Source organism: Mytilus edulis, chromosome 12 (assembly GCF_963676685.1).
Source record: "Mytilus edulis chromosome 12, xbMytEdul2.2, whole genome shotgun sequence".
In the NCBI taxonomy this organism is placed as follows: domain Eukaryota; kingdom Metazoa; phylum Mollusca; class Bivalvia; order Mytilida; family Mytilidae; genus Mytilus; species Mytilus edulis.
This window is the reverse complement of record NC_092355.1, coordinates 12,640,184-12,784,362: the sequence shown is the minus strand read 5'-3', so window position 1 is coordinate 12,784,362 and position 144,179 is coordinate 12,640,184. Positions and strand designations below refer to the sequence as shown.

Here is a 144,179-nt window from a genome sequence, read left to right as displayed (position 1 = left end):
CACATGTCCACTGAATATTGAAATAAGCATAACAGATGAAAATAAATATTCAATTTGGAAAATATTACTTCTGGCCCCCCAAATTATCAAATGGTCATCTAAGCCAAATAATAATGACGTCTTGACCATGTTGAAAGGCTATTTTTTTTATCGTGACACGTTCCTTTGGACTAACGGTTATCTTATTATTTGTCAATTTGTTAGCTTTTTTTTTCTCTCTAACACCTTGTTTTGGACTAATGGTCATCTAATTATTTGTCAATTTGTTATACCTTCCATAAATGGGGAGACCTGCAATAACTTCACAATTAATAGGCTGTTTTGAATCATTTCACAGTACTTGCATTTGTTGAATCAGATGAATTACTAGGCATAGTTTTAGTTGTACATGAGTACTGTCACCAGACTTTGACTCCATAATGGATGACTGGGAGAGTTAAATAGATTAGCTTCTGCATCTGACATGTCTGATACATCCATTTCATTGGAATGTCTTTTTTTCGAAAGTAAAATACATAAAACTCTGTATAAAATCATCAATATCTCTCTCTCTTTATCTTCATGTATCTAGATTTTTTTGTGCATCCATGCAAGTGTGTCCACACCAGCCTCGTGTAAATACATGTATATATTTATCAAAATTGCATAGGCCTTATTTCTAGATGTAGTCCATTCGTCCACACCAGCCTTCTGTATATCATGTATATCTATATTTATCCACAGAAAAACTTTTTCACTGCTATGAATATTGATGTAGGCGCGAGTTTATATACATGTACATAGACATTTTATTTACATATTATATAATTAATTTACATGGACCTTCGATCCGTGCAGTTAGGCATGTTTGTTTTTGGTGTTCAAGAAGTGTATCACTGGATTGAGCTCTCTGTCTAAGTGTATTATTAAAGTGCTTTGCATTAAGCTCAGTTCATTGTTATGCCAATGCATTCTTTCTGATATAAACAACTAAGGTAAGATCGTTGAAATTGTCATCACCAGGAAATATTGAAGCAGCATCCACTGAGCATGAATAGTTTAAGATAGATTAAATTATTTTAGATGCATTTGAAACAAACACTTTGCATCCAGATAGCCAAATAAAAAAGGTACATTGAAACATACCAAACATTGCTACCTGGAATATGATGCTAGGTGGTTTTGTCACCTTTTTAACCATTTGCACTATCTACTGAAGAGTCCTGAGTGCAACTGGTTATTCATTCATACATACGGACGAAACGCATAAGGCTAACTAGACCATACCCGCGACATGTCGCGGGTCCTTAACTGAATTAAAGAACCTACCCCTTAGTTTTAGCCTGAATTTTTAGAATTCGTATTGTCATTTGGTAAAGTCACGCTGATTATAAGGTGCACAGTTATTCCCTGTATAATGACGAAGTTCAGGTGTGATTATTACCCGTGTTTATAGCTAATCTTCAATACACCGTTTGGTTGTGCGCCTGACACAGGCTGAATGTACAGATTAACAGGGATCATGTAATTTTGTGAAATATACATGTACTATTGGAATCGGTATCGGATTCGACCCGCAACTTTTTAATTATTGGTAAAATAATTATGTGGAAAACAAAAGGGCCTGAAATAGAGTAATTTTTAATCTACCCCATTGTCCTATATTATTTATATAAAGTTAAATTCTGCGGGCAGTACGTCGACTAAACATGCGAAAGCGTACAAGACACGGATCGATAACGGTCTCCGAGTTTGGATATTTTCTCAAAAATTGGCATTTTCTGTGGAAAAAAGATTGTTTCAAAAACAAATTTAGGAAGTATAAAACATTACATTTATACGTCATATCACAAATATTTCTGACTTTGTATGGTTTCAGAGGAGTTTTTAGATAATAACGACATACTATGTAGATATGCATATTGACAGGAAATTATGATTAAATTTTTTTCTAGGAGTTACCTCCCTTTGAACTTATTTGCCATCAAAACTCCTCTAAAACATCACAACAGAATTTCATGAAACTTTTTAGATGATAAGGACATACTATGTTGATGTGCTTATCGACAGGAAATCATAATTAAAATTTTTTTCTTATAGTTATTTTATTTGTCCAGTGACAATGTGGGGGCGTGGGGTATGTGAGCGCGCTCACTAAGGTTTTTTAATTTGTGTTGATGTTATTTGACGGATTACAGCACCATTTATTTTTATACCATGGCCAATCCAAAACTGCATCCTACAAGTTTCATTTATATTTCTATCCACATAACAAAAACCTTGAAACAAGAATAATTCTGCAAAACCTTATTCATATTTTTAATAGTCTACGCTATTTGTAATAATCTATTTAGAGAAATTAAGAATCATAAACAAATAAATTGGATATACCATGTTATTAAAATTATTTCATTCTGGTAAACTTGTCTTTATCATGTTTATATTACTTCAATCAGGCCATGGAGAATCTAAGATAAAGACAATTTCAAAGAAAGAATTAAAATATATGTGTGATACAACAGAAGTGTACTTTCTTGCTCATCTAGCCCCATGTGCATGCCAGGTATTATGATATCATCACTTTGAACTATTAGACATCTAAGAAACAATGTCGAACATGTAAAGGGAATCTTTCACTAATGATACTGGGATGATCCTTGACTACAGTATTCCAAGTAAGAAATGCTAACCACAATGGACATAATGAGAACCATACGAGAAGAACATACATACAGGTTCTTATAAACCATCTTGCATATCAAAATTACATATAACGCAGAAATGCAGCTTATGTGTTCCTCTACTAATTTTTAGTATTTTTATTTTTTTCCAAAAGTAAAGTAGTGGATCTCATTTTAACAGAATCATTTGGTAATCCATATATTGTGTACAAAAAATGTCTCCAACAAGATAATCTTGAACATAAAACTCAAATATTGAAAAAACCAACACTACACATTTTTAGTGTTTAATACTGGTCTGATATTGAAAATGGCTGTCAGTGTGGAACAATATGGGGGGGGGGGGTGGGGTACAGATTTTTTTTTTTATCAGAAAACACCCTCAAACATTCTAACATATTATCCACATTGATCTGTGTCCACACTTGTTCTGATATAGAAAAAAATATTAAGAACTTTACCTGATAATTCAACAACTCAATAAGAAAGCATCCCGTATCTAAATTGTTTAAGTAAACGCTTTAAACGACTTTGTCATCTGGTACAACCGTGAAGCATCTGGTGTATAATTACAATTGTCATTTATTATTTAATTTATGTACATATTGTTTTGAACATATGGTTAAAGAACAAGTATTTGTTTGCACAAAATGACTTCCGTTTTTATCAGTTATGTCAAACTGAAATCTTTATTTTATAAATCTGTAATGTTAAATAGAAAAAAAAGTGAATTAACAAAAATATCGAACTCCGAGAAAAATTCAAACGGAGAGCAAAATCGAAAGCTCAAACACAATAAACGAATGGATACTATCTGTCATATTGCTGACTTGTTACAGTCGTTGCATTTTCTGTGGTAACAATATAATTTGTTTAGAAATACTTGATTTCACTGTGCATTTAAAAAAATGAAACATGACATATATTTATACCTGTTAATTTCAATAAATTATATTATATTCTAATTCGTCACCTCAAACGCATATAAAGTATTTATAAAATAAAAACAAACACTTGTTACATAGGAATAGCTCGCCAGCATGTGCAGCTTACTGTTAAATTTTATTAAAACAAAATATTGAGTCCCGATGTCATGATATCGGCAACACCGCTGCGTAGTACACGACAGCCTACAAAATAGAAAAACAAAATCAGAAACCTTATATACATATAAATATTAATAATGTCCTACTGATAGTAGAAATATCTATCTATCTATGCGTGAAAACATTTCAAATATACAAGCGGCATCTTAATCCGGGTGGGGGGGGGTCTTTACCTAGACTAAGCTGCCTTACTGAACGGTATACGAGCTTCGAATGACCATATATCTTAAATCACTTAAACAAGACAACTATTCGCGCTTTAAAAATCCCGTGCTATTTACATAACAAATATCATACTCAATATATTTACGCAATGCGACAAATATTGACCAATCCGAAATATCATATATTTAAAAACACAAACCTGTTTATCCAATATAAACACCAATAGATGACCACTATGCGGACACACAATCACGTGTGATTGTTTACATAATAGAAAACACGTGTATGCTCAACTTTAATAAATACATTTAGCTTATTCATAAACAATATACTTACTTTAAGGAAAGAGGGACGAAAGATACCAAAGGGACAGTCAAACTCATAAATCTAAAACAAACTGACAACGCCATGGCTAAAAATGAACAAGACAAACAGAAACACAATAGTATACATGACACAACATAGAAAACTAAAGAATAAACAACACGAACCCCACCAAAAACTAGGGGTGATCTCAGGTGCTCCGGAAGGGTAAGCAGATCCTGCTCCACATGTGGCACCCGTCGTGTTGTTTATGTGATTACAAATCCGGTAAATAGTCTAATTCGGTAGGTCACATTCATGAAAGGGAAGGGGATTGTAGTTACGACGTAAGGAACATATCCGATATCATTTGTGAAACGGTTATTTCATAACGGTCAACCAACTCGTGATGGCGTCCGTAAAATTTAAAGGTTTACATTGTTTTGAGAAATAGTCGAAGAAACTTGAAAAAAAACGTGGCTTAAGGGTGGGGCTTTTCTATTGTTTTTATCGAGTATGAATGTTTTTTTTTTTATCTTTCTATAATATAAAACATATTGCACTAATTTGAAAGATTGGTATTTTATAACGTGGTTGGTAAATAAGTTCGTATTATGTTAATTATCGAATAGGGAAGTTATATAAAATAGCAGTAGGTTATCGATGTTCAAACCTAATAAATCGAGTTAGATAACAAACACAAATTGAATGAGGAGTCTTCAAAATAGAATGTGACTTCTCTTTTAATATAGTCCAGACTTAACTAATCGATCAGATCGGTAATCAAACACTAATCGATCATAGTTCATAAGTACTCGATTGATGACTTGAAGTCATCGATCAGTAATCGATCAAACTCTCTCAGGAGTTTGATCGATTAGTGATCGATTAGATTACTGATCGATTTAAGACCGATTACTGATGGATTAGTGATTGATTAATGACAGATTAGTGATTTTATTATTATTGAGAAAACAATGATATTCCAAAAATAAGCCACCCACTTATGGAAGACATCAGTTGTGAAATAAAAATTCCATGGAAATATTTTCCCCATTGCCAAAATTTTCTGGAATTCCAGGATATACTCAGCAATACATGTTTATACAATATGCAGTCGTAACCAAGAGAAGCGTATCTAAAAGCTTAGTCCTAACATATTACTGATTAAAAACTACATTTTTACCCGTGTATATTAGTCCTAATAGCTATGACGTCTTGAAAGGCTATTGTACTTTTTTCTTTTACGCCTTTCATTGACGGAAGGCGTCAAAGTAAAATTTGAAATAGCCTTCCAATTATTATAATTATTTGGACTACTGTTTATATAATTATATGCGACGTACAACATTATTTCCATGAGATTTTGGATCCAGCACGTACCCAACCCTTCCCATATCATATTTTACTTATCAAAAACGTATATCTGTCATAAAAGCATATAAATGTTTTTGTATGAAAAAAGATAAACCTAAAGTACACATGTATTTAACAGATGAAAGATACATTGCCATTTCTTCTAAGCACATCAGAATTTCTTTTCAGGATACATTTGTAGTATTTATATTCCTACGGTTTATGTTTTCTCTTTTTCTCTAATCTTTTATTCTAAGTTATCACTTTTGACTCGAAAACTAGCATATTTTAACACAAGACATAAAATCACAATCCAGTGATAGGAGATTGTTTCTTTGATTAGATCCTGCTCACAGGAAGTAAGCTGTCTACGATAATAATTCAGAGCTCTTCAAAGTTGACGAAGAACATATATATAGAAAAAAAAGATATTTTTTTTAAAATGTGTTCGTCAATCCATGTACAGAGATAGAAGGGAACTTCATCTAGTTCAACCAAAAAATCAATTCGAATTTCACAAACATCTTGGTTTCTAACAAACAAAGATGTTTCAGCATATTGTTAACTACACTTATAACAAAATATATATTTACTGGATTATGGCGGGCGGAAGTGTATTATTTGAAAACTTTTAATTTGTTATGGGGTTGACATGAAACACATAAACATACATATAAATTAGGCCTGTATCGCTGAAATGATCTTTTTGTTTCAAAATTCTTAACTTGACACCTTCGTTTTGTGTGGGAAACCTGAGAGATTTTCCTAAACGTTCGATTTATATAATCCGGAAATTCAGCTCCGTGAAATTTTGGTAGAGTTCTCTATTTTATATTTTCTCCCAAAATTAGGTCATCGTATATCGCCAGCTGGACATTTATCATTTCTTTTGGATATTTTGCATCAAAGAAAAGGTAAGCATTAGTATATATGCAAACATTTCTAGCCGTCAGTGAAATTTGTTCTCAGTTGACCATTGGAATAATCTGTCTCTTGACACTAAGATTTATCACAGGTGACTTTACAGGCAAATGGCAAGGCCTCCCAGGTCGGAATGCTTTTTCATATGTTTTCAGTTGGATTAAAATAATGAGAGTAGTGGGGGAAGTGGGCATTCTGGGCCATTTGTTCTAATGTTAACCCTATGGGGGAAAGGTAGCCTACTAAGAGGTAGCCTCCCGATGTGAGGCTAATTTTTTATGACGTCATTTTAAGTATTACGACATTAATTAATTAATTTCTTTAGATAAGGTCTTTATTAAGTGTTACTAATTATGGCTAATTAATTGGCGTTATTGATTAAGTATATATATATATTTTCTATATATTTGATGAAAATTCCCAGTCTATTAATAGGTACACAGGAAATCCCCACCTTAGTGTGTATTTACAGTTACTACTACTAGTACAGAAACAAATGAAAAGACGGATCCATGCAACTTTAAAGCGCTCAATGGAACCGTTGAAACACATACGATCGATGCAAAAGGATTGAATAAATTTGATCCAATGCCATTCCTAAAAAGCCGATATGATGATGTTAAAAATGTCATCAAGCGTAAAATTAATGAAAAAGGTAGATTGGAGTGGTATTTATCCATGAAGGTTAAAATGAGCAGACGAAAAGAAAATGCCATAGAAACTGCAGAGCCGCATTTCCGGGGAAATGCCAGACCAGTTTAAAATTGCAGGATATCGATGTCGGATTAAAGGAATCTATCAAAAAGATGTATACATCTTTCATTGAATATCAGCGACAAGGGAGTAATTGGACGGTGGATAAAGTGGTATATCTTACAATACACATGGCACGTTACAGACCACTAAAAGGCTCAAGTTATATTCCTCGTCCAATCAAACTAAGATCTAAACATGCAATAGTCAATGTGAAAAACAAAGATAGCAAATGTTTCATGTGGTCGATTTTGGCAGCAATTTACTCAGCGAAATGTCACAGAGAGCGAGTTTGGAAATACAAGGAACACGCTTCAAGCTTAAACTTTGATACCATCATGTTTCCTGTGAAATTAGCTGACATACCAAAGTTCGAAAAGCAGAATAAAATATCTCTTTATGTCTTTGGATTCGACAAAGGCGAAGTATTCTCTATACATATTTCAAAACATCGATTTGAACAACATGTTAATCTACTCATGATATCGGACAACAAGAAGTCACATTTTTACTGGATTAAAAATCTTAATCGGTTGTTAGGTGACCAGCACACACATCACGGACGACATTTTTACTGCCCATACTGCTTACACGGATTTACTAAAGAAAGAATATTAAGCAACCACCTACCATATTGCCAAACCCACGGACTACAGAAAATTGAACTCCCAACTGAAGAAAATAAGTGGTTACATTACAAAGATATTCGGAAACAGCTTAAGGTGCCATACATCATATATGCAGATTTTGAATGTCTTCAAGAACCAATTTTGTATAACAACGAGTGTGATCAAAAGACGAAAAAGACTACGTTACATGTACCATGCGGCTTTGCTTACAAAGTGGTAGGTCTGACACCAGTAACATCAAATGAACCAGTAGTTTATCGGGGTGCTGATGCTGCTGATAAAGTTGTGGAGTGTATGGTACAAGAACAGGAAGAAATAGAACAGAAATTTAAGCATTGCGAACCCATGATCATGACTGGGAGTGATTGGCAATCCTTTAAGAAGGCAACCATGTGTCACATATGTAAAAAAGAACTAGCAGACATTAAAGTACGAGATCATTGTCACGTGACTGGAAAATTTAGAGGGGCAGCTCATAACGACTGTAATATCAATTATAAGTTTACAGGTCGAATTCCAGTGGTTTTTCACAATCTGAGAGGATATGATAGTCGTTTGATTATGCAAGCTTTTGGAAAAGTTGAAGGAAAGCAGCTGAATTGTATAGCTAATAATATGGAAAAGTATATTTCTTTTTCATTGGGATGTATGGACTTTATAGACTCACTCCAGTTTATGTCTTCCTCATTACAAAAGCTCGTGGAAAATCTCGCAAAAGAAGGTTCGAGTAAATTTAGACACATGACAAGCCACTTTGGAGAAGAACGGATAAGCCTACTTCTGCGTAAACAAGTAGACCCATACAAGTATTTTGATTCCGAGGCAAAGTTTGTGGAAACTCAACTACCACCGATTGAAGAGTTTTATAGTACACTATCGGGAGAAGGTATAACCACACTGGACTATGCGCATGCACAACAGGTATGGCAATTGTTTAACATACAGAATCTTGGACAGTACCACGATCTATACGTTCTATCAGATGTCCTTGCATTAGCCGACGTCTTTGAAAATTTCAGGGAGATCTGTCTCAACTACTATAGACTGGATGCTGCACATTTCTATACCTCGCCTGGCAAGCTGCCTTGAAAATGACAGATGTCAAGTTGGAATTACTCACTGACATAGACATGCATTTGTTTATAGATAAAGGTTTAAGAGGTGGAATATTAATGATATCCCATTGCCATGCCAAAGCTAACAATGAACATGTACCAAGCTACGATCCAAATCAACCAATTAATCACGTGATGTACCTAGATGCCAACAACTTATACGGATGGGCCATGTCACAGGCACTTCCAGTTGAAGGTTTCAGATGGATCAACGATTCTGAAATTGAGAACCTAAACATATGTGACATAGCAGACGACAGTGAAAATGGTTATATATTAGAAGTTGACTTAGAATATCCAAGAGAGCTACACGAAGACCACAACGAATATCCACATGCTCCATAAAAATTGAAGGTCACATATGATATGTTATCACCCTATGCGAAAAAAGCTATTGGACGATTTGAGCTTAAAAGGTACCTCAACAGAAATATTGATACAAAATTTACATCCAAAGCAAAAATAAGTGGTACATTACAGAAATTTAAAGCTCTACTTATCACTTGGAATGAAACTAACAAAGATCCATAGAGTCACGACATTTGAACAACGACCCTGGCTCAAGACATATATTGATTTCAACACAGAGAAGAGAAAACTTGCAACAAATGAGTTCGAAAAGGACTTTTTCAAATTCATGAATAATGCAGTCTTTGGAAAGACAATGGAAAATTTAAGGAAGAGAACAGATATAAAACTTTTGAATGACCATCAAAGGCCAGACAATTAATCGGCAAACCAACATTTCATGCCTTCAAAATATTCAACGACGACTTGGTGGCTGTTCACATGCTGAAACAACGATTATACTTAAACAGACCTATTAACGTGGGATTCACTATACTCGATTTGTAAGACACTTATGTACGATTTTCATTATAATTACATAAAGGATAAATATGAATCTAGAGCAACACTCTTGTTTACGGACACTGACTCGCTATGCTACAACATCAACACTGATGATATATTGTAATGCCGACATTCCACCCTTTTTATAGTAAACCTATCTCTGTATAGTTTCTCGAAATTATTGAGGATAAAACGATAGATGTTAGTGAGATGTCTAATGTTACAAGTAGTGTAAGACTTGTCATTGTTATTTTGGCTATTGTTTTCATGATACGACAGATTTGTGTATGTTAGTTTGTTAAGAAGTTTTAGTTCGCGTACTGATTCCGTATTTTCGCGGTTGTTACCTTATTATACTATAAACTCAAATAAAACTGTTCTAATGATCTACTAATAAATTTAAAGTCGAAACCCATCTTTATTGATGAAGATCAATCGTTGTTTACAAACAGTATCAACATTACGGGAGTTTCCCTAATATGAGCCATGGTTGCCGATTTGTAAACAATATGTAACAAGCTCTGTCATTGGTCAGTCGAAAGTATAAATACCAAAACAACAACAGAAACGAGGGAGTGTTGGGTTGACAAAGAATGGGTAGTGACAAACTTGAATAAAAGCTGGAATATGTAGCTTATTGAACGTTGCCTTTGTTTTAATTTAAGGTTCTCGGTGCTGGTGCTAAATCAGGTTGTCGGTGACGGTGCTAAGGTTGCCGGTGCTGGTACCAAGTCGGGTTGCCGTGACGGTGCTAAGGTTGTCGGTGCTAGTGCTAAGTAGGGTTGCCGTGACGGTACTAAAGTGGTGACTGACGGTGCTAAAATTGTTGGTCTCGGTACTTAATATTTTCGATGTTTTTATTATACCAAGTTGGTGTGGTATAAGGTGAAATATGGTAGTAAAATCATTATATAGAGAGATTATACAAATAGTCCAAATAAGTGACAACTTTGAGACTTGACTGTTGAGAATTATACTAGTGTTGTATGTCGAAGTAAGACCAATCATTACCAGGAACTCGACCAGACCAGTGACAGAGCCTACAAGACCCAGTCTCTCCAACGGAGATTATTAATTTTCGTACTAATAAAATATGAAACTTTATTTATTTAGATATTTTATTTCATAACTATATATAAATACAAGTATACGTTTTACCATTCTGTAATGTGTTTGGTCCGACGGTTAAAAGTGGACGTCGAACCTTTCACTTTATAGATCCTTTAAATCCTTTTTTCTTTGTGACCCTGTGTTCTCTGGTGGCCGACTCTAACACTACGGAGGCGGCGTTACAATTTGGTGGCAGCGGTGGGATAGATTTATAGAGTCTGTTAGTGTTTGTACATTAAGCAAATTAATTATATAAGATGGATGATTCAAACGTCGTTACTTTTGGCCCACATCTCAATGAGATTTGTGATGAAGCTGATGCAACTATGCATGACAATTTATTAGAGAAACAAAGTTCTGAAATTTATAGAACAACGGAGAGAATGCTGGCAGAGGCACGTTCAGAAATGAAACTTCGGATGGACAAATGTTTTTCCGATTTTTCAAAGGATATGAATCAGTTGTTTGCAAAATTTGAAGGGAAAGCTATGGAAAGTAGGTCCACTCCAATTTTGGGAAGGGGAGTAGAAACTCCAGCAAGTAGTCTGGAACACATAACCCGGCAAGACAGAACTGATAAAAATAACAGACATATTCCAAATATCCGACGGTCAAAATCTGATATTTCTTGCAAAATAAAACCACAAATATATGACGGCTCGGATGATTTGGAGGAGTATTTGACCCAATTTAATTTATTGGCAGAACTAAATGATTGGGACCCTAAGACTAAGGCCTTACTTTTGGCCAGTAGTTTATCTGGAAGTGCTCGGGCTATATTAAATGAAATCACAGATGGGGAACTACACAATTTTGACAGTTTGGTCACCACTCTTAATAATAGGTTTGGTTCAGTCAATAGAGCTGAAGTGTTCAGAGCAGAGTTGCAAACACGAGTACGATTTAAAAATGAAAGTCTGCCTGAATTAGCTCAGTCTATTAAGAAACTGACACGCAGGGCTTATCCTGGTACCTCTCCACTGGTTAGGGACACATTAGCTTTAGATTCTTTTATTAATGCAATACCTGAGACAGATGTACGTCTCAGATTAAGGGAGGTTGGACCAAAATCAATAAATGAGGGAGAAAATATTGCTGTTAGACTCGAAGCATTACGAGTTGCCGATATAAGGAAAGGTCGAAATGTTCGCATTGTCGATATTGAAACCGTTCAAGAGCCTGATCTGAAACGGGAAATAAATGAAATCAAACAAAGTATTGAATCTTTGACGAGTGAAGTACTTATTATCAAAAATCAAAATGATCGGCAATTCCGAGGAGATAATAATTATAGAGGAAATAAAAATAATTCCAATAGAAATTTTAACAATAGAGGAGCATTTCGTCGTTAGGAAAACGGAAAAATGTCCAGTCACGAGAGAGAATGATTTCTCGACACTGTGAATACTATTATTTTAATATTGTGTTGTGCCACCAAAACAGTTGTTTTGTTTTGGCTACTATAGATGTATATATGTAATTAAAAGTTTGTATGCTCGTTTTAGTTGGGGCTAGTTTGTTTATTTTTTTTTTTATTTTGAAGACCGATTTGTTCTGGACAATAATTATTATACCAAAACAGATGTTTTATGTATAGATGTCATGTTGATTTCGTTTCACTAAGGATTGTTTAATAATTAAAGAAGATGTTGTCCTTTGTCTCAAAATCAGAGGTAATGCCTCTTGCTGTAGAATCTCCGTAGCAGAGATTGTAGAATTTCCGCTCTAAATATAAATGATTAATGAAGGCAAAAACTGCAGTGGCGCTAAATACTATATTTTTACAATTGTTTAGAACTTATGAACACGTTTAGTGTACAACCTGATCTGTACTGGTCATTTCTGATGCAGAAATTAAAAACAAAATACAAGGTTAACTCTTAATTTGGTTAGAAACTCTATTTGTAGGTTGTGCTTTATACAATTGTTGAGCACACTAGCATGATGCAAATATATTATTACGATCTTAGTCGGAAGCCCTATCAAGAGAATGTTCTCAAAACTCGTATTATGAGTAAAATGTTAAAAATAATAATAGTGTAAGAGTATGTAGAGTTGAGCTAGATGATAAAAGCTCAATACATGACAAGAATGTCTCAGTTAAATACTGATATGTAGATATTTTGGCTTGGCCAGTCAAATTTATACCTTGAAGGTATGATTCTTGAGAATTGAGCAATAAGAATTTAGTAGACATTTGATCTGAAGATAACGAGAGGTACACAATGAGGCACCTTCCGAAAGAAAGGCTGCGTGTACATGTCATATTTTCCTGATCAGATAGTAAAGTTGTAATTGATTGCTCAAAAGAGATAGACACAGGTTTGACCTAATTTCTGGTCAGTGTCTATGGAGCAAAGCTTGACAAAAGCGGGTTTGCTTAAATATCTTTACAATATTTGCAAGCCCGAATATTAGTACATGTATAAAAGAGAGAAATAGTCTAGGCAATGTTAAATAATGTTGTCAAAAACTGGAAAAATAAACAGTAAAGAATAATAAATTGATAGAAAGAGAAATTTGCTCAATAGAGATAAACACCAGTGACCAGATTATTGGTAGATGTTTATGGAGTAAAGCTTAGTAAAAACGGGTTTGCTTAAATATCTTTACAATATTTGCAAGCCAGAATGTATAATTTAAAGTGAAATAGGTATATGTAATACAAAATAGGGCTGTATAGGAAACTAAGAGAAAAAGAAAGTAATAATTATTTAGTGATAGATAGAAACGACAGATTTGTTCAATAGAGATAGACACATGAGTGACCTAACTTCTGGTCAGTGTTTATGGAGCAATGAATGAGCAAATGGTTTTGCTGGTGAAACATTTTACAATGTTTGCAAGCTTAAGTATCAGAAGTAAAGGAAAAACCTGAAACCAGAGTGGACAGAAATCAAAGTACAAAAGTTCTTTAAGTGTAGGTTGTTGACATGAATGAGTTTATTCGTGTAATTCTTTTTGTATGTTCGTCATCTTAAGAATAATAATATAATGAATTGATTCTACTTTAATTAAACCTTACAAATGAATGTATTTGGGGACCAAATCCTTAAAGGTGGGGGCAATGTAATGCCGACATTCCCCCCTTTTTATAGTAAACCTATCTCTGTATAGTTTCTCGAAATTATTGAGGATAAAACGATAGATGTTAGTGAGATGTCTAATGTTACAAGTAGTGTAAGACTTGTCATTGTTATTTTGGCTATTGTTTTCATGATACGACAGATTTGTGTATGTTAGTTTGTTAAGAAGTTTTAGTTCACGTACTGATTCCGTATTTTCGCGGTTGTTACCTTATTATACTATAAACTCAAATAAAACTGTTCTAATGATCTACTAATAAATTTAAAGTCGAAACCCATCTTTATTGATGAAGATCAATCGTTGTTTACAAACAGTATCAACATTACGGGAGTTTCCCTAATATGATCCATGGTTGCCGATTGGTAAACAATATGTAACAAGCTCTGTCATTGGTCAGTCGAAAGTATAAATACCAAAACAACAACAGAAACGAGGGAGTGTTGGGTTGACAAAGAATGGGTAGTGACAAACTTGAATAAAAGCTGGAATATGTAGCTTATTGAACGTTGCCTTTGTTTTAATTTAGGGTTCTCGGTGCTGGTGCTAAATCAGGTTGTCGGTGACGGTGCTAAGGTTGCCGGTGCTGGTACCAAGTCGGGTTGCCGTGACGGGGCTAAGGTTGTCGGTGCTAGTGCTAAGTAGGGTTGCCGTGACGGTACTAAAGTGGTGACTGACGGTGCTAAAATTGTTGGTCTCGGTACTTAATATTTTCGATGTTTTTATTATACCAAGTTGGTGTGGTATAAGGTGAAATATGGTAGTAAAATTCTTATATAGAGAGATTATACAAATAGTCCAAATAAGTGACAACTTTGAGACTTGACTGTTGAGAATTATACTAGTGCTGTATGTCGAAGTAAGACCAATCATTACCAGGAACTCGACCAGACCAGTGACAGAGCCTACAAGACCCAGTCTCTCCAACGGAGATTATTAATGTTCGCACTAATAAAATATGAAACTTTATTTATTTAGATATTTTATTTCATAACTATATATAAATACAAGTATACGTTTTACCATTCTGTAATGTGTTTAGTCCGACGGTTAAAAGTGGACGTCGAACCTTTCACTTTATAGATCCTTTAAATCCCTTTTTCTTTGTGACCCTGTGTTCTCTGGTGGCCGACTCTAACACCAGGGAGGCGGCGTTGCAATATATCAAAATATGATGGAGGACAAACACTTGTTTGATACGTCAGAGTATAACCCTGAACATGATCTTTATAGCACTTTGAATAAAAAGGTGTTAGGAAAGATGAAAGACGAAACACATGGTATTCCCATACAGGAATTTGTTGGTCTCAAGTCAAAGATGTACTCATTGATATATGAAGAGAATAAAAAACTATGCGATAAGAAGACAGCGAAGGGTATAAAGAAGAGTGTGATCAAACATGACACAAGACATGAACATTATAAACAAAGTTTATTCAACAAAGAAATCCACATGTCTACCATGACACAGATCCGTTCATATGACCATACGTTATATAATATATCAATCAACAAACTGGGCGTATCCCCTTATGATGATAAAAGACACTTACTAGATGATGGGATGCAAAGTTTGGCCTATGGATATTGGAGAATATAATAAGGATGAAAATCAATATTTTAATCACTCTACGTCTGTCATTCGAAGGAAGTGGACGTGTTTTAAGAACTCTCAAAGATGTCGAATACTTGTCCAGATTGCGGTTCAGAATTTTCGAGAAAAGATGTCATGTTACGACACCAAAGAAACAAACACAGAATCAGTCAACCGTATCTGCAGATCAATGATGCATATCCGCCGCCGACGCCGCCACCACCACCGCCGCTGCCGCCGCCGCCACAGAATGTGGTACTACATCATCCATTCACTATAATGTTGGCTGGACCTACTGGTTCAGGTAAGACGTTTTGGATGAAAACATTATTGAAGCGAGCACGGACTATGATAAAACCATCACCTGAGAGGATTATCTGGTGTTATAAACGGTGGCAGCCATTATTTAGTGAACTGCAACAAACCATTAAAAACATTTTATTTGTTCAAGGTTTACCTGAAAATTTGAATGATGACTCATTCATTGACTCTAGATATCCAAGTTTAATCATCCTAGTCGATTTAATGAGAGACGTCACCAATAGTAAGGATGTGTGTGAACTCTTTGTGGAGGGCAGCCTTCACAGAAATCTAAGTTTAGCTTGTATACTGCAAAATGCGTTCTCGAAGGGAAAGGAGAGTAGAACCATGAGCATCAATAGCCAGTATATAGTCCTATTCAAAAACCCACGTGATCAAGTTGGGCCAGCCATATTTGCTAGACAGATGTATCCTAATAATCCGACGAAATTCATGAATAAGTACAAAGAGGGGACACAACGACCATATGGGAGTCTATTCATTGATTTGAAACAGAATACACCGGAAGACGACAGACTAAAACTTAATATATTTGAAAACAAGAATATGATTGGTGGAGGTGTTTCTGAAGAGTATATCAGCAGAAAAGAACTAGAACCACCTCAGTTTGAAGAATTATTTCAAAGTGAACAGACGTATTTACCGGACGAGAAAGAAATCATGCCTTCATGTGATGATTGTGGTGTAGTCTTTGAAAGCGTTCCGGATTTAGCTAGACATATGAACAAGTGGTGCCCGGAAAATAATGATTTAAAAAGAAAAAGGGAATTTGAGGATGAAGATATACCCTCAAAGAAGTCTCGTGTAAACGAAATTGATATAGAAGGTGTAGAAGATATGGCTTTTATAAAAATTAGCTGAACTTCACAGAGAGGCAAATGCAGATATATGGGAAGAAAAAGTTGATAAATACATGAATGGTGACATGAAAGAAGGCCACGCCATGAGTAAAGCTAATCGCAAACTAAAAGACGAGTATATTATTATATAGTCATCATTCCATGTGTGAAGATGGTCTCTTGGGAAAAGTACTGGAGGAATATTTATTACAATCCCGCTAACCAAGCGAGTTTTGCAGGGCCTGATAAACTGTACAGATTTGTTCGAACAGATGGAAAATTCGTTCTCAGTAAATATAAAATACGAAAATGGCTACAACGACAGGAGCCATACAGTTTATAAAGACCATTAAAAAGGTCGTTTAAGCGGAACAGAGTTATCGTTATTGGAATAGACGACCAATGGGATGTCGATTTGATGGACATGTCTAAATTTTCAAAATTTAACAGTGGATATAATTTCATATTGGTGGTGATTGACATATTCTCCAAATATGTATGGCTAACACCTCTTAAGAATAAGAACGGCGAATCCGTGGCGAATGCTTTGAAACACGTTTTATCAGAAGGAAGATCACCAAACAGAATAAGAACAGATAAAGGACAAGAATTCAGATCAAGATTAGTTGAATCTCTCCTAACACAGAGAAATATCCAACATTTATTTGCACAAAATGCAGAAATCAAAGCTAATTAAATAAAAAATCATGAGATTTATCACCAGTAAGCAGTCATATGACTATGTGGATAACTTACAGAATTTTGCTAACAGCTACAATAAGACCTTCCATAGAACGATTGGCATGGCACCAGATGAAGTCAACATATCTAAAGAGACCAACCTATGGTGGAAAATGTATTGGCCGAAAAGATTACACCCTAAGACAGAGAAAGCACGAAAACCTTTCCGTTTCAAAATCGGTGATAAAGTTCGGATTACATACATAAGAAATCCTTTTACCAGGGAATACGATGAGAAATGGAGCGGAGAGATATTTAAAGTATCTCAAAGAATATTACGTGGTGGGTTTCCAGTTTATCGACTTATTGATTTCCAAGACGAAGAAATTTCAGGAACCTTCTACCAATCAGAAGTGCAGAAAGTGGATGTTCGGGAAGACGACATGTGGAAAGTTGAAAAAATCCTCAAAACGAAAGGCAAAGGACCCAACAAACAATATTATGTGAAATGGTTACACTGGCCAAAGAAATTCAACTCTTGGATTAGAGCTCGCGATTTATCTGATATTTGAGAGAGTTTACTATCCCGGAAAGACTAACTTCAAGTCTCGACAGTTTACACCCCTGCACGAAAGATAGCATACTGTTGGCCCTTTCGTGAGGTAAGAGATACTGCTGAGTGGTAGACGATTCTCTAATCCTTTTATCTCGATGTATAAAATAGTTATAATATATAAATTTGTTATATTGTAAAGGCACCATGTGGATGGCTCTCCGACCCATGTTTGTCTGAACTGACGGGGATATTAAATATTGTACATACTATTGTTATTATTATTACAAGTGTGGTACCAAGAAGCCGAAACTTAAAAAAAAAATAAAAAAATAAGGAATACAATCACACACAAGGAGAATCAATTTGGATAATTCCTTGCTCATATTTACATAAGCAAAGCTGTGAATCGTTACATACAAATACACACACACACACACACACACACTCAAGTTTGCGAATGAAACCAACTACATATGATTTTTCAGGTGGAAATTGCTACATTGCTTTTCTCTTGATCATTAAAAATCAAACTCAGTGATAAGGAAATAGGACACCTTCGATTTCAAAATGTAACTTTTAATCAATTGAATTGCTCATTTTTGCAGTTTGAAAAATGACCGGAAACGTACTACCTTTATAGAATACACAAAGGTAGTACACTACACTCACACACTAGAATCTCACATACTAATAGACTACAGAGTGTATATGCACACAGGTAATCAACTACCTTAACATACCTGATTCTTACTAACAAACGAACTACATTGGGTATATACACACAGTAAACTAGCAACATTCAACAACATTTATATATTCATATGAGATATACATTGATTCGTTTCTCTACACTTATCTCATCCTCATAGCTTTATGATGTAAAACGTCTGATTCGGATTTATGGCATCACTTAGATTTGTTTTCGTACGATTTTGATATCAAGGACCCCTCTGACGCAAATGTCTAGGCTAACTATAACATGACTTTTCATTATTAATTAGGCCCATCTTAACGCAGAAAACACCACAAATCGACCGAAAAGACCAAATAAGCAACCTATAAAATATCCAGGAGGTAGGAAATTTTCCCCCAGCTCTGCCTAGGCATGTCAAAGGGGTAAAGTATGAATCAAACGTTCGCTGAGGGTCCCTGCTACCTGCCTGAATCATTTCTTATTTTTAACTATTCGAACGTAAGCCAAAATTAGTTTTAAACGACTCCTATCGGCCTGTCGGATAGCTAGATACCAATATTGACCAAAACCAACACCGGTACTATTTGCCTTATAGACAGAGCGGGGCATCTTATAGATTCATAAGTGGTGAAATTCGCTTCCCAAGTGTTACATTAACTTCTCTTATTAATTCATGTTATTAGGCCCATGTAAACGCAGAAAACACGATAAACCGACCTAGAAGACCAGAAAAGCAACCAATAGACAATACCCACTAGATATCGTCTCTTTACACTGCCTAGGCATGTCATAGGGGTAAAGTATGAATCAATCGTTCGCTTAGGGTCCCTGCTATCTGCCTGAATCCTTATCTAATCTAAAATATACAACCGCAAGCCAAAAACAATTTCAATCGGCCCCTAGCAGCTTAGGGAACTTTTCACATCACCGCAATAGGGATAAATTCAAGTTATGGCTCAAACAAACGCTGAGAATCCCTGCAACCTGCCTGAATCCTTATTTATTCTGACTTACTTATGCTAACATAAAAAAAAATTATCGGACAACAGACGTTAAAATTGACTATAAGAACCCGTATTGGTTTACACTATGGACCGAGTGGGGCATGTTATAGGCCCATACGAGGTGTCATTTGTATTGCAAATGCCTTTGATAACTATGTAAAGCCTTTGCTTTATTAAGTAGGGCCGTCAGGAGGCAACCAAAATTAAATACCATAAACCAACGTAAAAGGCTAGAAAACCAACATATAGGCAATAACCCATCAGGGGAGGGAAATCTTCAGATGGAAATGACTACAGTGCTTTTCGCTTGATCAGTGAAAATAAAACTCTGTGGTAGGGATATAGTGCGCAAATGATTTCAAAATGTAACTTTCATTCAATGAGATTACTATTGTTTGCAGTTTGAAAAATGACCGGAAACACACTACCTAAATGACTAATTATTGTCCTTAAGTAGGATGAATTTCCTCCTTGGAAGTGTGGAAGCCTGTGCAAGGCTGACTCCGACTGAATATAAATTAAATTCACAATCTTGTCACAAATCAGGCTAACTTTAACAGAAACGGTATTAAAGAAACGTTGAATAAATAAATATTTTTCAAACATTATCGAAAGATAAAAAATAAGGTACTAAAACAGTTTAATTGATAATCCTTACTTAAAATAGACATTTAAATACTAAATCATAAATCAGCACAATTTAAGGGGAATTAACCACATCCTTTACATTCCTCCCCACTTCGGACAAATGATAATGAAATTAAATATTTGGAAAAAGAAACATTGAAAATGGATGTGCTGAAAACAATAAACAACAATATTAATCAGTGCAAATAAAATGTCACAAAAAGTTCCACACGACATAAACATCAAGGAAAATTACGTAAACACATTTTATAAAGTACGGTCACCCAAAGAATATATATATCACAAGTGTAAACAGACATAGTTATATACAGCATGCATTATGTTCAAAGAAATACAGTCCTTCAAACAGAAACGGAATGTAAACACGGATTAACCGTGTTTACATTCCGTTTCTGTTTGAAGGACTGTATGCATGGTCCAAGTTATTGTCCAGGTATTGTCCACCAATTGTTGTTTTCACAAAAACATTTTAAACATGTGTTTACGGGTTCTTAAAAGTTCATCGTTGTACCAGGTTTAGTCAACCATGATTGTAGATCTCACGGAATGACATTAAACTTGAGATTCCGGATTTAAGATGATAAAGCGTTGTAAAAAATAAGAAAATTGTTCTCGATTCAAGAACGGCTTACTTTATCAGCTGGTTATCTACACTCAATCTTACTGCCACTCTATAGATATCTGCCATGACTTATAAAAGTAAAAAAAGAAACACCATAAATAAAAAATGTGTTCAGAAATGTTAGAAATCCAAATAAATGATCAAACTCATAAATAAACATATTCTAACAAGAAACTTAGCAACAAACAAAACAAATCAACATCTAAAGAAAAGACGCAATCAAATTAAATAACGTTTTTGAGGGTGGTTCCGATGCTAAACCGGCTCAAAAACGTGACCAAGAAAAAACAACAATCGAATCAAAAGCTATGTAACCATACCTACTAAACAATATAAACTGACAAAATAAGTAATATACTAAATATACAAATTAAAACTCATGAAACATACTATATCGAACTTTTAACTTCCTTAGTCTTGTAACAAGAAGTTTGCACTATATCATCCTAAAAATAAACAGATGGAAATCTATCCAAATCAGATGGAACACATTTCTGAACTCTATTTACAAAATGCACTGACTTCTTATTGACTGTAATACAAACTGACCGCATATGGATAATACCAATGGCCAATATACTTTTTATTATTCTCACTATTTATTAATATCTATTAGGAAATCAATTTACTTACCAATAGTGATATTTTTATCAAGAGGTTGTTCATTAATAAAAAAGAAATGTCATTCAAAACCAAAGACACGATTGAGAATATTGTCCCCCCTTTTTACTCTAAATTGAAAAAGGAAAAATTTTGGTATAAACCATATTTATGTGGTACAACATAGATGACTAAGAGCAATATTTTATCCCTCAGCTGAATACTTGCTAAACTGGTTAAAAACAGCATGTGAATTGAGATTTTGGAATTCTTATACGAGTATAAAACGATTACCTAGATTGTAAAAAAAGCTACCATTACAAAACCCATAAAATAAAAAAAAAATCATAGAAGTTTTACCAAGAGCTATTTTTTACCATAAACAAGTCATAGCATACGTGTTTTATTGATTTCAATCACAAATGATGCCAACATAAGAACTTGTAGTCAAGTCTTTATTGCATGCTTGTTGTATGACCATATAAGGCTTATATGTACATATCTGTGTTTGTTGTCTTTTAGTTGGTATATTTATTAAAAAATGGTTAGGAGACACCTATATGAAATTTATGTCAATGTGCCACTTATTTTATCCCTTTGTAATGTTTATGTATTTTATAGTGACATCAATGACTACCTTATGTCTATATGCTTATTACTTTAGTTTATTTTTCGCTTCGTTGTACTTAAACTTCATTAACTTACTTTACTTTAACGCAATGTCAAATGTCGACAATGTAGAAGTTACCAAGTTTTAAAGGGGTAATTGGTTACAGCTATTTAAATAAAAAGTGACGAAACCATTACACAAAAAGACGAACTACAATTAAGAAATAGGCAGAATATAAGGATTGAGTACACAAACAACAATAAAAACTAGAGGATAAACATGACCTTCTTCACAAATAGCACCAGTAACTCACATTAAGTAAAAGGTTCTTGATTACAACACATGGAATATATTTATGGGTAAACACTATACTAATATTTGACAAATATATCTCAAACATATTTTATAATTGTTGTTCGCTCATTAGTCTAGAAGGACACCGGTTTTTATTATAATCTATTACATTGTATCAATATACATACTAATCTTATGAAAATGATATCTATATATATACTCAATATACACACTCCCAATATGAATCGAAAAGATTTATTCTGTCATAAACGAACCCACCAGCAAGGAAATATGAAACAACCAAGTTACATGTACCTCAATCTATATGGAAATCTGTGTCCAAACCATAATGCTCGGAAGATCGTCTCGTGAGGTGTACATTGGACAGAACAAAAATGGCTTATGTTTGAATAAACAAGATACAAAAAAAAGATACCAGCAAATAATGTACAAAATATGACAACTTAAACGATAATGAGTCAGCGTTATATTAGACTTGACCAGTTTGAAGTTGGCTAGAGAATGGTCTAATGAAGAAAATAACCCACGAAAATTGACCACTCTGGTGATAATACAGTTAACAGCGCGTATCCATATGTTGGTTCCCAATGACTTTGGCGTCCACAAAAAGGGAGGACGTTAACTTTAGCACTCGAACAAATAGGTTAAAAGATTTCATGCAAATACCAATCATCTAACAATAGATCATAGTTGTTCAAATCCTTTATGTTGTCTTAGGTAGATGAAATAGTACGGCATATTTTTTTTTATATTTTTTACGTTATGCATAATATCAATATTTGTGAAAACGATTGGCCCATTCAAGTATTTTCTTTTGGTGTCCATCGGGTCTCTTTTCCATTACTTAATCAGTATAACTTTTCATCAACTTTGTTAATCCCTTATCACATCTTCTGGTTAGTTGAAAGATTGATAAAAAAATGTTGGATACTAGTAGATGAAATTTGATAAAAGAATATAACACATTTTGCAAGAGGGGCAAAATACATGTATACCAGAGGGACAGTCAAACTCATAGATCAAAAATAAACTGACAACGGCATGGCTAAAAATGAAAAAGACAAAGACAAAATAATAGTACTCAAGACACAACAAAGAAAACTAACAACAAAACAACACGAACCCCACCAAAAACTGGGAGTTATATCAGGTGCTCCGGAAGTGTAAGCAGATCTTGCTCCACATGTGGCATCCGTCGTGTTGCTCATATAGGTCACATTCGTGAAAAGGGAACGGGATTGTAGCTAAGACATAAGGAACATATCCGATATCATATAGGTCACGGATATTCCATAACGGTCAACATTTGGAACTCTTGATTTAATTTCTTCCTTATGAGCAGCAACCCCTATCTAGGAAATCCTGATAGAAAATACAAGCCCGGGAATATCGTATCAATTGGGAAATATATACTCCGTATACAGGCGCTGCTTGAATGTTGTTACATAGACATGGAAAGTTCACAATTGGGAAACTGAAATCATATCTTTTGTCGTAAAATTTTGTTTTTAACCAACCCTCATTGTCAATTTCTAGATTTAAGTCAAGATATGAGGCAGAATTAACTCTATCTGTTGTATCCTTTATCTCTAATTCGATGGGATAGATGCGTTCAACATAGTCACCAAATTTTGAGTTATTCAGTGAGAGAACATCATATATATAGCGGAAGGTAAAGTTAAAGGATATTGCTTTGACAGCTGATAAACAGATGTTAATACTTTAGAAAGAGGTTTCGTGGAGCATTTGGAAGACCAAGCAATATCATGTTGTTTGTAAGAACACTTATCTAGTTTAGGTATCCAATACAGTGATGGAAGATCCAGTTCTTCATCTTTGGTTGAAAGTCATAAAGAACACAGAACAGACCTATGATTCTCCATGCTTTCCTCTTTGGTAAGTGTTGTGATGGTATATGTTGAGTTTACAAGTGAATTGTCAATACTTGATTCATTTATTAAGTAGTACAAATGTATGTGTAATGATATTTACAAGTAAAAACGATGTTGTTTGGACTTTATCTGCGGGAACAACAACATATTTGTCACGGAGATAGAACAAGTGGTTTTTATCAACGACCTCACCTCCTTAATCCATTCGGAAAGAGTATATACGTCTTCCTTCTCGCGTTGAGCCCATTGCCTGGCATAATTCTCGATTGCATTCATCAGTGTTTTGAAGTTGTATTTCCAATTGTTTGATTTAGGCTCACGATATTTCGGACCTTTGATAACACATTTTTTAGGGAAGCATAATGGACAATGTTGAGGTCACCGGTAATAACCTGCAGCCGAAGTATATGTGCCATTGGTTTTGTATAAGTATAAGAAATAATTGGTACAGACCGATGTTTAAAATCAAGAGGTATTTTCGATTGAGCTAATTTAGAATGAAAGTTATTGCCCATGTTAACGCCATCGAGACCTTTGTTGGCAAAGGAAATATCAAGAAAAGATCTTTCCTCTTTTTCATCTTTTCCAATGCGAACTGGTTTGAAAAATCGGTGACTTGCAATATCCGATATGATAGCTGTAAATTTGTATTGGTAACTTATACAATTTTTGGGGGAATGTTGTAGTGTAGTAGTGTTGATATCAGTCGTTCCTCTTCATAATTGTGTACGTTGGATCAGTTTTAATGTAAAACACACGATACATGTAAATTCATATGGGTTTTTCTTAAGTTAGTAATAGTACATTCGTTTGCTAGTGTTTTATTAAAGTTTTAATTCTAAGTTACTAAGGCTTTGCTACCCCAGGAATAGATTACACTACAAACTGCTCAGAGTCTGAATTGACCAGTTTTTGTGCTCGACCAGTAAAATCGAGCACACATTTTACTCGACTAGTGTCGACATTGTCTCGACTGTACTTAACTGTACTTAAGTGTACTCGACTAGGTCTCGACTTTACTAAATTAGTCTGATTCAGTACTTGATGATCTTTGTGTAGTCTGAAATGGTCTTGACCAAGGCCTGACCTGTCTCGACCTGTCTTGACTAGTCTCGACCTGTATCGACTAGTCTCGACTCAGTCTCAACCAGTCTCGACCTGTCTCGACAATTCTTGACCTTTAAATTTAGTTTTGACTGGTGTAAATCAGCCCATCTAACTAAATTAAATATTGATCTTACAAAATTCAAGCTTATTAGGTAGTTTGATTTATTGCTGTAAAAATAAAAATTATTATATAAATTCAGACAGGCATCTTTAATTTTTTTTATAACTTTTTCAAATCAACTTCGATTTTCATCAAACTATGCAGCTATCTTTGATATATATCAAGCTTACTGAATCCCATTTCATTTACTTTTTTGTTGTATTGTTGTAAAATTTAAGAATTAAAGTAATGTTGGTAAAAAAAAGCTAGGATTTGCAATTCGGACAAAATAGAGATAGTACACTTTAATTTTTTTAATAACTTTTTTCAAATCAACTTGGGTTTTCATCAAACTATGCAACTTTCTTAGATATATATCAAGCTTACTGAATCCCATTTTATTTCCCTTTTTGTTGTATATGTTGTAAAATTTAAGAATTAAAGTCATCTTGGTAAAAAAAAGCTAGGATTTGCAATTCAGACAAAATAGAGATAGTACACTTTAATTTTTTTTAATAACTTTTTCAAATCAACTTGGATTTTCATCAAACTATGCAGCTATCTTTAATATATATCAAGCTTACTGAATCCCATTTCATTTACTTTTTTGTTGTATTGTTGTAAAATTTAAGAATTAAAGTAATGTTGGTAAAAAAAAAGCTAGGATTTGCAATTCGGACAAAATAGAGATAGTACACTTTAATTTTTTTAATAACTTTTTCAAATCAACTTGGGTTTTCATCAAACTATGCAACTTTCTTAGATATATATCAAGCTTACTGAATCCCATTTTATTTCCCTTTTTGTTGTATATGTTGTAAAATTTAAGAATTAAAGTCATCTTGGTAAAAAAAAAGCTAGGATTTGCAATTCAGACAAAATAGAGATAGTACACTTTAATTTTTTTTAATAACTTTTTCAAATCAACTTGGATTTTCATCAAACTATGGAGCTATCTTAGATATATATCAAGCTTACTGAATCCAATTTTATTTCCTTTTTTGTTGTATTGCTGTAAAATTTAAGAATTAAAGTCATCTTGGTAAAAAAAAGCTAGGATTTGTAATGCCGACAAAATAGCGATAGTACACTTTAATTTTTTTAATAACTTTTTCAAATCAACATAGATTTTCATCAAACTATGCAGCTATGTTAGATATATATCAAGCTTACTGAATCCCATTTCATTTACTTTTTTGTTGTATTGCTGTAAAATTTGAGAATTAAAGTCATCTTGGTAAAAAAAAAAGCTAGAATTTGCAATTCGAACAAAATAGAGATAGTACACTTTAATTTATTTAATTACTTTTTCAAATCAACTTCAATTTTCATCAGACTATGCAGCTATCTTAGATATATAATTAAGCTTTCTGAATCCCAGGTTATTTTTTTTTTTGTTGAAATGCTATCAAATTTAAGAATTAAATTAATCTAGGTAAAAAAAGCTAGAATTTGCAGTTCGAACAAAAAAGAGACAGTACACTTTAAGTGCTTTAATAACTTTTTCAAATCAACTTGGATTTTATTCAAACTATATAGCTACCTTGGTGATGTATTAATCTTACTGAATCCCAGGTTGTTATTTACTTTGGTGTATTGCTGTCAAATTTAAGAATTGATTTAATCTATAGGTAAAAAAAGCTAGGATTTGCAGTTTTGACAAAATAGAGATAGAATCTTTAAACTTTTTAATAACTTTTTCAAATCAACTTGGATTTTATTCAAACTATATAGCTACCTTGGTGATGTATTAATCTTACTGAACCATAGGTTGTTATTTAGTTTGGTGTATTTCTGTCAAATTTAAGAATTTAATTAATCTAGTTAAAAAAGCTACTATATTAGAAATATATCTTTCTTCATAATTTTGGAAAAAGTATATAAATTAGTTATATAATTCCTTTAATGTTTTATTCTTTTTGATATATATATTATATAAGTATATCAAAAAGCGATGAAACATTAAAGAAATGATAAAAATAGTTCTTCTGATTTGTGGTGATTAATAAAGCTTCTGCTTCGGGCAAACTTATTAAAAAGATCACATCTACCAGAGAGTTTTAAATTCTAAATAACATTTATTCAAAGTTGCAACATCCTTTTAAATCTAAATCGCAAGGCTTTTTTAATTCACTAGATAAGTAATACACGAGTTTAAGAAAAGTAGGGCTTTCTTTTTACCTGTAAAACTCATGTGTACTGGTGTTATTAAACCATGTATAATGACATGTCATTAAATTTGACAAAAAAATATTTTAAGATTTGATTAAGATAATTTTTTACTGTAACTTTGGAACACATTTCTTTTTTTAAAAGGTTATCAAGGATTGTTATGAAAGTTCATGATATTAAATTTTTGTTTTAACAAAAATAAGGTGTTTATTTTGTTTAAGCTGATTTGAAAAAAGTTATGAAATCTTAAAAAAGACAACTTTTTTTTTGTTAAAACAAAAATTTAATATCATTTATATATAAAGAAAGATATATTTCTAATATCATAGATTTTTGACCTACATGTAGGTTAATTAAATTCTTAAATTTGACAGACATACACAAAACTAAATAACAACCTATGGTTTAGTAAGATCAGAATATTGCAAAGATAGTTGAAGAGTTTGATGAAAATCTAATTTGAATTCAAAAAGTTATGAAAAAAATTAAAGTGTACTATCTCTATTTTGTCAAAACTGCAAATCCTAGCTTTTTTTTACCTAGATTACTTTAATTCTTAAATTTGACAGCAATACAACAAAAATCTAAATGACATGGGATTCAGTAAGCTTGATATATATCTTAGATAGCTGCATAGTTTGATGAAAATCCAAGTTGATTTGAAAAAGTTATTAAAAAATTTAAAGTGTACTATCTCTATTTTGTTTGAACTGCAAATTCTAGCTTTTTTTTACCTAGATTAATTTAATTCTTAAATTTGACAGCAATACAACAAAAAACCAAATGACCTGGGATTCAGTAAGCTCATTATATTTCTAAGATAGCTGCATAGTTTGATGAAAATCCAAGTTGATTTGAAAAAGTTATTAAAAAAATTAAAGTGTACTATCTCTATTTTGTCCCAATAGCAAATCCTAGCTTTTTTTTACCAAGATGACTTTAATTCTTAAATTTTACAGCAATACAACAAAAAACTAATTGACATGGGATTCAGTAAGCTTGATATATATCTAAAATAGCTGCATAGTTTGATGAAAATCCAAGTTGATTTGATAAAGTTATAAAAAAAATTAAAGATGTCTATCTGAATTTATATAATAATTTTTATTTTTACCTATTGTAAAATTAAATTCTTTCATTTCACAGCAATAAATCAAACTACCTATTAATCTTGAATTTTGTAAGATCAATATTTAATTTAGTTAGATGGGCTGATTTATACCAGTCTAAACTAAATTTGAAGGTCAAGACTAGTCGAGACAGGTCGAGACTGGTTGAGACTGAGTCGAGACTAGTCGAGACAGGTCGAGACTAGTCAAGACAGGTCGAGACAGGTCGAGCCTTGGTCAAGACTATTTCAGACTACACAAAGATCATCAAGTACTGAATCAGACTAATTAAGTAAAGTCGTGACCTAGTCGAGTACACTTAAGTACAGTTAAGTACAGTTGAGACAATGTCGAGACTAGTCGAGTAAAATGTGTGCTCGAAAAAAAAATTGGTCAATTCAGACTCTGAGCAGTTTGTAGTGTTAACTTAGCTGTATTTGGCAAACCTTTTAGGAATTTTTGGTCCTCAATGCTCTTCAACTTCGTACTTTATTTGGCCTTTTTAATATTTTTTTATTCGAGCGTCACTGACGAGTCTTTTGTAGACGCAACGCGCGTCTGGTGTAAATATGAAATTTTTAATCCTGGTATCTATGATGAGTTTATTGTATCAACGGCCTGACAGCCTTTATCCATTCGGAAAGAGTTTGTACGTCTTCTTTCTCGCGTTTAGCTGCCTGTACCAAGTCAGGAATATGACAGTTGTTACCTATTAGTTTGATGTGTTTGAGCTTTTGATAAAACCATTTGATTAGGAACTTTCCTTTTTAAATTTTCCTCGTAGTTCAGTATTTTTATGATTTTACTTTTGAAACCAGAAACGATATTTTAGCATTTTACAAGACATGTGATACTCAGCAAAATAGAAATAAAAAAATAAGATATAGTATGATTTCAAATGAGACAACTCTCAACAAGAGACCAAATGACACAGAAATTATCAGCCATATTTCACTGTACAGGCTTCAACAATGATCAAAGCCCATCCGCATAGCCAGCTATAAAAGGCCCCGAAATCACAAACGTAAAACAATTCAAACGAGAAAACTAATGGCCCAAATTTAAGTACAAAACAATGAACGGAAAACAACTATGTAACACAGAAACAAACGACAACCACTGCTTTAAAGGCTCCTGACTTTGGACAGGCACAGAATGTGGCGAGGTTTAAAATGTTAGGGGCGCCCAACCCTCCCCAAAACCTAACAAATTTGTGTAACAGTACAACATAAGAACGAACTATAACAACATGAACAAGCAGTTGAAAATGGTTTAATTCATCAGATGTATACAAGTAGAATTACATGTAACAAAAACATAAAGTAGACGAGGCTTGGTACTTGTACATCACAACAACAACAACAAAACACAAAGTATAGATCTGAGAGTACTTGCAGTTACTGACAGCTAGTTCAAAGTCAATAATAACTAATTAAATGATTCATGCATCTAAGACTAACATAGCTGGTTTTAAACGTATTTTATGGAGTGTTTGTTTCATAAGTTTCTATAAGCTGTATTTCCACTTAGTCATGTACATGTAAGTGCAGGTCTGTCTTCTGAAACAAAAATTAAAACAAATAATATGAAATAAAATACGTTTACATGTTTACTTCATTCATCAGCTTGAAATGATAAACATGTCCATTCTCAACTGTTTGGATTGCAAAACAAAATACTGCTAGAAATTTGAAAACCACATGTTTTACCAAAAGTATTATATTTTTTGAAATATCAGATGACTTAAGGGTGTCTTTACATGAGAATTGACCTTTTGACTGATATTCTAAATGAAGAGGCATTATTCAGTTGAATAAAAAAAATCCTAACTAGATTTACAGGTTTTATAATTTTTTTATCTCCACACTTCTACCTCAAACTCTTGCTTACTGCCGAGTAAATATAACAGATTATAAAGGATAACTAATAACTTTACTCATGCAAGCAAAATATGTTATTTATATATCAAATTACAAGCGCCTAAATGCGTTTTTTAAATACGTATGTGCATATCAGTATTTTAAAAAAAATACATTTTCACAAATTACATATGTGATGGGATCGGTACTATATTATGTTTCCCCTCAGTTTACCCATCGATTGGCCATGGTGCTGATACCTTTTTGGTAATCCATGCAAATATTATGTTGACTGTGATCTTGTCATGTGGTCAAAGAGTTCAAAGAAATTTGGAATTAGAAGAAAAATGCCGAAGAAATATTCCTTTAATAATGCTTAACAATTTGGATAATAGCTTGAGAAAACATTTTAAATTTAATTACAAAAACAATGTTCGTAAATGATTTATATTTCATTAATCGAACTTGTACTGATTGTAGCTGGTTAATTTAATAGTTCACTTGTGGTTGCGACATGTCAATTGTGGATTTGACGGTAAATACACAAAAGGCAGTCAAAGAAAAAATAGGGATGAAAACTAATTGATGAATTATAAGGTTCAACCATATTGTTATAGGTTTTTCAAATAATCGGTATGTTAACTAGGTCGCTGAAACATAATTTGTACATTAACGACTTTTGGTTTATATTCAATTAATACAAAAAAGTCTATAAAAGCTGTTTATCCTAAAGTAATATTGTTGGTATGCAGGTGTGTTTATGTTTTGATAGTAGTATAGTGAAATTGATGAATAAGAATAATTTAAGTACAATCTATAATGTAATGCCAACCTTCCGGTTTCCCGTTACTGTGCTTCTTTTGAAATATTAACCTGTCAAAACCCTCCTGTTAGATTATTGCTACTTAGTTTTTTGTGTTGTGTTTCATAAACAGTTGTTTGTTCACTGTCTCTTTTAATACTCATGTTTTTATTGATTTCAGCATTGTTTCTGCCACAATATCATGTTCTGTTTTACTTAACTCTAAATTATCATTAACTAAATAAGTTGTGGTTAGATGTCAGACGCACTTACCAAAATGTTTTATAAGTTACTTGAAACCCAGGTTGGGTTTGTGTTTCGTCAGAATGGAGGTGAACGATAATTTTGTTAGAAGAAGGATTATCAGAAACATCAATTTCTGTTGGAGGATACGGCCCACCTCTATAAAGAAATGTCTCAAAGGTATCTTCAATTTCTCCGTTATATATCTTCAAAGAAACAAAAATGTATATGTATACTAGTGAACAAAATAAAAGATACAAAGCAATGCATTTCCATATATAATGAAATAGGATACACTGTAGCAAGGTAAATATTTGCCCACTTGGTCTTAAACTTAAAAAAAGTTTTACAAAAAAAAATGTATTTTCAACCAATAATTATATATTAGAACTTGGAAATTTAAGCATGGTCTGCTTAAAATTTGGAATGCCTTTCAAATATTTAAATACTTTTAAAATTTTCATCTACGATATGAAGTTACGACATTTGTCATAATTTTCCGCAAAATAGATTTAACCCCTGTGTTCAATTGTTTTCAATTTGCTCAGAATCTTTTTATCATATACATTTGCTATACAAATGAATGCTTTTCATTGGAAAAATCAGTTTTTTCTATTTACTATATATTATGATAAATTGGATTTCAAATTTGTATATTGTTTCTTTTGTTGAATAGTATATGTACATAAAACATTATATAATTATAACTATTCATATAGTATTTTAGTTAGAGTATTATTCTATTTGTAAAATATTACAAATGCAACTATCATAAATATTGATGTCGTTGTTTTTATAAAATATGAGTCAAATCAAATGAAGCTTGACATTCGATGACTTATAAAAACAAAAACACTAAATACCAAAATTCCTCTGTTTCATATTGTTCTGCAGTTGTTTTTGTTTTGTTTGTTGCTTTACGAATAATACAAAGTTGACCCCGTTTCCGATCTTTTGATAAAGTCAGTATATATGTGTTTGAATCGAATGATTTTAGTTGTTAAACCTATGATGGCATTTTATTTTGACTTGATATTTCACATTCACTCCATTATCAATGTTTGTTCATTAATTACATTTAGATAAGGGTTCACTTACATGTCGAAAAGAAAAATACTTTACTTGACAAATGTAGAAAATGGAGAAAAATAATCCAGAGGAAAACAATAATAGAACTTAAATTGTCCGCTTTACTTGCTTCAAAATCTGAAATCAAAGCATCAACTTTATTTGAAATTATGAGTTAAATTAAAACTAGAAAACATTAATGCATTTAGAATAGATATACCTGAAGAAAATCACCATCAAATGCTGTATGAAGGGTTGTGAAGTTCAGCATTACTCTATCACCATCCTCAACCGTGATGTTGAAATAACAATTTTGATTATTGCAATAATTTGATGGAAAATTTGGTGAAGTAAAACTTCCCATCGGTCCAGTGAAACTTCCACCACATGTATCTGGAAAGATCATAATTTAGATGTAACATAGTAATTACGAGCATTTAAAGAAAATGTGATTCAAAATAAATGTTATCTGCTTTCAAAAGACTAAATTTGCTCTTTTGTGTATTCTAAAGGGAAAAAAATGAGAAACATATATTCGTAGTTTGACTTAAACTGCCTTTTAGTACTTTTAAAATATGATTCATGAATAATAAACAAAAAACAAAATTTTACTATGATCGTAATTAATTTGCCATAAATTACGACTAGATGTCAAATCAGTCCGTTCAACAATTTTCGTAACCTTATGATATCTTTTCATGAAATATAATTAAGATTCAAAACAGTTGGAAATTAAAAAACAAAATAATTGTTATCTGATGGAAACTCCAAACGAATAGAAATTATTTTTTTACACATATTAATCATTTTCATATAAATAATTATCAATACAGATAGTTTATCTTAACCCCAAAAATGCTCCAAATAGTTATCAAAGGTATTTTTCATATTAAAAGATCAAAGGTATGAGTGTTACTTTTAGAATCATTATATATTTGTTTTTTGAGGTTATCATGTTATCATTAATTATGATCTTACCAGAACAGGGTTTACAACATGTATTATTACCGGAACACACTCCATTTATATCAATATACTCCTGGCCTGCAACGTCTGTATTACATGCGTCTTTACAGTTCAAGCAACCTACTTTATAAAAAAAAATAGTACAAATTTTTACTATAAGGCAAACAATCCTGTCCAACACTTATTCAAAAGAGAAAAAAACAAACTTACTTATAAAAAAAAATAATAGGAAATAAATTACAAAGGAAAATAATTCTACAAATAATGATAATATTTGAAACTTTGAGTACAGTTAATATGACAACGTTATAATAATTTTTATAGTCTACATGTATATCAAATATTATTACATACCATCTTTTTCATATCCGTTGTTTCTCCTGCATTTTTCCTTTCTTTCATACTTTCGAATCTTATTTCTAAATGCTTCTTTTCTTTCATTATGCACATTTCGTCTTCTTCCTTTAATTAGTATAAAATAATTGATAAATGTATTGATATCAAAATATAAGTGGGTAGATAAATTATTTATGCAGAAGAATTACTTGCTTGATTCTTTTGTTCTAAGAAAGTATAAATATATTATCAATGAAAATTATAAGATAGATATTTGTTTGGTGAATGTTTTCACTGTTTTGAATAATTACAATGTTTGATATATTTATCATGATCTATTATTCCAATGAGGTTAACAGTAACTGTTATAAACGTGTATACAGTTTACTCAATGAAAATAGTCTGATAGATAAAGAAATATCGCGCTTAATTTCTAGAAAAAAATTGAATACAATATACAGATTTTAAAACTAACTATAAAATTTTGTTAAAAAGACAGATATTAATTGAATAGATAACGACACTAGAACGATGAGCATTAAATGTCCGTGTATTTGTTGAGTTATTATTCACAAGGATTCTATAAAATTTTAAAATGGTTTTTAAACTATCTGTTATAAAACAAGGAAATGACCAAAAGGGGGTTAAATGACATATTTTGATGGTTCTTCAGGGATAAAATCAGGGAATGACGAATATCAGATTAAAGTCTGTTAATGCAAATAAGGTAAAAGAAAGGGAAAGCAATAACTAATGTTTCATCTTACCTTCCACATGATGAATCATCACCACGGCTGCAATAACAATGAAAAAGATAGCTACAATTTTCATCTTAGTAAAGCTTGGTTTGTCACTTGTTATGATAAGTGTTGTATGAACAACCAAATATATATATTGCCGGTTGCTCGCTTGTCGGATATCAAATGTAGTGTCTTCCACGTACACCATGACGTAGTATGCTATTTTAAGATTCAATACACTGAATATCGTAAAAACCTGTTCCTTATATTAACAATTCTAATGGGTTTTTATCTTTCGTTCATGTGAATTTTTTTTAAGATTACATACAAGGCAACATATTGCTTGACATTTCTATGTACACATAATCATTGTATTAGTAAAATGATGCAAAAATGTGTGATAATTAAAGAAACTATTTACTAATAAATTATGAATAAAGTGTTCTTGGATAATAGTTAAATGCACAGAATGAATTAATTATAAAATAAGTTGACTAAGAATTGAAAGTAAATAAAACAAAATTAAGAAACTTTAATTGTTTATAAAACAAGTGTTGACACAGAACCGTGTAGACAGTATGTTTGAATTTTTTACAGTGTTGTGACAAAAAAGTTTTTCCCTATAGTGTTCCCCTGATTTTGGGGAGGTTCGTGTTGCTTAGTATATAGTTTTCTATGTTGTGTCTTGTGTACTATTATGTGTCTATATTTTTTTATTTTTTTGTAGATATGACGTTGTCAGTTTATTTTTAATCTATGAGTTTTACTGTCCCTCTGGTATTTTTCGTCCCTCGTTTAAACTGCGTCCCACTGAACACAAAAGATATGCAGTGGCGGTTATTCAATATTTGGTTTTTATGTTCAAGACTATCATGGAGGGAACACTTTTTGTTCATGCTACATTGATTTCCAAATAGTTCTGTTACAATAAGTTCGACTATATTGCTTTTGTTACAATTAGTAAATGAACGCTACATGCTACCTTAGGAATAGATTACTTTAGCTGTATTTGGGATAACTTTGAGAAATTTTGGGCTTCAATGCTCTTCAACTTCGTACTTTATTTGGCCTTTGTAACTTTTTTGGATTCGAGCGACACTGATCAGTCTTTTGTAGACGAAACGCGCGTCTGAGTGTGTAGACAAAGGGAATATCTTTGGTTATCTTGCTTGCTGAACAGAAAAGTTACAGAATTGTTAGGTTATGTAAACTACCCTACTTTAAGAGTCGACTAGTCCGACAAATGACACATCTTTCTGTCTGTAGGACCAGGCTACTCCGAAAGGAGGGTAGTATACCTTACCTAACAATGACTTTACTGTTTAGCTAACAAGTAAGCTAACCAAAGATATTACCTTTGCCTACATACTTAATGGAATCGGCTGTAACTATTATTATTACACATTTGATTTGTATTCATAAAAATATTTAAATAAAGAAAAGTAGGACACATTGTTAACTTCCTCCCCCGTAATTCTTTATCAAAAATATTTATTTATTTTGGAATTTTGAAATGAAAAAGCTAAGAAATCTTAGTTTTGTTAGTGTTCTCTAGGTTATTTCGTCTTCATTCTCTGACATATTCTAGTCTACCCTTTCATAAAATAGTGATTTTTTTTGTAGTGTTCTATCGAACTTTCGAAAAAAAAACACCTGATAACCGTTCAGACAAAACAATTATGTTGAAAAAATCTTACAGATACAGCAAGTGATTCTTAATAGCTATAAGATACATTTTTCTTTTAAAATACAACTTTTAAATCTTACGGGAAACTATTCCAAGCTTAAAACGTTCACTGTAACCTCGCTCTAACTTATCCCCCCCCCCAAAAAAAAAACAACAACCCAAACAAACAAACCCGCAATACTATTGTCATTCTTATAGTCAGCACTAATTTGTTCACAAACAATTGTGTTTTAAGCTGTTAAAGACATATGATTTAAATGCTCAGAAAGTCCTTTGTTCTATATTTTTGCTCTCCATTTTTATGCAAAACCTTTTACATTTTTATTTTATGGGTTATTGTTGAAGGTCGTACGATGATGTATGGTTGTTAACACATACTTCCTTTGGTGTCTTATGGAAATTTGTCCATTGACAACAAACATACCACATCATCTACTTTATATAAGTATTGTATAAATTACAACGTATTTTGGTGATCTTGCAAAATGATCGTAATCCCGAAAATCGTAAACATATTTTCTTATCTTAAAAGGGGGCAAATAGCAATGAATAGGGTTCCATTAACAGGCCAATAAATAAGATTACAGTTAATTTAAAAAATAATAATAACAGTAAACAGATTCACAACAAGTCAATTTCAAGAAAGCAGACAACAATCAATTAGTCAATAACAGTACAGCATCAATGATCTTGAATATATGCCACTTTTAACTAAAATATAAAGGCACAGAACCAGGACATAGGAGCACAGAACCAGGACCGTTTTTCTTATCACCAGCACAGCGTCAGGACAATTCCATTTAACGAACTTGCACGACTTTTGCAATATAATATTGTTGTAATATACTTTGCATGGAACTTATGACGCATCAGAGAAAAATTAAGCAACAAAACAGTCGTTTTATTGCCCTTCTGATACAATGTAAACAACCCCACCAGCACAGAATCAGGACCAAATCACCAGCACAGAACGTTCTCTCGCAGGACAACCATACCCACCGTGTACCATTCACAATTAAATCTTTTGACAATTCAATTCTCATTCGCAATATTCACTTAAATACTCGTGATCATAAATATTTAATGGGTACCTACATGTATAGCTACTAATTCTCATTAATCTCTAATGGGTACTTAAAAAATGTACTAATTTTCATTAAACATGTTAAACCCTAATCATTAAATGGATAAGTACTATATATAGTTAGTTCTCATTTAATCATGTTAATCCATAATGGTTACCTTCTAATTCTCATTAATCCCTAATCATGCTAATCATGCGCATGCAAATGGATACCTACTATCCTAAATATAAACTCTTATTCCACATTGATAAAATTTTAGTAAGTTTTTCTATATGAATGGGATTTTGAATAAATAAGCATATATATTCACCTTGCAAAACGTCGGGGGCTTTTACGTGCATAATTTTGTTAAAAAAAACATTATATGTACAATTGGTTTTGGTAAACATTACATTACATTTCTCCCAGAAAATGAAATAAAACAATTACTGTCTTTTGTTTCGGTAAATATGTGGTTTAATTGACTTTGAAAAACTGATAACCATGAAAATCAAAGTACTGAAGTACTGAACATCGGATGACCGCAGGTTCTTGTGGATGGTCAAAAGCGCATGTCACAGAAACAGATCACATCTCTATACCTGAAACTTGGGTTAATTTACAGAGATATTTTTGTTCTGATAGAAGTTCGTGCTTGGATGATGAATAAATGACAGGAAATTCAGCCTCATTGTAATAACTATTATATTGCAGTGCAAGAAATCAGTATACCTTGGACTATTATACTTATATAATAATATTCGTAGAGAATACACTGGTTTGTTGTTATATATATTATTGATATTACGATTGCATGTATATATAATTTTCATCTATTTGTATATAATAATTCTATTCTACTATTATTATAGTGCAGTGCAAGTGCATGTTGGACACTCTTCTGTAAAAAAATCAAAGCCTTAAAGGCTGTAAAAGCAATTGCTGCCATGTTAATGTTTTGGGGACTTTTATTTTTCATCTACATATATAAGAATTAAACCTGACAGGACATGGTTGTCTAGTGAAAAGCAAGAAGGTTTTGACTTTATATCAATAAAAGACTTAAGTAGGAACTCATTTTTAATATGTTTTATATTTCACAAGGAGACAACAAGTTTACCAGGCTAAAGTTGGGGGTAATTATGGATTATCCCCTGGTAGTGTTTGTAACTGGGCAATAATTACTTTTATTTATTTAATTTTAACAATTTTCATAATTAATTTAAATTAACCATTCAGTTAAAACATTTCACCTTTCGAGACGCTAATGTTGAAAAATGGGACAGAAATAGAATAACTTACAAGACATAAACATGAAAAAAATAAATATATATTTCAGCTTACTAAAAATATTTTCATAGTGTTACTTTGACATCATTTCTTAAAACTAAGTCCCACACATAATTGTTCATTTGATATGTGTCATCCTCATGCGATACGAGAAGTTTTCATGTCGCTAAATAGTCTTCTTGTCGCTTAATTTATTCTTCTTGTCCGTTCTTGACTCTTCTTGTCGCTAAAATTCTTCTTGTCCTTATTAGTGAGACCGCTATTTTTAGATTACAGGTGGTCATTTACACTACACGTATAACCTGTGTAGTGATTTTTATTTTACGATAAATTTATGAATGAACGATAATTTTATGAATGAACAACCTGGCCCGAAGGGCCAACTGAGCTTTTCCCATCACTTTGCGTCCGTCGTCCGTCGTCCGTCGTCGTCCTGCGTCCGTCGTCGTTAACTTTTACAAAAATCTTCTCCTCTGAAACTACTAGGCCAAATTTAATCAAACTTGGCCACAATCATCATTGTGGTATCTAGTTTTAAAAATGTGTCCGGTGAAGCAATAATGTTCAGCAAAGTAAGATTTACAAATAAGTCAACATGACTGAAATGGTCAGTTGACCCCTTAAGGAGTTATTGCCCTTTATAGTCAATTTTTAACCATTTTTCGTAAATCTTAGTAATCTTTTACAAAAATCTTCTCCTCTGAAAAAACTTGGCCACAATCGTCTTTGGGGTATGTAGTTTAAAAAATGTGTCCGGTGACCCGGCCATCCAACCAAGATGGCCGCCACGGCTAAATATAGAACATAGGGGTAAAATGCAGTTTTTGGCTTATAACTCAAAAATCAAAGCATTTAGAGTAAATCTGACAAAGTAAAATTGTTTTGAATGTCAAGATCTACCTGCCCTGAAATTTTCAGATGGATCCGACAACCGGTTGTTGGGTTGCTGCCTCTGAATTGGTAATTTTAAGGAAATTTTGACGTTTTTTGTTATTATCTTGAATATAATTATAGATAGAGATAAACTGTAAACAGCAATAATGTACAGCAAAGTAAGACCTAAAAATAAGTCAACATGACCAAAATGGTCAGTTGACCCCCTAAGGAGTTATTGTCCTTTATAGTCAATTTTTAACAATTTTCATAAAATTTGTAAATTTTTACTAACCTTTTCCACTGAAACTACTGGGCCAAGATCATTATAGATAGAGATAATTGTAAGCAGCAAGAATGTTCAGTAAAGTAAGATGTACAAACACATCACCATCACCAAAACACAATTTTGTCATGAATCCATCTGCTTCCTTTGTTTAATATTCACATATACCAAGGTGAGCGACACAGGCTCTTTAGAGCCTTTAGTTAGTGTTTGGTACTGGTCTGATATTGAAGATGGAAAAATGAATCTAGCACCGTTTAAGGGAAATACATTTAAGTAAAAACAAGAATAACGAAATCAGATGCTAATTCAAACGGAAAGTCAGCAATATGACAGTTATTATTCATTCGTGTTATGTGTTGGAGCTTTTGCTTTTGCGATTTGATTTGGACTTTCCGTTTTGAATTTTCCTCGGGGATCAGTATTTTGTGATTTTACTTTTCCCTCAGCAAATAGGAAAATCAAAAGCTCAAACACATAAAACGAATGGACAACAACAAATTTAATTTTATATTACAGGATTCACCTCTTTGCAGCTGACTAGAAAAATATTATCTTTCGATGAAACCTCTTACAAATGGAAATATGATTAAGGTTTTAATGAATTGATTCTTACTGTGTTAAAATTTCATGGTATTTACTAGTCTTTTGGATTTCTGAATTCTGAATTCTGAATACTACATACATTATACCATGCGTATCGAGTTAGAACAATTATAATATTTATGTTAATTATTGGTTGGAACTCTACTGATGATATACTGTAGCTACCAATTTACGTGGTTTGAAGAAAACTCACATATTCGTGGATACTCAATTTCTTTGTTTTAGCAAAGTCTGCATTCATTCCTTTAGAATTTTGTCATTCGTTGAAATTTAAATTCGTAGTTCCTCTGAACCCACGAAATCCACGAAAATTGGTATTCAACGAATAATAATAAATTGACAGTAACTGTCAAGTTTATTAATTTCAGCTCTTTATAAAACGTATGATAACATATTCTTAAAATACTAATTTCTTAAAGATTTATTTCAATTATTCTACCTCTTCTTTTTTTGTATGAATTAATGCATCAAAGAATGTATAAGTGTATGAACAAATCTTTACGCAAATGTCGTCGTCAAACGAAATAAGATAAATAAAGTATAAAGTAAAAACATCAAAAACTCATCAAAGATAAAACGTTAAACATTTTGCACACTTGATAAACATTTAAACAAAATGGATTCATATGCTGTAACATTAGACTAAGTTCAGGTCAGTAGTTTTGTATCCCGATGAGTCTTTTGAAGAACGAATGTTTATCAAGTGTGCAAAATATTTAGCGTTTTATCTTTAATGAGTTTTTTTTTTTTTTACTTTATACTTAATTTATATAATTTGGTTTGAAAACAAACTTTGCGTAAAGATTCGTTTACATATGTATACATCCTTTGATTAAATGATTAAGAAATTAACTTTTATACATACAGATTGCGCGAAATGTTGTTATACATTTTATGAAGATTCGAAATTTAGAAAATTAAGAGTTATATCATCAGTAGGTCCGAGTAAACAGTTATCGTCCTTTGATTTTGAAAAAACAAATTGGGTCATGAATTTGAAAGTCAAGTAGTGATTTGGTCCAACTAAATAAGGTTAAAATACGTTTTTGGGATGCTGTCAAAAGATTTCAAGACGCACTTGACATAAAATTTGCCATACGTTTTCTATAGTTTTAATATAATTTGTCCAAAAGATGTCAAACACACTGAACAAATATAATCGGAAAGCTCAGGTGGGATTTTTTTTAATTTTCTTTTATTGTCTAAAGGAAATGCACCACGAAATAACTATGGTCTCGGACCAGTAGAGTTCCGACAAATAATCAACACAACATATTCAAATTATTCTTACTTAATACGCATCGTATAAGGTAGGTAGTATTCAGAATTCAAAAGACTAGTAAATACAATGGAATTTTAACGAAGTTAGAAACAACGTATTGAAAACATGAATGATCATATTTCCATTTCGTAATACGATACCAGGATTATAATTTAATACGACAGACGCGCGTTTCGTCTACTTAAGACTCATCAGTGACGCTAAGATCAAGAAATGTTTGATCGAAACATAATTGTCCTTCTATACAGCTCTAAAGAGGTGCATATTACAATATGAATTCAAATATAACATTTTATTGTTGTTGTCCATTCGGTTGATGTGTTTGAGCTTTTGATTTTGCCATCGCTTAGGGAAATCTAAAATCACAAAAATATTGATCTCTGAGGAAAATTCAAAACGGGAAGTACTAATCAAACTGCAAAACCAAAAGTTCCAACACATAAAACGAATGAATAATAACTGTTATATTTCTGACTTTCCGTTTACAATTTCATCTAATTTCGGTATTCTTGTTAAATAAAATATATTTCCCTTAAAAGGGGCTAGATTCATTTTCTATTTTATGAATGCAACTTTACAATTCAAATGGATGAAGTAGATGCATAACTATAGGTTAACATACTGACAAATAATTATTTTGTTAAAGGTGACAACATCATCAAGTGATCTTTGTGCATAGGACCTAAGAAATCAGAGCAAGGCCGTCTGTCGTCTTCCCATATAGTTTAACATAATTATCATTAAGCCGATGAAATACACGTAAGGGTTTTATGTTGAAAAACAAAAAGGAGTAATAACTTTCCGTTTTGTATAGATGATCTGTCAAGGTAGGACTTGGCTGAAAGGAAATTTTCAATGCTTTTGAAACTGATTTTTACATTTCATTCGTATGCTATGATTTTACTGCTCTTAATCTGTTAAAGAATAAGGAAGGGTTAAGCATTGACATTTAAAAACGAGATTATAACACGACTTTAGTTTTTTCCGGGGAACAAAATAATAACAGAAAAACAATAGGAAACAAAACACTGTAGATATCTTAAGACTGAGCAACTAAAACCCCACCACAAACTTGGGGTCATCACAGGTGTTCCGAAAAGTTTAGCAGATCCTGCTCCATACGTGGCGCCCGTCATGTTGCTCATACTAGTACTAACCCGGTAATCAGCCTGTTTTGGTAGGTCACATTCGGGGGAAAAACGGACGGTATTGAAATGACGATATTTGAATATATCAAAAGAAACTTCCTTTTATGGTTTAAATATGTCAAAAAAAAGGTTTTTTTTAGTTTTTGTCACTTCAACAATGTTTAAGCGATTTTGATTTTCAAGTACATAATTTCTTGTCAATTCTTGAGCAAAACAAAGTAAATACTAAATTCTAGTTAAATATGTTAAAATAAAAGAAGTATTTTCAATTCAAAAACGTCGATCCAGACATATGTATGACGTGAAAAAACCTTTAATGTTAATGTTGAGTCTAATTAGATCCTGGTCGTACAAAAATGAATATTGCAACAGAAATAATAAAAATCTATTCAACTGCCACATTTTCTTATGTTAGTCTTTAAGGGATATGCTTTTTCTTTTTCTTTCAAATAATGATAGTTTGAATAGTGACTTAAAACTGATCAAAGTATACGTAGGCGGTGTTTTATCCGAATGAGTTAATGTATAACAATCGTTCACCACATGTTAGCTATTTTTGTTTTGTAAAAGTGTTTACGTCAAGTTGTGACAGCTCGTGCACATTGGTTTACTATATAACTACAATGTTGATGGTAGCTTGAGTATTCACTACTACAACATTACTAACCAGTATTGCGTTATCGTGAAACAAGAGCAAAATGAATGCACTATTAGTCTTAATACTTTGCACGTTGTTGGTAGCTAATCACTCAGTTGAAGGTAAGAATTCTGATTATTATTATTTTTCTGCAACAATTGTTTTTGAAATTTCAATGGTTATATCAACACTATACAAAACCATGTAAATGATGAAGTTTAAAATTGAACTCACCTGTTACAAAGCAGCGTCCGTATTAAATTCTTGTCTGAAATTTGACAAATGACATGAAATTTGTAAAAAAAAAGCATAACAAAATTGTCAGAGTAAAATTTCATCTTGTGGTATCGTATGGACGTACATATGTCTACGCATTTTTCTTTGAATTTCAAATGTCTTGGTTTGAGAGTTTACCTATGAAAAAAAGTAAATTTACAAAAATACTCCAAGGAAAATTCAAAACGGTAAGTTCCGAATCAAATGGCAAAATTAAATGACAAAACACATCAAACGAATGGACAACAATTGTCATATTCCTGACTTGGTGTAAAGGCATTTTCAAATGTAAAAAATGGTGGATTGAACCTGGTTTTATAGGCTAAACCTCTCTCTAGTATGCCAGTCGCATCACATCCTATTATATTTACAATGATGCGTGAAGAAAACATAAATAATACGTAAAATTGTCAAAATAATAGTGTTATTTTCAAAAAATACTTCCTTGCAGTCTTAGTTTTCACAACCTGAAAATTGAATGGTTTGCATCGTTTGCATTTTTTTTTTTTTTTTTATTATTTATCATAGTAGATAATTTTCTTTATTTCTCTTCGAATTTATAATCAATGAAATTTGGTTGATTTACTCCTTCAAAATCAAAATCAGTACAATTTGCAAACAATAACATACCTTAAATTAACTATTTTTAGTCATTAGGTCGCTGTCTGATTGACTTATATATCTATTATGGCTATTTGTTTTGTTCAATCATCGTTGTCAATATAATGGAATTTAATTCGACTGCAGTGAGAGGTTTAGCTAGCTTTTAAACCAGGTTTATTGTACTTTTTTATATCAAAATATCGGTATCAAGTCAGGCACATGACAGTTATTATCTATTCGCTTGAAGTGTTCGAGCTTTTGATTTTGCCATTTGATTAGGGGCTCCCCGTTTTGAATTTTCCTTGGAATTCAGTATATTTGTGACTTTACTTTTCATTATTTTGAGTCAATATGTCGCTGCCTAATTGATGTGTATCGCTTTTTTTCTCTTCGTCATTTGCTTTATCGTTTAATGTATTGCATTTATAAAAAGGAATTGAAATTATTTTTTAACCTGTTACCTTTTGATGGCTATTATTCGTTTGTTTCTCTGTCCTATATTTTCTCCCATTTATCTGTTTATTTATTTTAATCATGTCGTGTAATGTTGTCATGTTAATGTTATAATTAACACTGCCATTAAAGTGGGAGGTTTGGCATGCCACAAAACCAGGTTCAACCCACCATTTTTTCATAAAATGCCTTGTACCAAGTCAGGAAAATGGCCATTGTTACATTATAGTTCGTTTCTGTGTGTGTTATGTTTCGGTGTTGTGTCTCTGTTGTGTCGTAGTTCTCTTATATTTGATACGTTTCCCTCAGTTTTAGTTTGTAACCCGGATTTGTTTTTTCTCTATCGATTTATGAATTTTGAACAGCGGTATACTACTGTTGCCTTTATTTATACTTGTTTGTCTTTATAACTATTTTGATACTAGCGTCACTAAAAAGTCATATGTAGACAAAACGCGTATCAAATTATAAGCCTTGTACCTTTGATAACTAATTATGTTTATCAACATCTTTCAGGAAAAAGGAAATTGTTTCATCATTCAAAATCCTGCTCTCGTGGAAGTCATTCTGGAGCAGGTATGTAACAAAACAGTTTACATTTTGTTTAGATGATTATTAAAAGCATATCAACACATGAGATTCGTTCCAAAATAAAATCCAATTCTTACACATGTACATGTATACGTAAACTTGAGTGATGTAGATTTTTATCCGACTTAGCTTCAATCTAATTGAGTCATTGCGAAAATAGATTGATCAGGTATAAAGAAATGTACGGTAAAATATTTAATGCATAATAAGTTGTTTTAATGTACCAGCTTCATTTCTGTTTATTTTAGATAAAACAACAACATCATCTACCCCAATGTCTACCGGAAGTGAACCGAGTATGACTATAATACCAGTATCAGTACCAGTACAAGTTCCTTGGTAGATACATCATTGGATTCCACTGAATGTTGATTGCAATAAAAATAATCAATTAATAGTTGATGCAGCAAACATAACCATTTCTTATTTAATCAAATATACCTGTACTTGGCAAAACTTTCAGGAATGTTGGCACTCAATGCTCTATAAATTTATACTTTATTTGGCATTTTTAACTTTGTTTGATTCGAACGTCTTTTGTAAACGAAGCACGCGGAGGGTGTAAATATCAGATTTCAATTCATGTATCTATGATAAGTAAAAAATCATGTTGAAAGCAATTCCAATAATGTTTCCCTGTTCACCAAGACATGTAATAAAATCGAGAATGGAAATTGGGAATGTGTCAAAGAGACAACAACCCGACAATATAACAGACAACAGCAGAAGGTCACCAACAGGTCTTCAATGCAGCGAGAAATTCCCGCACCCGGAGGCGTGCCTACTTCTGATTGAAACAAATTTATGACTTCTTGTATTAGGCAGCCATTTAACTTAAATGTGTGTGTGGGGGAAGGGGGGTATGTTTTTTTTTTGTCTGAGACCAAATTTTTTCATGCAAAACGCAGTCAATTTTATAAAGTTTTTCAATATTTTTTTCAATATATAACAATATACATGTAAGGTAAGGGGGGAATCTGAATTCACACAATCCATAAGCTATAAAGGACTCTATATGTTAAACAATTCAAACAGAAAAAGGAACGACTAACAGATATACAAACGGAGAAAATTAGACCACATCAACATATGTCAAATCCACTGAACAACAGGGTCCCGACTCAGGACATGTGCATAAACATGCTGCGGGGATAGATAGCTTTGTTCCGCCGGGAAAAGTTATTGCAGTTGAAAGCAACACTTCTCCGTCTGCATACTTTATTATAATAATAAACATCCGGCAGCAATTTTGTTGACTTTGATAATAAATATGTGTCAATGAAACAGTTCAACGGGTTGCATTTGACGTTGACTAAAATGCTCTTGGGATCGTTTTTATTTTTATTTTTATTGTCTATAATTTATATGTTCCATGACATGTTTATGTTTTGAAAAAGAAAAATTAGAAATTACCAAATTGAATACAAAACTGAAGTTTAAATACTGTATGTGCATCATATTTAGTCAAAATACGGTTGCACTCTGTACATTTGTCGTTATGATAATCTTAACACATGACATGGGTAAAATCTCTTTGTTCTTACTCTGCTATAATCTGGATAATGCACAACAAAGGTGTGCATTAACTACCTCAGATATACTGCACAGTTGAAACCTATGTTTACCTTCAGGGGCGGTTCCTAGATTTAAAAAGGGGCGTTATTCTATAAAAAATTAAAAAAATCACCGAGTGAAGCGAGACCAAAAACAATATTGACGATATTATGCTAAAGCACGATACTTTGTCCAATCCAAGGTTGACTGAACGACCTATTCGCCCTCACCCCCGAATCCGCCATCTGCCTTGAAATTACGACAAAGTGGAACTTTGTACATCGTAGTTTCAAATTGGAAATAAGAATGGTTTCTCTTCCCTTTTTTTTAAATAAGCTGGGACATAAAATAATTTAGTACATTTTGTGTACAACGTAAATCTTAAATCATGCTGTGTTTAAAAATCAGAACGATAGCACTTCTGGTAATTTCTATCAAAAAAGAAATGTACCTAAAAAGAAATATCCGAATGAATAAAAATTTGATTTGGATTAGTTTTAGACTCAATGAAATTTATAACGACTTTTTGAATATCAATTCCTATAAAGTGACTAGATATTTGGATCGAATTTAATGAAGATCATATTTAAGTTTGTTTCAAAACGGGGATTGGGGGTGGGGAGTAGCTGGAGATCAATCAGACTTCATTTAGATTGATTGACGTGTCTTAAAAATTAGTGCAGAAGATAAAAAGAAATTGGGGGGGGGGGGGGGGGGGGGGGATAAATGATTGGAAAAAGAAACCGTATTTTCTGTTTATTCACGTTTTAAATTTAGTTAATATAACATCTTCCTCGGTTCATCTTTGTCTAAGCATATCATTGAGGGAAAGAAATTCAAAAGCAATTAAGGAATAACTTTAACAGAAATGATAAAAAATAATCTACAATTACATTGCAATTTTAGAATAAGTTTAGCTATAAAAAAAGTTATTATTTAAAACTTACCAAAGTCGTATTTCCCCCTTTCTTTACCATATAAGAAACTTTGCAGGAGCCGTTGATTGCGGAATATTGTTTGCATATTTCCATAACGGTTATGTGAATTGATGGCGTCATGTGTGAAAACAGTTATTGTCCAATCAAATCGGAATATTCGATTTAATCTGCACGCTCGTGTGACCCTTTAACCCGAACTCCTACGTCGTTCGGGTTAATCATGGTCAACCAAGCTAGGTTAATTACTCCGTCTTACACACTTTTGTGCCTTATTGAACACAAGTTGGTCTTTAGTCTATCTTCAAAAAGAGGGTTGTAGCAATATCAATCTAATTAAAATGTATATCTCTATTTTCGTTAGTCTCATACGAGCTTATAAAAACGAGCATGCGAGTTAATATAAATAAAGATTTTAATTAGATCGAAACAACATAACCAGAAACCTTAGCTATAGCAGTAGCTTTTAAGTTTAATTGTCTTCTATTAAATAGAAAGCCCATCATCAAGGTTTAGAAAAAAAGACCTAATTTCAGTTGTTTCTTTTTAAATCGCATTCGAAGGAAGTCGCAGAATGCGAGACATACAGCATATAATATGATGGTGGAGGCGGAAAAACTCGTAAACTATTTGTATATCTTCAAACATACGAGAAAGATGCATCGGATTACCATATATACTTTGTAAATAGAACCATTATGTTACAAAGTTCCCATCTGTCATATAATTATTTTCCTTGACCTCATTTTCATGGTTAAGTGTCCGACTTGTGATTTTGAATGTCCCGTTTGTATCCTTCATATCACTTTTATCAAAGTTTCTAGGATAAGTATATTTGGTTACTAATATATAGTATCCTTGCAAGGTCTACAAACATGTCGATCATACATGGTTCACCTGACTTAGACCTCATGTAATGGACCAGTGAACAATCAACGGTTAAGTTTGAGTGATCAAATGCTTATCTGATCAGGTACCATAGGTTGTGGGTCAAATATATTTGGTTTATTGGACGGTAGCAAAAGCATGTCTATTTGACCGAGTTCATCTGGCCTTTCTTCATTTGCATGTAACATTGATAATGTTAACTGTATGTAATACTTGTATAATATATAAATAAGGAAGAGGCAGAAGAAAGCAGTTGTATTCAGCTATAAGACTGGTCTTCAACAATGAGAAAAACCGATACCATATGATCGTCTATTAAAGGCCCAGATATAAATGTACACACTCCTTTTCGCTAAGAATTTTAACATAATTCAGTCAGTTAATAACACATGCTATACCAGTGTTATCCTAGTTTTTATGGTAATGATGGTTATGATCATACGTTTCTCTGTCTATAAATTGATAACCGTCCTTTTATTAGCTTTCAGTAAGGGAACATTTTTTCTTATTTCGAAAGGAGGGAGGGGAGGATTATTTAAAAAATCATAACTTGGCCTGGTATGATTTGAAAATCAATGACTTTACACGGGTCCGGGTGAAAATGAACACGCTGTAACATGAAATGCAAGATATTTGAGGATGAAAATGAGTACAAAAGTGAAAACTACTTTTCGTGCAGCAATGCCGTGGAAAATAAAAGAAATCGTAGCGATAAAAAATAGTAAATCCGGAAAACTTTTCCTCCTGCTATAGCTTGGCACATATCGAACTAACCAATTGTGAATTCAGCTTTGAAATTATTGCAGTTATTTCTTTTGGTGTATAATTCGTAGCAGGAACGTTGAAAAATTTTGTTGATGTCACACGGAGGGAGATTTAGGTTGAAAACATAACAAGACCATAACATATTGCCATATTCCGGAGGAGGCTGGAGTGCCCAAACACAACCACTGACTTTCAATAGGAAAACTGACAGTCCTAGTCAATTAAGATTGTAGTCGAGTGCACCAGTATGAACAGGGCTCGAACTCATAGTCTCAGTTTTTACTGTCTAGATATAAAGTGATATACAGTAGTAGAACTACTTAGAGCACTTGGCAACCGAGGCTCCTAGGAGTAAAATTAAAATCAAAAGTAATGAATTATGTTTTTATTTTATATTTATAAAACATAACAAATTGTATATAGTTTTAGTTCTTGTTATATCAAAATAATAATATTGAATGCTTTTATAGTTCATAATCTATATCTGCATAACCCGTGTAAAAGTAAAATATGCACAATCATTGAAAATATTAAAAAAAAAAAAGATACACATCCTTGTAGTTTGCATCTTTATTCTGTTCAGTTAGAAAATAGTTTGAACAGTTGGTCTTAAATGTATCTAAATTATCTATTTCTTTAATATTATTTGGTAAATTATTCCAGGTAATAAGACCAGAAAATTTAAATGTTCTTTTTAAAAAATCAGAATTAGGTCTTGGTACATGAAGAAGTCCTGATGTTGTCGACCTCAGACAATAATTATAAAGATCGGCACAAACAGTAAATTTAATAGATATATAATCAGGTGCTAGACCATTCATACACTTAAACATTAACACAGCTTGAACATAGTGTATCCTCGTAAATATGTCATCTAAAGTTTGTGTATGCAATGATTGTACTCTGATCCGTTTTATTCAGGATTGCCTGATAACTTAAGTTTTACCTTATTGCTCTAAGTAAAGAAAGGTCAAAATTTAATATTACATACTTAAAATTTCAATGCACCAACAGCCATCTAGGTGTAAAATTGATACAAAAATAGATAAATATTAAGAACAATTAATGAAAACTTGTACAGACAGACAAAGGTAAAACTTGTACAGACAGACAAAGGTAAAACTTGTACATACAGACAAAGGTAAAACTTGTACAAACAGACAAAGGTAAAACTTGTACAGACAGACAAAGGTAAAACTTGTACAGACAGACAAAGGTAAAACTTGTACAGACAGACAAAGGTAAAACTGAATGCCCCCTCTGCTGAGAGATTGAAGTATACATCAATGAGACAGCAACTACAATCTGGAAATTTTTAACACTATTTCAGTCATTTGGAGATCACTAGATAGTCTGGATCCATCTATTGAACTGTTGCATTTATAATGGATTCACAACATCAACAACAGTGTTGAAAGTTATGATATAGTGTCATTAATATTGGGTGAAAACATTTGCACGCATTCATATTCCACAAAACAATGGTTTAATGCTTGAAAATATTTTTTTGATGGAATTAAATACAATTTTCAAAATTGTCTTAGTGAAAGCCTTTGCTTTAAAGTTATTAAATTTTGAGGTAATTTGTCATGGAATTTCTTTATATATATATATATATATCACCATATGAAACTCTTAAAACATCCTCTCTACTTGTTTATCACCATATAAAACTCTTAAAACATCCTCGCTACTTGTTTATCCCCAAATAAATGCATTAGAACACAGGCCCTTGTATAAACCATTTGAACAAAAAAATGTCTTTTTTAATAATATGCAAATTGTGTAAATAATCATAGCAAAAAAAAACTCTTCAAATTAGAAAACTCATAGGTAATTATATAAAGAAATTCACCACACTTGATAATATTTGACTCTTTGGCATTAAATAGATAAAACAAAACACAAGGAAATTCATAAATCTGAGTAACATATATATGCATAGAAAAATTAAAATTCTGAGACTCAACTATTTTACATTATTCATTGCATTCATCATGTAAATGAGTCACTGTCATCAAAGTGAGAGGTTTAGCACTATAAAACCAGGTTAAATCCACCCTTTTCTACATTTGAAAATGTCTGTACAAAATCAGGAATATGACAGTTCTTAACCATTCATTTTTTATGTGTTTTGTCAATTGATTTTGCCATGTGATTATGGACTTTCCGATTAGATTTTCCTCTGAGTTCAGTATTTTTTGTGATTTTACTTTTTTCATACCTTTCTTAATCCTTTTTTATTTAAACGTATTAAAATCTCTGTAAAAAAGTTTATAGACCTTGTATTTTGATTTTTAAAATGTGTTTTAAGAATTGCATTTAAATACAGAACTTTACTAGTAAGTACATGTATAGGAATTAAACATAATGGTAATATTAAACCAGATGTTCCGCAGGGCGTAGCTTTATACGACCGCAGAGGTTGAACCCTGAACGGTTTGGGCAAGTATGGACACAACATTCAAGCTGGATTCAGCTCTAAATTTGGATTGTGATTAAATAGTTGACACAGCATAGGTTTCTGACACAGAATGAATGTGTTCTAATGAACTTAAAATTTTTGTTTTCTCTTAGAGCAATTTACTATGCTGTTTAATATTAATCCTCTCAAAAAAATGTTTGAAGAAATTTTCTTTTTTATTTATGAAATTTCAAATGAGAGAAAATTGAACCCAATTTTTTTAATCACATCCCCCTTTCCCTTATTCCAAAACTAATCTCAATTAAAATTTCTAACGGAGTTTGCAACAATAACTACTCATTTAAATACAACATAAAATATTAAGATGTAAAAAAACTGCTTGTTATCACTGAATGGTAAAGATTATTTTAATTTATCAGTTGGTAGTAAAAAGTGAATATACATTGTATATTGTATATAACAAAGATTTAAGTTGATTCTGGACAAAGAAAGATAACTCCAATTAAAAAAAATCTTGCTATTGCACAATATTTTGCAATTAGATATTTCTTGCCATTGCGCAATACTGTGCAATTGAAAAGACTTGCTATTGCACAATACTTAAAATAATAATTTTAGATCCTGATTTGGACCAACTTGAAAACTGGGCCCATAATAAAAAATCTAAGTACATTTTTGGATTCAGCATATCAAAGAACCCCAAGATTTCAATTTTTGTTAAAATCAGACTAAGTTTAATTTTGGACCCTTTGGACTTTAGTGTAGACCAATTTGAAAACAGGACCAAAAATGAAGAATCTACATACACAGTTAGATTTGGTATATCAAAGAACCCCATTTATTCAGTTTTTGATGAAATCAAACAAAGTTTAATTTTGGACCCCGATTTGGACCAACTTGAAAACTGGGCCAATAATCAAGAATCTAAGTACATTTTTAGATTCAGCATATCAAAGAACCTAACTGATTCATTTTTTGTCAAAATCAAACTAAGTTTAATTTTGGACCCTTTGGACCTTAATGTAGACCAATTTGAAAACGGGACCAAAAGTGAAGAATCTACATACACAATCATGACAGTTAGATTCGGCATATCAAAGAACCCCAATTATTCAATTTTGATGAAATCAAACAAAGTTTAATTTTGGACCCTTTGGGCCCCTTATTCTGTTGGGACCTAAACTCCCAAAATCAATACCAACCTTCCTTTTGTAGTCATTAACATTGTGTTTAAATTTCATTGATTTCTATTTACTTAAACAAAAGTTATTGTGCGAAAACCAAGAATAATGCTTATTTGGGCCCTTTTTTGGCCCCTAATTCCTAATCTGTTGAAACCAAAACTCCCAAAATCAATCCCAACCGTTCTTTTGTGGTCATAAACCTTGTGTCAAAATTTCATAGATTTCTATTAACTTAAACTAAAGTTATAGTGCGAAAACCAAGAAAATGCTTATTTGGGCCCTTTTTGGCCCCTAATTCCTAAAATGTTGGGACCAAAACTCCCAAAATCAATACCAACCTTCCTTTTGTGGTCATAAACCCTGTGTTAAAATTTCATAGATTTCCATTCACTTTTACTAAAGTTAGAGTGCGAAAACTAAAAGTATTCGGACGACGACGACGACGACGACGACGACGCAGACGACGACTCCAACGTGATAGCAATATACGACGAAAAATTTTTCATATTTTGCGGTCGTATAATAAAAATTATGCTATATGAACTGATAACCAGATGCTCCGCAGGGTGCAGCTTTATACGACCGCAGAGGTTGAACCCTGAACGGTTGGGGCAAGTATGGACACAACATTCAAGCTGGATTCAGCTCTAAATTTGGATTGTGATTAAATAGTTGACACAGCATAGGTTTCTGACACAGAATGAATGTGGTCTAATGAACTTAAATTTTTTTTTTGCCTTTGAGCAATTCACTATGCTGTTGAATATTAATCCTCTCAAAAAAATGTTTGAAGAAATTTTCTTTTTATTTATGAAATCTGAAATGAGAAAAATTTAACCCCTCCCCTTTTTTTTCACATCTCCCTTTTCCTTTTTCCAAAACTGATCTCAATTCAAATTTCTAATGGAGTTTGCAACAATAACTACTCATTTAAATACATCATAAAATATTAAAATGTAACAAAAGGTGCTTGTTATCACTGAATGGTAAAGATTGTTTTAATTTATCAGTTGGTAGTAAAGTGAATATACATTGTATATAGTATAAAACAATGATTTAAGTTGACTCAACTACTATTCTGGACAAAGAAAGATAACTCCAATCAATTGAAAATTTCTTGATATTGCACAATATTGTGCAATTAGATATTTCTGGCTATTGCGCAATACTGTGCAATTGAAAATATTTGCTATTGCACAATACTGTGCAATTGAAGATTTCTTGCTATTGCGCAATACTGAACAATTGAAAATTTCTTGCTATTGCACAATACTGTGCAATTGAAGATTTCTTGCTATTGCTGAATACTGTGCAATTAAAAATTTCTTGCTATTGCACAATACTTAATATAATAATTTTGGATCCTGAATTGAACCAACCTGAAAACTGGGCCCATAAACAAAAATCTAAGTACATGTTTAGATTCAGCATATCAAAAAAGCCCAAGAATTCAATTTTTGTTAAAATCAAATTTAGTTTAATTTTGGACCCTTTGGACTTTAATGTAGACCAATTTGAAAACGGGACCCAAAATTAAGAATCTACATACACAGTTAGATTTGGCATATCAAAGAACCCCAATTATTCAATTTTTGATGGAATCAAACAAAATTTAATTTTGGACCCAGATTTGGACCAACTTGAAAACTGGGCCAATAATCAAAAATCTAATTTCATTTTTAGATTCAACATATTAAAGAACCCCAAGGATTCAATTTTTGTTAAAATCACACTAAGTTTAATTTTGGACCCTTTGGACCTTAATGTAGACCAATTTGAAAACGGGACCAAAAATTAAGAATCTACATACACAGTTAGATTTAGCATATCAAAGAACCCCAATTATTCAATTTTTGATGAAATCAAACAAAGTTCAATTGTGGACCCTTTGGGCCCCTTATTCCTTAACTGTTGGAACCAAATTCCCAAAATCAAACCCAACCTTCCTTTTATGATCATAAACCTTAAATTTCATAGATTTCTATTTACTTATACTTAAGTTATGGTGCGAAAACCAAGAATAATGCTTATTTGGGCCCCTTTTTGGCCCCCTAATTCCTAAACTGTTGGGACCTCAACTACCAAAATCAATCCCAACCTTCCTTTTGTGGTCATAAACCTTGTGTTTAAATTTCACTGATTTCTATTTACTTATACTAAAGTTATTGTGCGAAAACCAAGAATAATGCTTATTTGGGCTCTTTTTTGGCCCCTAATTCCTAAACTGTTGGAAGCAAAAACTCCCAAAATCAATCCCAACCTTCCTTTTGTGGTCATAAACCTTGTGTCAAAATTTCATTGATTTCTATTCACTTTTACTAAAGTTGGAGTGCGAAAACTAAAAGTATTCGGACGACGACTCAAGAAGACGACAACGACGACGCAGACATGATAGCAATATATGACGAAAAATTAAAATGTTTGCGGTCGTATAAAAATGATATGTGTTCAATAGAAAATCTTTCTAAAACATGCACTGCATGTTAAGCAATTAAATAATGGTCCTTATTTAATTTCAATTAGGAATAAGTCTGATATGATTAACATAAAAAATTATCTATAAATACTTGAATTGGATTGGTCAATTTTATTTTTTTTCTCTTGGTTAACATGTGATAAATCATGTTTCTGAAACTACTTTCATAACCTTTGACTTTTAATCAGTTTTAGAGTAAACCGCCCCTGTTTACACATCAATAACCTCTACAAAAATTGTTTAATCCTATATTAAAAAAAAATGCAAATGAGAAATATTTGTATATGCATTTCTGCTTAATACAACATGACTATACAAAAAATATCAAGTAACACATCATCATGATTGAAGGTATTATAATATTCTTCACAAATACAACATTTATATCACAGTTTCATGTAAAAGAATTTAAAAAATTACACTCTTTACTATTGTGTATACTTAAAACATGGCAAATCATTAGTCAATAAAACATGAAAGGGGATAGGACCTTTGAAAAGACTTTGCGATCAGGTGTTTTTAAAATTGTGATTTCAGGATTGACGGTCCCTGTCGGAATCCAGGATTTCTTTTTTCGAATTTCAGGATGTCTGGATTAAATCTTTTTTTAAATTCAGGACCTCTGAAATCCATGTTTTTTAAGCCCAGAATTTCCAAATCAGACCCCCCTCAAACATATCTACAACAAAAATATTGATCAGTAAATGTTCCACAATAATATTCCACTGTAGGACAAAAACATACACAAATCTAGATTAAAGTGTACTTTTAAAGTACAATTATGGTGAATGAATATACATTAATTTCTGAATTTACAGTCATAATTAAAACTAGAGGCTCTCAAGAGCCTGTATCGCTCACCTGATTCTACTTGGGTTTTTGAAATCATATAAAAAAATATGAAATTTGGCTAAAAGTAACAACACTCAACACTTGGCCAGCACCTCATAAGGAAAGGAACATTCATGCCATGTTTGGTTCCATTCCATTCACTGGTTCTTTAAAAGAAGACATTTGTATATATTTCCCATAGGGTCCTATGTTAAACTTAGTCCCCATGCTGGCGGTCATCTTTGATGATGGATTGGCTACAAAGTAACAACACTTGGTCAGCATCTCATAAGGAATATTCATGCCATGTTTGTTTTCATGCCATTTAGTGGTTCTCTAAAAGAAGACATTTGGAAATATTTCCTGTAGGGTCCTATGTTAAACTATGTCCCCTGCTGGCAGCCATCTTGAATGATTGATCGGCTACAAAGTAACAACACTTGGTCAACACCTTATAAGGAACATTCATGCCATGTTTGGTTTCATTCCATTCAGTGGTTCTCTAAAAGAAGACATTTGTATATATTTCCCATAGGGTCCTATGTTAAACTAAGTCCCCCCCTGGTGGCCATCTTGGATGATGGATCGGCTACAAAGTAACAACACTTGGTCAGCACCTCATAAGAAACATTCAAGCCATGTTTGGTTTCATTCCATTCAGTGGTTCTCTAAAAGAAATCATTTGTATGCATTTCCCATAGATCCTATGTTAAACTAAGTCCCCTGCTGGCGGCCATCTTGGATGATGGATCGGCTACAAAGTAACAACACTTGGTCAGAACCTCATAAGGAACATTCATGCCATGTTTAGTTCCATTCCATTCAGTGGTTCTCTAGAAGAAGTTCAAAATGTAAAAAGTTAACGACGACGACGGACGACGGACGCCAAGTGATGAGAAGAGCTCACTTGGCCCTTCGGGCCAGGTGAGCTAAAAAAAACATTAATAAAGTTACAATAATAATGATAATATCAGCTGACAATAACATGTAACTATTTCATAGTTTAATCTAATATTACATTTTATAAATCAACAATTAACATTTGTATAAAATATATAACTCTTTTTGAAAATGAAATAAAAATCTGTCATTGTGTATAAATATATATTAAAACTTGTTTCAAATAGGAATAGAGCACTACCATATAGCTGGTTATTTTCACAGGTGTAAAATTTCGTGATTTTCATTGAAGAAGGTATTCAAGAGTTTATTATCACTGAACTAGTATATATTTGTTTAGTGGCCAGCTGAATGACACCTCAAGGTGCAGGAATTTCTCGCTGCATTGAAGACCTGTTGGTGACCTTCTGCTGTTATCTGCTGTATGGTCGGGTTGTTGTCTCTCAGACACATTCCCCATTTCCATTCTCAATTTAATAAAATATTATGGCGGTTATTATCAACAAACATTTATCAATACCTTTAAATTTGCATGTGAACTTTTAAATTGGCAGAATATAATTTGGCAATTTTGTTCTACTGACAATAACCAGCTATACGATATGTTATTGTATGTATAAATTGAGATTCTTCTGTTAATCTGATCACTCCTTAGTCACATGTTCAGTGAAATCTGTGTACACTTTTTTTCTTGATTAATAGAGATATGTCATTATTCAATTAAATAACAACCCAAGGATAAACCACAACCGAACATCAAAAGATGCTAATTGTACAGTATGCCAATATTTGTGACTATATTAATTAAAAAATATAGGTACTGTAAAAGCAGAAATTTTGGTAGAGGATTTAATTTCGTTTATTTCGTGGACACGAAATTAAAAAAGAACATGAAAATTTAACCTCCATATAATACCAGTTACATTTAAGGAATTCAAGAAATGAAATCTCCATGAAATATTATAGAGAGACAAAACAAAAAAATATTAACCCATGAAAAAACTGAATGTTCTACAGTACTTAATTATATAATACATTATTTATGTTCAATGATACAAATTATGTCATTTATTACATATATGATTTATTTTCCATTCCAAAATAGGAATTATTTGGATAATGGATAACCATGCTGTGGCTGATTACCGTTAGAAACTACTGAATGATATGATGGAGGTTGTTCTGTAGGGGCTGTGGGAACAGTGTACTCAGCACTTTGATTTTGAGAATAAAACATGATATGATCCTGATTATTAATTGATGATTGCTGCTGAACTGAGGGTCTTAATGAAAAATTTTGATTTTGTGGTCTAAATGCTGGATTGTCATGAGAATTTGTTCGTTGTGTAGATGTTGTTTCTGCTGAGAAAGACGATCTTCCATTGGATGATGAATTACTGGACTTGGCTCTGATATGTCTAATGACACAAAAGGCTATGACGACAACAACTAATAACCCAATGACAATACCAGCTATAGCTCCACCACCAATGCCTCCTTCTTCTTCAGTGTTACAGTTATCTAAAAATATAATATAATAAGAATCAATGGCCCTGCTTTTCTGTAGACATTAATATAAATGTTGGTGGTAAATGTGTACATTTTTACATGTAACATATTGAACAGTCAGGGGCGTTACTTAAACAAGTAATTTTTTACAGTTACTTATAAAAGTAATTTTTGTTTTTAAAAATAATAAAATTACTTGATAGAGTTATTTTAAATTTCAATAAAAGCATAGACTAAATGTAGTTTTCATGAATTTTTACATAATTTTATATCATAAAATAAAGAATTTAATAGATTTGAGAGGAGTATATGGATAAAGAATTACTTTAAAAATAATGACAAAAATATTACTTGAAAAAGTTATTTTGTACATATTTGAAAAAAATAGCATTTATTTAACACTTATTTAAGGAAGATATGTAATTGATTTGGGTTACAACTTATAAATAACTTCAAGTCTTTATTAATTCACAAGCATATATATATTTATATCAGTCTATCTTCAAGATTTTGGAGGAAAATGATATTTTAATAGTCCCATTAGACCGATCTTTGACCCAGAAGCGTTTGTATGAAAGATAAGTGCGTCAGAAAGTTAACAAGTGAAACTGCGAGCTACTGCTCACTGATGATACCCCCGCCGCAAGTGGATAATATTAATAGTGTAAAAATATGCAAGTGTTCGGTAAACAGGAAGTTGTCGAGTGATGAATCTGAAAACGCATCACACAGTATAGCTGACTTATATAAATCCTGAAACTAAATTTCAGAAATCCTTGTATTGTAGTTCCTGAGAAAAATGTGACAAAAATTTTCAACTTGGCTATCATGTGTAAAATCATACAAGTGTTCGGTAAATAGGAAGTTGTCAAGTGATCAATCTGAAAACGCATCACACGGTATAGCTGACTTAGATAAACCCTGAAAGCAAATTTCAGAAATCCTTGTATTGTAGTTCCTGAGAAAAATGTGACGAAAATTTTCAACTTGGCTATCATGTGTAAAATCATACAAGTGTTCCGTAAACAGGAAGTTGTCAAGTGATAAATCTGAAAACGCATCACACGGTATAGCTGACTTAGATAAACCCTGAAACCAAATTTCAGAAATCCTTGTATTGTAGTTCCTGAGAAAAATGCGACGAAAAATATTCATGGGACGGACGGACTGACTGATGGAAGGACAGACAGAGGTAAAACAGTATACCCCCTTTTTTTAAAGCAGGGTATAATTAGTGTTTCAGAAGGATTAGATTTTATATTCCATGGTTAAGATAACAAGATGACTGTGAAAATTTGTTAAAGCTAGTAAAATATGTCTTATTGGACACCTATAAAAATAATATACAGAAAAGTTAATTATATAAGTTATATTTAAAATAGCCTCGTATTCAACATTACTTGTTTAGGTAATTTTACTTGTTTAAGTAATACCCCTGACTGTTGAATAATTGATATTACTTACACAATAAACTCTGGTTTGCTTGGATCTGATTGCCTGTTTGATTTATGTTTGCTTTACATGGCCTAAACACAAAAAGGCCCCATAAAGGTAATGTGTTAGCTTGGGACTGATGGAACAGTAATAACAAACAACAAAAATTAAACTTACATTAAACTGAAGTGAATAAATGAGAAGTAATTTGAATTTGTAGGATCTATAAATCAAGGAGGTAATAATTCGTTTTAACAATTACTATGACATTACCTTTAACACAATTTTTATATGGGTCTTTAGATCCAACTTGTCCAAAGTAACAGACACTCTGTAAGGCACAATATGGCTGTTGTAGTTCCTGTTCATTTGAATCCCTGACACACCAACTACATCCGGCCACTCCAAAACAATCCCTAGAGGGAGAAGTAAAATAACATTTAATGTCACTAACACTTCAAGTTAATACACTGTTTGAAAGTGTTTGGATTGTTCTGTCATGAATTAACATTAAATAAAACATATATAAACAAGAATGTGTCCTCAGTACACGAATGCCCCACTCGCACTATCATTTTCTATGTTCATTGGACCGTGAAATTGGAGTAATATCTCTAATTTGGCATTAAAATTAGAAAGATCATATCATAGGGAACATGTGTACCAAGTTTGAAGTCGATTGGACTTCAACTTCATCAAAAACTACCTTGACCAAAAACTTTAACCTGAAGCGGGACAGACGGACGAACGGACAGACAGATGGATGGACGGACGGACAGACGAACGGACACACAGACCAGAAAACATAATGCCCCTCTACTATCATAGATGGGGCATAAAAAGATAAATTATAAAGGCTGTATACTGCATTTTTATCAAGGAAGTATTTCACAATATCATCAGAAGAAACCAAATAAAAGGATGACTTATAATACAACAGTTGGCTGCCTAAAAAAATGAAACATGTTTTGAAATGTTATTTATTCTTTTAATAGATATAGGAAAATGGGGTGTGAGTGCCAATGAGACAACTCTCCATCCAAATAACAATTTATATTTAAACCATTATAGGTCAATGTACAGCCTTCAACACGAAGCCTTGGCTCACACTGAACAACAAGCTTTAAAGGGCCCCAAAATTACTAGTGTAAAACCATTCAAACTGGAAAACCAACGGTCTAATCTATATAAAAAAACGAGAAAGGTTATACTAAAATAGCGAGTATTTACATCTGTGTATCATCAAGACTTATTTCTTTAAACAAACATGATAAAAGAACAGCTTTCTAAATGTCACCAGCATATTGCATATATTTGATCTGTCAAAAAGAAAAACCTCCTTATTTGTTTTTTCTGTTTTAAATTTTAATAAATATCTTACAAGAAATGAAGATGACTATACCATGTATACCGTAACAAGTTTTCTCATTGTTGAAGGCCGTACTGTTTCTTATAATTGCTTACATACACTTTATTTGATTTTGGATATATAGTTGTCTCATTGGCAATGATTATTTTTATAATGAGACCCTTAACAATCACATTTTCAATATAATTACATTTCAAAGATACATAACTCTAATCCTGTTGCATTTCACAATGAATATAAAAATCCTAATAAATTTCAAAACCTCAAAATGACAAAAGTATGATGACACCTTTTTACCCTGTCCCAATGGCCAATTATACCAGTTATAGTTATTGGAATAACTGTAGAGTAAAGGAAGCTTCAAAAGATTAGCCATTTTTAAAGAAAACTTACGATTTCTGTGTTCTTGTTGAACATTTTGGATCAAAGCAAAATTGAAGATTTTTAATCTTTTCTGCATCATTCAGATTTTCTGTCTGTAGTTCTGGGTCTCTAGGACTACATGTTTGTGCAGCATCACTGTGAAAAAAGCAGTAGGAAACTAATTCATTTATCAAAGTTTCTAAATACAGAAATATATATAAATACAGTCTCTGTTGGTATAAAATAAGAATGTGTCTTAACACAAGAATGCTCCACTCAAGCTTTCTTATATTATGTAAGCAAACTATGCTCCACTCAAGCTTTCTTATATTATGTAAGCAAACTATGCTCCACTCAAGCTTTCTTATATTATGTGAGCTATTAAAATATTATAATTGTATAAATAAACCAATTTTTCAAGACGTTTCGGCCATTGGCCTTTTTCAGTTGTTCCCTATTGGAATTTTGAAAACAAGGATATTAAAATATTATCAAATTTTCTGCAATAAATACAGGACTATTTGGGTTATATTCTGTATCTCATTAGACTTAAATTATTAAATTCCCTATGCGTCTATCCTTAGTTATGTTCTAGTGTATACTTACCCTAACAGAGTATATGCATTGTTGCAATAATGAAAATCGGCATCTGTATAACACAAACAGTCACATGATCTGGAACTGCATTTATAGGAATCAGGTGATATTCCATAAATCTATAAAATTAAAATATAAGATAAAAATAGGATATATTAAATTTGCTTAGATAATAAATCCTAGGCCTATAGCTATTAAAACACATTTTGTTGGACCAATCATAAACTCACTCATAATTCAAATTATCAGAAAAAGGAGTATAACAGATAAAAAACGCACGCACAACTTACAAGTGAGCGCAGCTGACCAAAAATTATGAAGTCATTCTGTTGAGTAATTTTGGAGTCTGAAAGGTTCAAAGACGTTTCAACCCATCAAAATATTTGTTGAATAAATAGAAATGCAACATAAATTCAATAAAGAAGAGTTAAGGATTTAATAATATTCTTTTTGTTGATTTAACATTTTTTCGTTACTATCATTCAATAAATGTAGAAATGCATCAATTACAATGCACAATTTCTATATTTTCAAGGACATAATTAACTCCTGCAAAATATAGTTGATCAGTATTTTTAATCAAAATTAATCAAGGCTTCCATGATATGATTTTTCCTTAAAACAATTCATAAAAATATTATAATAATCAAAGCGCGAAAGCGCTGTAAAGGCAGTTAATTACAGGTTGTGTGTATTTCTAGTCCAGTTATATCATTATCTTCCATAGAACAGAGGTGGTTTGTAGAATTTAAGATTTAGAGTTCTTTTGTACCTAGTTCACCTATATCTATAGTCTACTGTTTACAGTATATTTTCTGTGCCTCGCCATGAAATGCATTTTTAGCCATGGCCTTGTCAGTTTGCTTTAAATTTATGAGTTTGACTGTCCCTTTGGTGTCTTTCGTCCCTCTTCTTTAGACATATAAGAACTTTTCCTTTTTAATATAAATAGACTATTTTTAATTATTGATTGTATATGCATATTCTATGACTCCCATAAAAAATAGTTCACAAAGATTGACTAGTCTCTGTACTGTGTGTATAGCAAGAACATCAAGTAACATAATGGTAAATGTACGTAGTAACACATCAACTTTTTTGATGACCATACCTGCCAACTGTCAGTATTTGCAGAGTATTTTCCCCATCGAGCTCGAGGCTCCCAAATGGAAATTTTGTAAGAGCAATTTTGTCGACTATTTTAAAGAAAACAATTAATTCAACAATGGCAATGAGCTTGTTTATGCACGAAGAAGCCAAAAACCACATTAGAATATATTTGAAGGGAATCCATGACAAATCGCCCCATTAGCAAATAGCCCCACTTTTTCACTAACTCGCCCCACTTTAAAAAAAAACTGCCCCAACCTGGATAACCAAATCGCCCCACTTGTGAAATGTGTTATATCCCTTAATATTACTCCTGCCAACTTGCCCCACCTAATAGAAAACGATAATATCTAGATAAATATATTATTAACCAGGAAGAATTTACTAATGCCAACTCGCCCCACTCATGTAAAAAGATGTTATCCCGTTGTATATAAGTTAAATTCCGTTAATATTACTCCTGCTAACTGGTCCCACCTAATGGAAATCGGTGAAATCTAGATAAATATATTATTAACCAGGATGAATTTAGTAATGCCAACTCTCCCCACTTATGGAAAAAGATGTTATCCCGTTGAATATAAGTTAAATTCCTTATATTGCATTATGATACAATTAACAGGTTTCTTTTCAATTGTTATGCAAATAACTAAGCTTCACAATACGTTTTTTTTTTTAGAATTATAATTTCAGTATATCAATAATAGTAATTAAATAAATTTTCGGTTTGTTTGTTTTCTGTGTAGATTAGTTTTCATTAAAGTGGTGCGAGTTTTTATTTTTAATTATATATATATATATTAATCTAAATATTACCGTTTTTTTATTTTTTATAAGTAGGGCGGGTTGGCAGGAGTAATATTTAACATGATTTAACCAATTTCACATGTGGGGCGATTTGATAAATCAGTTTGTGGCGTTTTTTTTAAAAGTGGGCGATTAGCCAGTGGGGCGACTTGTCCTGCTTCCATTTGAAGGCCCCCTTGAAGGTTTTGTATGACTATATGAACCATCTCTCACGTAAAACCCCCATGTGCATTTTGAAAAGTTGGCAGATATGTTTCTAACTCCAGGCAAAATCTACCGGTATGAATGAAAAAGAAGTTTTCAATTAAGGCTCTGTGGCCATCACAGCTGTCTCATCAGCATTTTAACCACTTCCCATATTTGCAATTAAAACAATAGAAGAAAATTATTCAACGCAAAAACAAAACTTACTTGTAAATATGAAATTCTCTTTACGGTATGAGTTTTTCTCATTGTTTGAGATTGTACAGTAGTACCTGTAACTGCTTATACCTATTTCTTATTCACTTTTGCTTAATAAACTCACTAAATATCATGTATATACATTGTACCACATCTCCTTATTTTTATATGCATTCCAATAACATGAACAATTGCAATTGTAATTCAATTCTATATACCAAAGCAAAATGAACTGCACCACTTTCATTCACTAGTATGCATCTTTTGGCAAAATACAAGTTCTTAAATGACACAAGATATATTTATTGATAAAAAAATAAAATTTAGTATACAACTCTTTAACAGGTATAAAAAAAAAGCACAGCTGTCAGTGTGTCATAACTTGTGAAATCTGTGCTGAAAACATAGACATTGATGGTATTTGAGTAATTCCATATGTGAAGCTCAACATTAGCTCGTCAGTTGGTGGTGGACAGTTATAGTTCCTTTCTGCAGGCTAGGATGAATGACTTTTCAGGAAAACCAATTTCACAAATCAAAACTTTCCTCTAGATTTCTCCTACAATATTCATCCAGTTTAGTTCTTTTGGTTTAATTGGACACCGTCCTGATTTTTAATTTTGCAAACCATTCAGTCTCTTGCTTGCAAATGGTGCATGAAAATAGGATGGGTATGGCAGTAGACAAGTCTCTTTAAAGTGGGTTTGTGCCCTGAAAAAAGTTTTATAACTTAAGTTTTTTTGAAACTTGTGCAACACACATACCTAAATAACTATAAAATAGAAGAGAACATCATTCGTGTCAATGTTTTGTTCCTGTTTACATTGTCATTGATATTTTTTCAGAAAGCCTGAGGCATAGCTCATGAATTCCTGTCATTACATCCTAAATTAACATAATTACTGCTAGAATAATTATCAGTATGATATACGTACACTATCATTGTACAGCCCAAGTCTTCAGTATATATAATTGTTGCATTCATTCACTCCTGTGTTCAGTCGTTCAAAACATCAACAAATGAACTTTAATAAGGACAAGAAAACACTAGAAAAGATACGTACATACAACCCGTGTTTAAGTGTATTTGAAAGAGAAATATATCTGGTTAAACGATGTATAAAGGAGGAAAAAATTGTAGATATTGCATTACGATGCTTTCTACCTAATAGCACGTGGATATGTTTACATATTTAGACTTGACACAGTATGACCCGTACCTTGTAGGTCACCGCCGTCGTTTAAACACTAGACTACAGTCGTGTATAAGACAATACAATGCTTAAGCCTGTACTATTTGTGTGAAGTAAATGTGTTTTTTTCTGTACATTTAAATTGTTTTACCTGATAGCAAGGACGTATATCTATCCGTTTCCTTCTCAATTCACTTTGTCAATTTCTTCGACCTTCTTCAAAACATACGTATTACTGCGCCCGGAAGTGAAAAAAATATTAGAAATCCTCGTAAAATAATGCTATTTTCAATTTTGTGGAATCCATTTTGTTATATTTATTATACAAAGATAAAAAAAAGTTACGATTAATTATGAATTTGCATATCATTATACGGAACGTTTATGGACTATTTTTCCATAGCTGTAAGTCGGTCATTTTGGCGGGAAATCATGTACACATACACACGTAGATTGGCTGGTACCTGATCGTAATGTTACACATCAGATATATCAAATAGCTAATACCCGGAACGTAGTACCGGGAACCAGGATAATACGTAGACAACATACATAACTAATACCGAAATTGAAAACGCTTTACGGTTTCTCGTTTATAAACCGAATTCCGCTTTGAATTATAGAAGATGCAATATTAATCATGTTCAGTCGACTTTTCATTGTTATATCAACGTCTGAACTAATTAAAAAATCTTTAGATGTCGGATAACACTCGAAATTGACCCGACCTCTTTCCACACGGAATACAAATAATGATAGTTTGTAGTCAGGTTGACTGCTTATAATGCAAAATACACATTAATAACAAGTTCTATAAAACGAACAATACACACTGATCGTTTCTTTAGTTCCCAATATAAATGAAAGAAACAAAAACCATATCATACCATAAAAAGAAGAGGAGAAATTCGAACATTTCCGAATCTATTCCTGGCCAAAAGACCCCCTGCAAAGATTGCGTATGAAAAGATTAACCTCATGACTTGAAAGTCAGGCCTTAAAGCACTGCCTTTAAAAATGACATGATAATGCTTGTACTTTGACTAAGAAATATTCTCTTGTATAGTATTTGATTTTTGCTCATTGTTGAAGGCTGTACAGTACATCTATGTCATTTGACAAATATTTGATAGTTCTCTTCATTGACAATCATACAACATATATTCTAATTACTGTACATTTGGTAATGACTTACACTACAACACCTTGTAGACGTTGTGTAGACTCTCTGTCTTATAACAATAAATATATTGCTGTTAGGAACTGGATCTATCTTGTATTTAGCATTTGTATTCATTCTATCATTACCATTTGTTGCAACCTGAAACAAAACATACGGTATAAAATTAATTTACTTGATTTATTATTTTTCATTCATTAAGGTGGTACCCAACACTTTTACAAAAATTAATTTGGCTCCTTTCACAAAATTTGGTCAAAGTATTTACTTTTACCCTTTAACAAAAATATAAAAATTACAAAAGTTTTGAACCAACCGTTTTGTCAGAAAAATTACCCTGGTTATATAGCAGTTTGACAAACACCAATTTTGATCATTGAGAAGCTTAATATTCCTTTTACAACACAAAGTAATTAAAACGTTTAGCTGAATTTACAGAGTTATCTCCCTATAGTGTTAGGTACCACCTTAAATGCCACTTTCAGCACAATTGCTATTCTGTGGCAGCCATTGTTTTATTGGGGAAAAAAGCCTGAGTGTCAAGTGAGAACAACAAATATTTAATGAACAGTCAAATCCTAGTAAAAAGATTGGGCAAGAATTAATATCATTCGTAAATCCTGTAAATCACATTCAGTAGCCAAAATGTGAATAAAAGTCATGTTTACTGAGTGAGAATAATATAGAGAATGGAAATGGGGAATGTGTCAAAGAGACAACAACCCGACCATAGAGCAGACAACAGCAGAAGGTCACCAACAGGTCTTCAATGTAGCGAGAAATTCCCACACCCAGAGGCGTCCTTCAGCTGGCCCCTAAACAAATATATATACTAGTTCAGTGATAATGAATGCCATACTAAACTCCAAAGAAGTTGGTTTGATGATAGATATGTCTAGGCGTAGGCAGACATACGGGATGTATTATTCGTTTCATATGCTTATGGGTATTTTATTTTATATTTTTTATTTAAATAACACATTTTCTATGCCTTCAATCAGGTCACTTTAAATTTATTTGCAAGTATAAACTAGAGGCTCTAAAGAGCCTGTGTCGCTCACCTTGGTCTATGTGAATATTAAACAAAGGAAGCAGACGGATTCATGACAAAATTGTGTTTTAGTGATGGTGATGTGTTTGTACATCTTAATTTGCTGAACATTCTTGCTGCCTACAGTTATCTCTATCTAAAATGAACTTGGCCCAGTAGTTTCAGTGGAAAATGTTAGTAAAAATTTCCAAATTTTAAGAAAATTGTTAAAAATTGACTATAAAGGACAATAACTCCTTAGGGGGTCAATTGACCATTTTTGTCTATGATGATGATGTTGACTTATTTTTAGGTCTTACTTTGCTGTACATTATTGCTGTTTACAGTTTATCTCTATCTATAATAATATTCAAGATAATAACAAAAAACAGTAAAATTTCCTAAAAATTACCAATTCAGGACCAGCAACCCAACAACCAGTTGTCCGATCCATCTGAAAATTTCAAGGCAGATAGATCTTGACCTGATAAACAATTTCACTTCATCAAATTTGCTCTAAATGCTTTGGTTTTTGAGTTATAAGCCAAAAACTCCATGTAACCTCTATGTTCTATTTTTAGCCGTGGCGGCCATCTTGGTTGGATGGCGTTGTAACCGGACACATTTTATAAACTACATACCCCAAAGATGATTGTGGCCAAGTTTAGATTAATTTGGCCCAGAAGTTTCGGATGAGAAGATTTTTGTAAAAGATTACTAAGATTTACGAACTAGGCTCTTAAGAGCCTGTGTCGATCACCTTGGTCTATGTGCATATTAAACAAAGGACAAAGATGGATTCATGACAAAATTGTGTTTTGGCGATAATTATGTGTTTGAAGTTCTTACTTTACTGAACGTTCTTGCTACTTACAATTATCTCTATCTATAATACTTTGCCCATTAATAACAAAGGAAATTATTTTGTAAAAATTTACCAAAATTTACCAAATAGATGAAAATTGTTAAAAATTGTCTATAAAGGGCAATAACTCTTTAAGGGTTCAACTGACCATTTTGGTCATGTTGACTTATTTGTAGATCTTACTTTGCTGAACATTATTGCTGTTTACAGTTTATCTCTATCTATAAAAACATTCAAGATAATAACTAAAAACAGCAAAATTTCCTTAAAATTACCAATTCAGGGGCAGCAACCCAACACAAAATCATCTGAAAATTTCAGGGCAGATAGATCTTGACCTGATAAACAATTTTACACTTGTCAGATTTGCTATAAATGCTTTGGTTTTTTAGTTATAAGCCAAAAACTGCATTTTACCCCTATGTTCTATTTTTAGCCATGGCAGCCATCTTGGTGGGCTGGCCGGGTCACTGGACACATTTTTAAAACTAGATATCCAAATGATGATTGTGGCCAAGTTTGGTTTCATTTGGCCCAGTGGTTTCAGAGGAGAAGATTTTTGTAAAAGTTAACAACGATGACGGACGCAAAGTGATAAGAAAGCTCACTTGGACCTTCAGGCCAGGTGAGATAAAAAAAGAAGATGTGGTATGATTGCCAACTGGACAACTCTCCACAAGAGAACAAATGATATAAAAATTAACAAACTATAGGTCAACGTCCTTCAACAACCTTTTTCCAGCAGCATGGTTAATCTGTTTATTTGTTTTTTGTATATATATTAAGGATTCTAATTTAAAAATCTACAGCTGGACATACTACTGTAAATTCAGAAATTAATGCAATGTTTTTATTATTGCAAAAATTGTGACAGGGTTATAATCCCAATAATTTAAACTTGCATCTTGAATTTTTTTATATGAATTGAACAGGAGTTTTCTAAATATCACAAAAATTAAAATTGCATTTTAGTCAAAAATGATAAAATTGTATTAATGAATGCACACAATAATTTCTGAATTTACAGTATGTAGAAATGTCAATGTATGGTGATCTTCTGAAGTCTTGTTGATAGGTTGCTGTCACATAGAAATTTATGTCCTTTTTTCTTATTTATTTCTTAACTCCTGGTTTAATTGCAAAAACTGTGTTTTTTTTCTGCTTAAGGTAGATCATAGGTATATATTTCTTGAGACAGAATTTTCTTAAACTTTGCCAAAATGAAGATTTCACTATGTTTCTTTCAAAAGTATAATAAAAAGGATCGGTCACCGAGCTATTATCCAAGCTACTAGTCGTTGCAAATTGCCTAAATTTGGTTAGATTGTTCATGAAAAAACTAAATTTTGTGTATAAAAAAAATTCTACGATATAGAATTTTTAAATAAATTCGGAGCAAGATAGGTTTTATAATATGTTTTAAGAAAATAAAAAGAAAAAATGGTGTCACCAAACATGTTTTCTTGCTTGAAGTAAAAATTGAAAATTTTCCTATCATTCCAGTATATTTTTTTTAATAAAAGAGTTATCTCCCCGTAAATGACATATTTCAATTACATTATTTAGCTAGGAACATGAAAACACGACTTTTATCAAGATTATTTATTTAATTTACCTGAGCACTTTATTGTGGGACCTGGTGTCATCATGAATGTGTAAGATGCATTGTGTAATGCAATTGTTTAAGGAATATCATGAGATTGCCAGTTAGCCAATCAAAATAATGTATTATAATGAAACATACATCTTATGTAATTATACTTATGTACAAAAATTTTACCCTGTATGTAAACTGCTCCTTGATAGTTTCAAAATCAATACATGATGCTTTATTCATCATATTCTGGTTTATTAAGTCTTCAGCTATTGCACTTTCCTGCAAATAAAATAAACTAGTAAATCAATCATACATATATATTTTAAATAGAGACTTCAATATCAGGTAAACTAATTCAATTTCAAAATTATCCCCAATAACCCAAACAATTTTAACTTCTTGTTTACAAACGTTACAAAGCTATTTTCTTTTTAGAATGTGCCACTTTTTAGCATCTTCTTTCTGTGACTGAAATTGTTGTTCTATTCTTATTAGCTTACCTTGTAAATTACATGAACATTTTCTATTTGGGGTGAGGTAGAATCAGGATTAGCAAAGTCTTCATGTATAACAATATAACCACTGCTGTCTATTATAAAACAACTGAAAAGTAAAATAAGATCATGATATAATTTGAATAACCACAGCTATCTTCTTCAATGATGATGGAAGTTTTTAACGACCTTCACTGAGGGTGGTGATGGGGGTAAGTTCATGACAAATACCAGTAAAAATTCTTTCCAAATGACGTTAACAGTAAATTTTTGGTGCATGACGATAAATATGCATTTTCTTTTAGACAATAAAAAAATGGAATGATTTTGAAGAATCACGTTAATTTTTTGCCAAAAATAATGGAAACGATAATTATTTGAGACCTCTGACGAATCATGATAAGGATATTTTGACAAATCACTGTAAAATTTTAATCAATTTGATGCTAAAAGTAGCCGAAAATGGCCCTTTGACGCCTGACGGTAAGGCATTACGTAACCCTCTTGACTACATGGCTATACAGCCCTTTCAGCCTGAATCCTACAAAAATAGCAGTGGATATTTTCACAAAATTCAATCAGATTATAACAACTTGTCAGTAATACACATTTCAGTATAACTTACAATCAATTTTAATTATATAAGATTAAAGATTTTTCACAATTTTTTTTTCAGGAAAAGTCACTGCAAAATTCATTTTAAACAGAAACAAGAGGCTCTCAAGAGCCTGAATCGCTCACCTTAATTCTTTTGGTTAAATCTCTCATCAATGATTATTTTGGCTTTTCAATTTATTTAAATGTTTTTTGGATCGTCCTATTTTCTTCAAAAGCCAAAAAAAAATAATCATTTTCTCCTATGTTCTATTTTAGCCATAGGAGCTATGTTTCTTGACATACAAGGAAATAAAATATAAAATTTATACTAGATACTCTGAAACTCATTTAGCCTAAGTTTGGCTGAAATTGATACAGCAGTTTCAAAGGAGAAGATTTTTTAAAGTAAGTCAACATGATGAACAAATTGTGAAAAAAGTCTTTAAAGGGCAATAACTCCTTAAGGGGTCAATTGACAATTTTGGTCAAATTGACTTAATTGAAGATCTTACTTTGCTGAACATTATTGCTGTTTACAGTTTATTTCTATCTATAATTATATTCAAGATAATAAACAAAAACAGCAAAATTTCCTTAAAATTATCAATTCAGGGGCAGCAACCCAACAACAGGTTGTCTGATTCATCTGAAAATTTCAGGGCAGATAGATCTTGACCTGATAAACAATATAACCCCTGTCAGATTTGCTCTAAATGCTTTGGTTTTTGAGTTATAAGCCAAAAACTGCATTTGATCCCTATGTTCTATTTTTAGCAATGGCGACCATGTTTGTTGATAGATCATAACTTCGGATACAATTTACAAACTAGATACCCTAAGGAACATTCAGTTAAAGTTTGGAAGTATTTGGCCCAGTAGTTTCAGAGGAGAAGATTTTTGTAAAAGATTACTAAGATTTACGAAAAATGGTTAAAAATTGACTATAAAGGGCTATAACTCCTAAAGGGGTCAACTGACCATTTCCGTCATGTTGACTTATTTGTAAATCTTACTTTGCTGAACATTATTCCTGTTTACAGTTTATCTCTATCTATAATAATATTCAAGATAATAACCAAAAACAGCAAAATTTCCTTAAAATTACCAATTCAGGGGCAGCAACCCAACAACAGGTTGTCTGATTCATCTGAAAATTTCAGGGCAGATAGATCTTGACCTGATAAACAATATTACCCCTGTCAGATTTGCTCTAAATGCTTTGGTTTTTGAGTTATAAGCCAAAAACTGCATTTGACCCCTATGTTCTTTTTTAGCAATGGCGACCATGTTTGTTGATAGATCATAACTTCGGATACAATTTACAAACTAGATACCCTAAGGAACATTCAATTAAAGTTTGGAAGTATTTGGCCCAGTAGTTTCAGAGGAGAAGATTTTTGTAAAAGATTACTAAGATTTACGAAAAATGGTTAAAAATTGACTATAAAGGGCTATAACTCCTAAAGGGGTCAACTGACCATTTCCGTCATGTTGACTTATTTGTTAATCTTACTTTGCTGAACATTATTCCTGTTTACAGTTTATCTCTATCTATAATAATATTCAAGATAATAACCAAAAACAGCAAAATTTCCTTAAAATTACCAATTCAGGGGCAGCAACCCAACAAAGGGTTGTCTGATTCATCTGAAAATTTCAGGGCAGATAGATCTTGACCTGATAAACAATATTACCCCATGTCAGATTTGCTCTAAATGCTTTGGTTTTTGAGTTATAAGCCAAAAAACTGCATTTGACCCCTATGTTCTATTTTTAGCAATGGCGACCATGTTTGTTGATAGATCAAAACTTCAGATACAATTTATAAATTAGATACCCTAAGGAACATTCAGTTAAAGTTTGAAAGTATTTGGCCCAGTAGTTTCAGAGGAGAAGATTCTTGAAATAGTTTACGACGACAGACGACAGACGACGACAGACGACGGACGACGACGGACGCCAAGTGATGGCATAAGCTCACTTGTCCCTTCGGGACAGGTGAGCTAAAAAAGGGAGATTATCCATAACAAACTTTTTTTAAATCAAGATACAATAACAAGATACAATCATTTTGATATATCTGCAAAAAAGCCTCTTAAAGGATGAAGTTTATTTATCAATACATGAGTTTTAGCAACAATATTCAAGATGACCTAGGATATTCCACAATAGTAATCCTGAAGTATCAATGATACTTAGGTTATTTACAACAACTGAGCACTGTGTTTGAATGAATTGTGATTGATATGGTCAAGATTAAATTTACTGTTAAAAAAAATTGAACGTTTCCAAATACTCAAATGTTCTACCCCCTTCTAATTGATTACCTTAGCTAAAATTGAGAATGGAAATGGGGAATGTGTCAAAGAGACAACAACCCACCCATAGAGCAGACAACAGCTGAAGGCCTGACCACCGTATTTGTTACAACCTTATCGCATATTTAGGTCCTCAATACTCTTTAACTTTGTACTTTAAAATCCTTTTTTTATTTGAGAGCGGCCACACACCGATGAGTGTTTTGTAGATTAAGCGTATTTCTAAATTACCGGTACTGACATATATTTTGACCTACCTGTACTGTTGTGTATTTTGACAATCTGAGTAAGTGTTCTGCATCATCTGATAAAAATAGTTGATTGTAAAATCTGTCCCAATCACTGCTACAGTCTGACCAGATGTTGATCCGCTATAAAGAATAAATATGTAATTAACATTGTAGTACACATAAATGATTCATTGGCAATCATACCATGTCTCCTTATTTTAATAATAGTTTATAGATAATAGTACCGACCTACTGAGCTACCTACCGATCAACTAACGGACAAATTCAATTGACAAAACGACTAACTGATGGACTAACAGACGAACTGACCAACCGACCGACTGACAGACAGAGAGACAGACAGACAGGAATATGATGGGGGTTAAATTTTGAAATTAACATTGTTTCCAAGGCATACTTTTTTTTTATTTATATAAGTCATTGGGTTGCTGTCAAATATCGATTTTATACCTCAAACCTTCTTATATATTAATATTTATTTTACAGTGACTTGACTGTAAGTGTTGCTATCCACCAATTGCAACTTATTCAAAATTCTGACCAAATTGCAATTTGTTCCATAAAATCATATTGTTCAACTGGTGAAAAATTTGAACTAACTGCTGTAGAAAACCACAGTCAAGTAGTGAAAGTGCAAGGTGATAAAATAAAACATACTTACAATCCTATAAGACTTTAACTCCACTTTAATGATGTTGTGACAAAATCAGTTTATCAGTTTGTATAGGTATACTATAGTCGTTTCCATGCTAAAGGAACTGTTATTATTTTGAATTGCTATAAAAATGTCCAAACTAAGCTTTCATATAGTTTTTCTTTCTAAAAGTATTCTATATTCATAAAAATCAGACATTATGTGAATTAAAACATTTCATATTCAGTAAAATATGTGTAAAATTGCAATATGTTTGTAGGAAGTGTCCATGGGGAGATAAAAAAAATTTCTTCCAAAAAGTCTTTATTCAAAAGAATAATATTTTAGGTTATCTCCCCATGGAAACTTATCAAGAGCATATTGTTATATATATTTCACACATATTTTACTGAATCTATGATATTTTAATTAAAAATGATATCTGATTCTTATCAATATAGATATACTTTTAGAAAGAAAAACTATATGAAAGCTTAGTTTGGACATTTTTACAGCAATTCAAAATATTGACAGTTCCTTCACCATGGAAATGACTATAATATACCTATAAAAACTGATAGACTCATTTTGTCACAACATCATTAAAGTGGAGTTCAAGTCTTATAGGATTGTTAGTATGTTTTATTTTATCATTTTGCACTTTCACATTTTGGCTGAACAATTTGTTCAATATTTTGACCAGTTGAACAATTTGGGTTAATAAAACAAATTGCAATTTGGTCAAAATTTGCTGAATAGCAACACTAACAGTCAAGTCACTGTAAGGTAAAAAAAATTCAAACATAATTTTCCAGAACTAATTATAAATTTAGAAATTATCAAACAGTTTAAATGCACTCTGTAAGGATTGACTTCTACATTTTGTAACTGTTTAACATCATAGTTAATAATCGACTGAGATACAAATTGGCTTACCTCCCTTCTGTAATAGTTTTACTGAGTGTAATCAGGTATCCAGAGCCCCAAAGATCCAGGTAGGGAGCAGACACCACATCCTGTCCTTTAAGTGCTATAGTTCTTTTATACCTATAATTATATAATTATATGCTGTGGACATAGTGTTGTTCTTTGTCAGTTGATGCATGCAGATCAAGATAGGACAAGGAGACACAAAGTCTGTACAATGACGAAAACAATATCAGGATGCCTTTATTTTTATATTCTTCCCAAAATAATTCAAACGGAATAATCATAAGCGAGGATGACAAATGCAACTATGCATGGTATCTTTATGACACAAATGTATGATGATTAATTTGTTGTAGAAGGAAGAGAAGCGACAAACAAAATGAGGTCTTCTCATTTAATAGTTTTATAAGATAGGTTTGGCAGAAATACTTGCACAAACAGACAGACAGTGACTAAATTCAATATTCAACATAGCCCCATTTTTAAAATATAGGTATAATTTATGTACAACTAATATACAAATCATACTTGTAAGATCAATTAAAATAAAATTGAGAATGGAAATGGGGAATGTGTCAAAGAGACAACAACCCGACCAAATAAAAAACAACAGCAGAGGGTCACCAACAGGTCTTCAATGTAGCGAGAAATTCCCGCACCCGGAGGCGTCCCTCAGCAGGCCCATAAACAAATATATACTAGTCCAGTGATAATGAACGCCATACTAATTTACAAATTGTACACAAGAAACTAAAATTAAAATAATACAAGACTAACAAAGGCCAGAGGCTCCTGACTTGGGACAGGCGCATAAATGCGGCGGGGTTAAACATGTTTGTGAATACTTTGTATTTAATAGAGGTACATTTTTGATGATTAGGATAAAAAATAGGATTATTTTTCTTACAGTCTATAAATATTCAATTCAAGATGCATGTTTTATCCTAAAAGTAAGCAATTTGAATATGTAAAACATAAATATTTAACTTTTTTAAAAATTTGGGGTATCAAATGAATTGAAAGAATAAACTGTTATCACAGAGATGTGTCTCGCTTTTTTGTAATTTCGATAATGCAAATGTTAAAATTAAAATAGTAACACTTTAACATGCAAGTTTTGCAAATATTCAAAGTCAATGAACCATGACTGAAAGTATATGGCTAAAAAATATCCATGTAAATGAGATGTGCCAATGCGTATACAACTGCATACCAAATACCATTGACTTATCATAAATAGTTCTCTTTTAACAAACATAAACTGAATGCATGTAAACTAAGAAAAAGTCAATAAACCATGTCAGAGGGGGCGGGGCCAAATAACTCCATGGAAATGAGATGTGCTAATGCTAATACAACTGCATACAAATTACCATTGACTTATCACAAATAGTTCTCTTTTAACAAACCTAAACACAAACTAATACATGTAAACTAAGCAAAATTTCAAAGTCAATAAACCTTGACCGAGGGGCGGGGCCAAATTATCTCCATGAAAATGAGATATAGATAATTCCAATGCTTATGCAACTACATACTAATAATACTCATAAACTTACCACACTTGGGTCGGTCGGCTGACAGCAAACAAACAATATTTTAATTTAGGCCTCATTAACTTACCACTAGTGTTTCCTCTTAAACTGACCTAATCACAAACTAATACATCAAAAATAAGCAAAATTTCAAAGTCAATAGACCGTGACTGAGGGGCTGAGTGAGTGAGGGCCAAATTATCTCCATGGTAATGAGATGTGCCAATACTAATTAATACAACTGCATACCAAATATATTTGACTTACCACTAGACTGTTGAACATCAACTAGACCTCATTACAAACTAATACATTGATGACGCCATCTTCGCCGGCACCACGGCCAGAAACAGCATACCTATGTCTCGCTTTTTGACTCTGTCAAGCGAGACAAAAAGGTAGATAAATGAAGGTTAAAAAAATATATAATGTAATATTAAATAAATTGAATTGTTCATTTGATATCAACGTACCATGCCCTTCTTGTGTGGTCATAATTTTTAGGTAGTTCAACACCTGGATATAGCCTCATCACGCCATCTGCTGTACCGATATATCTCCATACAACAAATTCAGATAACTCTCTACTAGACTTCCAGATACTTTCAACAGGGTATGTTGAGGAAACAGAATTCAATATGGATTCCTGAAATATAATTTATACTAGATTGTAAGTTCAGAAACTATTGCAATTTTTTTGTTGTTGGGAAAATTTTGACAGAGTTTGAATCGCAATAATTTAAACTTGCACTTTGAATTATTTTATATGAATTAAACAGAATTTTTATCAATATCGGAAAACATAAAATCTCATTTTGGTCTAAAATGACAAAATCGCAATCAATAATAAATGAACGCAATAATTTCTCAATTTATACTGAACAGTATATAAATAAAAAAATAATTTATATTTCTGGTTGAACATTTTGGAAATGACATGAACTGATGAATGTATATTTCTTTCAAATGAACAAGGACCATTAATCCTGAACAGCAGAAGAGAAATGATAATTAGAGAATAACTAATCAAAGAATTCAAATATAGAAAAACATTCAACAAGTGACCAAACAACACATTAATTCATGAATGTGTGTTTATTTCACATATGAAATTATCGGTTTTTATTTTATTAAGGAGGATTCGCAGGTATAAAATTTTCAGAAAAAAATTAAACATTTATTTTTCATTACAAATTTTATTTATTACCTTTAGTAGTTGTTACTTTATCATATGGTACAAAATCATTCCAAAAAATCGGTACATGTTGGGCCCAAGAGACTTTTAAAATGTAGATATCATTGAAAAAGCTCCAAATTATCTCCTTTGGTGCAAAAATGCCATTTTTTGGCATTAAAATTGAAATATCTTTTTTAACTCGTCGGTGACCTATATTTTTTATTATTGTTTTTGAATAAGCTGTAAATAAACATAATAATTGTAAAATTTAAGCGATTTCTGTAATTTAGTTCTTTTTTTATTTCCAAAAGTCTTCGGATGACGATGATGCAACAACGAGGACAACGACGCCAACATCACACCAATATATGACCAAAAAATTTTCAATTTTTGCGGTCGTATAAAAATTGATTTAGACCAGCCAGCCCCCTTAACTGGGAAATCAATGTAATTCATTACAACCAATGCTATAATTATCAATATTGACATAATTTTCTTTATTTAAATAGAAAAAAAACATACCATACTAAAAAAAGTATTGACTATTGATTGGAAGCCTGGTGACCTGCCCATACAGCCTTCTACTGTACTATCCAAATTCAATAAAGGGGTTTCTAACAAAAGAATTAGTTTAGTTTAAAAACAAATGACTTGACATATACTGACCTTTAACCCTGGATTATTTAGGACATTTTTCCCTGTTAAAAAATCTTCATACTTGGTAATCATTGCTTTAGTTTCATCTACATCTAAGTAATTAAATGGCTCTAGAAATGCACCAGGAGTCAACATAACAACAGATTTATCTGTAACATAAAACAGATTCTATATCATCCTTCAGATATATATAGCTATATTACATGTAAAAATATATATCTGATTAATATTCTGAAGCAAGTAACTATTGAAGATAGAGAGGGGATAAAAATACGAAATCCTGAGGTCCCCAAAATCCGAAAAAAAAGAATTTCCGGATCCCGAAAGTGTCAATCCTGAAATCCTCAGCTTAAAAACAGTCCCGATCCGAGAGTCCAAAAAAAGGTCCTATCCCCCTCAAGATATGTCTTCAAATAAGGGGAGATAGTTAAATTAAGTATTACTGAACATAAGCCCACATTTGTGAAGTTTTAGAAAACAGAGCTCTATTTCCTGTAAGTAACCTAAAATAAATATTGATTTGACATTCAATTTTGAAACTTTTTGCTTATGTTTGCAACGGGGATCTGTGACAACACAAGATAAGATGTTCATTTATTTATTAGCATTTACAGTCACAAAAACACCTCTAATTTTTTGTTAAAAATGATCAAAAATAGCTTAAAACAAGTGAAACTGCAAGCTACTGCTCACTGATGATACCCTAGCGCCTGATGCAAGTGGATAAGATTAATAGTGTTAAAATATGCAAGTGTTTAGTAAACAGGAAGTTGTCGAGTACTGAACCTGAAAATGCATCACACGATATAGCAGATTTATATCAAGCCTGAAACCAAATTTTAAAAATCCTTTAAGTATAGTTCCTGAGAAAAATGTGACGAAAATTTTCAACTTGGGTGTCAGGTGTAAAATGATACAAGTGTTCGGTTAACAGGAAGTTGTCGAGTGATGAATCTGAAAACACATCACACGGTATAGCTGACATATATATAAACTCTGAAACCAAATTTTAGAAATCCTGGTGGTGTAGTTCCTGAGAAAAATGTGACAAAAATATTCATGGGACAGATGGACTGACAGACTGATGGACTGTGGACTGATGGATTGATGGACTGACGTACTGATGAAGGGACAGATGGACAGACAGATGTAAAACAGTATACCCCCTTTTTAAAAGTGGGGATATAATTAAGATAGACCCACAGACTTGGTTCAGGAAAGGAAGAGCTACTTTCAAATAGGAGTTTTAGACATAACAAAAAGGATGAGTTTTATTTTCTGATCACAATGAAAACATCAGATTTTTACACTTTTTTTTTGGTTGAAGGGGTTTTACTACAAGTTATCATTGTCAAAGATCCATGAGGTCAAGGTCAAATTAATCCTACAATATAGAAATGTTGGGACACAACTGAATTCACAGTGTATATTACTTTTCGTACCAAATCGTATAAAATGTCGACCGTTTGACCCTTCTGTTGTGGTAGAGTCCAATCGATGATAAACAAAACTGTCTTGTGTAACAGTCTAATAAGGGGAGATAATTACCTTTTGTACCAAATGTGTAAAATGTCAACCATTTGACCCTTCTGTTGTGGTATAGTCCAATCGATGATAAACAAAACTGTCTAGTGTAACAGTCTAATAAGGGGAGATAATAACCTTTTGTACCAAATTGTGTAAAATGTCCACCGTTTGACCCTTCTGTTGTGGTATAGTCCAATCAATGATAAACAAAACTGTCTTGTGTAACAGTCTAATAAGGGGAGATCATTACCTTTTGTACTAAATCGTGTAAAATGTCGACATTTTGACCCTTCCGTTGGGGTATAGTCCAATCAATGATAAACAAAACTGTCTTGTGTAACAGTCTAATAAGGGGAGATAATTACCTTTTGTACTAAATCGTGTAAAATGTCGACCATTTGACCCTTCTGTTGTGGTATAGTCCAATCGATGATAAACAAAACTGTCTTGTGTAACAGTCTGGGGATCTAGTATAGGCTGTTTAATAAGGGGAGATAATTACCTTTTGTACCAAACCGTGTAAAATGTTGACAATTTGACCCTTCATCTATTGTATAGTCCAATCGATGATAAACAAAACTATCTTGTGTAACAGTCTTGGGATCTAGTATAGGCTGTTTAATAAGGGGAGATAATTACCTTTTGTACCAAACCGTGTAAAATGTTGACAATTTGACCCTTCATCTATTGTATAGTCCAATCGATGATAAACAAAACTATCTTGTGTAACAGTCTGGGGATTTAGTATAGGCTGTTTAATAAGGGGAGATAATTACCTTTTGTACCAAACCGTGTAAAATGTTGACAATTTGACCCTTCATCTATTGTATAGTCCAATCGATGATAAACAAAACTATCTTGTGTAACAGTCTTGGGATCTAGTATAGGCTGTTTAATAAGGGGAGATAATTACCTTTTGTACCAAACCGTGTAAAATGTTGACAATTTGACCCTTCATCTATTGTATAGTCCAATCGATGATAAACAAAACTATCTTGTGTAACAGTCTGGGGATTTAGTATAGGCTGTTTAATAAGGGGAGATAATTACCTTTTGTACCAAACCGTGTAAAATGTTGACAATTTGACCCTTCATCTATTGTATAGTCCAATCGATGATAAACAAAACTATCTTGTGTAACAGTCTTGGGATCTAGTATAGGCTGTTTAATAAGGGGAGATAATTACCTTTTGTACCAAACCGTGTAAAATGTTGACAATTTGACCCTTCATCTATTGTATAGTCCAATCGATGATAAACAAAACTGTCTTGTGTAACAGTCTGGGGATCTAGTATAGGCTGTTTGTCATTATCACCAACAACAATACACACAGAAAAATTACTCTGGCTGACCTACAAAAATAGAAACCTTTAAATTGGTTGCAATTGAATGGTTGATTTTTTCTTAATTTCAAAATAAGCAATATTTATTTGTTGTTGTTTTTTGTAAATCTGAAACTTTATAAACTCACGCAAGAATTACTGAATAAGATTGTAAGAGATAAATAATGTCAATGACAATTAATTTTTGTTTATCAACTTTATACCGTACACTTTTTATGTACACTTTTTACGTACACTTTTTACGCCATGTCTTTCTGATGCATGATACTGAGATGTCATATTGTAGTGTCAGAACAAATTTTGGTAATCATACAAACTGAAAGAGAGTCTCAGTAAAACCTTTTCAAATGATATATTATAAGTTACTTACTGGTTTCCAATAATAATGTGATAGGACATCTTCAGTTTCAATTCCCTCATACAGCATGTTACCCCGTGGAACTGTTCTTTTGGAATAAAGAGTATTATTTCCTGTTTTTCCACTACAAAAATATTTAAAATAACACATGAAACAGTAAATAGGATCCAATTTCTGCTGCCAATGGACGCAATTATAATAAATGTCCAAGGGCAATAACTCTGACACTGAATGTGCTAATGTAATGCAACTTTCCATAACATACACATTTAAAGGAACATTATGCCTGTAAAAAAATAGTTTGATCAGCATCTAATTTTTTTTTCAAATTCAAATTTCATAATAATCAGACTTGTAGGCTTGAGCATGCTTATAATATATAGTATATGACACAGGACAGTATTTTTTATCCCATAAGGTGAGCTATATAAAAAGAAGATGTTGTATGATTGCCAATGAGACAACTCTCCTGTTCAAGAGACCAAATTACACAGATATTAACAATCATAGGTTACTGTATGGCCTTCAACAATGAACAAAGCCCATACCACATAGTCAGCTAGTAAACTGGTCCCTAAATGACAAATGTAAAACAATTCAAACATGAAAACTAACAGCCTAACTAATGTACAAACAAGAATGTGTCCAAAATACACAGATGCCCCACTAGCACTATCATTTTCCATGTTCAATGGACCCTGACATTGGGTCAAAAATCTTATTTGGCATTAAAATTAAAAAGATCATAACATAGGGAACATGTGTACTAAGTTTCAAATTGACTGGACTTCAACTTCATCAAAAACTACCTTGACCAAAAACTTTAACCTGAAACTCCCACTTTCATTTTCTATGTTCAGTGGACCCTGAAATTGGGTCAAAAGTCTGATTTGGCTTTACAATTAGAAAGATCATATCATAAGCAACAAGTGTACTAAGTTTCAAGTTGATTGGACTTCAGCTTCATTAAAAACTACCTTGACCAAAAACTTTAACCTGAAATTCGCACTTTCATTTTCTATGTTCAGTGGATCGTGAAATTGGGGTCAAAAGTCTAATTTGGTTTTAAAATTAGAAAGATCATATCATAAGCAACAAGTGTAATAAGTTTCAAGTTGATTGGACTTCAGCTTCATCAAAAACTACCTTGACCAAAAACTTTAACCTGAAGCGGGACAGACGGACGAACGAACGAACGAACAAACAGACGGACGAACGGATGCACAGACCAGAAAACATAATGCCCCTCTACTATCGTAGGTGGGGCATAAAAAATAAATGTAAAAGAATAGTGTTTATTTTACTTACATTTTCATTGATTCTATAACGTTGGTAGCTGATGAGGAGCGTTCTAAATGTTCAATATTTACATATATTGGGTCATCCTTCACACTATCAGGCAATGGTAACAATGGATGAATGAGAGTTCTTCCTGTTCCGTCAATAATGAATGCATATGATAACTCTCCTTGTCTGAAGTATGAAATGTCAGACATGATGTCACTCACAGTCGCATCAGAACAAGCCACGCCCACCAACTCTCCACCACCAGGTCTATAGACAGGCAGGCATATAGAAGAAATCAAACCTATAATTGCAACATAATTAAAAATTATAATTATTCAATATAAAGGTTGTCATTGATATTACACTTAACTTTAGTTGGTCTAAACCAATTCATTTAGCGATCTATTTTGCCTTTAAGGGCATACGATTCAGTTTTGAACCTGTATTTACAAGTTGATGAAAATTTGCATATAGGCTATTTTTTACTTGATTAAATCAAATATGTACTAAAAAATATACCTTCATGTGCTACTTTTTGAGTAAAATAAGGTCGAAATTTTGTATTTTTGCTCAAAATTCAGATTTGTGTCCTTATTTTCTTTTTCGAAAGAAAGACATAACTTTTTTGTTTTAAAAGATAAACACAAAATGGTTTTTGTTAAATAATCGGTAATTTATGTATTTTATAAGTATTATTAAAAATTTTGCAATTTTTATTCCGAAATAACTCTATATTTATCAAATGTTCATGAATAGAGGAAAAAACGTCAATTTTTGCTGCATGTTTATCAAAATTAAAAAAATTGCGCTATTTACAGTTTTATAAAATTTGGGTCACATAATCTCCTTGCAAAATGAAACAAATTGCTGTTTTAAAAAATAGGGGTCCATGCACTTGTTTCCAAATCAAATCAGTTTGAATGGTAAAAATCAGTCGAAAAATGCATCTTTTCCCGATATGTCAGAGTTTGACGTCGCGAAAATAACATTTTACGTTAGCAGCGTCATTACCTTCCCTGTAACTGTATCGTATGCCCTTAAGTTACTGACAGTCATATCAGAACAAGCCACGCCCACCAATTCCCCACCAGGTCAATAGACAGACAGGCATACAGACTAAATTTAACCTATAATTTCATCATTTATAAAAAAAATTATATATAATTAGTCAGTAGAAAGGTCATTATATTATTAGAGATGCAGGGGGATCCAGCCATTAAATGATAAAGATGGATAATTTTTAATCATCTTACAGGGTACCCACAATCCCATACTATTTTCCCCTGAATGTGAAATTAGACTTATCACAGAGTTTGTACTAACATTAGCAACATAACAAGGGTCCATATAAAGCCAATCTGTTTAGTAAGTACCGTTCTGAGACACCTGAGATCCCCCCAAGTTTTTGGTGGGGTTCATGTTGCTATGTCTTTAGCGTTCTATCTTGTGTTTTGTATACTGTGGTTTGTCCTTTGGTCTTTTCCTTTTTTACAAAGGCATTGTTATATATATAGTTGACCTCGTCAAATGAGTTTGAAAATTTGTTTGGTATCTTTTCCTTTTCTTGTATAATACAGCTTGGTACCAAATATTGAGTATTATATATATATGATGGTGGTTTTGTAAAACAGGTTCAATTTAATCTATATGAAATGTACTACAGAGGGATCTAAATCTAATGGTCTTATAACACAGGTTTTTGTTCAATCGAGGTGGTCTCTTAGGCAGGTTTGACTGTAGACCTCATCTTATATCTTTTTACTAATAAATTGAATCAAACATTAATTGTTCTAATTTAAGGTGGTATGGGTGTCTAATTCAAAATGATAGAATTTGTTCATTCTTTGCCAAAACGTAGTATTCATTGATATATCTTCAAAATATAATTAAAATGATAGGTCACCGTGCATTTTCTAAAGCTACAGGTTTGACAAAATGACGGATAATACAGGAAAAAACATCATTATGAGATTAAAAGCTAAACTAAATAATAGAATTGTAAAATAAATTATGAGAAGATAGCTTTTAAAAAATGCTTTGAGAATATCAAAAGAAAAGATAGTCACTGTACATTTTTTCCAGCTAAATTACAAAATTGGAAATTCCATGTAGATTGCTTCACTGTTTCAGAGTTATCTCCACTTAAAATGCAAATTTAAAAACATTAAAAATCAAGCAAAAATAATCTACACTTCATCCCTGCATCAAATCATGCTAACTTGATTGAAAATCTGAACCTTAGGTTCTCTCTTTTATAGAATCAAAGATGGTGAAAGACACACATACCACCTTAACACAAACATACCTATTCCAAATAAATCCTGGTATGGTACAGAAAATATTGGGTTCTGAATTTTTTCACTGCTACTAAAACGATTGTAATATGATGCCATTGAAGATCTAAGGAAGTCAGGATCAGAAATGTGCTTGAATTCACCACTCTTTACACATGTGAAAAGAAAAATACAGATATTGGAATACTAATAAATATGGCCTGAATTTAGGCTGTAAACAAGAATGTGTCCACAGTACACGGATGCCCCACTCGCACTATCATTTTCTATGTTTAAAGGACTGTGAAATTGGAATAAATTCTCTAATTTGGCATTAAAATTAGAATGATCTTATCAAAGGGAACATGTATACTAAGTTTCAAGTTGATTGGACTTCTACTTTATCAAAAACTACCTTGACCAAAAACTTTAACCTGAAATTTGCACTATCATTTTCTATGTTAAGTGAACCGTAAAATTGGGGTCAAAACTCTAATTTGGCATTTAAATTAGAAAGATCATATCATAGGGCACATGTATACTAAGTTTCAAGTTGATTGGACTTCAACTTCATCAAAAACTACCTTGACCAAAAACTTTAACCTGAAGCCAAAAACTTTAACCTGAAATTTGCACTATCATTTTCTATGTTCAGTGAACCGTAAAATTGGGGTCAAAACTCTAATTTGGCATTTAAATTAGAAAGATCATATCATAGGGCACATGTATACTAAGTTTCCAGTTGATTGGACTTCAACTTCATCAAAAACTACCTTGACCAAAAACTTTAACCTGAAGCCAAAAACTTTTAACCTGAAATTTGCACTATCATTTTCTATGTTCAGTGAACCGTAAAATTGGGGTCAAAACTCTAATTTGGCATTTAAATTAGAAAGATCATATCATAGGGCACATGTATACTAAGTTTCAAGTTGATTGGACTTCAACTTCATCAAAAACTACCTTGACCAAAAACTTTAACCTGAAGCCAAAAACTTTAACCTGAAATTTGCACTATCATTTTCTATGTTCAGTGAACCGTAAAATTGGGGTCAAAACTCTAATTTGGCATTTAAATTAGAAAGATCATATCATAGGGCACATGTATACTAAGTTTCAAGTTGATTGGACTTCAACTTCATCAAAAACTACCTTGACCAAAAACTTTAACCTGAAGCCAAAAACTTTAACCTGAAATTTGCACTATCATTTTCTATGTTCAGTGAACCATAAAATTGGGGTCAAAACTCTAATTTGGCATTTAAATTAGAAAGATCATATCATAGGGCACATGTATACTAAGTTTCAAGTCGATTGGACTTAAACTTCATCAAAAACTACCTTGACCAAAAACTTTAACCTGAAGCGGGACAGACGGACGGACGAACGAACAGACGGACGGACGAACAGACAGACGGACGCACAGACCAGAAAACATAATGCCCCTCTACTATCGTAGGTGGGGCATAAAAATATAAATAAGAACAATTTTAGCATTTCAATGTTGGCAGATAATTTCTTATGTTTGATAAGTCCAAATGTTTAAATGTCATATCATCGAATACCAATTTAATATCTGGTTAAAAGATTGTACCGTACATAACTTAATTCTCAGTATGTAATTTTGCATTATAGTAACACAATAAACTTTATTCAAATCTGAAATTGAGACAAAAAACTATTAAAGTTAATGAAGCCTAAAATAAAGGTTAAGGATGAACTCCTCTGAGGAGTCAAAAAATTCTAGAATTAAACTTTTTTTCTTAACCTGATTTTTAGGTTTATATGACTGTAAATAAATAATTGGTGAAGAAAAAATCATTTGGTGGTGCACTTCTTTTTTTGTTACAGCCCTTTAAAAGTAACCAATTTTGATGATTTTCCCATTTTTTATCAATTTTTACCCTTTTTTGGGCTATTATTGTGAAAAAATCACAGTTCTACAATTAAACTTTTTTTCATACTTTCAAAAAACATTGTTAGGTTTTTTCATAAAAACTACTAGTTTCACTTTAGGGTCTTTTATATAACTGACTATAAGGTATGGGTCTTTCTTATTTTTAGAGATCAAAATGAAGACAAAACCAAGGTCATAGGACATCGGGCAAATGCCAGAGACCAGTTTGATATGCATTACCAAATGACCAGTGAAGTTTTGTCCAAATGACATTTGTAAATGTTCTGTTAGGAAGAATGGTTTAATGGACCAAATGTCCAATTTATTTCTCAAAGACTTGCAAACCACTAGTACTGTGACTGTTAATTAATTCCATCATAGTCATTTGAACTCTGGTGGGTACCGGTAGTTAATAAGTAAGTTAGTCAACATAATATACATGATAATAACAAACAAAACATAAGCTCTGGTGAGCTCTTTAACTAAAATTGAGAATGAAAATGGGGAATGTGCCAAAGAGACAACAACCCGACCATAGAAAAAAAAACAACAGCAGAAGGTCACCAACAGGTCTTCAATGTAGCGAGAAATTCCCGCACCCGGAGGCGTTCTTCAGCTGGCCCCTAAACAAATATATACTAGTTCAGTGATAATGAACGCCATGCTAATTTCCAAATTGTACACAAGAAACTAAAATAAAAATAATACAAGACTAACAAAGGCCAGAGGCTCTTGACTTGGGACAGGCGCAAAAATGCGGCGGGGTTAAACATGTTTGTGAGATCTCAACCCTCCCCCTATACCTCTAGCCAATGTAGAAAAGTAAACGCATAACAATCTTTAACTGACTAGTTGTCTTGTTGGCAATCATACATACATACTCTATCTTCTTTTTTAAAGTACTTTTATATTCTTATAACAATACAATATACCTTTATTTCACCATAACTAGCATCTGTCCTTGTCTGAGCGGCCATATCTTTCAACTTCTGTATGGCATTGACATTTAATTCTAAAATAAAACTATATGCAATGTATTAAATGATATAGTTATATGCAATGATTGAAAAATGTAGCTAAACTGAACTTGTAAATATTTGGATATCAGATATAAGGTCTCCATTTGTTTACTATAAATTCAGAAATTATTGTGTGCGTTTTATTATTGCGAATTTGTCATTTTAACCTATGATGCAATTTTAATTTTTGCAATATTGAAGAATATCCTGTTTAATTCAAATAAAAATTTCAAAATGTGAGTTTAAATTGTTGCAAATATAACACTGTTGCATTTTTTACAATAATAAAAACCTCCTAATAGTTTCTGACTTTGCAGTATTTAAATTATTCATTTAGTAGTCTGCAGAACTCAAGTGTCTTACCTGCTGTTTTGTGCTGTCAGTTTAAACATTTGCATAGGCAGATCCTGGGGGGGCCCTGGCGGGACCGGGCCCCCCCTTTCGTTGGAAAAATTTGGTTAATTATATAGGGAATCATTGAAGCATGACTGGAGCGGACCCCCCCTTAGGAAAAGTTCTGGATCCGCCACTGATTTGTGTGATGTTGATTACTAAAAACTAAGCACATTTCCCAATAAAAGTACAGGTAAAATAATCAAACTTCATTGCACAAATGCTTTTTCATGAAGAAGCGACTAGGCTAAAAATGAATACCACATGTGGAGCAGGATCTGCTTATAACGTAACCCTTCCGGAGCACCTGAGATCACCACCAGTTTTTGGTGGGGTTTGTGTTGCTTAGTCTGTAGTTTTATATGTTGTGTCTTTTGTACTATTATTTGTCTGTTTGTCAAATTTTTTTTTAACCATGGCGTTTTCAGTTTATTTTCAATCAATGAGTTTGACTGTCCCTCTGGTATTATTTGCCCCTTTAAGCAAACTAATAAAATATATGTTTCCAAATTTTGGGTCTGGATATTGTATTTTGATCTTTAAAAGACATGTGGTCAAGTTTCTTGAAATTCCTTGAAGGTTTGATAAAGTTATTGCTATCTAGAAAACTTAAACCATAGACTGTATCCTACCTTTAAAATGCAAAATAAAACTAACATGACTATAAATCAAGTCCATTAATCAGCAATATACATATATATATATACGGAAAAATGAAGAAAAAATAAACATCAAAATTTAGCTATGGATACTCCCAAGAGAAAACAAAAACGGGATTCATCGGGATCCTAATGAAATCCCGGTGAAATTGTCCGGATAAGGCGGGATAAATATCGGACACTGGGATCCCAATCAGGATAACTGTCTGAAGCTGGGATCCCAATCGGCACTGTCTAAAGCTGGGATACCAAATCGGGATAACTGTCTGAAGCTGGGATCCCATTCTAGTTGAAACGGGAAAATGAATGAACCATAATTATGTTGTTGAAAATATGTAAGTGTTTGGTTTGTGTATATGTCTCTGTTGACATCAAGTACAGGTTATTGGTGTTAATTAACAATGTGTTAAAAGCTGTCAGGTGAAACCAATCACTTAATGGGTCACTTAATATTCAGTTTGACAGATATTTTTTAGTCAGAAAAATGTTGAGATTTTCGAAAAGAAAATGGCAGGGGGTCTGAGAAATGTCAACTGCTGTTTTGCCAGACAAGCTGGGTCATTTCTGATTTCCCCCCGAGTTCACATAAGTGCGTTTCTATTACTTGTCGTCCGGCATCAATGATAAGATAATGATCGACATTGTAAAACGTTAGTTTCTCAACTTATGTAAAATGTAAAAAAAAGTCATGACCACATGGTTTTTTTTTTGTAATCATGGTAATTGTACTGAACAGTCCGACCCTAGAAAATATCGTCCTAGATAATACGGCCTCTAGTTCATCCCGCATGCACCCTGTGCCAATTAAATGAAAATTTCTTTTCTTATATTTAAAAACTTGCCAGTGATAAATATTTTTATGCGATACCCTTTATTTATTTAATAATACCATTATGGAGACAGATCAACTTCTGGCCTATATAATATGGGGCCAGATTGTCACTTCGACGTAATAGTGTCCTGGTAAATACGTCATAAAAATCTGATTACTCTGATATATGGAGGATCAAGATGAATCTGATACCGATGTTTTCAGATAAGTGCATTAATAATTTAATTTAACATGTGTATATGTGTATATAATGATTATAAATATGATTTATTGAGGAAATATAATTTTTATGGTTTTTATTTGAGCAAATCAACACCAGAAAGTCTGAAAGCATAAACTGAAAATCTATTTATTCTTAACACAGGGGCGGATCCAGCCATTTTAAAAAAAAAGGGGGGGGGGGGTCCCAACCAAGGACAAAGGGGAGGGTTCCAACTATATGTCCCCATTCAAATGCATTGATCGTCCAAAAAAAAGGGGGGTTTCCAACCCCAAGAACCCTACCCCTGGATCCGCCACTGTAACATACAATGAATAATCTTGTTTTCACATAACAGGCATAACTGGTAGGTATGTTAAAATAAAATTGAGTTGTGTGAATGGTTATTTTGGTGAAAATAATAAGTCGCTAGTTTTTTAATCTTCAGTGAATAAAAAAGGGGGAGAGCAATTAATTTGATTCCAAATGGCTTCCAATCTACTATATAAACATGCAATAATATTTCTATTGAATTTGTTGCTTCAAAACATGTTGAACAAATGATTCTTTGTGGATTTTTTTGATACTTTTAGGGGATTAAATGATATTTTTAAATGGAGCTGCCAACAGATTGCATGCAGATATTCCAGTAACCTTTACTCAGCATTTACTATAGTTGGAACTACAGAGACAGCAAACTAATTTACAGAAAGGAGAACTTTACATGTATCCTTTTGCATAAATAACCCAGGAATCAAAGTGGCAGTGGAGTCTAGTACGTGCAATTTGAATTGGTGCATGTATATCCTGCTGGGGATTTATTTTTGAGATCCTGCTTTTTTCCGGGAATCCCAGTATATTCCAATCAAAATCCCAGTATATTTCCACTGGGATTTAGATAGTGATCCCACTTCTTTTGTTGGAATCCTGTTATTTTATCCCAGTATATTTTGACTGGGATTTACATCGGGATCCCGCTTCTTTTGCGGGAATCCCGAAATTTTATCCCAGTGGAATTAGGTGAGATCCCATTTGAAATAACCACAATATCCCAGTATATTTCCACCGGGATTAACACCAGGATCCCGCTTCTTTTGCAGGATTCCTGAAATTTTATCCCAGTGGAATTAGGTGGGATCCCAATTGGAATCCCATCAGAATTCCAGTCGAATCCCAGATTTATTTTCTCTTGGGCTGTCTTAAGAATATAAAAATGCTTCTATCATCCTAGTTGTATATAATACAATGAAGGTTATTGCTGTTTAAAACTAGAACTGTCTACATAAGCGGAAATATCCCTCTGGCCGTGCATTTCAGTTATTGCTGTGAAATTGAATGACAATAATTAAATTTGGAGATTTTTGGTTTTGAATCAGCCTTTAATTTTATTTATAGTATAACTAATCGCCGTATTTGAATATCAAAAATAAGACAACACGTGACCGAACGACGCATGAATTAAACGAGTGCGCAGCACGAGTTTAATCCATAGCGGCGTTCGGTTACAAGTTGTCTTATTTTTGATATTCAAATACGGCGATTAGTTATTCTTTTTATTACATTGGCAAAATTTGGCTTTTTTTATAAAATTAATGTAGAAAATGTAAGGAACTATATCTTTTTCCTACGCATTGACAATTTGTTTTGATCCGACGTTATCGACGTCTTGACAACGCCTATTGTTGTATGACGTCAGAGAGTGAAATAACCACCTTTATTTCACATGTGAAATTATCGGTTTTTATCTAACTGGGAAATCAATGTAATTCATTGCAACCAATGTAATAAATACTGTTCAGGAACTTTCCACAAATGTTGTATTGCCAATGAATTCATGTGATTTTAATTATAAGGTATTCTACTGATCGAGGGACCAAGTCTGAGGTGTGTTTTCTATAAATTTAAAAATTTAAGGTCAAAGTAGGTGTCAGCAGGATGCTTTCAAATTTGCAACTAAAGCTTTTTCAATTCTAGTTCCACTAACATAAAATACTAATACTGCAGTGCTCTGCCATTCTTAAAAAAAACACACTTCTGGTAAGGTTCTTGTAAAGTTTAGCATAAATCACATTTAGTCCTGGTACCTATGATGAGTTTATGGTAATCGTAAAATTGAGCTGATACTTACGCTGTCCAAGACCGTATGTCAGTATCACCACACTGTTGTTTATCTTTTTATTTTCATCCCTCATAACATCTAGTGGTTCTCCGCCAGCAGTTTTTTCACCATCAGTTAAAAACAGAATTACTTTTCCTGAAAAAGTAAATTTTCATGATACCATAAATTGAAGTCAATTCTTTGGTATTTTAAAAGGCTTGACTCTGGGTGAAGGTTTTTCTCAGTGCGTTGAAGACCCATTGGTGACCTTCGGCTGTTGTCTGCTCTTTGGTCCAGTTGTTGTCTCTTTGACATATTCCCCATTCCCATTCTCAATTTTATTTGAGCATTCCTGGTGAAGTTTTTCTTTTGATAATCCAATACTTACCTATCTACTATGACGTTTGTATCAACTTTAGTTTGAGAAGATGGAAATCTTCAGCTGATACTATCAAATTAACAAAATGTCGATTGAGTCATTTTCTCTGGTGTTTTAGGAAATAATGTAGAGCGTTTTAATTTGGGATTATATAGCATGTTACTCGCAACATCCAGTATAAATTAATTCTGTTTACATGATTTGCATTTCACATTTTTGAGTTAATGAATGACAAAGTTTGGACGGTGAAGGTGGCAAATTTAAATTGACCTTTACAGAATCTAAAGGACTATGGGTAATCTCATTGTTGTACACCAAAATGGAAATTAGTTTGTGTCATTGGTTGAATTTCTATGCTTTTAAAAATATTACCCAGAATGCATTACTGATTGGACTCTAAAACAGCAAATTCCTAACCTCCAGGATAACATTCAATCAAATTTGAGTACAATGTATACAGGTTTAACTGTGCCTTTTAGATTATTGTTTTTTTATGACACCTTTGACTTATCAAATTATAGAATACCTCTATCGTCAGACATATCTGGCTTGTTCACAAAAAACTTGAAGGCTGCTCTCATTGCTGCTTCATAATTAGTAGATCCAGCACTTCTGATAACACTCACTTGACTCTTCATGAATTTAATATTTAGGGGTGTGGCTTTTGCTAATTCTGTTCCATGACAATCTCTTCCAATTGTACCAGATCCTGGTATGTTAGCAGAGGAGCTGAAAGCTACTACCCCAAACTGCAAAAATGAAAATGTTCATAATTATTTTGTAACAATCGGGAAAAGTATAAAAATGGGTTTACAGTAAAATCTTGTATTGATCTTTGTTCATGCACTGTCTTATTGATAATATCCCTCAAAATTTGTTTTTACTATTTAACAGAAATCATATAATATTATATTTAAATAAATCAATTCTAAAAGTGTTACATTTCATATCAATTTAGATCTCCTGTCAAAGTGCTTAAGTAGAGTACACCCCTTAAGTCACATGGCATGGGGTAACTTTTTTAAAAGACAAAAACTAAATAATTTGAATGCTTTTAAAGGTCATATGTCCTTTTAAATGACACCTCAGGTCATAAGGTTATCAGCAAAGCTCTACATGGTAGTAGTTTGGATTTTAACAATTTTGAATTGACAAACATTTTGATTTGTACTTGATCTGTATTTTGTTTTTATAAGCATTGTGTATAATACAAGGGAGATAACTCAAAACGGTAAAAGTGACACCATCCAAATTCAACCATGATCTGTTTTGTGTTGTAATGAGCATTGTGTATAAGATTCATAATATTTTGTTGAAGCAAACTAAATTAGTTAGAGAAGGGAAACCAATTTCTGGACTTATGGACGGATGTAAAAATGCCCAAGGGTAAAACTTAATGCTTCCTCTACTAAACAGCATGGACATAAAATCGTTTGGGTTAAGAGGTCAAGAATCTGATTTTTGAAACTATATATCTCTCTAGTCCTCTTTTAGCTGTTTCTATTCAGTTCTTCCTAATCCTATTATTTCTAAATTTTTACATTACCCTGTCATTTGGATTAAGCGTTTCCAGGACTGAAATGGCCGCTTCTTTGGCTATCTGCAGTAATGTCTTAGAATTATGAGTGTCACTCATGGATCCAGATTTATCAATAATAACCACTACATCCTTCTGAACAGGGGTTGCCGTGGAAACATAAAATGGTCTAAATTAAAAAATATTAAACGGTATCATAAGTATTAAATATATATTTCATGTATATAAACCTTTGTAGTTGTAGGTCATTCTATATGAGAGGATAGAATGCGATACCCATACATGAGGAATGACAGTAAAATAGTTGTTAAAATAACTTTAATTTTACTCCATTTGATGCTAATGGTTAGCTTCAAAATAAGATTTCATGAATGAACAAAACACTTAAGGCTTATATGACACTAATGGTAGCAAAAACAGGTGTCTGGCGCTTGTGGAACCAAACACCTTGACTAAAATCAATTTGGCTCGTTTATTTTTCATAAAATTTTGACAAAATGTTTACTTTGACCCTTTGACAAAAATATAAAAATTTTAAAAAAAAATTGAACCACACATTTTATTAGAAAAGTTTTATTGAATATATAGCTGTATGACAAACACTTTTTTTTATCATTGAGAAGCTTAATATTTCCTTTACAATAGAACATGATTAAACATTCAACTGATTTTTCGAGAGTTATCTCCCTGTTGTGATATGTACCATCTTAATATGGAGAAGGTTTTGACAAGGTCCAAATGTGGCCGCTATTTTTAGCTATAATTTCAACTATAAACTCAAAAAGCCTGTGATGTTAACCTAGTTCTATTTGCATCTTCAACAATGGCTGGAGAAAATCTTGAAAAAACATTGATCACGTAATGATCACATGAATAAATTATGTCTATGAGGTGATAGACAAAACACTGCAGCCAATCAGAAGATAAGTTACATGGAAAATTAAATTATTCATAAATAATTGCTGGAATAATTGTTTTTATTTAATCAATAATCACCTGAATCTTGGATCGTAATTTGAGCAATCATTTAGTTTTAAGGATGGATAGTTTATAAATATTCCATCTTCTTTCCCGAAGTACTGCCATTTTAGGTTTGGATTACGTTGGTGGTTCTCTTTCATCACATCTTGTATTTTAGTTGTCGGGAATTTCCGTTTTTGTGGAGAGTATGATGATATTGTAACACAGGCTTGCATCATGTTAACCTATCATTGAAAAAAATAAATAAAAGATCAATCTTAAATCATTGTTGGATATCATAACACTAAGATATTACTGAAAAATGGTAATTTTTGAAATCTCAAGAAGAGATTTTATATGAATTTATAGGGTTAAATATACTTACCATGAAATTACATTTATATTATATAGAATATGTTTGCTTTCACAACATGTTCTCATCGCAATTAACTAGGTGATTAAAAATTACATCCATGAGATGTACTCACCTACGTCATAGTTCACCTGTGTAACATACACTAGCTTTAGTTTTAATTTGTCGTTTAATTGAATAATTTCAATTAAGTGAACAAAAAACTGAATTTATTCCAGGGGTGGTGGTGGATTGTGGTAAGTATATTTAACCCTATAAATTCATATAAAATCTCTTCTTGAGATTTCAAAAATTACCATTTTATATGAATTTGGTTAAATATACTTACCATGAAATTACATTTATATTATATAGAATATTTACTGATTAACAAGCAGTATTTCATTTGGTGGAGGATAAATTCTCTCACACACATACAATTTCAACATATAAAAAATTATGTGAAATTTTTTAAAAAGTAACTCCATTAAATTTTGTAAATACGGATATTAGTAAAAACAGAAATTACTGAATTTATTATACAATGAAGCTATGCTGCATAACTATATGTATCAATGGCAAACTTTGCAGATTGTATAAATACAAGTATGCAAAATTAATAGACTTGATGTAGAGTTGTCTCAATGGCACTCACATGTATATATATACCCCATCTTTCTATATCTGATGAATAAATAATCTGCAGGTCAGTATAGAAATAATTATATTAAAGCTCCTTCATTATGAGCTAAATGTGTTGTAATATTTATGCAACAGTAAATAAGCATTTATTTCTGAATAGGTTGTTCTTGTTGCTTGTACAAATCGACAAGAACTAATCCAACCTTAATTTCATTACTTTCCACTTTGAAACTTAAGTTTATTTGGAAACATTATTACCTTTCTTTAACTTTCCATTGTTTTCTCTATATTAATATAATAACAGATAATATATGATTGCTGTCGTCTTTTGATAACCTGATCAATATCACATCTTTCGAAATAAATTCTTTTCTACTTAATTAAAGAATTATAATCAATTAAAATATACTTTGTAAATAGGTGTTCTTAATACAATCAAAGTTTATTAAAGACTCAAACCAAAGTTGTTTCATGATTATGCTAAATCTGGATTAATCTTTAAACTTTTTTAAAGTTATAGTCCCTGAGAATTTGCTTCTCTGCTAGATATACTACTTTTAATATTTTATAGATTTAGAATAAAATATTTTCATCAAGAGAAGTCTTGTACTATTGTATAATGACAATTCTCTAAACTGACTAAATTTAAAAAATCTGATAAAATTTCTATGAGTGGTAGAACCTTTGAATACAATGTCTACCATTTCAACCATGAACAATATTTTTGTTTTGTATTGGACTACTCAAGAGTAAAAATACAGAAATGGACAAATCAGTGGAAAAGTTTCAGTATACATGTTTCCATTGATATACTGCTTCCACAGAACATTTGGATGTTGAGCTGAATTAAAGCCATGATTGTTGTCCTTACAAGTCCAAAAAGAATGCTAACAGATGATTTTCTCCAGCTATGAAAAATCTGTCTAAAATAAAATGTTTTGATATTTCTAATTAACATTCACAACGGTTAACTTTCTAGAATATCTTGCCATGTACAGTTCCAAATTTAAAGAAACAAAAATTTGACATAATGAACAACTCTTGTATGTTGCTCTTGACAATTGTTTATATTAATTTCAGAAATTATTTCGCTATCAGAAAAACTAAAATGCAACTTGTCAAATATAGTTCTATAGTTGTATTTAAAGAAAAAACACTTGTTTGGCAATATGGAAAACACTTGTAACAACTTGCAGTATCCTTAAGTGTTCTTAGTTATTTCAGAAATGGTTTCACTATCAAAAATGCTCATTTTATTTCTGTCTTGGTTCACCTCATCTGAATCCTATACATTCTGATATGATTCAATATATATCAACCAAACAGCTTTTGGTAGTATTTTGTGACTTCAACCCAGTCATTTGGTTAACTTAGTCACTCAGAAGAATTTTGCATTTGTCCCCAGATTTGGCAAAAACAAAATTAATGTGATTTAAATAATCACATCTTTCAAAACAATATTGAATCAAAATTCAAAGTAATTGTTTAAAATAAACACATTTCAATTTTGTGTAGCATATTCTTGCATAAGATACTAACTGTATGCTATATATTTATATTATTCTGGCTGGTAATATGGAAATTGAAAAGTGAATAATTACCATCAATTCCGAGGTTAAAATCACATGCATTCGGAAAACCTTCCTGCATATAGATAATATACAACTTGACTTTGACCAGACTAGATTTTTGTAACTTTATGCTTATAATGAGCAAAAATAAAAATAAACAGTGACATTTTAATATTTAGGTATAATATTAAGAAAATGTCTCGCATTTGATTTGATATAATCATGGAATTATCATACTATATTTTACTTCCATGTACTATTCTTAGACTATTGAAAGCTATTTGCTAACTATTAATCAGACTTTTAAATAAATTGCTTTTCCTACATTTTGCTGTAAGATTAACTGCTTCTACACTGGTGCTAAAATTTGAGAACCAATTGAAATGTATATATATTATATGTTTATATTGGTACATCATGTGTTACTCCCAAAAAAAAACCCTCTTCGTTTTTTCTGCATCTCGTAAAGACTGACTAAATAAAAGGTTTATATAAAGAGCTGTATAATAGATAGTTTCAAATCTTGAGAACTACTTCAATTTCCTAGACCATGTCTAGCATTTTAAATAAATCCTGCATCCACAATGCTTTAAATCTTATTTATTTATTTACCAATATTTTACTAATTTTTTTACAAGATCTAAATTAATGATAATCTTGTTTCTATAAATCAGCATATTTGAGTCCTCTATACTTCAGAATTCTGAATCAATATTTAACTCTAGGAAAAACAATGTGTAGCCATTGCATAAACTGTTGGGTTCTACCAATCTCACATTAAGAATAAAACGGACCCAATGAATGAATCCTTATAGCAGAAACTTGCCCATCTGTTGGCATTGCTTAGAAAACTTAAGATGTAAATTAAGGCATAATTTTCTATCTTTAAAAGAGCATCCAAACTCCTTTTGTTTTCATGATTGGAAGATATATGTATAATTTGACAGTGATTCCCATATAGTGAGGGTAAGATAGTCTCTTAAGTCTTACGTTATCACCTCTTTTTTTTTTTTTTTTTTTTTACTCAAAACAAAACAGAATTAGTACATATTATATTTAATAAATGCATTGGCAATGTACACTCTGAATTATGTAATCAATATATAAGCCATTACCTTGAATGAGTCTTTGTGAAATGCATCATGGCATCCCCTAAATTCTTTATTCAATAGACAATCTAATGTTTACATAAAAACATATAAAAGCCTTTGTTTCCTTACTGCCGACAAAAAACAAACAATTGGTTATAGCAGTTCATACTTATAATATTCATGTTCTTCTTGTCATAAGTAAACTGACCATGAAATTTAATATAAGTAAAAAGAGTTGTCACAAGCTATCAACTGTATTTAGAACAGTGCTCCATTCTTACTGTCTCCATGTCTGTTAGAGCATTGGAGAATTATTTATCAGTAAAAAAAAATAATTAAATATTTACAGCAATTTGCTGTTCTGGAAAAATTATTTCAGGCTTCTAAGAATTACTGTCCTGATTTAAACTGGACATATTTAAAAGAAGTATGTATTGGTATGCTTAAACTACAATCACATTTGTATTGTACTAGATAACAATGTATCATTTTCAGTGTCTTTAATATCTGTCTTGACTATTTCCAGACACTTGTTCAATATATTATCAATATGAGCAAACATGTTAATTGACTAAACTGTTGGTTCATCACAAAAAACAATGTGCAACCAAATATTAGCTATGCTTGTGTTGTTTTAAAATATAATAAAAGTAGACATAATGTTCCCTGGGTGGAAGGATGTCTAGAAAAGTCAGATAGACCTGGACTTAAATTCACTAGTCCGATTCTAATTTATTTTATTTGCAACAATCATCCACGTGCAATTCTATGCTCCATAAATATCAATGTGCAATAAATAAATAGTTATGATTTAATTTTATGTAAGATATCAAATCTGTATTTTACTAGAATGAATGCAACTTACAGATTCTAAATCATGCATGTTGTTCTAGTTCCTATGTTTCCTGTATGAAACATGTCAACATTAATCAAATAGACTTGGGCAAAATCCCTATTCTATTTTAAGTCTATAGTGATCCATTGAGCACGTTTTATTTTCAAATAAATATGGTTTATGTTCCCAGAATGGAAGGTTAACCAAATAAACATCATCAGTTGTGGGCAAAATCCCTATTCTGATTGTGATGTATTTATCAACTGTTAAAACAGTATCACTGTGGTGTTGGTCTACGCTCCCTGTATGGAACGTTTTCCAAATAAAATCAGAAATGGGCAGATTCCCTTTTCTGATTGAAATTTATTGAACCAATTGAGGTTCTAGTCACAATAGTGGTATACGCTCCCATACAGACGTTATCCACATTAAAATAATCAGATCTGGTCAAAATACCTATTCTGATTTAATAGTTATAAATGTGTTTACACAGTCTCGTGTACCAGGTGTACACGTAACAGACTGCAAATTGTAAACAATCGAACCAATTGAGGTTCTAGTGACAATAGTGGTATACGCTCCCATACGGACGTTTTCCACATGAAAAACAATCAGATCTGGTCATAATACCTATTCTGATTTTAATATAGTGATGTGTTTACACAGTCTCGTGTACAGACTGCAAATTGTAAACAATCGACTTTATCCAAACTTTACACTCGACCCGTTTCGTAGCATTGCTCTAATGCAGTGAAAAAATCCGGTCAGCTGAGCGTGAAAAAAGAAATAAACATCCGTTTAAATATATATCTTTTTAAAAACGTAGCACTCACGTAACATGTCCGATTTTGACAGCTAAATTCTGCCTTTCCTCGGACCCAAATTTGATGTTTGAAAATGGCGGCTAAACAAAAGTCATTTTCTATGTCGTCGTATTTCCAGACTCGTAAGCTGTAAAAATGACGAAAACGTGCATATCAGAAACTTGGCAGAAGCGCTGTATTCTGATTCACATTAAATTAATCGTATATCGATATTCCGAAAACAAATAATGTCTTTTATAAAACATAAGGATTTTCAACAGTAAACTGTTAAAAATCCTTGCCGACGAGAAACATGCGTTCTCTTGAACGCAAAAATTAAAACTAAAGCTAGTGTATGTTACACAGGTGAACTATGACGTAGGTGAGTACATCTCATGGATGTAATTTTTAATCACCTAGTTAATTGCGATGAGAACATGTTGTGAAAGCAAACATATTCTATATAATATAAATGTAATTTCATGGTAAGTATATTTAACCAAATTCATATAAAATTTGTATCTGTGTGCTAACTAAACGTAAATCTAGACACCAGAGGCAGATTTATGGGAGCTCACAAGGTCATTACCCTGCCTTTCCCCGCCTAACACTACAGGGAGATAACTCTTTAAAAATCAGCTAAATGTTTTAATCACACTATATTGTTAATGAAACATTAGGCTGCTCAATGATGAAACTTAGTGTTTGTCAAACTGCTATATATAACCAATGATTTTTTTCTGATAAAGTGGTTAGTTCAAAGTTATGTTTAATTTTTGTAACAGGTTCGAAATAAACATTTTAGGAAAATTAAACAAGATAAACTAATATTAGTGAAGATATTAGGTACCACCTTAAACAGGTACATGTATGTTTAATCCATAGGTATTTTACATTTATCACTTTAAATGTTGCCTACTTTACCCCTCCCCTCCCCAAACACCACTAATTTTTTTTTCAAAATCCTGGTATTGCATCTAGACACTTAGTAACTATCTGCCTGTTTGTAAATATTATGTTGTATATCACACAAACCTTTGTTCTAAATTTACTACTGTTAGTAAGTCCCGTTGCATGACAACATTGAGGCATTGATGTAACGCTTGGAAAACTGTCTATGTCCTCTTCAATGGCTTGTTTAATTCTCATCAAAGCTTGAATGGGTCCATTAAACTTGGTACTTAAGGAAGCTGAGATCTGTAAAATAAAAACCACTTAGTTGCACTTTACATTACATTTGTATTATTATGATGAAGTATAAGCATAGAAATTATTCTTTTATTGAAGGGAGCTCCATGGGCTAGTGGTCCTGAATTAGTGGAACTACTGTATAACTATCCTGTCAATACTTAGGTTGTCATTTTTGAATCCCGCAAATGGCAGGCGCACTCGACACCAATCTTAATTGACTAGGCTTGTCAGTTTTCTTTCCATATATGCTTTTCTGATTTTCTTGATGCATATTTCTATCAAAACATATCGTAGTTTTATATAAATCTCAACAAATATTTTGTTCATGTTGTTTTTCCATTTTAGATTGGTCGTGAAAAAAAAAACTTCTCACAAAAATTAGTAAGACTGGTAGGACATTCTTTTCTATGTGTCTGGTAAATTGAAAAATCTCTAGATAACTTTTGGTTTAAAAGATAGCAAAAAATGAAGTTAAGTACTCCCCTTTATTGATAATTTTTAGTGCATTTCAACCAAATTATATTTCTAAATACCAGAACTGTGAGGTAAAGAAAATAAACGTTATATTCATGCACCATTATACATTTTGAACATGAATTAATGTCAACTTGAGCAGGTTTTTGTTTGTCTTGTTTTCAGTGCTGCCTATTTTTCTTAGGCCGATCGGCACTAAACACACCATTTTAGATTACCTCTGTTACTAGTCCTTCTCCATCCAATAATGAATTCGTGTAACGTAAACTGTTATAATGTTCCTGAAAATAAATAGAAATAAATGAAAGGTAATGAAAATCACTTGTACAAAATTTAAATTTGAATGTTTTTTCAATGGTTACCCAGTCTTAACATGGTGTGGGTGTAATAAGAACAAAATGATAAGATTTCTTGAGTTTCTGCGAATCGTGGATTTTTCTGCAATACTTTGTTTTGTAGTTTTATAAAACTGTCTGTATACAAGCCTATAGATAATTTTGTACCACGCTGAATATTTAAATTTGTCTAGAACCACCTAGACCAATGGGAACAAAGAAAATGGTCTCCCACAAACATGAAAAATAATGATTCCAGTCAATTTGATTTCAGACAATTTTTTGTGCCTGAATTGTAGAACAAAAACTAAATTGCATTTTTGAAGATACATGTACTTCATTTTGTGGTTTTGCAAAAGTTTGCATGGTTTGCAGACAAACCTAAAGAAAATTTGTACAAATATTAAATATCTAAATTCAAGACTCAGAAATTCAAAGAAAATTACTATCCCTGAAATAATATTGAAGTTACTTTTAAAACCAGTTGGCATATATGACTTTTTTATGCAAGTCTTAACATTTTACAAGATTATGATGCAAAACTTCAAGTAAGCTATAAATTAACATGATTAAGACAATAAAATTAATAGACTAATACATTCTGTGTGTGTGTGCCTTTCCTTGTCAGAAGCCTGTAGTTCAGTGGTTTTACATGTTGCTTGATGCTATGTTACACTATTACACGAAACGCGCGTCTGGCGTATAAAATTATAATCCTTGTACTTTTGATAACTAACTACATATCATTATTTTTATTTCGTTTTTGTACATAAATAAGGCCGTTAATTTTCTCATTTGAATTGTATTACATTGTCATTTCAGGGCCTTTGGTCTCTTATGAAGAGATTTCTCAATGGCAATCATACCACATCTTTTTTTATATAAGACAAGAAAAATTGAGAAGATAAAATTTATTATTGCAAAGATTGATGATCGAGCATTCATATATATACATATTCATAAATGGAGCCAGTCATGCATTGAATTTCTAATTTGGGGGATTTAGACTTGATAAAATGCTGAGAATGAGTGGATTATGATATGGTTAAATCAAATGGATGTCTTCATTTCTCTCAATCCACTCTGTGAAAAATGAAAAAGACACAATTGTTGGCATTCGGCTGTACATAACGCTCTTTGGTCGGGTTGTTGTCTCTTCGGCATATTCCCCTTTCCTTTCTCAAATTTAAACTATGGATATAGCATGCACACATCTGCATCTCACTCAATCCACCCAGTAAAGAATGAAAAAGATTAATCAACACACCTGTATTTTATTAACTCCTAAAGCGTTATTAGCTATGTCTGTAAGAACCTGTGAAAATCTCCCTCCATCAACATTTACTGCATGGCTTACACTGTTTATACACACTAATATAGTCAAGTGTTTTGTCAGGTATAAAGCACTAGTTTTCATTATGTATATGTAGCTGACTAAATTATCTAAAAATAGAAATAAAACAATCTTATTATAAAAAATTTCAACTAAGAGATAAATAATGTTACTAACATTAAAGCCAATTTAGGGAATAATAATGCTGTATACCAGGAGTTGCCTCATCTACATACATGACATATATCTAAAGTTGGCAATTTCACCACCGCAAATGCAGTTTTATGACAGGCAACTCGTTGCAGAAATGGTAAAACAGATATTTGGGAACATCAAATCAAAATTGACGAGGCAAATTTTCAACTACAGTACTATTATTCTGATTCTAATCACTGTGTATCATCGTACAGCGGATATAGGTACTAACCAAGTGAGCGTGAGCGATTTTGATCTTACACGGTAACGAAAATCTTTGTTTTGTTCACATAATATCAATGTGTACTTCAATCTAAACATAATTGCTGTTTTAAGAAATGATTTGGTCGTAGGTTGATGATTAGAGATGTCTCATTATTTTCCCAAAACAAGAACGATTACTAAAAACATGTGCAAATACTTGTCAAACAAGTTGGCACTCGTCTCATCCGATATGATTCTATATTCATTGCAACTCTTTTTCTGGTAGAAGGCCACTCTGTGTGTGTAATAAGTATAGCTGTTTCAACAATTGGCATTGAAATCGTTCATACATATGTCATTTTTTAATATTTTATCCCGAAAGCGGTGTGTACGGTTTTAGCTACGTAACCACATAAATCCTTATGTACGGTGCATAGTTAAGTTGTTGTACACCGTACACAAAACCTTGATTTTCATACTCGTTTATTACCCAAAAAGTTTCAAGGAATGAGTAATCACAGGTAGGTTTATGATTGGTAACTATTACTTTTGCCCTAGCGCTGTATTAGGTTTCTTTCAGATAAAACATGTAAATTTCTCAACAACTGTATCGAAATTGAAAGTTGGCGTTGAAATTCACAGCTATTTGCGCATGTACAAGTTAATTGTTCTATTATGATACCAAACATTTTCCAAAGTTGTTTTGTGAATAGGAAAAATTGAAGCGAAAATTATTTAGGAGAAGAAATTTCAAATGTTGAGAAATGTACATTGAATATTGATAAAGCAAAACAAAGATTTTCGTTACCTCGTAAGGTCAAAATCGATCATACCCGCTTGGTTAGTACCTATATCAGCTGTACTGATGATATACGGTGAAAAAGAAATAAAATGTTAGAGCTTGAAAAAATGTGCAATAAATCATATTGTAAATCTTAAGTACAATTAAAAACTGTGAATATATATATAACTTTATGAATGATTTTGCCCTATAGTGTTCCCAACCCAAGATAAAGGGGGGTTCCAACAATATGTCCCCATTCAAAAGCATTGATTGTCCAAAAAAAGGACCCACCCCCCTTTTTTCTGGATCCGCCACAGAGATTTAAAAATTATACATTTTAGGAACTATCTAACAAAAATTTAAATTCTACAAACAAAAATTAAATAATCAACTGTAATTATTTGACTTATTCAATTATTTTTGTATGTTTTATTTAAACTTTTTTGTCACTATATTTATTGATATTTGTCTTCTTATCTCTAGTCGTCTTGTCGCTAATTAGCAAGTGATTAGTGGATACTGATTACCATCAGCACACATCTTCAGAGCCCCATGCCCTAATTTATATAAATAAAGAAAGTTTAGCCTGGAACATGTAAGAGATCATTTAAAAAGTCTATGCATGAACCTTAGCTCCAGAAGGCACGATGTCACTGACTATGAGTGACACCCCCTTTTTTCCATTTAAATCAAACTTTGAGTATTAAACAATATAAATACAAACCCTTGTCTCGGTCTGTTGATATGTCGTAATGCATGAACGTTCTTTCTCAATCAGTCAATGTTTTGGAAATTTCCATGTTGATTGACAAGTGCGATGAAAAAACCGGATACGTATAAAACATGTAAAAAGTTATTTGTAAACAAAATTTTCCGCGATAGGCTCCAGTAAGTCATGGAAAATAACTCCGTCAAGCTTTTCAGGATTGGCTTTTAAAACGCAATACCTGACCATTATACCTGTTACGCTAGGTGCTCGCGGTCTCAGGTATAGAAAAAAAAACTGACAAAGTACAGTGGCAAATATTACATGCATGCATGCCGATGCCGATAAGACCAAAAAGGTTTATGAAAATTGAGGTTTTTATATTCGAGCTGGTTGATAAATCAAAGTACTGACATACTGTCTACTCGAGGTACTCCTGGTCTCAGGTATAAAAAAAAAACCGGTCTCACTAATTAGCGAAAAGAAGAATTTTAGCGACAAGAAGCGAAAAGGAACGTCAAGAAGAATAATTTTGATCAATGTACTGATTACAACATGGCAACAGGGGCAGCTTGTGGAAACAACCCTTTTTTAGTGCTGAGCAATCCCCAACGAAACAACATCAACCAATATTAGACACTAAGGACAAATCCATCAGCATAGCCTCATACAACTGCAAAAATATCAAAACATGTGGACACTCCATCAGCGAAATTCTACAGGAAAATGACATCATCTTAATTCAGGAACATTGGCTTTTTCATTCACAAATACATATGATCTCTGACATCAACTGTAACGTAAACTTTGCAGCCAAGGGGGTGGATATGAACGAACCAATTCTTCCAGTATCCATGCCCAGAGGATACGGTGGCGTGGGAATCATCTGGAACAGAAACATAAATCATCTCATTAGACCTCTTCACGACGGATCGGAAAAAATACAGTGTATTGAACTTGAGAACTCGGTTAGGCGAATATTGGTTGTTAGCGTGTATCTACCATCAAACGGGAGCAAAAACCATCAAATAGAATATCAAGAGTGCATAGATGAACTGCACGAGATATGCCAAAAATACATCAGTACTCACCACATTGTCATAGGTGGAGACATTAACGAAGACCTTAACGCTGGAAAACCAACGAACCAGAGAAAGGAGTACCTGCATGAAGAAATTTATAAACGAAATTGAATTGAAATTTGACAACATTGGAAATACATTCATCAACTCGAAGGGATGTGAATGCTCTGAAATTGACTATTTCCTACACAACATAACACCAGACATACTAGAGAAGGGAAAATCAATCCTCAAATGCCAAACCAACGCCTCAGACCATTATCCAATCAGTATGAGTATAAACTGGAAGCATGAGAAACTTGATATGAACCAAAAAGCCCGTCCGAATTTCAAAATTAAATGGGATAAGGTAGACAAGGATCTGTATAAAGCAATAACAGACAAAGAGGCGCTGAAGCTACAAGAATCAATAATTACAGACTCATTAGAGTCACAAGAAGTAGTTGAGCGGATGAATGATATACTCACAACAGCATCGCAAAATTCATCAGGAAATAAAGCAATTTATCAATCAAGACCAAAGCTCAAAGTATGGAATAGTGACATAAAGAACGCCTTAAAGGAAAAACGGATTACGTACAACGAATGGCAAAAAGGTGGGAGACCAAACGACCCAGCAAATCCTCTAACACTCAAGAAAAAGCAAGGAAAAAAGGAATTTAGGAAAGCAGTACGCATAGCAGTAGCAAGGCAACTGGAGGCAGAAAAAGAGAGCATCATGGAAGCAAGATCTAATAACATGGAGGTCTTCCACAAACTGGTCCAGAAGAACCGCAGGAAGGGAATTGATCACATACAGGATATAAACGTTAATGGCGCCACATACTCGGGAGACAAAGTCATAGAGGGATTTAAGGAACACTTCTGTACCCTGTCTACACTTAAAGAAGAGGCCTTCAGCAACCCAGAGTACCACTCCCAAGTGGAAATGGAAATAAGCAATATCTGCAAACTGGTAGACCAAGAAACGATACGCCCTGTCATAGAAAATGATGTCCGTAAAGCTATTTCTACAATAAATAGAAAAAAATCCGCAGACTACACAGGCAAAAGTGCCACGCATGATATGCGCACGAAGGCCAATACATGCGTGAATCATGCGTAAATCATGCGTAAATCATGCGATATATGAAGTATGCGTAAATCGCATGATTCTCACATGCGTTTTTCGCATGTAAAATTCATACGTGTATCGCATACTTTTGCACACGCATGATTTACGCATGAAGGCTTTTACATGCGTTAATCATGTGTGAATCATGCGTATATCATGCGATATAGGAAGTATGCGTTAATCGCATGATCTTCACATGCGCTTTTCGCATATTTTGTATATCATGTGTGTATCGCATGATTTTCACATGCGCTTTTCGCACGATTTGTAACATGCGTGTATCGCATAATTGTTAGCACATGATAATCATATGAAGGTTAGTTGTTGCATAAATCATGTCTCAAATATGTTCAATTTATGTAATATTTGAATTTAACTTCAATTTTTATGATTATGGGATCTGGTTTTTGCATGTATGTCAACATGTGTGTTATAACATATTGCAAATGCCTATTGACTATACTAAATGGTTTTTTTTCTCAGGGTGATCCTGTAAATGGTAACAATGAAAAGCAGATTTTGTGACCCCTTAACAGAATCACTGGACATTATAATTTTTTAGCCAGCAATATTTCACTTTCAAGAACAACAATAAACATATTTGATGATTCAGACTGTAAATCTTTAATAATTCTTCAACTCTTTCTATATAATATTTACCTTCAATGACAATAAATTGCAAATACAATTATGTTTTAAAAATGTTAATAATGATAAGCATTGTAAGAAAAAAGGTAAATCATTTTCAGAATTTTAAAATACAAAATATTCAATTATACTATATATTATTTTTTTGTTACCTATAATAACTGTTAAACCTCAAATTCATCGAACTATGAACTAATATTTATTTAAGGTGGTACCCAACACCTTCACTAAAATTATTTTGGCTCGTTTAATTTTCATAAAATTTTGACAAACTATTTACTTTGACCCTTTCACAAAGATATAAAAATTTCAAAAATTTTTAACCAACCATTTGATCAGAAATATTACACTGGTTATATAGCAGTTTGACCAACACTAATTTTGATTATTGAGAAGCTTAATATTCCCTTAACAACATGACATAATTAAAACGTTTTTTACAGAGTTATCTCCCTGTAGTTTTAGGTACCACCTCAAGGAATGACTTATATAATTTTTCTGTCAATGAGTTATTTTAAAGTGTACACCACACTTTTCATTTTATTTCGAATAGACAGAAAAAATATTACTGTCTTCTTATAATTTAAATCTAAATTCCATTTTAAACCAGAGAAAACCATGAAAAACGTTGATGACGTCATGGTCACATGACTAAATTATGTCTATGAGCTGATAAACAAAACAATGTCAGTCAATCAAAAGATGTGTTACAACCAAAATTAAATTATCTTGAAATGTTTCAAATTAACCTATTAAACATAGTTTTAGATGACCAAATAAACATGTGATTTTAAAAATTAAAAAAAAGGACACCAATTTTAAGGGATTTCAGTTATTATTTGTAATTCCCTATTCAAATTTACTTTGGGGTCAAAAGGCAATAAAAAATCGCAAGTCATAGAGTTTATACAATTACATTTTTGTGTCATACAAAAGCATTTGAATTATGTCTGAATGATACAACTTCATAAGTGTTCAAAATCCTATAGTAAAGCAAGAAATATTCACTCAAATGTTGTTATATAGATTTCTGATATGGTCATAACAGGTGAATTAAACATCTACAAGGTGTAATTATAATACATATATATACTCAATTTCCTTAATGTTTTAAAGTTTGTTCGACTTCACATGGAATAGTTTTAACCAATCAGATGGTGATTTCGTTATCAAAATCAACATTCAGTGGAATAATATGCTATACTTCTTCTACCAAAAGAAAAGGGGGTGTACTTTCATCCTGAATAAAATAATTGCAAGATTGCAAGATTCATAAAACAGACATTAAGTAATGATTTCATATAGCCTATAACAATTCTCTTCCATGGATTATTAAAGTCTCATATCTCAACAAGTACCATCTACATTTAAATGAGACCATTGTATACAGCATTAAAATGCATTGATATAAAATATTGAAAAAAAGTACAATTTACATGAAATAAAATTTCTACTAAAGTTAAATAACTAGATTTTGTAACACACATGTATCATTTTTAAATCTTAGAATGAAAACACTAATTTCTGGATATCATCTTAAGTATAACATTTCTCATTAAAAGTGTGAGCAACATAATATAAATGTTTTTCTAAATTCCTCATAAAGATGACATCTTGATTTAGCCAATTAAACCCATGTGATATACATGTAAAATTCTAAATATAGACACCCTATCCTTTAAGCTTTGATTTCGGTTGACACTTAGAAAAGTATTAAAAACATGAAATTTAACCAAATTTTTGGGATTCCATGTATACAATATACTTTGTAAAATTGACATATTTATAATCAATTAAGGTAGATCAGGGGTCTATTTACCATAAAAGACACACAATGGAATTTTTAACTATTTTGTCAATATATATTTATAGCCATTCCTTTTTGTATAAATATGAAATAGATATTTTTTCAAGTTACAAGTTTAGAAAAAATTTCAGATTATCTTATTTTTCTCACTAAAATTACTTTCAAAACTTGAATTGAACAATAAAAAATCTTTTTTTTTTAAATCATTATCTGATATCATATAAAAACACATAGCTTTCTTCATAAACAAGTCAAGTCCTTCAGTAAAATATATCCCCTAAAAGATGTGCGTATACAAATAAAGTCTTGCTGAGCTATTTTTTTATCTTATGGAATAGATACCCAAAACACCTTATTTGGATCTGGAATAATTTAGAATCCTGGAAATCTATTGTGGTTAAACATTTTAGGGGGATCCCAAACCTCCCCCTAAGCTGGAACAGTAATATAACAGTACAACATAAGAACGAACAGTACTGAATATCATAAGTTCTACGTATTTTTGGTACATAAATGGTATCTATGCAATAGTAGCTGTGTAGAATTGTACACAGTACTTTAGTACAAGTAATCTTGATGTACTGTTATAAAGACGCATATCAAACATACATCTGTAAAGCAGTATATCAACTCACTGTACATCCTTAAAAGCTTTATATAAACTGTACATCTGTAAAGCTTACTTGTAATAAAGTAGCTGTATATGATGAAAAGTAACCCAACTAAAATAGGGTTAGCCATGCACCCATGGCTCAAGGTAAATTTACTATCATTTCAGTATGATCTGACCACTCAGTCATGGCTATAACCCTTTATAGTTAGGTAACTTTTCATCATAAATATTTCATCAATTTTTCTGTAACTGTTCATCATAAATATTTCATCAATTTTTCTGTAATTCAAAATTATTCCAGATTCAAATAATTCCTTGTTACTTAACATATTTTAACATCATGAGAAAATCTAAACCTGTTCAAATAATAATTCTTATTTAAAGGCGAGTGATACCAAACTAATTTTTTAACGTCTGTTTTCTCCTGCTCAACCCTAATTGTCTGGACACACTCTTTCTTGTGGCATCCACCAGACAAACAGTCATGTATTATGCATAATGTTTGCAATACATTCTCTACTTTTGTAAATTTGAAGTTATTTGAAAGTTTCAATTTGATAGCTTGAAATCCCATACGTTCATCCGTTGGCAATATTTCAAACAGCTGTATCTTTACAAGTTGAAATCTTTCCTGTTCTCCTTTAATATGGTACCCCTCATTGAAAAGACCAATATATTTCTGTAACAAAAACAATTACATGATATCAAAACATACTAATGCTATATCTGTTTTACAAACCAACAATTCGATATCACAATTACTAGGTAACACACAGTTTTAAAGCTGAAAAACATATATACTGTTTAAACCTCAAAGTTAATAAAAAAATTATCAAAGAGGATTTTGTATGCTTTTAGCCAATGTGAAAAGATAAAATTTATTATTATACTCCACGTTAAAATGCCATATTTTGATTGGCTGATACAAGGGTTCAAATTTACTCTAACACATGGCTGAGAGGATGACAATTTTCGGAATGTACCTCCTTGTCTACACCATTTGAAAATCAATAATTTAAAGGACAATGAATTGAATTTACACCAAGGAGTTAAATACACTGCTAAAGTTCTACTTTTTGGCTCGGATTTTAGTATTTGACTGTAAAAAAAACAAAAAGAAACAAAAATCTTGCTTAACTTTGTTGTTATTTTCTAATACATGCAGGGGTGGATTCAGTCATTTTAAAAAGGGTGTCCTAATCAAGGATAAAGGGGGGTTCCAGCTATATGTTCCCATTCAAATGCATTGATCTTCCATCTTCTAAAATATAAAGCTTTTAAGAAGTAAGCTAACACCGCCGCTGCTGTAGCTGTGGGATCACTATCCCTATGTCAAGCTCTCGACAAAAAAACTAACCACAATTATTTCATATCGGTTGAGAATAAGATTCTCTTATTGAATTAAAAGGGGTCACATGACATTCATTATTCTTCAGTAATAAATTCCATCGGTCATTAACAGAAGAAAAAAACAGACCAGAAAACCGGTCGTTAATGAACTTTTACATGATAATGACCGGTGGGGCATGGTTTCTGTCTGATAATCATATACCGTTGGGGTGTGGTTTTCGTCTGATAAATACCGCTGGGGCGTGATTTTTCTGTTAATGACCGGTGGGGCGTGGTTTCTCTGTTTAGAGAGATGTACCTTTTATAAAACATGTTCCTGTTTTTAATATTATATTTTTAAAAGTTGTTGAATTATTTATTATATGTTTTCGTTAATTATAAAATTAAAGATAACTTGATTAAGTATTTATATACTGAAAAATTGCACTAAAATGAATGGCAGTATTACTACGACTGATCTTCAATCTTTGCCATATAAATCGTACAACTACTCGAGTACGCTGTAGGCATTTTGAATTTATGAGAATTTTCCAAAACATGGTTTCTCAATGCAATAAACATAATAGTTCTTGAAAAACTGGTCATTATTTTGATACATGGACTGCCCGTAGGACAATGGTATTGACTGCGACAGCGATAATGACCTCGCCTTCGGCTCAGTCATTATCACTATCTTAGTCAATACCACTGTCCTGTGGGCAGTCCATATATCACGATAATGACCAGTTTTTCAAGAACTATTATATAATTATTTTTTAATTAACATTATCTATACCTGTATAAAACATACATATCATACCACTCAGTCAATCTTATTTTTATATACCTTAGCACTGTCATTTTCATCTTGGCAGTAGACGGGGTTACCCTGGTTGATAACTTCCCCATTCTTGCATTTTATACCATGATATGAGGTCATTATCAATCCAGTGTTAGTAGTATAGAGTGAGGCAGTATTCTTAATATCATCAGTTAGGTCCTTTTTGACCACTTTTCTGTTTAGAGATCTTTCTGCCTTTATAAGAGTTGCTGTCAACAATTCTGCCCCATCTGTTTTTTGGCCTAAAAATGATTTTATTTCCTTTGAGGTGGATAACGTTCTTACATCTGATGAGGCTTGAACCCTGTGAGAATAATTGTACTATTAATAACATTTAGTTTTGGAATTTTCATTCATAAAATCCTCTTTTTAAATTTATTGATTAGTTCTTAGTGCATTTGTTTTCCCTGATATAATTTACAAACTCAATTTTATCTATTTATCCTGCAATTAGGTGGCTTACTATACAGATACAGCCCTACAGATATCGCTATGCTGCATCTGTATACTATACAGATATTGCTTTTAAGTTTCGCCTACTGCCAGACTACATTTGACTAGTTTTGCATGAACCTTTGTGACCTCAGAATGTGTATTGCAGTCGCATTTAAATATTTCTTTTAAGCAGTAATAATTAAACAGACAAACATGAACATCAGTATTTTCTACGACGACAACCATTGATTTCTAAACTTGAATGTTTAAATGTGTAAAATGAACCATGTCAATTTCACCACGCATGTTAAGTGAATGCCAAGTTCAGCTCAAAATTGTGAAGTGTAGGACAAGCCTAATTCTGTTTCAAATTGGACGATGTTGACTACTCGAGATTCTTTGTTCACGAACCCGTCTTCAGCTGAATGTGTGATTTTAATATTGCTATGCAGGCCTCAAGGGATTTTAAATCGAAAATAAATGCAAAAAATGTAAAAAATTCATCTTTCAAAGCACAAACATTATACAGAAATAATTTCAGGATAAATACACTAAACAGTTATTGTCTATGTTAGGTTTGAATGTATAGTTCATTAAGTGTTAATTGGTAATGTAGAAAAAAAACAAGAAGGTGCCCACGGATGCCCCACTCGCACAATCATTTTCTATGTACAGTGGACTATGAAATTGGGGTAAAAACTCTAATTTGGCATTAAAATTAGAAAGATCATATTATAAAAAAAATATTGCTAAATTTCAAGTTGATTGGACTTCATCCAAAACTACCTTGACCAAAAACTTTGACCTTTAGTGGGACGGACGAACAGACGGACGGACGGACCCACAGACCAGAAAACATCTTGTCCCTCTACTATCGTAAAAAGTTAAAATATGATAAAGCCCTTTTGAATCAAGAGACATTACTACAGATTGTTAAAAAGATATTAATATTTTCTTCTATTATAGTAAGTTTTTTAATTTTATCTATTCATTAAAAATAAACTTACCATTCCTCCTCTTTGTTCAAGAAGTAACCACCTGAAATTATATGGTTCAATACTTCCATCTCCATAAAAGAATGAGCAGTATCCCTGCTTCTTGCATGCTGATTTTGTTGAAAAATTTGCCCTCTAATTCTACCATGCGTTTTTTCAAATCCATCCTCTGTATAGGCTAATAGAGGGCCATGTGATTCAATATCTTCAACCTGAAATAGAAACCATAAGTATGTTATTGAATGAGGCAAATGTCTATTTACAAATAATTTTTATATGGTTTGTATATTATTATAGAAATATGTAAATATGATTGGTTAAGAAGGCTGAGGGTAGTGGCATATTTAATTATATAGTCAATGTTGACAGAACTACTAATTAAATTCCATATCAACTGGACAGCAACTTCCCTGATATACCTATGGTGATACATATATAAAGAGATGTTGTATGATTAAAAATGAGATAACTCTCCACCAGAGATCAAATATTCTAATGTAACAACGCTTGTAACGTTCATTTTGATTGGATAACGTCACTTATTTACATGGCATCAGTTGACAATTGATGCTATGGGACGTACGTACGCGCAAGCGCAGACGGCATATGACATATTTTGAATACAGGATTAACGTTGTTTTCTGTCAGTTTCATTAGAATGGAGATAACAATATTGTATTTTAAGCTCCGATGGCATCAATTGGGGATTTGATGGTCGCAAATACCCGTTTACTGTCTCCGCTAACGTGTCGCCAGTAAACTTAATTTGCGACCATCAAATCCCCAATTGATGCTGTCAGATCTTAAATTACAATACAGTTATCTCCTAAACAGAGTTTTATTTCATTTTACCATACATATTTCATTCTGTAATTTATCGTCAGCTCTTCTGAATAAAAAATCTTTAAATAGAAATAACTTAAAGCATAATTTAAAAACATACTTAAAATAAAAGACAAATTAAATCCATCATTTTTTCAGCAACACTCAAGAAGAAAGTTATGGTTTTGTCTATCCTTTTTTTATTTGTTATTTGTCATTACTATTTGGTGTGTTTTCCTTTAATCCTTTTGGCACCATAATTATATATTCCGCTTTATCTGATCTCAGGGCTTCATTAAGCAACTCCCTTTGGATTGCAAATTTAAGTTTTTGCCAGGCCAAATTGCATTGTCATTGATTCATGAAGCGTTTGACTTAAGATTTTTATAATCAAATACAAAAATAAAACAATTCTGCTTATGTCCAGAAATTTTATCAATGAAATGCATGTTTATAAAGTTACTACAGGTAAGTTTGAAAAATATACTCACAACATGGGATGATAGATGACTTTTTACTTTAGACATAAGTGATGGGTACACCTCTTTCAGAGATATAAGATATTCTTCTATTAAGTTATCGATAACTTCTATATCTTGGCAAGCAAAGTCTGTTTAATCAACCACCATTTTGCATATCTATATACATTAAAAAAAGAATATCCTGATTATCATAATGATTATAATTATTTGCAGATCATTCATTCAAATATACATTTTCAATCCTTAAGATTAAATATAGCTTTCACTGAAATATGACAGTAAATAACATTTTTTTGTTCAAGCTAGAACACTGTCAAACAATAAGCAAATCTGACAGAAATGTCTATTTATCTGTAGCGTGATTTCATATACAACTCATTTTGGAAATTGAATTATGACTTTGCGCATGTTTTTTACATATTGTATAGGAATAAGAAATATAGAATAACCATACATTGTCTCGAAACAAATTTTATTTGTATAAGGCTTGAAACATCGATTCCTTTATCCTGTTTTGAGCAGATTAAAAATATATGTGACAATGTATGGTTATTCTTTATGTGCTGTAAACACTTCAACTGTTCGAAATGTTATTTCAGGTATTATAAATCATTACTTTTAATTTGGAGTGAGCAACATTAAGATTATGTGAACCTGTACCTTTTAATGATGTCATTATCCTGATTTAGAGTAATTTTTTTCACAATTTTATTGGCTGATATTGTACAAGAACATTGTTAAAGAATTTGTTTTTACCTCTGCTAGTCTGCATAGAAGTTTAACCTTATTGACTGGAAGTCTTGCCAGTTTCATGTGATATGGGGCAATCTGAATCTAAAAAAATGAATCAAATATAACTTTTGGTTTTCATAAAAAAACAATTCAATGAAGGGAAGTGCACAAATATTGCATACAAGTGCTATGTAATACCAAAAGATAAGCTTCAATTGTAATTATTAATATTCAATAGCTGATTGGAATAAGTATCTCAAAATCAAAAGTTTTATTTTTTTGTAGTATTAAACATACAACTTCAATAGCTTAAATCCGTTTAATTGTACTGTAACAGGTTTGGCAAGTTATCCATTTAACTGATGCTCATAGCTAACATATTGACTTTGTTCAAATTTTTAATTAAAAAGTATATTTCTTGTTATTCATAAAAATTAAAATGAAAAAAAAACTTACATATTGTTTTATGTCTTTCCCTTGTCTTGAATCTATATGCTTGACGATGTCTGGTGATAATTTGACTGTGAATGAAGACTGGTCCATGCTTTCTAACAGAAGTTGTAATTTCTGTTGCTGATCTTCATTGAGGTCTTGAATACAAGCCTTCAGAAGATGTTTTCCAAGTCCTAAAAACATCCAGTGTAGTAATCCAACTGGAATATCACTGCAATGAGGAGATTTGATTAACTTTGTTGAATAAAATATGGCAAGTCAATTTAATTTCTATTTTAGATAGCACTTTTGATATGTAAAGGGGGATAATTTATAAAATTCTCTATTTGTAAAAGAAACTTATACATTTTCTATACACTTTTTATAAAAAGAACCACTGACAGATTTATAATCTGTGAGCATGAATACGGCTTCAATGAGGTTAAATTATTCACTTGCAAGTGAATAGTTCATCATCAATGTTTCTTAGCTTATTTTGACAAAATTGGACCATATTAGAGCTAAAAGGGAATTATTATTCCACTATTTCACTTTCTTTAATGTTTGAACAAAAAACAAATCGTATTTTATATTTTTATGTATCTCATAGCTAGTGCCCCTTTAACAGAAAAAGGACCATAAAACTGGTTGCTGAAGCACTTTTACATGTTAATGACCAGAGGGTGTGGTTTCTCTACTAAGAGTGGTGTCCCTTTAATAAAATTATATGTAAACTGAAAAATTGCACTAAAGTGAATAGCAGTGACTTATAGTTATGACTATGACTTGTTTTTACTCTTTCCTATAGAAAATGTACAATAACTCAAGTATGCTTTTAACAATATGAATTAATGATAATTTAAGAAAATTGTGATACATGGACTTACCATTAGGACAGTGATATTGACTGTGACAATGATAATGATCTTATTATCACTTTCTTAGTCAGTACTATATCACAGTAGTGGCCAGTTTTTCAATAGCAATTATTTAATTTTATCTAAAAAGTACAGATGTAATTGTATGGCACTTTTACCTGTGGGGATTAATTACATCCCATAGACAATTCGGGTAGGGTTTTAGTCCATATTGCTGTCTTACATCTTTCCTGTCATTGACTGATAACCGTTGTAAAATTCTGGATGACTCAGCTGGTGTTCTTTCTAAGCCCTTTCGAAAATCACCACTGGCCTTTTCTGCCTAATAAAACATTTATAGAATAACTAATCAAAGAATTCAAATAGAGAAAAATATTCAAAGAGTGACCACCCAACACATTAATTCACGAATGCGCGTAAATTATATAAGATTCTTTTTAAGAAATATAATTGAGTTAGTTATCAAATTTGTCAGATTACATTGCAGTGAACAGAATAAAACATTTTGTGTCTAATATTGTTCTTACTTCTATGATAATGTCATACCACTGTCTATTTCTTTTGTCTTTTAAATCATGGTAACAAAAAACGTGATTCTTGTCATGATGTTCATAACCTCATGAACCTTGTCTTTTTAAGTAGTTGAGATAAAATGTGTATTACAAAAAAAAAATGAATATTTTACTTAAACTTTCCCAATATTAACTTTAATAACTCACATGGCATCTAGGACAAAATTTATTGGTGTTGGCACCCATATGGTTACTAGCTTCTGCCAACATGCTGTAGTCACAAACACATAATCCTAAGTCACTGGTCACTTTTACAACTTCCTTATTATAGGCATCAAATGCATCTATTCCAATTCTAAAATGAAATGAAATTATACCTAAATTACTGTTTTGATAATTTTGTTGCTTTCACATCCAAAAAAAATTAGCATGCCTGATGAAATCACATTAAAAAAATGATAAAACTCAACTACATATCATTTTAAAATAAATGAGAAGCATACTCAATAATCTAATTTCAAGCAATACAATTTGTCTCCATTCCCCATAGTTAAATCTTAAATATTTAAACTAGGCCACCCTGGTTTTCTCCCTGGTTGCCCCTAATTACTAATGGTTTAAGCCATAATCCCACAAAACCAATTCTTACTAACTCTTTGTGGTATGAAAACTTATTCATGTATAATTTCAGAGAGATCCATTGATACATCATTTCACAAATTATTGTCTAGACACTAGAAAAGTGCTTAATTCCTAAGCTGCTGGGACAACAACCCCAAAAAATCAATTCGAAACTTTCCTTCTGTGGTCATAAACCTTGTTTAAATTTCATAAGATTTCTATTACTTATACTTCAGTTATTGGGCAAAAAACAAATGTCTTTGTTCCAATAGATATCCCCCCAAAAAATGCGTTATAAGAATTATCGTATTAAAATACCTTTTAATTTCAATTAATTCATCAACCACTGGTTTCATCATTTCTAGAATGGCAACATCTGTAGATGCAGAAATAAATTTAATGTTATCTGCTAACTGCCTTTCTGAAACAGGAATACCAGCCAGCTGCATTTGTATGCAATGCAATGGGCTCCATCTTTTTGAAACATTAGAACTTGTATCGTCCATAAAAAAGTTTACAGGTACTGTATAGACTACCTTATCTCCATGAAATGGGCTTTTTGACCTCAAATCATTCTTTTCCTGAAAAAAATTAATTACACTTTTGTTTATTGCAGATCTGTCAAGTTTGAGATAGGTTTAAATGGATTTAAACAAACATCTACACATCAATGTCATCATTCACTTATTGTTTAGAAGTTTAAACATAGTGGTTCTTAAGATAATTGATAAATTACTATTTAAGGAGGCTCACGGGTAAAAAAAAATCAGCAAAAAATTAAACATTTGTTTTTTCATTACTACATTATTAGTTATTACTTTATATGTAATAAGCATTTATTTTTTTAGAAGCCATTTGTTGCTTATTTAAAGGGAAAGTTTATGAGCTTTCCCTGGCTGAACGAGGAAGACCCTGAAGTAAAAGTAAGTTATTTCAAATCTCTTATACACAAACATTATTACACATATAAAGCTCTACATATTGGTGTGTAGAAAAGCAATATTCACTTTCAAGTAAGATTATCGATGGTGTTAGGAGGGGGTCCTAATTCCGAAATCCTGGGCTGAAAAATGCAAAATCCTGAGGGTCCCAAAAGAGTAGGGGCAAGGCCTAGTATTAAATGGCCCAAGAAAATAACTATTTCAAATTGGCACATAATGTTTAGAAATGCATAGGGTCAAGAAATATAAATGAAAAACATAAAGATTTTTATCTGATGACGTCACAATTAAGTCATAATGTATACTTTTTTCACAAAAGTCCAAAAGCAATTAAAAAGTCATTAAGGTAGATAGGGTGTCTTCCTCAATCTTTGATTTTGAAACACCAGAAAACATCGATCTAGATCTTTGATAGAATGTGAAAATTTTAGAAGTAATTAGGTAATTCATGTGTAGAAAATGAGATGTTTTATCATATTTATGGTTGTATTTTAGAAAAAAACTTTTGTTTGATTCAATTTTTTCAAACTTTGCAACCTTAGGGGAGGCAACTCAAATGTAAGGGCAGATAATTCAGATAAAGGTACCTTTACAATGGAATGTGTTAGGAATTTCTCTACTTTTATTATGTAGCAAGAAAACCGGTCCGGTGACCTAATTTTTTTTTTTTATTTGAAAGCAGACGATTAAAGCTATCTTCAAATTTTATCTCAAAATTCTATGGTGCAGTTTTCTTTATAATATTGGCAAACAATTGTGTTTTCCATGCATAATGTATACAAAATCTGTCAACCTGTAGCATGAGAATAAGCCCTGTGACCCATTCTTTTTATCATTTTATAAAAAAAAAAAGCATGATATAAACTACATTTTGGCAAATCATTAAAAAAATCTATGGATTATGATTTAGACACCCCATCTACCTTCAGGTTGCAATGACGTCACCAGGGCACGATTAAGAGATAACTGTATTATATTTGGTAAATAAAACAAGTGAAACTGCGAGCTACTGCTCACTGATGATACCCCTGCCACAAGTGGATAATATTAATAGTGTAAAAATATGCAAGTGTTCGGTAAACAGGAAGTTGTCGAGTGATGAATCTGAAAACGCATCACACGGTATAGCTGACTTATATATATCCTGAAACCAAATTTCAGAAATCCTTGTATTGTAGTTCCTGAGAAAAACGTGACGAAAATTTTCAACTTGGCTATCATGTGTAAAATCAGACAAGTGTTCGGTAAACAGGAAGTTGTCAAGTGATGAATCTGAAAACGCATCACACGGTATGGCTGACATATATAAATGTTGATACCAAATTACAGAAAGGGTGGATGTGTAGTTCCTGAGAAAAATGTGACGAAAGTTTCATGGGACGGACTGACTGACGGACGGACGGACTGACGGACGGACTGACAGACAGAGGTAAAACAGTATACCCCCCTTTTTTTAAAGCGGGGGTATGAGAAAAATGTGACGAAAGTTTCATGGGACGGACTGACTGACGGACGGACTGACGGACGGACTGACAGACAGAGGTAAAACAGCATACCCCCCCCCCCTTTTTTTTAAAGCGTGGGTATAATTATATTAGCTTAACCTTTAAAGCTCATAAGCAATTTGATTGTTGTTTGCCTTATATTAATACTTACCATTTATTTAATTTTATTTTAGCATAGGGCAACCCGCATGCTTAAATCCAATGGCATTTCAACTGAAACCACAAACATCATGAGATGCTACAGCTACGCCTCCCTCTTATATACCAATTGGAGGAATCAAATTAGGATAAAGGTTTGTGTAAAAAATAAATCATTAATGATATACTTATTTTTATTTTTTATATATATGTTCCAGACCATATGAGTATTTGGACAGTACGCGTATGGCCCAGCTGATCATACATGTTTTGGGATCATATGGGTTAAATTTAAACAAACATTTATCAAAATCTTTATTTTTAGTTATACAAATTGTTATTATTGCAAATTAGATGGATAAAGTGAATAAGCGAACAATTGAAATTAAATATTTGTTTAATTGTATATCCGTGAATTCTATTTTCACTTTGGCCAAAGGTGACACTTGCTTCTAATAAGAACGTCATATTTTTTTTACATTTACATGTTTTGTTAATGCATGTTCCTTTGCGTATGCATTTCTTTTGTAAAGTTCATAAATATTCTAAAACAATTGTCCTCCCACATTATGTTTACTTTCGATTAAACTTCAATTTCAATGAGCATACTGAGCTGCAGTTAATGAATTACCGGCCTGCAAAATACAGGAGATTAACATTAAATAAGCGTGATCTTTTTAAATAGTTAAAATATTAAGTGTTTATGTCAAATGCTGTTGTTCTTTTTATATTAATTGGAGATATAAGTTATGTTGATCTGTTATATACATTTGTATCTAATAAACGTGACCAACTTCTTAATATCAGTCAGACCGTACGCGTACGGTCCAAATACTCATACAGTCTGGAACATATATATACCTTGCAAACATGTATGCAAATTGAGGATTCTAGTATTAATGGCTTAACATTTCTAATACAGAATTACCCTCACAATTTTCAAAAGATGTGATATCATCAGGTACCACTAATATAGTTTATATACAAATGAGGAGCTGTGGTATTAATCGTATAATATTGTTGAGGAAATATTAAGCCAGTCAATGATAAAAAAGGGTGTTTTTTAACTGCTATATATCAAATGATTTTTTTTTCGATAAAGTGTGGTTCATGTTTTTTCAAATTTTTATATTTTTAATAAGTATAGGCAGTGGAATAAAAATCATTCATTTCCCAAATTGGCTTCCGGAGATATGAAGATTTGTTCACCCTCCAAAACTCATATTCCCTCGGGTGAATGAATGATTTTTATTCCACCACCTATACGGTAATTAAATATATAGTGTCATCTAGTATAACACGTAGTATATTTTACACAAAATTGTATAACTGTGAATATATGTGTTATAATAGCAGGTATAAGCTATATTATCAGATTATTACATGACATTTTTCATATCGCATGTATCATTAGCCCTCAGGTTCAATATCAGCCCAAGAGCCTCATGGCTCGAGGGCTGATATTGACCGAGGGCTGATAATATGATATGAAAAAAGACATGTTATGATCTTTTTATCATATGCTTCAAAAATGGAGAGGAATAACAGATTCATATATTGATTCTTTTACGGGGTTCCAAAATAAAAGTTCAAATGTTGAAAAGTTCACGGACGTCGGACCTCAGATTTAGTACGTTCGATATGATATCTTTCTATCATATGCCTCAACAGAGAATAAAAATATTTTGATATGGACGAATCAACAAAATAAATAATTCAACAATATACATAATGAACAATGTTTGAAAAAGTCAACTGTTTTAAAGTAACTTTCTAAAATTATGTTTGAAACTTTTAAAAATGCATTTTAATATTAATTAAAATTTATTTATGTTTTCTATTATTTTACACAATCATACTTTCCAGTATCCAAATAATTGTTTGGTATACTACTTATGTAATGTTTTGTACTGAAAACTTAGCATTGAGGTGTATTTTCTGGAATTTGCCGAGTATCACCGGAATGCCATGCGATAACGTTACGGAAAGGCATGTAATAACAATCAAAGCATGTGATAAACTTTTCATATCAGCCCGTTAAGCACCAATTCGAAAAATATGAAATTTAAGTTAATTTAATGCTATTATCGTACAGTAAAAGTCATATGTTATTTAGTCTAAGTATATGATAAATTTATTTAATTTTTTAGCTCATTACAACAGACAAAGCTGTAGAACAGATGTATCTAGATGCCCTCCAGGACTACCTGTTTGCAAGTTTTAGAATGGGTGGTGTTGGAGCCAACACCCTGCTAGAAAACAAGAGGCTCACAATTGCTCTGGTATGTTGACCGGCATTACTTAACTAGTGCATTATTTCTCAAATTTATAGATTGTTCAGTTTATATCTACAATTAAGATAAACTATATCAACATTAACTGGTATTAATTTATTAAAAATAAACTTCATCTTTAACAACCTCTTAGGCCCTATTACTGGACCTACATAAGCAACTATTTAAAAACTTTCATTTATTACAATCAATAATACAATAGAATTGAAAATGGAAATGGGGAATGTGTCAAAGAGACAACAACCTGACCATAGAAAAAACAACAGCAGAAAGGTCACAAACAGGTCTTCAATGTAGCGAGAAATTCCCCCACCCAGAGGCGACCTTCATCTGGCCCCTAAACTAATATATACTAGTTTAGTGATAATGAACGCCGTACTAATTTCCAAATTGTACACAAGAAACTAAAATTAAAATAATACAAGACTAACAAAGGCCAGAGGCTCCTGACTTGGGACAGGCACAAAAATGTGGCAGGGTTAAACATGTATATGAGATCTCAATCCTCCACCAATACCTCTAGCCAATGTAGAAAAGTAAACACATATACGCACATTTAAAATTCAGTTCATGAGAAGTCCGAGTCTGATGTCAGAAGATGTAACCAAAGAAAATAAACAAAATGACAATACATAAATAACAACAGACTACTAGCAGTTAACTGACATGCCAGCACCAGACTTCAATTAAACTGATTGAAAGATTATGATTTCATCATATGAATATCAGGCACAATCCTTCCCGTTAGGGGTTTAGTATCATACCATCATAACATATACGAGAAGAACATATCCTGTGAATATTTTTATGAACACATATAAGAGTCTGAAGATTAAGAAAAAAAAATAATCATATGGCTAAACCTCTAAATTCAAATGAAATCTGTATGCATGGTTTAATTAAGGCTTTTCTTAACATATAAATTGAAAATACCTACATAACTTTGGTATAGACTAAAATAAGTTTCTTTCCCTTTCAGAGAGCTTTCACAGACAAACACAGTCTGTTCAAAACAGGCCAAACCAGTAAAATGGACTTCTGGAAGTCCTTCCAGAAAGCATTTTTAGCGTTAGACTCTGCCAAATGGACATTTTATGAAGAAAAGGAGATTAAGAAAATAGAAAAAGCTAATAAAACAAATGAAGATTATATTGTTTTGATATTATTAAAGCCATAAAAAAGGAATAGGAAAGAAATTAATATATGATAATATACGAAAGGTGATGTTATAAAATCATGTCTACAAAAATTTGACTTAACAAATAATTGGCATTAGTAAGTGTAAATAAAAATGAGTATACTTTAGTAAATACTATTGACACTGACTGAGGAAATTTTCGTCAACACGATTTTATGACATCTTTGTATATTACTATCTTAGATTCATAATGAAGGTTTTGCAAATTTAGACATATGCCGGAATACATACTGTTGTAATGAACTTCAACCTAAAAAGTATGTAAAATTTCATTATATAAAATACAACTGAAAAATAAATGTGCATGCAATATACACAAGATGAATAAGTGGGAAAATTAAACTCTATCTGGTACATTTATTGATCACCGTTATTTTATACTGAAATCACAAAATGTACAGATTGTTGTATTTTACATTACATTTTTATTTCTTAAGAAATTAGAAGATATCAAAAGTGACCAAGCAGACAAAGATGAAAAGAAGTTCGCAAATTATAGTTGAAACCCAATAATAAAAAAAAAAAAAATACATGTAGTTGAAAGCCATTAATAAGACATCAGCAAACAATCACCAGTCCAACATCACAAGTCACTAGATAGTTTTAAAATGACTTTGCACAAAAATCAAATGTATTATTAATTTCACAATATATTTGAATATCAAATGAAACTAGAAGATGCCAAATAATTAACAATATGAACTTCCAGAAATCAAAAATAAATTTAAAAAAAACTACACACTATTAGTTATATCAGGATTACGCATGATAATCATGTGTATTGTTTAACGCATGGTTTTCGTGCGTAAACTTATTTCATGTTATTCGCATGTAGTTCTTTACGCATGATTTTCATGCGTAAATCATGTGGAAATCATGCGAAAATTTACGCATGATTATCGGATGTAGCTCGATTTGGGCGATTTCCATGCGAAAAATACGCACGATCCACGCATGATTTTCGCACGATAATCATGCGTGGCACATTTACTAGTGTACCATAATATAACCATTGAGCACTTCATATATGCTGGAGATAATATCTTATCCGCCCTTACTCAACTCATTAACATCATATTTTCAGAAGGAGATATACCAACAATTCTGAAAATAGGACTGCTTTCTCCTGTATTTAAGAACAAAGGCAACAAAAACGATGCATTAAACTACCGAGGAATAACTATTTTACCCGTAGAGAGCAAGATAATTGAGGCCATCATTAGAGATCGGATACAACCAAAAGTGCAGAAGGTGCAAAACCCAACTCAAAGAGGATTCACCAAAGGATCCTCCCCGATGAATGCAGCCCTACCTGTGGAGGAAATGTACCGAATTCTCCCGGAAAAAAAGCAAAATGGTTACCTAGTCTTGCTGGACGCAAAAGCTGCCTTTGACACTGTGGTGCACTCACATCTATTCCGCAGGGTATATCATGCTGGGATTCAAGACAGGACATGGACAATCATTAGGAGTCTTCATCAAAACGCAGAAAGTAGCATAAAATGGTCCGGAAAAACATCAGAGCGCTTCACAGTAGGCATGGGTGTCAGGCAAGGAGGAATACTGAGTACAGACCTGTACAAGTTATACATCAACCCTCTGTTAGACCACTTCCAAAATACAACCTACGACATGACTATAGGGAATGTCAACACAAACAACACTGGATGTGCAGATGATATCGCAATATTGAGTACGCAATCAGCTGATGCTCAAATTATGGTTAACATGGCCCTTGATTTTGCCAACTCAGAAGGATACCAGCTGCAGCCAAAAAAAAGTGTAGTAATTAAAATAAGCGGAAACAGCAACAACATCAAAATGGAAGAAGACAACCTGATGATGGGAAACACACCCATGCCTAATGTTGAGCAGGCTACACACCTTGGGATCATCAGAACTACTACTCGGAAGAACAATATACAAAGCAACACCAACGAAAATATAACAAAGGCAAGAAGGAGTGCATACAGCCTACTTGGAGCTGGGTTTCATGGACACAATGGCTTGGACCCTGAATCGCTACTGCATATCTACAAGACGTATATACTCCCTGTCCTACTATACGGAATGGAACTACTAACCCCATCCGGTAAGCCACTTGAACAACTTGAGATCTTCCAAAAAAGAATGCTTAAACAGATATTATCGCTGCCAACAAGATGCCCTGATCCAGCAGTCTACATACTCACAGGAATTCTTCCGGTTGAAGCCCAAATTCACATTAAGACGCTAACTTTCTTTAACAATATCTGCCATCAATCAGAAGAGAATACCGAGAAAAAGCTTGCCAGGAGACAACTGACAGTCTGCAGTGAGGATAGTAATAGCTGGTTCATACACGTCAACAAGTTGCTACGTCTATATATACGATCTCAACGAAGCGAATACCTACTTGGCGAATCCAACAAAGAAAACTCAGTGGGTCACATTGATAAAGAACGCTGTGATGAAATACTGGAGCATCAAAACTGTACAAATGTCCGAACTATACTTGGGCCTAAAGTACCTGAGCAGTCAAAACCTCATCAAGGGAAAACTTCACCCAATCCTCCAACACAAGAGTCACTCCGCTCTAGACAATAGCAGAATCCCTACCAGATTACGCCTTATTACTGGAACTTATGTACTTCAAACAAAACGGATTCAATTCTACAGACAAGAAACAGACCCAACCTGCCTGCTTTGTGGATTGCATGAGGAAACGCTAGAACATTTTGTAATGCAATGCGAGAAGTTACAGTCCGTTAGAACGGTGATACTTAAAGAGGTGAATGACATATGGCAAAATGAAATGAATAACACCATAAGGTTCCATGACTTGGACATTACAACACAAATGCAAATGCTCCTCGACAGTGCAAAACTCATCAACCTAAATAGACATAGCTCAGCCAGCGTAGCCCGTATGGAAAACTATTCCAGAAACCTTTTCTTCAAGCTGCACATAAAGAGAAATGTACTGTTGGACGAAAAGACTTAGAGGCACACCGTAGAAGATAAGCTAGTATGGAGAAGGGGGGGGGGGGGGGGGTAGGGATACCATTGATTCTGGGTCTTAAAGCACCGGCTTGCCTACAGATTCCTAGTGGACATACTTTTAGATTTTACCGTACATATACTTTTATCACGATATAGTAATTTCGTATGAACACTGAACTTTTAGATTTTTAAGAGCAAACATTTCTAAAACATGGAGCCTTAAATACGTTTTTTTAACCAGGCAAAGTCGCTCTCTATATATATATTCCGTATGTGAGGACATTCTAGATTTTAGATTATAAACGATTAATAAGGCGCCGTTTTTATATATTAACACAAAATCCCGTGTGGATAGACTTGTTTTAACATTGATAAAAATCGCCATGAACTTTTAATTATAACATACATGACTTTTAAAATGTCGGGAGGTGTCGTTGCGGATTGCAAATATTATCTCTAGTGATATTCATATATGTAAATAATGTACATAATGGTGGAAGGATGATCCAAGAAATTCATGGATAAATTGTGGTGATGGGACCCACAGACACAGCACTAATGTAAATAATGAGCACCGCCACCCAAAGCACCTGTTCAACACACAGAAACTGTGTGGTTCTCCTTTGAAGGGGGTAAAGATACAGAGGTAAGGTAAGGATTATGCCTATATTGGAAAAAATATATATCTTATCTTATCTTATCTATCAATATAATAAAAAAAAATATCAATTTATTTCTGCCCGCATATTAAAAAAAATAATAAATGCATATTTCTTTATATTTTATTTTAAAAATATATTTTCTTGTCGCTTAATAGTCTTCTTGTCGCTTCTTGTCGCTAAAATTATTCTTCTTGTCGCTAAAATTATTCTTCTTGTCGCTTCTTGATGCTTCTTGTCGCTTTTTGACGCTTCTTGACGCTTCTTGTCGCTAAAAATTAGTGAGACCCAAAAAAAACTGATAAAGTACAGGGCAAATCTTCAATACATGCATGCCGATTAGACAAAAATGTTTACGAAGTTTTATTCGAGATGGTTAATCAATCAAAGTACTGACATACTGTAATCTTCGGGAAATCGTGGTACCAGTCTACTCGTATATCGTATGGTAAAACTGTAAAGCAAAGAAACCAGATGTTGACAATAGAGAGAGACACATACATATCTCAATCGACTGACCATAACAATCATAGACCACAACACAGCTTGGTCTATGGAGGATACACTCATTCAAGACTTGAAACTGGATAAGAAAATTAAATCCTTTGCACCAAATGGGATAAATCTCCATGAATGAATATATATGTTACAGTAATTAGGTGAAATTAGGAATTACACGTAATTACTAAACATTTCAGTAAATACATGTAATCACTAGCCAATTTAGTAATTACATGTATTTACTAGTTGATTCAGTGATTACTGGTATTTACTGATTATATTTGTCATTTTTACAGCTATTTACTGACTTGATTTTTTTGTTTTAAAATTAAGGACATAATTCAAGATACCAAACAAGAAAGGAAAGGGATAGGGATGTTTAAGGCTTATACTTATGGATTAAGGAATATAAGGCACATCAAAAGTGCATACTCTTTAGAGTTTGTGAATCGAAACTGGAAAATAGTGGTTTAATACATTTTGAAACTCCCTAAAAATCAGCATGCAAGACATTGATATCAATCCAAAATTTAGACAGACATTTGTGGGAAGTTTGAAGTGATATTGATTTGAAAATTGGTAAAAAGTTTTATCCAGACAAGTTATAGATGAAGTTGGAAGTTTCAGGCTGATGATTTTGTGCAGAGTTGTGGTCCTTGAACTTTGAAAATTAACTCCACACTTACCCCCTATGCTTCTAAATATTGATTTCAACTGTAGTAGTCTGCGCAGTGCTTTCCATTTAGGTTACATTACTTATTAATACACAGTCTCCGCTTCTATTTATTTTTTCACCTTTTTCAATTCAATTTTTTTCAGTATAAGTATTCCAGTTTAAATTGCTTGGTTCTGTTCATTTGTACAAGTACGCAGTCACGTTCAACTATTTAACCTTAGTCAAAATCTATTATTATTTTATTTTTTTTTCTAATCGTTTTCAAACTGCTATTTATTTTTTTGATGTTTAAATATGTTTCCTCTATTGTAATTACTCAAGTTTGAAATATTCTACAAGCTTAGACCGAACAGCTAGTGCTGTTTATTGGCAATAGTTGTTGTAATATCGTAACTGTTATTACGTTTTAAATTTTAATAGAATTGTACCAGTACATATCGCACATTACTATTTTGATTTGCAGGATATCCTTGCACTAAATAGCTTATTGACTGATATAACATTTCGATGTCATGTTTAAAAATATAAGAATTGTGTCATCTCATGTCAAATTCTATGAAAATTGAAAATTCTGCACCTTATTCTAAAAAAACCAAAATATTCTACTATAAAATACTGTAAAAACCATTTTGGTAAATGTTCAATTACCGAAAAGTGCATCAATATTATCAAGTTAAAAGAAAGTAAACAGCTATAATCATCTCATCACACCCCAGAAGTATAACTAGCATATTTGCCTTTCTCATTAGAGAAGAAGGCTTTTTAAAATGAGTTACAGCTGCTAATACATTTGCATTTAGATTTGCCAAACGGCAATGTAATTAAATAGGAAAACGTTTGTGTTATTAGATTGTGTGGTAGTATAGTGATAAGAGTTGAAAAGTCAAAACTAACAACAGAACCAAAAGGACCATGAAAAGCACGTAACTTATCTAAAACATCGAAAACATATTTTACACTCCAAACATAATAATTCCACTACGTTCATATATGTTATTACAAAAAGTAATGTTAAGTTCTTTGGAAGTCGTTAAAAGAAAGAAAGATAAATTGTACTACCCTTACTACTAGATGCCTAAATGAAACGATATTGCATTGGTTTTTGTGTAGTTTAGGTAACCAATAAATAATAGGGAAATTCCAATGTTCAGATGAGGCCTGAAGTTGTGATGTGGTTATGATATGTTTGTTTACTAAAGGACTATTTGTGGAACGCACAGGCATGTCATTTTAAAGAACGTCCGTGTAGTTTATACAGCATTCCACCACCATGTTGTTGGCTGCTTTGGCGGCCAGTACAAACACAAGTTAACCACTTTGCAAATTCTTGAATTTTGTTTCTTATTCTATAAAGAGGCGTATTATGTACTCTTTTATTTATTTCTGAATTATTTCAAAATGTGATATTTGAATTCCACAGCATTGAAACATGTTTTTTTTTTAATTCTGGACAGAAACAACATTACCTCAAAATTATAATAATCTATTTGCACATGATCACATTAGGATGTTCACTTGTGACCGACTTATCATAATCCTTTAAAACATGTATCGATTAATAAATATAATATGATTGCGTTTATATTAGATTTAGGGTTGTTCTTAAACTTACATTTAACAACATACTTGAAAACAACTGTTCTCCGCTGTTTCATTGTTCTAGATATTGGCTTCTTTGTTGTTCAATTTTTTGTGTCATATTTCATTCATCGGTTTATCTATGAAATAAAAACACGCTTTGCAAATAATTCAATTTGAGAATCTTTTAAATAACATGATTTTAGTAGTATCTGCTTATGTAGATTGCATATTGAACAACTGTCATACAAGTGGGAGATTGAGCTAGCTATAAACACACATTTAATCCACCTTTTTCTTTCATAAATGGTTGTTCCAAGTCCAGTATATGGATATATATGCTTTTCACTTGTTCTGTTGATTGATAATGTTTGATTTTAACAGTTTCTATGGTCGTTCCATTTTGAATTGACCTTGGAGTTTTATATTTTTATTATATATTTTTTCTGACACAACCAGTTCGCATTTGTGCGGGAAATTCATGATAGCTTGCTTTGTTTATGTGAAAAGTTCTAAGATAAGGCCGCATGTGACAATCTACTCAATTCAAATGAAATACATAAGAGTATTTTAAGAGCTGTTTTTTTGACACTTTTTCTACACAAATTTGTTATACTTATTAAATCCTTGCCTGTGTTATGTATGCACATACGTTTTAATATTGTATTTATATAGTATCATATATCAAAACGCCACCGTTCAGTGTATGTCTATTTGTTTTGGTTTAAATATCCTTTTGCTCGATTAAAGTCATTTCAATTGGTATTTTAAAGTTTGTCTTTTATGTTGTAATATTACACTATAGGTTCTTGTTAGGGTGAAGATTGACGCAAGATACAACGTTTAAACCCGCTGCATTTGTATGCACCTTCCTAAGTAAGGAGTATGTTGATCAGGGGTTTTCGCTTGTTGATATGTTTCATAGGTGTTTCTCATTTCTCCTTTTTTACACAGATCAGAACGTTTGATTTCGTGTTTGTATTGTTTAGCAGTAGTAATTTTTGAGTTCTTAATAGCTTGCTGTTTTGTTTTAGCCAATACTCTTCGTTGAAGGCCATGATTTGATCTATAATTGTTATCTATATATGCATTGTGACTCGAATGGAGAGCTGTCTTATTGGCACTTATACCTCATCTTCTTATATACCCGAATCTCTTATGTTTCATATCCATCGTTATAACCATCTAGAACCGATCAATATCCTGACATAAACATTGCTGTGTATATTCTTTTGTTCAACAAGTATTTCATTTAATTTTGTAATGTAATTTGAGTAAGCAAAATTTACATGATTTAATTTTACTATAAATTTGTTTAAGAAAGTATCTATTTGATAACTTTCTTTTTGATGAAAGTTAAACAACGCAAAACATAATAACATATGTTATCAAATGTAGTCTAGTAAATTCAAATGTTCAATGTTATTCAGTAGGTTAGAAATAGATACATGTGCTGTAAAATTAGTTCAGAACAAAAGATGCGGGATTTTTTATATTTCCCAATGAGTCTTTTGAGGAAAAAATATGCGTTAAGTGGAAAATTGTCAGCCTGGTTTAATGTGGCTCGTTGGTACAAAAATTTCAGCAAACAATTAAACCTTTATTTTTTTATTACAAATTTTATTTATTACACTATTAGTTATTACTATATGATATGGTACAAAAATCAACCAAAAAAATTGTTCCGGTTTGGCCCCAGATGACTTTTAAAATGTTTACATCATTGAAAAAGCTCCAAATTATCTCCCGTTGGTGCAAAAATGCCATTAAATTTGAAATATCTTTTTTAACTCATCGGTGACCTATATTTTGTATTATTGTTATCAAATAAGCTACACATCAACTAAATAATTGTAAAATTTAAGCGATATCTGTGATTAGGTTATTTTTGTATTTCGATATTACCTCTATTTCCTATTAGTTTAACAGAAAAAAAAGACACTAACAAACATTTATGCTTCTTCCAGAGGCAAATTGTGAGCTTAAATGAACAGTGACCCCATTTTTTTTATTTCATTTTTCTTTTAAGTATTTGATAAAGTTCATTTATAAAAAAATATAGCGAAATCCTATATTAGAAAAAAAAGCCTTAATGAGCCTTTTTTTCACTTTATGCTTAATTTGTCAATTTTCTTTTGTCGACAAACCGTGCGTCAAAGTCTTTCCATATACTTATATTCATTCTTTGATGATGTACATACACTAATGCATACATCAACAACAAAAATGTTAATTTTTGACAAATACAGAAAGAATAGTTGTGATGGATTTATGAAAAAGCTTTGGTTAATGAGTCATATAATCAGTAGCGATCCAATTACAACAAAAGACATTACACTTGCTTACCTGAGACAAATTGTATAATGTTTGTAGCATCCATGAATAAAAAAAGCTGGTAAATTCTGTGGAATGTTATAAGAAGTTTTAAAACAAAGTATTGAACATTTGTTCTCTTTATTTCCGTTTGTAATATGTTTCATCGATAGAAAAATGTCTTTCTATATAATTTCTAAAAGGTGAATGTTTAAAAAAAAAAAACAAAAAACGTATTATTTATTTATACTTGAAAAGAGACTAAATTTGACTAAAGGTTTGGATTTCAAATCATAATCTTCTAAATACAACTATGCAACGCAATTTATGAAGTAGATGCATATTTAAATGAAATAGGTTCACCTGTAATCATCGTATATAGTTTTACATAATTATCCAAAAAAGCCGATGAAATACATGTTAGCGTTTGAAATTGAGAAACAACACTACATGATTACTAATTAGCTCTCGACTTTGCATAGATGATCGTACATGGTACACCTTGGCAGAGCTGATATTTTCAATGCCTTTAGAACAATATTTTACAGTTATTTCGTATGATATTATGTTACTGCACTACTGCAGGATAGTTAGAGGTCCGATACCTTTAAAAATTATACCAAGGACGTTAAAATGTATATGTTTTTAAGATTGAGATGGGGAGGGGAAGAAACAATAGCTTAGGTGTTGACAAGAAATTATGTACTTGAAAGGGCATATGACTCTGATTACATACATTTTTACCTTGCAGTTTCCTAACGGAGACCAATCCATTTTTGAAAAATAATACCATAATATATAAGACTTTCTACACAAGAAGTCCAACAAATCAACTATCAGCAATAAAGGAATGACGCATTTTATTAAGTTGTTATGAAAATCGTTGCATTATGACCAAATTTAAACTACGTCCATGAATAGTAGCCAAGATTCAAAGGAAACAACTCGTTCCACACATAAAGTTTAATACAATTATTTTTAGGTATTGCAAGGTTGAGCTATTTTGATTCTCAAATACATCATTTTTTGTCAACACCCAAGCTAAACAAATTAAATATCAGGTACTAGATATATGATAAAATAGGTTATTTCAATGATCGAACTTTTATTCAGGCTAATTTTTAACGCGGATAAATCTTTACACATTCAATGTAAATAACCCATGGTTGTTCGATATATATTCACGATGCTGTGTATCTCATCGAATAAGAATAGTCTATCTGACACGACAATCGTGTTTATCATATATGAATACATATAGATATCTATCGTGGTCTGAATCCTATCTGTTTATCATTGCCTATATGCTATCTGACAATAGTATCTTAACTATCATATGTATACAATTTGTACATTTGAATATATATTGCCGTTTTGTATGATATCAATTGTGCATTAAACATATATAAGAACATTCTTAAATGTTGCCATGACTTTTTAATTTCATATTTGCTGGTTCTGTTGATATATTCCTGATATAAAATGTATCGATATACACGAAATTTGAACAAAATTGTTTTAAAATGGACGGTCAAATCTCTTGGAAACCTAAGTTATAATAAACGGCACTATTTAACGTTGAGATCATTTTATAACCATACCTGTTTTATTTGTTTATAATTTTATATTTAGATTTCATCAGTTTTATTATATTAAGCAAGAATTGAATAGTTTTCCTCATTGAGAATATAGATATACTATACACTACTACCGAATCTTTGAATCAGAAGAATCTTGAAAGGTTTAAAATATCTGTAGACTAGTTTTGTTCTAATGACAACCACAACAATATCCCAGTCAACAGACTAATAGTGGACCAATGTTGGCAAATTGTCGGTCCGTTGGACGACCGTTGGTGTTGGTAGAACATAATTGGCACAACGTTAGCAAATTGTCTGTCCGTTGGTCGCACGTTAATGTTGGCTTCACAACATTGGACAAACGTTGGTAGATTGTCGGTCCGTTGAGATAATTTTGATACATTTGTTGGTGATGGCTACACAACATTGGGCCAACGTTAGCATGATGATATTAAACAGACCATCCGTCGGTATTGGCAACTTTTTTATGCCAACGTTGGACCAACGTTGCCCCGATGTTAGGTCAGAAAAGGTCGATGTCTGTGCTTTACCCTTTCGAATGGTATTAGGGCTACTGTTGTCTAAGTTATTGCTCCATTCCCTTTGAAATTTGGTCTATATCAAGAAAAAATGATCAGACAAAATATATTTGTACATTTGTTAAAGTTTGTTGGGCCAATGTTGAAAATATATTATAAGCTAACGTTGGTTAACACTTTACATCACACTATATAAAAACTGCCAATGTACATTTTGTCAATTATGGTTTACAAAAGTGGAACGTCGGATATCGGTAGGGTATACTTATCTTGATTACCCATAAAACAGCTAATTTTTGCAATGTGGTGACTTGATAAAATTATATTGTTTACAATTATTATTTAAATTATTATTTGTTTTTGTTGGTATTTAAAGTGTCATAACAGTTACTTTTATTACTCTGTACTATTACCACTGCTACTTTTACTATTCACAGAAAGTTTTTAACTTTAAACATTATTAAAAATCAATTAGTATATATATTGTTGCGACGTAACCAATATATATACAGCTGTTACATTTTGATAAGGTTGAATACAAGTAACACGCTGGTCAAATGATAGTTGCTATGGTAATATAAGTTTAACGGGATGGTCAGAATTGTGGTCATTTCCCGCCTTGCAGAGCAGAAATAATACAGAAAAAAGAATTGTCTTCAGGAAAAAAGAAAAGAAAACATGTGAGTTGTTAATTTCTACTTAATAATTTCTAAACAATTGTGATTTATACAAAATGGCTATATTTTCGTTGTATGCGTAAAGTTAATATCGTACATTTTTTTGTATAAAATTTTCATGAGAGCGTGGTTATCACCGGCCGGGGTCAATTATACTTCAAGATGACGGAAGTAGAAGAAAAACGTTTATGAAAGTTAAAATAAAACCCACAGAGATATAAATTCTGAAAATAAACAATTATAAACTGATCATAGCAACGTATTTCAAAAGTGCCAATATAACGAATCATGATAATGTATAATTTGTAACGTTTGTAAATTGTACGTATACTATAGATATATATATATTTGTATATGAGTATATGCTTTTTTCTCTTTCCGAATTATTTATTTGTAATAAAATAACGTAATACTATTATTAAATTGCTAAAGGTGTAATACCACTAAATCATGATACGTCACATCCGGTTGTATACGAAAGTAGGTCTAGAAAAATATTCCCTTGAATTTGACAGTTGTAGGTAATTAATCCTACATTTTATTGCAGTAAAAACATTCTGTGTCATAAACATATGTCTTGGATATTTTAAAACACCATTATTTTTTATTAAGAATTTCTATAGAAAATTTTGTAATCTTGAGGTTACATGGTGACTAAACCTTGTACACAGATAAATTAAGGGGAGAAATTTGATTGGTTAACTTCCAATGATGGTTATTTTCTTATATGCAATGAAATGTTATGTGAATTTTTTTCTATAGTACTGGACAGGATAAAACTTTACTCATGCCAAGTATTTCTTTATTTGAAACAAAGATAAATTCTGCACATTTTTTTGAAAAGTTCAAATTTAACAAAGACTAATAGGGGAAAATCAATGGTGGTATTACACCGATTATGGGAAGCTGTACATGCACCTTTGACCTTGTGAGTAATCTCATGTGTTAAAATTTCTTGCTATTTAAGTGAAATATTACAAAATATGAAATATTCTGAGTGGATTGAGTCTCCAAAACACATTTTATGAGAACATTGTCTTGAAATAGGACTCTACCATGAATATTCAGCTGACAGAACAAGCCATACTCAGTGTTTGTTGTTTTTTTGTAGGGGGGGTCTCCTTATTTCTTATATTCTGCCATTATAGAACATTTTCCTAGGAAATACTTAAATAAATATATAGTTATAAGTAGATGAAGTTATTTTTAATGCTGTAACGACAAATTATTTACTAAAAGAGAAGCCTTTTATGTCCCTCTCTGAAACGCGGCGTAAATTTAATTTTTACGTAAGGACTTATAAAAACCTCCTTGGAGACAGTAAACTTTTATATGGATTGTTCAATCTGCTAAAATGCTTCAATTACTCATTTCTTATAACATTTCTACCATAAATGAGTGAAAGTTACCCCTAAATTTTTATTTATAGGGCTGCAAAGTTGAAAAGTTAAGGAAATAAAAGGTTTAAATTGACCAAAAGAGATTTTATAAAGAAGACAAAGAGGTCCATTAGTGGTATTTATCTTTCTAAAATCATCTTGTGTATCATATTTAACTGTTTGTAGATAGATAAGATAGATACTTGATCATTTATTGGTCCACACTCTATTCCATTTTGATGCGGCTTGGTTTGGATTTGTCGAAGAAATTTTGCTCGAATCGCTGTAGATGTCGTCTTTCATTATACTAGATTTTTCTCAAACTATTGAACTGATTATGACAAAACTTGACAGAAATGCTTGAAATAACCAGTATTACAAAGGAAAAAAGTTACATTCAGTTTATTGAACAATAATGTCTTCTTTAGGTGTAATACCACCAAATCATGATACGTCACATCCGGTTGTATACGAAAGTAGGTCTAGAAAAATATTCCCTTGAATTTGACAGTTGTAGGTAATTAATCCTACATTTTATTGCAGTAAAAACATTCTGTGTCATAAACATATGTCTTGGGTATTTCAAAACACCATTATTTTTTATTTAGGATTTCTATAGAAAATTTTGTAATCTTGAGGTTACATGGTGACTAAACCTTGTACACAGATAAATTAAGGGGAGAAATTTGATTGGTTAACTTCCAATGATGGTTATTTTCTTATATGCAATGAAATGTTATGTGAATTTTTTTCTATAGTACTGGACAGGATAAAACTTTACTCATGCCAAGTATTTCTTTATTTGAAACAAAGATAAATTCTGCACATTTTTTTGAAAAGTTCAAATTTAACAAAGACTAATAGGGGAAAATCAATGGTGGTATTACACCGATTATGGGAAGCTGTACATGCACCTTTGACCTTGTGAGTAATCTCATGTGTTAAAATTTCTTGCTATTTAAGTGAAATATTACAAAATATGAAATATTCTGAGTGGATTGAGTCTCCAAAACACATTTTATGAGAACATTGTCTTGAAATAGGACTCTACCATGAATATTCAGCTGACAGAAGAAGCCATACTCAGTGTTTGTTGTTTTTTTTGTAGGGGGGGTTTCCTTATTTCTTATATTCTGCTATTATAGAACATTTTCCTAGGAAATACTTAAATAAATATATAGTTATAAGTAGATGAAGTTATTTTTAATGCTGTAACGACAAATTATTTACTAAAAGAGAAGCCTTTTATGTCCCTCTCTGGAACGCGGCGTAAATTTAATTTTTACGTAAGGACTTATAAAAACCTCCTTGGAGACAGTTAACTTTTATATGGATTGTTCAATCTGCTAAAATGCTTCAATTACTCATTTCTCATAACATTTCTACCATAAATGAGTGAAAGTTACCCCTTAATATTTATTTATAGGGCTGTAAAGTTGAAAAGTTAAGGAAATAAAAGGTTTAAATTGACCAAAAGAGACTTTATAAAGAAGACAAAGAGGTCCATTAGTGGTATTTATCTTCCTAAAATCATCTTGTGTATCATATTTAACTGTTTGTAGGCAGATAAGATAGATACTTGATCATTTATTGGTCCACACTCTATTCCATTTTGATGCGGCTTGGATTGGATTTGTCGAAGAAATTTTGCTCGAATCGCTGTAGATGTCGTCTTTCATTATACTAGATTTTTCTCAAACTATTGAACTGATTATGACAAAACTTGACAGAAATGCTTGAAATAACCAGTATTACAAAGGAAAAAAGTTACATTCAGTTTATTGAACAATAATGTCTTTTTTAGGTGTAATACCACCAAATCATGATACGTCACATCCGGTTGTATACGAAAGTAGGTCTAGAAAAATATTCCCTTGAATTTGACAGTTGTAGGTAATTAATCCTACAGTTTATTGCAGTAAAAACATTTCTGTGTCATAAACATATGTCTTGGGTATTTCAAAACACCATTATTTTTTATTTAGGATTTCTATAGAAAATTTTGTAATCTTGAGGTTACATAGTGACTAAACCTTGTACACAGATAAATTAAGGGGAGAAATTTGATTGGTTCACTTCCAATGATGGTTATTTTCTTATATGCAATGAAATGTTATGTGAATTTTTTTTCTATAGTACTGGACAGGATAAAACTTTACTCATGCCAAGTATTTCTTTATTTGAAACAAAGATAAATTATGCACATTTTTTTTGAAAAGTGCAAATTTAACAAAGACTAATAGGGGAATATCAATGGTGGTATTACACCTAAAGTTAAAACATCTTTTTCTTTACTAAATGCAGACCTTTTCTCTGAAACAATAAAAGACACAAATTGTTCAAAACTAATACAAAACATCAGGAATGCGAAAAAAAGGAGTTATCGTTAATTAAGTTGTAAATTAACGTACGTGTAGTATAGAATACCTATGAATCTTTTACATTCGTATTAAAAGTACACATCTCATATCTTTTCCAAATCCACAGTCAGTATAAACAAATATTTTATCGATACACAATTTGTGTAATTATTGAGGTAGAAAATAATTCTAAATATTTCAATAACTGACCAACATCTGGAATCTATATAGGAAATTGCAAATTATCAGACTCTAAACTTAACCTCTTGCTGTGTTCCGCTTTGAAGCCTGTTATACCGTATGTTTCATTCAATACACGATATCAAGACAAACAAAAGGGTTCACTACTAACTGTGCATTAATACACATATAAATTATTCTTTATATATTACGACGTATAATCCAGAATTCTGAAATAATAATAATTAGCGTTTGTTAAATGATCATGTAAATAAAAAAATTAATCAATATAAATCTTTTTTTAATTAATTGCTAGAAACATAAAAATAAGGAGATGTGGTATAATGATTGCCAATGAGACCAACTTTAGCATGTATCACGTTTTAATTTGTAAACCTGAACTAGCTCAAAATAAAATAAAAAAAGTTTGATTGACAATGAGACTACAACCTAAAAGAGACCAAAATAACACTAGCAACTATTGATAACCGTATGGCCTTCAACAATGAAAAAACCCACATTGTATATAGAAAGCTTTACAAGGCCCTATAACGGCATCAGTATTTTCCATCAACGCATATATTTTGTAATGGTTGTGCTTGAAAGATACCAAGAACAATGTAAAAATGTCATATTATTAACTGTAGCTACGTTTATCTTTTACTTGTTGTTTCCAATTGGTTTTATTTTATTTAAATCTAGCATCATATAATTATGTTGCAGATCAAACGCAAATTATACCCACAAATCCTTCTAATACTAATGAATTTCTGACCATTAGACAAATTACCAATATTAAAAAAAAGAAAAAAAGATTGGTTATATAAGATTTTATTTTGTATTAAATAGTGTTTAAATATTAAGAATATACATTAATTTATATTATATATCTAGTAGGGAGATGACCCACGCATGCATAAGGCAAATACACAGTTGAAGTTTACTTATAACTTTATTACAGAGTCGGTTAAAAAAAAACGTAACTGTAAAGAGTCTTCAGGTAAGGAGATAGAGGATGCAGCTAAAGATTGGCTGCGGTTTAGCCTTGACATAGACGGTGCATACCTGCCAACTGTCACTATTTGCGGGGGATTTCCCCCATGGAAGCTCCAAAATTGAAATTTTGAAAGAGCAATTTTGTCAACAATTTTAGACAAAACAATTAGTTTTACAATGACATCACATTACATATGAAGAAGCCAAAAAACAACATTAAAATGTATTGGATGGCCCCCTTGAAGGTTCTTTGGGACTATGGCAGCCATCTTGCACGCAAAACCCCCATGGGCATTTTGGAAAGTTGGCAGGTATGACAGTGGCAGGAAACAGAAAAAGGAAAAAAAGAATAACATAAATGATAATGAAAATGTTGAAATTCAAATTGATGAGGACCATACGTGTGGTGACGACCAATGATATCAAATTTCAAATAAATAAAGTTTCATCTTCTGAATTATTTAATTTTCAATCTGGATCTGGAACCAATACAACTAAAATTACATCTCATAAAAAATGATTTGTATGAGCGACTTACCATAAGCCATACGTCATTTTTGCTGTTAAAGAAATAAATGAAATTGATATGAAAAAAGAAGATGTGGTATGATTGCTAATGAGACAACTCTTTAAAAGAGACCAAATGACACAGAGTTTATCTGGTCGATCCATCAAACATTGTCAGAGAAATATCTTAGTGTCACACTATGAAATTAAAGAGGCAAAATTCATGAAATAAACAAGGACAGTAACAACAATGGGTAACACACAAATACAGAATTGCTACCTTAAACTTTGGCAGTTTGGAACACAAAAAAAGATCAAATATTATGTGATCCGGAGTATTTATCTTATCCAGCTCCTCATGGAGCATCCATTATGAGTTGGTTGATACAATGGACCAAAGTATTGCCAACATAAAAATGAGAAATATCTACCTATGACCAACATACTGCCAACACAGAAATAAGACATATCTACGTTGGACCAACGTAGTGTCAACATAATGTCACGAAATTAACATAATAAATAACATATGCAGCTGAGATTATTTAAATGATCACATGTTCTGTAACACATTTGAGAGTAATAACATTGATCATTAATTTTCTTTGCAAAATTTGTTTAAAAGTAAAAATTGTCATAAATGATGCATTTTATTACGTTGTTATGGAAATCGTTGCATTATCACACGAATAGTAGCCAAGAATCAAAGGAAACAACCCATTCCACACATACAGTGAATACAATTATTTTTAGGTATTGTCAGGTTCAGCGATTTTGATTCTTAAGTACATAATTTCTTGTCAACACCTAATCTAAACAA

At 32.1% G+C, this 144,179-nt stretch overlaps 5 protein-coding genes and 1 long non-coding RNA gene across 6 annotated transcripts; 3 read left to right on the top strand and 3 right to left on the bottom strand.

The window, feature by feature from the left end:
- The first annotated feature begins 7,317 nt into the window (after nt 1–7,317).
- LOC139497432 (uncharacterized) lies at nt 7,318–8,982 on the top strand. Its single transcript, XM_071285653.1, has one exon. It carries the CDS (start codon nt 7,318–7,320, stop codon nt 8,980–8,982), a length of 1,665 nt encoding a protein of 554 aa, XP_071141754.1.
- Nucleotides 8,983–17,515: 8,533 nt separating this feature from the next.
- Nucleotides 17,516–18,061, top strand: LOC139497431 (uncharacterized). Its single transcript, XM_071285652.1, has one exon. The coding sequence runs from the start codon at nt 17,516–17,518 to the stop codon at nt 18,059–18,061; it is 546 nt and encodes a 181-aa protein (XP_071141753.1).
- A 12,113-nt stretch (nt 18,062–30,174) lies between these two features.
- LOC139499434 (tumor necrosis factor-inducible gene 6 protein-like) lies at nt 30,175–35,116 on the bottom strand. Its single transcript, XM_071288111.1, has 6 exons — nt 34,960–35,116; nt 34,211–34,318; nt 33,869–33,979; nt 33,111–33,283; nt 31,853–32,028; nt 30,175–30,477 (listed from the first exon to the last, which is right to left on the bottom strand). Coding segments are annotated over exons 1-6 (633 nt in total). The 5' UTR covers nt 35,024–35,116; the 3' UTR covers nt 30,175–30,476.
- An 8,644-nt stretch (nt 35,117–43,760) lies between these two features.
- On the top strand, nt 43,761–46,111 carry LOC139497154 (uncharacterized). Its single transcript, XR_011657694.1, has 3 exons — nt 43,761–43,927; nt 45,654–45,713; nt 45,977–46,111. It is a non-coding gene; the product is annotated as an uncharacterized lncRNA (long non-coding RNA).
- Nucleotides 46,112–56,064: 9,953 nt separating this feature from the next.
- LOC139497152 (VWFA and cache domain-containing protein 1-like) lies at nt 56,065–107,197 on the bottom strand. Its single transcript, XM_071285241.1, has 24 exons — nt 107,032–107,197; nt 105,059–105,234; nt 103,675–103,737; nt 102,827–102,988; nt 96,534–96,742; nt 95,547–95,706; nt 94,527–94,749; nt 93,652–93,777; nt 89,354–89,433; nt 86,557–86,692; nt 84,273–84,552; nt 82,977–83,088; nt 82,450–82,615; nt 79,745–79,884; nt 78,375–78,547; nt 76,373–76,483; nt 74,809–74,922; nt 71,643–71,745; nt 71,326–71,421; nt 67,666–67,791; nt 62,968–63,077; nt 62,392–62,517; nt 60,903–61,045; nt 56,065–59,207 (listed from the first exon to the last, which is right to left on the bottom strand). Exons 1-24 carry the CDS (start codon nt 107,063–107,065, stop codon nt 58,795–58,797), a joined length of 3,582 nt encoding a protein of 1,193 aa, XP_071141342.1. The 5' UTR covers nt 107,066–107,197; the 3' UTR covers nt 56,065–58,794.
- A 2,167-nt stretch (nt 107,198–109,364) lies between these two features.
- Nucleotides 109,365–121,192, bottom strand: LOC139497430 (uncharacterized). Its single transcript, XM_071285651.1, has 11 exons — nt 121,175–121,192; nt 120,675–120,937; nt 119,943–120,090; nt 119,382–119,545; nt 118,370–118,577; nt 117,938–118,015; nt 117,636–117,690; nt 117,191–117,309; nt 115,890–116,089; nt 114,454–114,751; nt 109,365–112,956 (listed from the first exon to the last, which is right to left on the bottom strand). The coding sequence occupies exons 1-11, from the start codon at nt 121,190–121,192 to the stop codon at nt 112,600–112,602; spliced, it is 1,908 nt and encodes a 635-aa protein (XP_071141752.1). The 3' UTR covers nt 109,365–112,599.
- Between the last annotated feature and the right edge of the window lie 22,987 nt (nt 121,193–144,179).

Coding starts and splice junctions, on each gene's coding strand:
- LOC139497432 (XM_071285653.1), top strand. CDS start 7,318: ATGTATACATCTTTCATTGAATATCAGCGACAAGGGAGTAATTGGACG.
- LOC139497431 (XM_071285652.1), top strand. CDS start 17,516: ATGAGATTTATCACCAGTAAGCAGTCATATGACTATGTGGATAACTTA.
- LOC139499434 (XM_071288111.1), bottom strand. CDS start 35,023: ATGAAAATTGTAGCTATCTTTTTCATTGTTATTGCAGCCGTGGTGATG. Junction 33,284..33,868: donor ATGTTGTAAACCCTGTTCTG/GTAAGATCATAA, acceptor TGATCTTTCCAG/ATACATGTGGTGGAAGTTTC. Junction 32,029..33,110: donor TTGATGGTGATTTTCTTCAG/GTATATCTATTC, acceptor GTTTCTTTGAAG/ATATATAACGGAGAAATTGA.
- LOC139497152 (XM_071285241.1), bottom strand. CDS start 107,065: ATGCATTACGACATATCAACAGACCGAGACAAGG. Junction 105,235..107,031: donor ATCAACAGACCGAGACAAGG/GTTTGTATTTAT, acceptor TTCTATTTTTAG/ATAATTTAGTCAGCTACATA. Junction 63,078..67,665: donor CGTCTACAAGGTGTTGTAGT/GTAAGTCATTAC, acceptor TTAATTTTATAG/ATTTATGGAATATCACCTGA.
- LOC139497430 (XM_071285651.1), bottom strand. Junction 119,546..119,942: donor AATTTTGTCCTAGATGCCAT/GTGAGTTATTAA, acceptor ATGTTTTATTAG/GCAGAAAAGGCCAGTGGTGA. Junction 117,691..117,937: donor TTCTATGCAGACTAGCAGAG/GTAAAAACAAAT, acceptor TGCTCAAAACAG/GATAAAGGAATCGATGTTTC.